The sequence below is a fragment of the Lycium barbarum genome, chromosome 8 (genome assembly GCF_019175385.1).
Source record: "Lycium barbarum isolate Lr01 chromosome 8, ASM1917538v2, whole genome shotgun sequence".
NCBI classification, from domain to species: Eukaryota; Viridiplantae; Streptophyta; class Magnoliopsida; order Solanales; family Solanaceae; genus Lycium; species Lycium barbarum.
Genome location: NC_083344.1, coordinates 87,690,112 through 87,834,290, shown reverse-complemented (window position 1 = coordinate 87,834,290; position 144,179 = coordinate 87,690,112). Strand labels below are relative to the sequence as shown.

Sequence of the window (144,179 nt, the reverse complement as noted above, 5' to 3'; positions counted from 1 at the left end):
AATTGATAAAAGAGCATTAAATGAGAAAGATGAGTAATATAACGAGCGGTGCTCGGTGATTAGCCCCGGGTACCCGTCGCGGCCCCTAGTCAGGTCGTGACACTGTTGGTGCGGGAGGGGGCACTAAAGGTACTGCCTCCCTTGAGGGCTCCTAAAGCAGTGGGGTCGTCGACGATGGCTGCGATAGGTTCTCACCCTGGCCCTTAGGCCGGGCCTCAGCTATTGGGTGTGCCCTACTACTCCCCTCACAAGCTGTCGTATCACCTTTTCGGTTAGCTACAGTTTTTCTCATCACCGGCATAACTGTGGGCAAATACGAAAGAGTAAGTTTAACTCAAATCTCTGATGACTTGGCTCTACAATACGATTTAGATCGGAAAGAAGGGTAACCAATTCCTAAATTCCTTGTAGCTTCCTGTTTATATGATATGGTGCATAACACACCTATAAATAAGACTCTACTAGACATGACTTATAGACTCCCTAGGACAGACCTGCTTTGATATCATGTTTGTCACGCCCCAATTTCGGAGTGGCGTGATCGGCACCCAAAGCCACACTAGGCCGAGTGAATCACTCTAAATCTGAAACTCTAGGGTGTGACCCCTAACTTAAACTGATAATGGTTAATCTGGAGATACATAGATATGCTGACTGTCTCGTCTGAACTGGCGCACACCCAATATATATATATATATGACTGAGCAAGCCAAGGAGCCTGCTTTAATCGTACAAAACCAACAACATCTAACAGACATTTACAAGCTGACAAGGCCGTCACACTGACATGCTACATACAGGACTCGTCTACAAGCCTCTAGGGTGATGCATGACTGTACCATACAATCTGGAATAAAAAAGGAAAGACTCCAAAGAACCTGGCAACTTCAAACAGAAAGGGAGCTCACCAACACGCTCATGTCAGATCTTGTCTACTGGGGAGGCTTATCAATCCATCGATCTGTACCTGCAAGCATGAATGTAGCACCCCCGACAAAAAGGACGTCAGTACGAAATAATGTACCGGGTATGTAAGGCAACGATGACTGAAATTGAACTGAAACAATACAATCCGGAGGCCAAAGAATGCCCTGAATACCTTTCCAAACCTGTTCCATATGAAATGCAATATAATACCATATATATATATATATATATGTCACTGACCAATTGGCCAGGCAACTGTAAAATCTCACTGGCCAAGTAGCCCGACAATATGTCACACTAACCCGTCGGCTAGGCAACTTATCTCACTGACCCGTCGGCGAGGCAATTTGTCTCACTGACCCGTAGGCTAGGCAATCTGTCTTGCTGACCCGTAGGCCTAGAAATCTATCTCACTGACTTGTAGGCCAGGCAAAATAAAAATATCTTGCTGACCAAGTGGCCAGGCTAAAGAAAAATATGTATGTATATCATGCATATGCTGGAAACACTGATACTATAACATGTCTCTTCTGGCTTTCATAAAGTCAAGGAAACAAGAAGGGGAAGTGGCCCCTTAGAAAGGATAACACAACACTCAGAGACTAGACAACAATATGACAAGCTCTACTTTGACAAGTATTGAATCATAAGGTTTATCACACTCTTACCATATACGGAAACATGACAAGAAAAGAAGGAACAACCTTAACATACCTGATTGATCTCCTACGAATAAACGCTTATTCTCCCAAACTTGTAAATCTACATTTAAGAGAAATTATACTACCGTTAGACTTATCGTCATATGCCTATCTCCAGACTTTACACCAAATTCCTTTAAGAATCTGCCAGAAAGTTAGAGAGGTGTTAGAGGTGTTTTGGATCAGATATGAGGGCGTAAGCCCCCTTATGTAATGCTCCAGATTCTTCCCAAACCGACTTAAACATTACTCAGTGCGTTCGTGCCACCTTGGGGCGCGTTCGCGCTGAGTTGTCCCCTAGCTCCTCTGCGCGTTCGCGTAGAGTTAATCCCTGCTCTGGCAACCTGTCCTAAAATAATCATAACGCTTGATCCCGATGTCCGATCGATGCGCAGTTTGTTGCATTGAAAACTATACTTCCTGAACTTCACTTTAGGCTTTTGCTTTGCTCTAAAACTCCTCAAAGACTAAAAGATATTTTTTCTTTATGTTGGGCCAAAATTACCCCTAATAATCATAAGTTAAGTACATATAACCTCATATCTCTTTGGAGGTAACTCTAATGTCCACAATTGAACGACTAACACCTATTGAATCTCAATGTACCAAAACTTACGGGGTGTAACACCCTCAAAGGTTTGCAAAAAAAGTGGATGATGGGAAATTTCTTAAGTTCATCTAAAGGTTAAAGGGGCTCTCAATCAATATTCCATTGGTCGAGGCACTTGAACAAATGCCCGGCTATGCAAAGTTCATGAAGGATCTAGTGACTAAGAGAAGGAGAACTAACTTTGAAACCATGGGAGAAACTCATCATTGTAGTGCAATTTTTACCAAAACTTTGGTACAAAAGAAGGAAGATCCCGGAGCCTTCACAATTCCATGCACAGTCGGTAAGAACAAGTTTGCAAAAGCTCTATGTGATCTTGGAGCAAGCATCAATTTGATGCCACTTGCTATATTCAACAAGATGGGTTTGGGCACTCCCCATCCCATGTCTATGAGATTACTTATGGTGGATAGAACCGTAAAGAGACCCTTTGGCTTTCTTTATGATGTACTTGTGAGAGTGGAACAGTTTGTTTTCCCGGCCGATTTTGTGATCTTGGATTGCGAAGTTGACTTTGAAGTGCCCATAATCTTAGGAAGACCATTCTTTGCTACACGGCGAGCCCTCGTGGATGTGGAGAGAGATGATTTGAAATTTTGAATGAATAATGAAGAAGTCACCTTCAACATTTGTAAATCTATGAAGCAACCGACGGATATGAGTGTGGTGTCGATTATTGTTACCATTGATGAAGCCATCGAGTGAACCGTAGAACATGAACACGTGGGTGAAATGCTAGCGACAGTCTTGATGAATTATGATGGGGGTGATGATGAAGAGTTTGAGGAGACGGTGAATGCTTTGGTTGGGTTGGGGTCATATCACTACAATCCAAAGAAACTTGATCTTGATTTAGAAAACCGAGCATCTCCTCTCGCAAAGACCTCCATCATTGAACCTCCTACATTGGAACTCAAACCTCTTCCTTCACATTTGAGGTATGAGTTTCTTGGCCCTAACAACACATTGCTCATGATTATCTCTGCCCGGTTGACGGATTAGCAAAGAGAGAGGTTGATAATGATCTTGAAGAGATATAAGAAAGCTATTGGTTGGTGCATTGCGGACATCCAAGGGATTTCGCCCGGTATTTGTACTCACAAGATCCAACTAGATGAATAGTGTGATCCAAGCATCGAACATCAAAGGAGGTTGAATCCTCCTATGCAAGAGGTGGAGAAGACCCAAATCATCAAGTGGTTAGATGTCGGGGTTGTGTATCCTATAGCGGATAGCCCTTGGGTGAGTCCGGTCCAATGTGTCCCCAAGAAAGGTGGAATAACCGTGGTGCCAAATGCTAAAAATAAATTGATCCCCATATGCACGGTAACGGGATGGCGGGTATGCATGGACTATAGGAAGTTCAACAATTGGACTAAAAAGGGTTACACCCCGGAAATATTTTTCGTTAATGCACAGTGAATAGACTAATGAAGGGAACGACGTATACGATGTTTTAATAAGTAAGAAATAACAACTGATGATTCTAAATGAGATTTCAAAGATATTTGAGGTAGAAGACGAAAGTTGTTAAGGAAAGCAAGGTATATGTTGTGCGTCGGGCAGGATTTACGAGTATCGAATGAATGATGGCTTAATGATGTTTTGGAGAAGAGTTATAACGTCCCTTAGATTGTTAATGAAGTGTTAAACAAGTACGAAGAAGGTTCCATAAGGATTTGAGATCAAACGAAGTGACGGGAACAAAATCGGAGAAGAGATAGATTATACGAACAATTATACAGTCTGTATAATATTATAGGCCTGTATAATGGTCCGCAGAATCGTCACAGTGAAGGTCCCTCACTGATGGGATTATACGGTCACTTATACGGACCGTATAATGTGCCGTATAATGGTCACAGAAGCGAAATATTGATGGGGTGATTTCACAGTCACTTATACGGACCGAATAAGTTTATACGGACCGTATAAGTATCCGTATAATTACCCGATGGGTCAGATTTTAAGTTTTAAATAAGAGGACCCAAGTTCATTATTTTCATTTCCCATCTTCTCATTTCTACTCCATGGCTCAAGAACTTTCTAGAACTTTCCACACTCTTCATTTACAAGAATCCAAGTGAAACTAAGGATCAACTTCATCAAATCAAGAGAAGAAAGTGCAAGAAACTCACTAGGATTCATCTAAGGCAAGAAATCTCATAGGAAGTGGAACTAGGGTTTTTCTCAAGTGAATTATTTCCACTTAAATCTCATTCCTACACTATCAAAGGTAAGTTTTATGATCATTCCATGTTGTTTAAAGTATTGAGAGGTTGAGAGACTTGAACTGTAGAAGGAGATAGAAAATGGGGTATGAATGTAAGAATAGTGTCATTTTTTAGTAGTAGTTTGGATGAGTCATGAATATTGATATGTTCTGAATGTAAGTATTATATAAGTGACATTCAGAATATGGGATAAGTATTATATGTGAGAAAACGCAATAATGAACTATGACCCTGATTATGGAGGAGTTGAAGTGAAATTGTGAAATGTGGATAATGTAGATGAATGATGATTGTTGCCTATAATATTGTGAATGTTGTTATGGATTCTTGGGAGTCAATATGTGATATGAGGAAGGTTGTATAAACAAAGGAAATGCTGCCCAATTTTCTCTAGCCTTATTAAGCATGCTCTTATAATCGTTTAGCTAATGTTAATACGAACTCCCTTGAAGGTAAAGACGTGAGCATTGAAGGAGAACGATCAAACGGTAGAATAGCTAAAGTAAATGGTATGTGAGGCTAGTCCTTTCTTTCTAAGGCATGAATCTTATGACATGATCTTCCCTCCTTCTCCACGAATTTCCTACATTCCGGAAAACTAAGAGTCTATGTTCATGAATAGCCATATGAGTTAAAAATAAGAGATATTATGAACATGATGATGATGAGCTTAAGTCCAAAGATTCTAGAGTTCATGAATATGATGTTTCTACAAAGCTAATGATGTTAACTATGATCCATTGATGTTGTTCATTGTATACACTCACCTTATATGCTAATTCCTTCAAGGTGAGGCAGAATGCTTATGAATGCTCCATAATGGAATCGGGGGTTCACGACCTTATGTCACCCTGATAAATTATAGTTGTCTTTGAGTTCTATGTATGCATTATGACGGGTACGTGATGATGATATTACACCACACCTATATGGCTGGGCATACACCGCTAAGGCGGGCAGCGTATACACCATGTCTAGGTGGCATGGGCAGACACCACTAGTGGGCCGCATGAGATGGTACCCCCGACGCGGGAGGCCCGGATGCGGGCTAATGATTATTACACCGTACCTATATGGTCGGGCAGCTTATACATATGTGCATACATGATATGATGATGATTACGGAGTAAGCCAGCATGCATTATTTCTGATATAATTGATAGTTAGTTACAAGTTGCTCCTCATTTGATGCTTCCTTATTTCATTGATGTATTATTATTGTTGATGCCTTACATACTCAATACAATGTTCGTACTGACGTTCGCTTTCTTTGGACGCTATGTTCATGCCCACAGGTAGACAGAGAGGTGATCCAGACTCGTAGGAGCTACTAGCTAACTTGAGAGCACTGCATTGTTCCGGAGGTGCCATTGATTTATTCTTTTGTGTATATATATGTATTCTGGGCACGGCGGGGTCCTGTCCCGTCCCTATGTCTAGCACTGTAGTAGAGGCTCGTAGATACGTATGTGTGGGTAGTATGGTCTCACAATGTCCTTATTGTATGTATATTATTTTGTTAGCCGAAGGGCTTATGTATATAAAGGTAATTATGTTCAAAGTGAAAAACGGTTTTCCTATGATTTGAATATAAGATTAATGAATGAATGCTTGATGTGTACGATGGGTAATGGTATGAGCGGTGCTCGGTGGTTAGCCCCGGGTACCCGTCATGGGCCCTAGTTGGGTCGTGACAAAAGTGGTATCAGAGCAGTTCAGTCCTAGAAAGTGTTTACGAGCCGTGTCTCGTAGAGTCTTGTTTATGGTGTGTTGCGCGCCACACTAATAAATAGGAGGCTACAGGGCATTTAGGAAAAATGACCATCTTTCATCTTAAGAGATCGTGCGATAGAGATGTGTTATAAGATTTTCTCCTCCTTAATAGTGTGCTATGATTTCAGAAATGCCGCTAAAGGGAAAAGCTACAGCCGCCCAGAAGGGCAAGACTATGATGAAAAGGCGGGTAGAAAGAGAGCCACCAATGAATGTAGAAGAGGGCGAATCACATAATGAGGCTCCATCTAATACTTCTCCCACTCCACCTATTATAGAAGAACAAGTAGGGGCTTCAGCTCCAGCTCCTATGCTTCCAGTTCCTCCACCGGATACTTCGGGTCAACAAGTGACTGAGGCTATTCATCTGTCGACGCAGTTAGTTTCCGCCCAGGCACAGCGGCAGAATGCGGGTCCAAGTGATCGGACAGCTAGTGCTAGAGCCCGTGATTTCATGAGTTTGAATCCTCCGAAGTTTTTTCGGGTCAAATTCGGATTAAGATCCGCAAGGCTTTATTGATGAAATGTTGAGGACATTAAAGATTATTCATGCCTCCGAAACTGAATCTGTGGAGTTTTCATCTTATAGACTCCGTGATTTGGCGGTATTATGGTACAATAATTGGATATCATCAAGAAAAGAAATTGTGCCTCCTCCCGTTTGGCAAGAATTTATAGATGCCTTCATCCACCACTATTTGCCACCAGAGGTCCGCCGAGCTAAAGCGGATAGGTTCTTAAATCTAAAATAAGGAAATATGAGTGCCCGGGAGTATAGCCTTCAGTTTAATTCATTGGCCAGATATACCCCGACTATGGTGGCCGACATGGGGGATAGAGTGCACAGATTCGTGAGTGGATTAAGGCCGCATTTGTTCAAGGACTGCTTGACGGCTTCGTTACAGGATGGGATGGATATTTCCCGCATTCAAGCCCATGCCCTGAATTTAGAAGGACAAAAACATCCGCAAATGGGTGATCGTGGTATTGATAGAGGGCAAAGCAAGAGGGCCAGATCTATGGGGGGCAGGTAGTGATTATAGAGGGGGATAAAGGCAGGCATATTGTAGACACTTAGGCTAGTCGGTGACTAGTGCACCTCCATGATTTGCAGGTAGGAGTTTTGATCGCTCGTTTCCTTCAGGACAGGGTCGGAGTTCGAGGGCCTCAGATTCTCAGTTTGGGGGAGATTATAGCCAGAAGAGATCCCCAGTACCGCGATTCAGCCAGTGCGGTAGATTACATTCCAGACAGTGTCACCAAAGTTCAGATGCTTGCCATGCCTGTGGCCAGGTTGGGCACATGATACGAGATTACCCATCGATGGGTGGTAGAGTTGGAGTCCAGCCCACAAGATCAGCATCTTGTTCTTCTTCAATGCGCCCGGTATGGCAGACTCCCCAGATCCCAGCAAGACGTGGCAGAGAAAGAGGGAGAGAGGGAGCATCTACTTCAGGTGCCACTCAGCCTCGTATGTACGCTTTAACCAGACGACAGGATCTTGAGTCCTCCCCGGATGTGGTTACAGGTATATTGTCTGTATTTTCCCATGATGTGTATGCATTGATAGATCCAAGTTCTACCCTATCTTATATTGCTCCGTATGTTGCTAGTCGTATTGGGGTAAAACCCGAGCCAATTAAACCTTTTGAGGTATCTACTTCGGTTGGTGATCCCGTGATAGCTAGACAAGTGTATAAAAATTGTGTAATTGTGATATGCGAACGCCTGACTAAAGCTGATTTAGTTGAGCTGGAAATGTTAGATTTCGATGTGATTATGAGTATGGATTGGTTGGCCTCATGTTATGCTAATGTTGATTACCGAATGAAAGTAGTTCGATTTCAATTTTCGGGAGAGCCCGTGCTTAAATGGAAAGGTAATACAACATCTCCAAGAGGTAGGTTTATTTCCTACCTTAAGGCAAGAAAGATGATAGCTAAGGGCTATATTTATCACTTAGTCCGAGTTCATGACACCGAAGCAAAGTCGCCAACTTTCCAATCTATTCCGGTAGTGAATGAATTTCCGGATGTATTTCCAGATGAACTTCCAGGCCTTCCTCTGGAAAGAGAGATTGATTTCGCTATTAATGTGTTGTCGGACACCAAGCCTATTTCTGTTCCTCCTTACCGAATGGCTCTGGCAGAATTGAAAGAGCTAAAGGCACAGTTAAAAGATTTTCTTGAGAAGGGGTTTATTAGACCCAGTTCATCACCGTGGGGAGCACCAGTCCTATTTGTGAGAAAGTAAGATGGTTCCTTACGGATGTATATCGATTATAGATAGTTGAATAAGGGGACGATAAAGAACAAATATCCTCTTCTGAGGATGGATGATTTATTTGATCAACTACAGAGTGCTAAGTGGTTTTCTAAAATAGACTTGAGGTCGGGTTATCATCAAGTGAGAGATAAAGAAGAAGATATTCCCAAAACAGCTTTCAGGACGAGATATGGCCATTATGAATTCCGGGTGATGTCATTTGGGTTAACTAATGCTCCGGCAGTGTTCATGAATTTGATGAATAATGTATTCAGGCCTCTCTTGGATCTATTCGTAATAGTATTCATTGATGATATTCTAGTATACTCTCACACAGAATCAGAACATGCAGACCATTTATGTATTGTCCTTGGAATTCTTCAGACTCGAGAATTGTATGCAAAATTTTCAAAGTGCGAGTTTTGGCTGAATTCTGTGACATTTTTGGGCCATGTTATTTTAGATGATGGCATTCGAGTTGATACTCAGAAAATTGAAGCTGTGAAGACTTGGCCAAGGCCTACGATGCCCACAGAGGTCCGTAGTTTTCTGGGATTGGCAGGTTACTATAGAAGGTTCGTAGAAGGATTTTCCTCTATTTCAGCCCCATTGACGAAGCTAACCCAAAAGTCAGCTAAGTTTCAGTGGAATTATGCTATTGAACGCAGCTTCCAAGAATTGAAGGACAGATTAACCTCAGCCCCAGTCTTGACACTCCCAGAAGGGCCAGATGGCTATGTTGTATATTATGATGCTTCCGATGTTGGGCTAGGATGTGTGTTAATGCAGCACGGTAAAGTCATTGCTTATGCCTCAAGATAATTACAGAACCATGAAAATAACTACCCAACTCATGATCGCGAATTGGCTGCAATTATTCATGCATTAAAGATGTGGATACATTACTTGTATGGCGTGCATGCTGATATCTATACAGATCACAAGAGTCTTCAATATATTTTCAAACAGAAGGAGTTGAATCTGCGGCAGAGACGGTGGTTAGAATTATTGAAAGATTATGATATGAGTATCTTATACCACTCCGGAAAGGCAAATGTAGTAGCTGATGCGCTTAGCTGCCGATCGATGGGAAGCCCATGTGAAGTTCCTCCGGAGAAGAACGAATTAATTCATGAGCTCCACCAACTAGCTAATCTTGGAGTACGTTTAATTGATTCAGGTAGTGCAGGAATTGGTATTAATAATCCCACAGTTTCGTCCCTGAATATGGAAGTAAAAGAGCGTCAATATGAAGATTCTCAGTTGAGCCATTATAGAGACACATTTCATGAAAAAGAGTAATCTCCATTTGAAACTTCTATGGATGGAATTCTTAGATACCGAGGCAGGCTATGTGTTTCGAATATTGCAGAATTACGTCATCGAATCCTCGAAGAAGCTCATTATTCTTGTTATTCTATTCACCCAGGTGCAACGAAGATGTATCATGATCTCAAGTTAATATATTGGTGAGATGGCATGAAGAAAGACATAGCAAAATTTGTAGCTCAATGTCCAAATTGCCAGCAAGTGAAAATCGAATATCAAAAGCCAGGAGGATTATTGCAAGCAATGGAAATACCTACTTGGAAATGGGAAGTGATTAATATGGATTATATTGTGGGATTACCTCGTTCCCGAAGCAAGTATGATTCTATATGGGTGATTGTGGATAGATTGATGAAAACAGCTCATTTTCTTCCAGTCAGAACCACATACTCAGCAGAAGATTATGCAAGGTTGTATCTCAAGAAGATTGTGCGACTCCATGGTATTCTGATATCCATTATCACAGATAGAGGAGCGCAATTTACAGCCAAGTTCTGGAAATCTTTCCAAGAAGGTCTAGGTACTCAAGTAAAGCTCAGCACGACATTCCATCCGCAAACTGATGGGCAAGCCAAACGTACTATTCAGACCTGGGAAGATATGCTACGGGCATGTGTTCTAGATTTCGGTGGTAGTTGGGATGACCACTTAACTCTTATTGAGTTTGCATACAACAATAGCTACCATTCCAGTATCCAAATGGCTCCGTATGAAGCTCTATATAAAGGAAATGCAGATCCCCAATCGGATGGTTTGAAATAGGAAAAGTACAGCTAATAGGCCCTGAGTTAATTCAACAAGCAGTAGAAAAAGTCAAAGTGATCCGAGATCGATTATTGACACCCTAAAGTCGCCAAAAATTTTATGTAGACAACTGCCGGCGAGACTTAGAATTTCAAGTTGATGATTGGGTATTCTTAAAGGTGTCACCAATGAATGGAGTGATGAGATTTGGTAAGAAAGGAAAGTTAAGTGCTCGATACATTGGACCCTATAAGATTATCCGCAAGGCGGGTCAAGTAGCTTATGAATTTGACTTGCCTCCAGAACTTGAATCAGTTCATCCATTTTTCCATGTCTCAATGCTCTACAAGTGTGTTGGAGATCCTACAAGGATTGTTCCAATAGATGATGTTCAAGTGATAGAAAAGTTAGTCTATGAAGAAGTGCCCATTGCCATATTAGACAGGCAAGTACGGGAACATCGAAATAAGGAAGTAGCCTCAGTTAAAGTCTTATGGAGAAATAACAACCAAGAAGAAATGACTTGGGAAGCAGAAGAGAGTATGAAATCCAAATACCCGCACTTATTTTAGCCACCAGAAGAGATCCTCGATGAAACATCGGGATTATGAGGTATGTATGTTTTCTTTTTATGCATATGGGTCATGTGTGACCAACTTATATTGTTATTGTGTTGTGGGCCTATGAGCCAATATTATTGTGGGATGTTGTGACAGGATGGTAGGGCCATATTACAGGGGAAACTCTGGCGAAATTTTCATAGAATTCTCGAGTGCTTAACATTCGAGGACGAATGTTCCAAAAAAGGGGAAGAATGTTACACCCCGGAAAAATTTTCCGTTAATGCGCAGTGAATAGAATAACGAAGGGCACGACGTATCCAATGTTTTAATAAGTAAGAAATAACAATTGATGATTCTAAATGAGATTTCAAAGACATTTGAGGTAGGAGACGAAAGTTGTTAAGGAAAGCAAGGTATATGATGTGCGTCGGGTAGGATTTACGACTATCGAATGAATGATGGCTTAATGATGTTTTGGAGAAGAGTTATAACTTCCCTTAGATTGTTAATAAAGTGTTAAACAAGTACGAAGAAGGTTCCATAAGGATTTGAGATCAAACGAAGTGACGAGAACAAAATCAGAGAAGAGATAGATTATATGACCAATTATACGGTCAGTATATAATATTATACGGTCCGTATAATGGTCCATAGAATCTTCACAGTGAAGGTCTCTCACTGATGGGATTATACGGTCACTTATACAGACCGTATAAAATTATACAGACCATATAATGTGCCGTATAATGGTCACAGAATCGAAATTTTGATGGGATGATTTCACGGTCACTTATACGGACCGTATAAGTTTATACGGACCGTATAAGTGTCCGTATAATTACCCGATGGGTCAGATTTTAAGTTTTAAATAAGAGGACCCAAGTTCATTATTTTCATTTCCCATCTTCTCATTTCTACTCCACGGGTCAAGAACTCTCTAGAACCTTCCACACTTTTCATTTACAAGAATCCAAGTGAAACTAAGGATCAACTTCATCAAATCAAGAGAAACAAGTGCAAGAAACTCACTAAGATTCATCTAAGGCAAGAAATCTCATGGGAAGTGGAACTAGGGTTTTGCTCAAGTGAAGTATTTCCACTTAAAGCTCATTCCCACACTATCAAAGGTAAGTTTTATGATCATTCCATGTTGTTTAAAGTATTGAGAGGTTGGAAGACTTGAATTGTAGAAGGTGATAGAAAATGGGTTATGAATGTAAGAATAGTGTCATTTTTAGTAGTAGTTTGGATGAGTCATGAATATTGATATGTTGTGAATGTAAGTATGCAATAAGTGACATTCAGAATATGGGATAAGTATTATATGTGAGAAAACGCAATAGTGAACTATGACCCTGATTATGGAGGAGTTGAAGTGAAATTGTGAAATGTGGATAATGTAGATGAATGATGATTGTTGCCTATAATATTGTGAATGTTGTTATGGATGCTTGGGAGTCGATATGTGTGTTATACCCCATATTTTGTACGTCGAATTATTCGTAAGCTAATCGACATAAGTTAAGGACGAGATTACTTTGGGATATGAAATAAAGTGCTTTTAATCCTCGATTTTAATTAGTGCCCGATTTGTTTATAAATTTCAATTAGTATAGAAATATTATTGGAGATTAGGGATTAATTAACCATGATTAGATTATTAAGTGGGATTAGTGATTAATTAAGATTAATTAAGTTAGCTAATTAGTCAATTAAGTGGGCCCCACCGTTTTAAAAAAAATATAAAATTGATGAATCATCAAAGTGGGGCACGTGTAGGGTTATTAGGCTACCTATAAATAACATAATATGATTCAATAACACCATTTCTTCATCACATTTCCATTGACAATTTGTTGAATTAGAGAGAGATAGATTGAGAGGATGAAGAATGAATATCCATGGCTGCCACTGTTCACGGCCGGCCATGGTTTTGTTTTTTTTTTCTTCTAGATTAAGTCTCTAAGGTGCTGTAGACGTTCAAGGGAGGCAGCGACATCAGAATATTGAATTAAGGAAAAGAAGTGGTGCAATTGGTGCGGGAAATTGTAGAATTTGTCCTAGCTAATTTGAGGTAAGATTACCTTTTCTTGATTAAAGTGTACTAGACGAAATTGGAAGTAAGAAAATTACATGATTATTGTTAGCGTGTAATTGGGAAGAATTGGAGTTATTTTAATTGGATTGGGTTTGATTGTTGTTAGCGTTATTATTATTATGGATTATGTGTTAAAGATGAAGGAATCTTGATAATTTAAGTTGTAGTTGTTTTTATGAGATTATTGAGACATGAATTAGATTAGATGTTAATGATTTGGATTGGAAAAGGATTAAGAAAGGTTATTGGGTTGTTCGAGTTGTTTATGGGCTGGATTTTGAGGATTTTATATGAATATTTCTATTATTGTTGTTGTTGGTATTGTTGTGATAACAGGAGATTAATTGGAAGTTCGGGTTAGGTGAGTTATATAGAGGAAATGCTGCCTGATTTCCGTTAGGTTCTTAACTAATCAAAATACAAATCGAAAAGTGTGAACTAAGAAATGATTCCTATAAATGATTGATTGTAGATTTATAATATGGAAAGTCATAGTTTATTAACAATCGTATTACTTTCATATTAAATAGGATACAGGGGAGACGAAGCGAACTTGGTTACGGTTAACCTATAACAGGTATGTAAAGTTATCCTTTCCTTCTTTTTGGCATGATCTTTATGAAACAAACAGACGACGTGTATATGACTCCAAAGAAGTTCCTATTCTTAGAGCCACTAGGATGGCTAATGTTCTTGGTTCCCAGAACTTATTTTATTATGTCCTGATACGTGTCTATGATTCCAGAAGTTCTATTTTGATATAATCCATAGTGACACTCGAAAGGTACTTGATATGATTATTGTATTGATTTTCAAATGATAAGTTCATTTTGATTATTCTATCGAGTCTCAGATATGACTTAGTTTGCATATGGTTGCTCACTACTCTGCTCGTGCATGCCTCAATATATCTTTCACCGAGTCCCGGACCGGGTATGTTTTCGTGCACAGTTTCACTGCATTGTTCACTGAGTCCCTCACTAGAGGGCCGGGTACGGTATATATATATGATGATATGATGATGTGATGATATGATGATATTGATATGCACGGTTTACATTTCATCAGGCAAGTGTATTGGTATTTTGAATGTCATACTTGTCTCCTGTGATCTCTATTTCAGTTAGGATCCTCTTTAGTGTATTTCATGCTTTATATACTCAGTAGATATCTCGTACTGACCCCCTTTCTTCGTGGGGGGGGGGGGGGGGCTGCGTTTCATGCCCGCAGGTACAGATACTCGATTTGATGTTCCTCCAGTTTAGGATTTCTACTAAGCTGTCATGGAAAGCTCCATTGTTCCGGAGCGTAGACTTCGGTACAGATCTTTTGATGTATATAAATATGTTTATCCAGGGGTATGGCGGGGCCCTGTCTCGTCATATTTCACTATCGATACTCTTAGAGGTCTGTAGACATATGTGTGGGTTGTGTATAAGTTTTGTTCAACTGTGTCTATATGGCTCGCGTATGGTATTGATATGTAATGACAGCCTTGTCGTCTTACGTATGGTGTTGACATGTTGTGGCAGCCTTGTCGGCTTGCGTATGGTATTGATATGTTGTGACAGCCTTGTCGGCTTGCATATCATATTTTGTTTTGGTCAGTTGTGACTCCTCAGGAGACAGGTTATCTGGATATATACGTATGATGTCGTAATGAACCGTTGGGGTTCTTTTGCAAGTTTCCATATTGCTCTTAAGAATCAGTTTGTCTATATTTAACAGATACGTATACGAGTGTCCAGCTCGGGCACTAGTCATGGCCCACGGGGCTGGGTCGTGACAAAAGTTGTATCAGAGCAGTTCATCCTCGGAATGTCTACAGGCCGTGTCTAGTAGAGTCTTGTTTATCGGTGTGTTGTGCACCACATCTATAAACAGGAAGCTACAGGACATTTAGGATGTTACCTTTCTTTCAAATCTAAGATCGTGCGATAGAGCCCAGCCATAGGAAATGAAATTCCTTATACTAACCCTTGATTTCAGCTGAAGAACGACATCGATAGAAGAAAGTGACTGATGATATTGGAGGTTACAAAGTACACAGGTAAGTAACGGTGTGAAAGATGCATGTCGGATACGGTAAGAATATTGAAGTATGATTGAAATGTAAAGTTGAAGAATGAAAAGTAAGGTAGATAGGAAGGTATAATAGGACAGATCGCTAAAGGATCAAGTACGTCTCGAGGTGTGATATATGAGGTAAGTTTCGACATCTTTATACTTTTACTTGAGAATGGGAGCCCTGTGTGGCTATGATATGATATAATATATACGTATATATGTTGGCCCTGTGAGACATTGTTGGTATTTCCTGCGTGCAGGTTTTGGGATAGTAAGAAATACAGAGGAAACTCTGCCAAAATTTTCCTAGAAATAAAAAGAGGATGAGATATAAGTTCGTAAAAAGTCTTGAAAGGCCATGTCAACAGCAATGATAAGATTTGACTAAGTTACAAGTACGTCTGACTTCGAGAAATAAAGTTAACGGTTGAATTGATAATAATAGTAATTATGAGGTCGACATCGGTATGGTTGATAAGTTGGTATTTTACCAACTTATCTCTTCTTTAATCTTATATTTTTGCTATGTTTGCTTGAGAAAATAGTGCATTTAATATCGTTTACATCTATTTTACAGGTTTTATGTGATTTAGAAGTGATCGGAAGAAACCAAGTGAAAATTAAGTAAAAAAGAGGCCAAATGGGACAGTTTTGCAAAACTGTCCAAACTGGACAGTTTTGCAAAATCGGGCCAGATCTGCAAAAACGGGCAGAATTGCAAATCTGAAAAATGGGGCATAAAAGAGAGGCTTAGGGCAGAAAACATTTTATCTTTGGCACAACACACAAGTTCTTGGAGGCTAGGGTTCATCACCAACACCTTGGAAGAGAAGATTTGGAGACACCAATGAGAAATTCTTTACCCATTTCTTCTACTCTTGCTATGTATTGAATATTTATGTGTGTAGTATTTCATTTCAATACTTGAATTTCGTTTATGGAAATATTCTTGATTAAAGTTTGGATTGAATCTCTTGTTTTGCTTATGTGTTGAATGATTTTATTCCTAATGAAGTGAGTTATTGTTTCTTTAATTAATCTCATTTTGAATGATTCTTAAGGGAGTAGCTAACCCTAAGACTTGCCCATTTATTTCGGTTTAAACTTGGAAGAGGCAAACTCGGGATTGGAAAAGATTAATTAACAAGAATTTGGGGCGTTAACCCTCATCTAATGGAAATCGACCTAGGAATAGGCGACACCACTTGTAGCCATATTCGGGTGTTCTTAATGCTCCTAATTGCTTTAGGGATATTCAATTAGGTAGTCTAGTTAGTCTTCGGAAGAAGCTAATTTAGAGTCATTATCCGAGGCTAAGTAATATAAACTCACCATTATTTGTAAATCATGAAGTACATTGGATCGTTACTTGAGCGTAGTTTCCCTTGTATCCATGCTTGTGGCCATTGATCATTTTACTTGCTTTCTAGGTTAGTTTACATTTTTGCATTAGTTATAATTCTCTCAAACAAAACCAAAACATTATCTATCGTTTGGCTTTAGCGTAGTTGGTGAAAATTCCTACTTTTCCTAATCGCCTACATATTGTTCTCTGTGGGATTCGACCCCGACTCATAGTTGGGTAAATTATATTTGCATACGACCGTGCCCATTCCAATTAATAGGGTGGATTTGGACGTTATCAAAAATGGCGCCGTTGCCGGGGAACAATTTGGCGTATTTAGGTTAGTTTGGGATTTAAGCTAACTTGCTTTGGTCCAAATTTCCTTTGCTTTATTTTATCTTTTAAAAAAATAAAAATAAAATAAAAAAAAAAACTGCCCAGTTTTTTTTGCAGAAACTGTCCAGTTCTGAAAAACTGCCCAGTTTTTGCAAAACTGCCCAGTTTTTGCAAAACTGTCCAGTTTCTGAAAACCTGCCCAGTTTTTGCAAAACTGTCCATTTTCTGAAAAACTGTCCAGTTTTTGTTTCTGCAGAAACTGTCCAGTTTTTGCTTCTGCAGAAACTGTCCAGTTTTTGCTTCTGCAAAACTGTCCAGTTTCTGAAAAAACTGTCCAGTTTTTGCTTTTGCTAAAAAAAATAAAAAATGACATCATATAATGAAAATTGGTTGGATGGTAGTTGTTCATACTTTGATGACCCATGTCCATATTGTGGAGGACCTCACTTTTGGCAAGATTGTGAAAATGCTCCCGGGAGAGAGATGTGTGCACCGTCTCAATCCTATGATGGGAATATTTGTAATATATGTGGTGGTCAAAATGGACATTGGAGTGATTGTCCTAATTATTTTCCTTCCCCTCCCCCAAGTTGTTCTAATGAAAATACTAGTTGTGCTTTTGAGTTTGATAGGAACAATGATATGGCAAACGAAGGGCAAAGTACCGGATATGAAGGTATCATGGAATTGCTCCAAGCATACTTTGACCGGGAAAGGGAGGAGGAGCGAGAACTCGTCGGGCAATCCATTTTAGAAATGAACAAATCACTTGAGGATGAAAATTTTTCAATTTCCATGGATGTGCCTATTCCTCAAAATGAAGTAGTTGAAGAAGAGATTTCAAATTTACAAGATGAGCCCGAAAATTCTTGTGACCACAACAAGAGTTGTGAAATTGAAGAAGTGGTTCAACTTGAAGAAAATGAGCTAAGTCATAAAGAAGAAATTTCCAACACTCGAAAAAAGGAAATTGAGGAAATGTTAAGTGGCATTATGGAGAGAAATGAAAAATATGGGAAAATTGTGGCCAAATGGTGGGAAGTAGTTCAAAATGGAGATGATGAAACTATCCAAAACATGGATTTCACCATGTTAGGATTTTTACAAGCTTTGGACGATTCTCACCATGAAGAAAAACTTGACAAAGTGGATATTGTGAGCCAAGATTGGCTAATGAATCAAGCTCAACATCTTGAAGTCTATGGGGATCACCGTGAAGGCTTTTCACGGATGATGGAGGAATATCTAAAAATGCATGTTGAGCAAAGTCAAGAAGTAGAGCTACTTGAAATTGCTATCCGAGAATTGAAGACCGAGTTGAATGCAAAAGTTGAAGCATGTGATGCTCAACATCAAAAGGCCATGGATAGTAGTTTTAAGTTGATTTCCAATGAAGAAGTGGTCACTATTGATTTTCAAGAGCTAATGATAAATTACCAACCAACAAATCCAAAAATAGTGAATTATGCCGAGATTGAAGAAATGATATTAGAGTTGCATAAAAAAGTTCATGAAATCGTTTTTGAAGACTCTAGTTCATTTATGGGTAAGGATGTCAAAATTCATGCAAATTTGAAGTTTGAGCGCGTTGGACCACATTCGAACCATTTTTCAACATTGTGCTTGGTTGATGATATGGAAGTTGAACCAAACAAGCCAATGGAGAATTTTGGATATGAAGAAGAAAGTGTTTTTATTTTGAAGTTTGCTATGCCAAGAAGACAAAAGGGCATTCCTCACTCAAAGGCCAAAAAGTGCAAAATGCGACATCCGAGAGTTGGCCTCTTTGTTTTTCTACCACCGCCCCATGAGCGTCATCATAATCTTGATTCAAAGTTGGGGCGCAAATTCATATCTTCCAAATGGAAGGAAAAGTGGTACAGGTAACCGTTGTGCCGCGACGTTAACTTAAGCGCTTGGTGGGAGGCAACCCATCGTTTTAAAAATTTTAAATTATTTTTGAAATTTGATTTTTTAGAATAGTTTTGTTTATGGTTTTTGACTAATCTGCAAAGTTTTAGAATTTTTGGAGTTGTTTTGAGCAGGTCGAATTTTCGAACAGCCCCAAACCAGTAGCTGCTGAAAATTGCAGATTCTGCAAAACTGTCCAGTTTCTGCAAAACTGTCCAGTTTTTGCTTGTGCAGTGAGGACACTGCAATGTTTTTAGTTGGGGGTGGCATGTGGTAGCACGCTATATTTTGGTTATGCTTGATTGTGTGCCCTTGTCGGGTTTATTTTGTGACTGTTGGTGTGGCTGTGGATAAACGTTACAAATGGAACTTGCTCAAATTCTTGAAAATTTCGTTCTTTTTGCATGTTGTGGATTAGTTACTTTTGTTATTTTATTTCCGTTCTTAGTTAGGTAGTTTAGGAGTAAAAATGGTGTTGGGATGTGACTTTTTACCCCTTGGCTAATTTTTGGCTTGCTTGGTACCAACTTATTTAAACCTTAACATATGAACTCTTGATTTTTGAAAAAGAAAAATGATTGAAGTAAGGTTTCTTGTTGTGACTTTTAGATTTAATTTTTGACTCTTACTTTCACTAATTAGTCTCTTTAGGCTATGAGTGACTTTTTGAGTTCATTTGTTTCATTTGGTTCTTGGATACATATTCTACTTGAGTTTTCATGTGCCATGTGTGATGAGGTTTATTTGTGAGTTCTTTTGCATTATTTGTGGTCTAGAACTTGCCCGGAATGAGTTTCAAGGCGAAATCCTAGACTACACTTGGTTTGAAAAATGATGTTAGGCCTTCCTTGAACCGCTTTTGTTGCCTTAAATTTCCTACCCTTGCATATTTTCCCTAGTCAACCCCTTTTGAGCCTTTAACCTTTTCTTTGGCAACCATATTACAAACTTTAACATTCTGTTCTTCATTGAGCCATCTTTTGGTACCCTACCTCCTTAAGTGCGTTGAAAGTGCAAACGTAGGCTAAAAGCTTAAGTTTGGGGGTGATAGTTGGAAAAAGTTGTGATGTGGGAGTTACTTTAAGGTGAAAAAAAAAATGAAGTAGTAAAAAAAATAAAAAAAATATTGGAAACTACCTTGTTATTTTGAAAAAGAAAAAAAAAAGGAAGGAATAATGAAGAGTTGTGAATAAAGGGAAGACTAGTTGGTGAAATGGAAAATGAAGAAAAGGGTGGAAAATTTTCAAAGGAAGTGTGCTTTGATTGTTGAAAATTGTAGTGCTTAGGGAGGTTTTTGAGTCACTATTTCCAAATTATGTTCCTACCTTAACCAAAAGCCTACATTACAACCCTTTAAGCCCTAATTGATTTTGAACCAAGTGTGTCTATATTAGTGGAGAAATACATGAAGGGCAAGCTTATGGTACTACTTGTGCAATTGAACATCTTTGTGAGAGAAGAGAGTTAATTCTTTCTATTTAATATCCCATTGTGTTTTGACTTACATTTTCTAAGTGTGGGATTCCTTCTTGAGTGTGAGGGCACATGAGAATTTAAGTTGTGAAATTGTTCTATTTTCCAATTGAGAAGAAAAAAAAAAAGTTGTTTTGTGATAAGGAGTCAAATTTTGAAGCTTTAGTGTCATGACTTGATTGCTACTTTGATCAACTTGGTGTTTGAGCACTTGAAAAGAAAATGAAATTTTTAAGAAGAAGTTGGTGATTTATATGTTTTGAATTAATTGTTGGTACCAATCAAAGTCATGTTTTTGTGCTTAAAGTAGACTTTTTAACTTGGTATGATGTTGGTGCACTATTGAGTCAATTCCTTAGAAAGAGATTTTATGTTTTGAATTGCTTGAGGACAAGCAATAGTTTAAGTTTGGGGGTTTGATAAGTTGGTATTTTACCAACTTATCTCTTCTTTAATCTTATATTTTTGCTATGTTTGCTTGAGAAAATAGTGCATTTAATATCGTTTACATCTATTTTACAGGTTTTATGTGATTTAGAAGTGATCGGAAGAAACCAAGTGAAAATTAAGTAAAAAAGAGGCCAAATGGGACAGTTTTGCAAAAACGGGCCAGATCTGCAAAAACGGGCAGAATTGCAAATCTGAAAAATGGGGCATAAAAGAGAGGCTTAGGGCAGAAAACATTTTATCTTTGGCACAACACACAAGTTCTTGGAGGCTAGGGTTCATCACCAACACCTTGGAAGAGAAGATTTGGAGACACCAATGAGAAATTCTTTACCCATTTCTTCTACTCTTGCTATGTATTGAATATTTATGTGTGTAGTATTTCATTTCAATACTTGAATTTCGTTTATGGAAATATTCTTGATTAAAGTTTGGATTGAATCTCTTGTTTTGCTTATGTGTTGAATGATTTTATTCCTAATGAAGTGAGTTATTGTTTCTTTAATTAATCTCATTTTGAATGATTCTTAAGGGAGTAGCTAACCCTAAGACTTGCCCATTTATTTCGGTTTAAACTTGGAAGAGGCAAACTCGGGATTGGGAAAGATTAATTAACAAGAATTTGGGGCGTTAACCCTCATCTAATGGAAATCGACCTAGGAATAGGCGACACCACTTGTAGCCATATTCGGGTGTTCTTAATGCTCCTAATTGCTTTAGGGATATTCAATTAGGTAGTCTAGTTAGTCTTCGGAAGAAGCTAATTTAGAGTCATTATCCGAGGCTAAGTAATATAAACTCACCATTATTTGTAAATCATGAAGTACATTGGATCGTTACTTGAGCGTAGTTTCCCTTGTATCCATGCTTGTGGCCATTGATCATTTTACTTGCTTTCTAGGTTAGTTTACATTTTTGCATTAGTTATAATTCTCTCAAACAAAACCAAAACATTATCTATCGTTTGGCTTTAGCGTAGTTGGTGAAAATTCCTACTTTTCCTAATCGCCTACATATTGTTCTCTGTGGGATTCGACCCCGACTCATAGTTGGGTAAATTATATTTGCATACGACCGTGCCCATTCCAATTAATAGGGTGGATTTGGACGTTATCAATGGTATATTTATCATGTTGGATTAAAGCTTTAAGAGATACCCTCCATGTCATCCGTGAGAGGCATCATTCTTATTTGGGAAATTATATTTCGAAGAAGCATATATGAGCAGCAAAGTTTGGAATTCATTTGAATGGACCAGGATACTTTCCAGCCACATGTCACCTTAGAAGAGGTTCATGTTGAAGAGCAAAAAATGTCCACAATTAAGTTTCACTTTTATTTGAAGAGTACAAAGCATACAACAAGTAGTTTATGAACTAAATAGTTCGTTCACGACCCAAGAACAAATCTGGAGGTAAACTATGTGAATCAAGCATTAGAAAGTCCCGTGGTGCTTGTCGGATTCTAGTTCTTCTTCTTGTGGTGGTTTTGGAAGATGCTTCATGGTGACATAATCATGGAGTTGCAACATTCTGGTGTTCTTGAGGTAACATTTCATCGTATCTTTATGTCCTTGAGTTTATTAGTTCTTAATCAACTAATTGGAGATGGAATTTGTAAAAGGAAAACTCAAACTTGTGGGCTGTCTTAGATCATGTGTTTTATGTGTTGTTGATGAAATGCTTGGATAATTTGGAAGGGCTTGAGATACTAAGAGATGATCTAGAAAAGGCTGGCAAATCTTAATAGGGCATTATATTATATTGAGGTATCACTGAATTGACAAGCAGGGATAAGTTACGACGAGTTTATAGTTAGAAGAAATAACTGTATGATTGAAACAAGAGTACCGAGGAAGAAGAATCGCGACAAATATGAATGTATTGGTAAGTTGGCTTGTGAGGTATTGAGGTTAGGATTAACCAGAAAGGGTAAAAGGTTAAGATGCATACTCCACAGAATGTGATTAAACCATAGACGGAATCGTGAATAAAGTTAAAAAAAAGGGGAGGACAGAGTGTTACATTATAGGATTGATTACGAACAGGATATAATGCGAATATAATGAGGATTGTTATGAGAATGAACAAAGCCCGGTGAGGAAGTGACTAAAAGGTATGACGTGATCTATGTGACTAAAGTGTAAAGGCAAATGTGAAATGGAAAGGCAGGATATAGAATGAATGAGAAAGACTTATAGAGTTCTATAGGGAAAGTTCAGAATAAAGATTATGCGATAACGGAAATGAAAACGAGCACAAGAAAAGAAGGAGGTAATTAAAAGAAGGAAATAAGAAGGAAGCGAGCGAGATAACAGTGCAGTAATCGGTTATGACATGTATAGCTTAGGACACGAGTAATATAAGTGACGGAACTATGAAAGACCAAACTATAAAAAGATGAGCAACGAAGCAGAATGAGTGCCAAAATATGACTGGAATGATAAGAACAAATAGGGATGAACCGAATACACTCTGAAATCGAGAAAGGGATTATGTAGGAGTAGTGTTTTCCAAAGGATACAAGAGTAGCAAGAGATTCCTTGTGCACAGAATGAAAGATGGACATAGGATAAAAAAATGGAAAGGAATACTAAAAGAAGCACCTAAGATAGATGTAATTAAATGGAGTACGAGTGTAAAATAAAAAGGGAAATACATAGCTACGAACTTAAAGGTATAATACAACGACAAGGCGATAAGATAAGACTATCATTAAGACGAACTTGATATGATCTTGAGTAAGTTAGAAGTCAGTGTCAGGTACGCAACAAGGGAAGAAGAGCATAAGACGTAAAGGAGTACTGCACGTATATGACTTTACCTCGAAAATAGTGAAATCCTTAAAGGACAAGGACTGTAGGCCTGAGGGACAAATGGTGTTTTGTAAGTTTATTAAAGGAAACAGATGATGTAGGTTGGGATGAAGATAATGTCACAAGAGAACTTTGGACACTTATCATTAGAATATAACTACAGGTAATAATTCATTATTGATTGGAGTAAGTGGAATGTGGCATTGGATGAGTTGCTACATTGATTACATTACTCGAGTACGAATTATCAGATAAGATTTTATACTATATATGGAAAGGTTCTCATCGCTTCACGATTTTGTTAAGGTTTCGTACGTGGATAATCAAAGTTGTACATAATGAAGAAGGACATGGGTATGGTACAATATACCAAATGAATTGGAAGAAAGATCAGGTGAATTTGAGATTAGAAATAGAGACATGGAGCAGAATAAATATAGATAATGGTATAAGTATGCCCTAAAGGGGGGAAGTGGGCGAGAAAATGCAGGTGTGAGATGGAAACAATTGACACTGAAATATATTTGATATAGATGCTTAAATTTCAATTGAGATCCCTTGCCGAAACAAGTTAGTAAGACCTGGAGGCCAGCAATGAATGGATAGAAGCCAGGATAGTATTTGAGACAAGACCGAGGATCATTTGTAAAGATCTTATATGATATGACATTAGAAAGTGGGTGCTTGTAAAAAGAAAGAGTACGACAGAAGAATGGTAGCGAGTAACTTAAGAGATTTTATAAAAGATAGCAATGCTATACTAGATTAAAGGCTAAGGTGTCGGCAATAGAGTTGTGCGCTAATGATAGTGCGATTTATAAATACCAAAGGAGGAGGGATAGGAAATCTCCTATAATAGGATATGAGAAAATTGAATGGTGAATAAAGGAAAGAAAGGAGTATGACAAGATAGACAACATGTGAGTTTTAGTACAAATAAGATCCGTAAAGCAGAATGAACCAGGAGAAGGAAAGACTATAATTAAGATTGGATATACTTGATACGAGTGGTACAAGAATAGTTATGCAATCTACGAATATTTGTATGCTAAGAATGAGACCAAGTGAGTACTTGATAATAAGAGTAAGGATTCAGTAATAGCAAGGCAGTTATGATATTTTGGGTACATCAAGGAAAGGTGTAAAATGGTTCGAAGCAAAATTACCGAGATAGAATTAATACTGAGGGCAAGTAGGACATGGCCATAGTTGAGCCTGATACCATTGAATGATACGAGAGAAGAATGCAAGGTAAAGTATAAAGACAAGTGAAACGACGCTAAGGTACTTCTCGGGCTAATTTGAGCACTTTCACATATTTGCGTAAAGATTGCAACAAAATGTGTGACAGTAAAACTAGGAGCAAAATTTGCGTAAAGAGGCAATAGAAGAGTTTGAATCAAAAATAAAGAAACGACACGAGATAATATGCCTAAAATGTTACAAGTTAGATTAAGGGAAGTTGTGAAATGGTTTAACCGAGACGATTAGAACAAACGGGTCACTGGTTGCTGAATGACAGTGAATTTATATGTCAAATCAAAAGAAATTCCCTCAGAATTATACCAGTTAATAATAGACAGATCACAGAGCGGCTATGTGAAGTTATAAAATGAGGGAACTCTAGCGCTACTCGATAGCCAACCCTAAAGGTCCAGATCAAGAGCTAAAAGCAAAGTGACAGTTAAAAGCCTTTAAAGGAAAGTCGAAAAGTGACACATGGTGCTGAAGCTTCCAGAATACGGACTGTAACTGCAGAGCAATGCAAAATTATGGGAGTAAAATAATGTTACATTTTGGGAAATGTCATTTTATTCGTAGAGTCTGCGAAAGGTCTACAGGTTACCAGAGGCAATAAATCGACGAGGGACGTCTGCTCGTTATAAGATCTTATTTAATAATTAAAAGGTAAAGTGAAGTGACCGATACATCTTAAGAGAGTAACTATAGGAGAAGAAAGAGTCTAGTTATGACTAAGTGCACCATGAATACAAGTCAGAATCAATCAGTGCCAGTGCAATTGAGCAGTATGCATACAAGAGAGAAAGTAACATTTCAGCAGAAGAGCTGACAATACAACTGTCAACCATAAAGACAATGACGTGGAATTACTACCTCGAGAAGCAATAGAAAGAGGAAAAATTATGGAAATGGTTACTTGGGGATCTGGAATGCATTATAACAAATTGAAGGGAATCGACCAATGAAAGAGTCACGTGAAGAGTATAATTCAGTGAAAGAACGTTTAAAGAAATATTGGGAGTGCAGGATTAGTTTAACGTTCGAGGACGAATGTTCCAAAGGAGGGAAGGATGTTACACCCCGTATTTTGTACATCGAATTATTCGTAAGTTAATCGACATAAGTTAAGGACGAGATTATTTTAAGATATGAAATAAAGTGCTTTTAATCCTCGATTTTAATTAGTGCACGATTTGTTTATAAATTTCAATTAGTATAGAAATATTCTTTGAGATTGGGGATTAATTAACCATGATTAGATTATTAAGTGGGGATTAGAGATTAATTAAGATTAATTAAGTTAGCTAATTAGTCAATTAAGTGGGCCCCACCGTTTTAAAATAAATAAATATAAAATTGATGAATCATCAAAGTGGGGCACATGTAGGGTTATTAGGCTACCTATAATTAACATAATATGATTCAATATCACCATTTCTTCATCACATTTCCATTGACAATTTGTTGAATTAGTGAGAGATTGATTGAGAGGATGAAGCATGAATATCCATGGCTGCCACTGTTCACGGCCAGCCATGGTCTTTTTTAAAAAAAAAAAAATTCTTCTAGATTAAGTCTCTAAGGTACTGTAGACGTTCAAGGGAGGCAGCGACATCGGAATATTGAATTGAGGAAAAGAAGTGGTGCAATTGGTGCGGGAAATTGTAGAATTTGTCCTAGCTAATTTGAGGTAAGATTACCTTTTCTTGAAGTGTAATTGGAGTTAATGATGTTGTAATGGAGAGATTAAAGTGTACTAGACGAAATTGGAAGTAAGAAAATTACATGATTATTGTTAGCGTGTAATTGGGTAGAATTGGAGTTATTTTAATTGGATTGGGTTTGATTGTTGTTAGCGTTATTATTATTATGGATTATGTGTTAAAGATGAAGGAATCTTGATAATTTAAATTGCAGTTGTTTTTATGAGATTATTGAGACATGAATTGGATTAGATGTTAATGATTTGGATTGGAAAAGGATTAAGAAAGGTTATTGGGTTGTTTGAGTTTTTTATGGGCTGGATTTTGGGGATTTGATATGAATATTTCTATTATTGTTGTTGTTGGTATTGCTGTGATAACAGGAGATTAATTGGAAGTTCGGGTTAGGCGAGTTATATAGAGGAAATGCTGCCTGATTTCCGTTAGGTTCTTAACTAATCAAAATACAAATCGAAAAGTGTGGACTAAGAAATGATTCCTATAAATGATTGGTTGTAGATTTATAAACTGGAAAGTCGTAGTTTATTAACAATCGTATTACTTTCATATTAAATAGGCTAAAGGGGCGACGAAGCGAACTTGGTTACGGTTAACCTATAACAGGTATGTAAAGTTATCCTTTCCTTCTTTTTGGCATGATCTTTATGAAACAAACGGACGACGTGTATATGACTCCAAAGAAGTTCCTATTCTTAGAGCCACTAGGATGGATAATGTTCTTGGTTCCCAGAACTTATTTTATTATGTCTTGATACGTGTCTATGATTCCAGAAGTTCTATTTTGATATAATCCATAGTGACACTCGAAAGGTACTTGATATGATTATTGTATTGATTTTCAAATGATAAGTTCATTTTGATTATTCTATCGTGTCTCAAATATGACTTAGTTTGCATATGGTTGCTCACTACTCTACTCGTGCATGCCTCAATATATCTTTCACCGAGTCCCGGGCCGGGTATGTTTTCGTGCACAGTTTCACTGCATTGTTCACCCAGTCCCTCACTAGAGGGCCGGGTACGGTATATATATATATGATGATATGATGATGTGATGATATGATGATATAATCATATGATGATGTGATTATGGCGCCAAGGATGGCATGTGATGACTTTATTCACCGAGTCCCTCACTAGAGGGTCGGGTACTGTATATATATATATATATGATGATGATATGATTATGTCACCGAGTCCCATAATGGGCCGGGTATGATAGATGATATTGATATGCACGATTTACATTTCATAAGGGAAGTGTATTGGTATTTTGAATGTCATACTTGTCTCCTGTGATCTCTATTTCAGTCAGGATCCTCTTTACTGTATTTCATGCTTTATATACTCAGTACATATCTCGTACTAACCCCCGTTCTTCGGGGGGCTGCGTTTCATGCCCGCTGGTACAGATACTCGATTTGATGATCCTCCAGCTTAGGATTTCTACTCAGCTGTCATGGAAAGCTCCATTGTTCCGGAGCCTAGACTTTGGTACAGATCTTTTGATGTATATAAATATGTTTATCCAGGGGTACGGCGGGGCCCTCTCCCGTCATATTTCACTATCGATACTCTTAGAGGTCTGTAGACATATGTGTGGGTTGTGTATAAGTTTTGTTCAGCTGTGTCTATATGGCTCGCGTATGGTATTGATATGTAATGACAGCCTTGTCGGCTTACGTATGGTGTTGACATGTTGTGGAAACCTTGTCGGCTTGCGTATGGTATTGATATGTTGTGACAGCCTTGTCGGCTTGCGTATCATATTATGTTTTGGTCAGTTGTGACTCCTCAGGAGACAGGTTATCTGGATATATACGTATGATGTCGTAATGAACCGTTTGGGTTGTTTTGCAAGTTTCCATATTGGTCTTAAGAATCAATTTGTCTATATTTAACAGATACTTATACGAGTGTCCAGCTCGGGCACTAGTCATGGCCCACAGGGCTGGGTCTTGACAATGTGATATGCGGAAGGTTGTATAAACAAAGGAAATGCTGCCCAATTTTCTCTAGCCTTAGTAAGCTTGTTCTTATAATCATTTAGCTAATGTTAATACGAACTCCCTTGAAGGTAAATACGTGAGTATTGAAGGAGAACGATCAAGCGGTAGAACAGCTAAAGGAAAAGGTATGTGAGGCTAGTCCTTTCTTTCTAAGGCAGGAATCTTATGACATGATCTTCCCTCCTTCTCCACGAATTTCCTACATTCCGGAAAACTAAGAGTCTATGTTCATGAATAGCCATATGAGTTAAAAATAAGAGATATTATGAACATGATGATGATGAGCTTAAGTCCAAAGATTCTAGAGTTCATGAATATGTTGTTTCTACAAAGCTAATGATGTTAACTGCGTTCCATTGATGTTGTTCATTGTATACACTCACCTTATATGCTAATTCCTTCAAGGTGAGGAAGAATGCTTATGAATGCTCCATAATGGAATCGGGGGTTCACGACCTTATGTCACCCCGATAAAGTATAGCTGCCTTTGAGTTCTATGCATACTTTATGATGAGTACATGATAATGATATTACACCGCGCCTATATGGCCGGGCAGACACTGCTAAGGCGGGCAACGTATACACCATGTCTAGGTGGCATGGGCAGACACCACTAGTGGGCGGCATAAGATGGTACCCCGGATGCGGGATGCCTGGGCGCGGGCTAATGATTATTACACCGTACCTATATGGTCGGGCAGCTTATACATATATACATACCTGATATATTGATGATTATGGAGTAAGCCAACATGCATTATTTCTATTATAATTGATAGTCAGTTACAGGTTGCTCCTCATTTGATGATTTCTTATTTCATTGATGTATTATTATTGTTGATGCCTTACATACTCAGTAAAATGTTCGTACTGACGTCTGCTTTCTTTGGACGCTGTGTTCATGCCTACAGGTAGACAGAGAGGTGATCCAGACTCGTAGGAGCTACTAGCTGACTTGAGAGCACTCCATTGTTCCGGAGGTGCCATTGATTTATTATTTTGTGTATATACATGTATTTTGGGCACGGCGGGGTCCTGTCCCGTCCCTATGTCTAGCACTCTAGTAGAGGCTCGTAGATACGTATGTGTGGGTAGTATGGTCTCACGATGTCCTTATTATATGTATATTAGTTTGTTAGCCGAAGGGCTTATGTATATAAAGGTAATTATGTTCAAAGTGCAAAACAGTTTTCCTATGATTTGAGTATAAGATTAATGAATGAACGCTTGATGTGTACGATGGGTAATGGTATGAGCCAGGGGGTTAGCCCCGGGTACCCGTCATGGCCCCTAGTTGGGTCGTAATAAAAGGATCACTTCCCAATGCCTTTCATGGATCAAATGCTCGATGGGCTTGTTGGAAGAGATTATTATTGCTTCCTTGATGGCTATTTCGGATACAATCAAATCACCATTGCTCCCGAGGACCAAGAGATGACCACTTTCGCTTGTCCTTATGGGACATTTGCTTTCAAGAGGATGCCCTTTGGGCTATGTAATGCACCCACAACTTTTCAACATTGCATGATGTCTGTTTTCTCCGACACGGTTGAGGAGTCCATAGAAATCTTCATGGATGACTTCTCCGTGGTTAGGGACGCGTTTGATGGGTGCTTGGAAAATCTTGCCCAAGTATTGAAAACGTGTGAGGAGACAAATTTGGTTCTCAATTGGGAGAAGTGTCACTTTATGGGTCACAAGATCTCGGAAAAAGGGCTTGAGGTTGATCAAGCGAAAATTGAAGTTATTGTCAAATTTCCTCCCCCTATTTCCGTCAAGGGTGTTCGTAGCTTCCTTGATCATGCCGGATTCTATAGAAGATTCATCAAGGATTTCTCAAAAATAGCCAATCCTCTATGCAAGTTATTAGAAAGGGAATCCATGTTTGTTTTTTATGATGTTTGCTTGACGGCGTTTGAGTGCTTGAAAGAGAGACTCACATCGGCGCCTATCATCATTGCTCCTGATTGGTCTAAGCCCTTTGAATTAATGTGTGATGCAAGTGGATTTTCCATGGAGCCTATTTTTGATCAAAAGTGAGACAAGATTTTTCATCCCATCTACTATGCAAGAAAGACTCTGAATGGGGGCTCAATTGAACTACACGGTTACCGAGCAAGATCTACTTGCCATTGTGTTTTCCTTTGAAACATTTCGGGCATACTTGTTGGGAACTCATGTGGTGGTTCACACCGACCATGCAGCACTTTGCTATCTTATGACCAAGAAGGATGCTAAACTAAGATTGATACGATGGGTCCTCTTGTTGCAAGAATTTGACTTCGAGGTCAAGGATAGAAAGGGGTGTGAAAATCAAGTTGCGGATCCCTTGTCACGACTTGAAGAGGACGGGAAGCCCTCTGATGGTCTTGAAATCAATGAAACATTAACGGATGAACAAATGATGGCAGGGTCATTTGATATGATTCCTTTGTATGCCGACTTTGCCAACTACCATGCTAGTGATATAATACCGGAGGACTTGAACTTCTATTAAAACAAAAAATTCTTGAGCGATGTGTGGAAATTTTATTGGGATGAGCCTTACCTATTCCGGATTTGTGCCGACAACATAATAAGAAGGTTTATACCCGAGGCGAATATAATGCATTTCATTGAGGCATATCACTCATCACCAGTGGGCGGTCATCATAGTAGTTCAAGAAAAGCGGCAAAAGTCCTCCAAAGTGGTTTTTATTGGCCGACCATCCACCAAGACGCCCATGACTTTGTGAAAGCTTGTGATCAATGTCAACGGCAAGGGGGTATATCTAGAAGGCATTAATTTCTTATAACACCAATTCTTGAGGTGCAGTTGTTTGATGTATGGGGCATTGGTTTCATGGGGCCATTTGTGAGTTCCTATATCAACAAATATGTCACGACCCAACCCCGTAGGCCGTGACTAGTGCCCGAGCTGGACACTCGTATACACCCCTGTTAGCTAGATGATTAATCCACAACCAAACATGATAGGGGACCCATAGGTCCAACACATAGTCTCAGAACTGTCGCACAAATATATATATATTAAGCAACCTGTCTCCTGAGGAGTCACAACTAACAACAGATAACGCAGTATATAAGCGGACAAGGCTGTCATAGCATGTGGGAACGTCCCAAAACATAAGTCATACTAACACAGCTGGACAGCACATACATACAACCCACACATATGTCTACAGACCTCTAAAAGTAACAACAGTATCATATGACGGGACAGGGCCCCGCCGTATCCCTGGATAAACATATATATGCAACAAAAGGATCTGTACCAAAAAGCTAGGCTCCGGGACAAGGGAGCACTCCAAGATAGCTGAATAGATATCCTAAGCTGGCGGATCACCAAAACGAGCGTCTGTACCTGCGGGCATGAAACGCAGCCCCCCGAAGAAAGGGGGTCAGTACGAAATATGTACTGAGTATATAAAGCATGGAATACCATAAAGGAGATCACATCTAAAGTAGAGATTACCAGAACAAGTATAATAATCAAGAACTCACTGTACATGTGCCTTACGAAACAAAATCATGCATATCATTATCATATACCGTACCCGGCCCATTATGGGACTCGGTGCCATAATCATATCATATCATCATATACATATACCGTACCCAGCCCTCTAGTAAGGGACTCGGTGAATAAAGTCGTGTACACGTATACGGTACCCGGCCCATTATGGGACTCGGTGCCATAATCATATATCATATCATCATATCATTATATACCGTACCCGGCCCTTTAGTAAGGGACTCGGTGAATAATGCATTGACACTGTGCATGATAACATACCCGGCCCGAGACTCGGTGAATGATACAAGAACAGTATGCACGAGCAGAGTAGTAAGTAACCATATGCACATAAATCATCTTTTGAGACTCAATAGATAAGTAGACTAATCAGCTCTCGAGTATCAGGATAATAGCCATATTAAGTTCTCTCTAAATGTCATTAAGAACTATATTAAGGAAAGTCTCAGGGACCATAGACATGTATCAAATCAATACGAGACAACTTATGAAAGTTAAGGACATTATTCATTATAGAATCCTTTAGGAATAGGAACTTTTGTACATCATTTACTAGCCAATCATATAAAAGACTCAAGGGCAATAGCTCAACTATCCTAAGAGTTCTAACATCAAGAAGTGAATAAGAATCATGAATTACATTCGGAACTTATGAATAGAGTTACCCCAAAGTTCATAACATTCATCGCTTAAATCTAAGGCATGCCAAAAGAAAGAAAGGACAGCTCTACATACCTTTTGTGTTTACTCGCAACACAGCACGTATACGCTGCCCAATAGTATTTCAACCTATATTAAGAAGTCAAGAACTATGGTTAAGCTACGGGGAGATTCAAAACGTATTCTAATGTTAGTAACTCCCTTCTAGATAATTAGACGACGTTTCCCTTATATTCAAACCAGCCACATACAACCAAGCCAACATCAACAATTATACGTTCAAGTACCAACCCGAGACTATTCAAACAAGACTCGAGAACGCTCCGGACAGTCCGTACAACATTCCAAAACAGCCCAACCAACACACAATACAACATATAATCTTCCAAGTTCAACAAGAATAACAACAACACATTCTTTCTTTCCAATTTCATGAACTATACCAACAATCCACATGTTACAATATTATTCATATAAATGCAAGAAACTATATTAACATCATATTAGCTTCTACAACATCCCACAAACAATTACAACTCCAACTTGAACCATTAAGCCTTCATTCTCACCATACAATCCATAACAACAACAACCAAAATACCAAGTAAAATCAATTCACCATTGCATGAACAAACAACCCCTACACGGCCTCAACACCATCACACATAGTTCCATGAATTTCATTCATTTCTACACACTACAACACGTTCAAACCACACTCATTATATGCAAAAGAAAGTTAAACCTTACCTTAAACACTTGACTTCTCAACTTGACTAGAATTTGTGCCTTGAATTTATTACTTGTTCTTGCTATCTAGGATCAATCCCACATTCTTATACACCTTCCAAAGGGTTGAAATTCTTGAAGAAAATATTTTTTTGATCAACACACAAGGATTCAATCTCGGCCAGCCATGGCCGAGAGCCTCTCTCTCCCTCTCTAGGTTTTCTTGAGTTGTGAAGATGAAATATGACTTTCCTTGTCATCAATTTACCATTTATATCATGCCTATATGTTGGACACATGTCCCACTCATGGCTTGAGCCAATCAAATGTGGCCGAGCCATGGGTGGGACCCACACGACCATTTATGACTTAATTAGTGACTAATTAAACTTTTAATCCCATTTAATAATCTAATCATGGTTAATTAATCCATAATCTCCATTAATATTTCTATACCAATTAAAATTTATAAGCAATTCGTGCATTCATAAAAATCGGGAATTAAAAGTCATTGCCTCAAATCCATAAATAATCTTGTCCTTGGACTTATGCCGATTAGCTTACGAATAATCCGCCGTATAAAAATACGGGATATGACAAAATACATCCATGTGACGGTCGACTATGTGTCCAAATAGGCAGAGGCTGTTGTGCTTCCCAATAATAAAGGCAAGGGTGTCACCGTATTCTTAAAAAAACACATATTCTCAAGGTTTGGAACTCCAAGGGCCATCAATAGTGATGGGGGTACTCACTTTTGCAACCGCTTATTCAAAGCGCTTCTTGAGAAATATGGAGTTAAGCATAACGTGGCCACCCCTTATCATCCCCAAACAAGTGGCCAAGTTGAGGTGTCGAATTGGGAAATCAATAGCATCCTTTCCAAGACAGTTAATAAAAATAGCATTGATTAGTCGAGGAAGTTGGATGGTGCTCTATGGGCATACCGAACTGCATACAAAACACCTATTGGCATGTCTCCCTATCAAGTGGTATTTGCCGAAGCTTGTCACCTCCCAGTGGAACTTGAGCACAAGGCACTTTGGGCATTGAAAAAGCTGAATCTTGATTGGGGAGATGCTTTGCAACTAAGGATGGATCAACTAAATGAGCTGGATATTTTCCGATCTACAAAGCTCGCATGAAGCATTTCAATGACAAAAAGATTATACAAAGAGATTTCAGCCCTAGTACCAGGTGTTATTGTTCAACTCAAGACTCTGGTTATTTCCCGGAAAGTTGAAATCCAAATGGTCCGGCCCGTTTGAAATCACCCAAGTGTTCCCACATGGAGCAGTTGAACTTGTGTGCCCAAGTAGAAATAAAATCAATATGAACGGACAAAGGGTGAAGCATTACTTAGGGTCCCCGAATGAAACAAAGATCATCGAGGTATTCTTCCTCAATGATCCATAAAAAGGTACCAACGTCGTGCTGCGACGTAAAATCAAGCGCTTCTTGGGAGGCAACCCAAGTTTTCATTTTCAGGTGTATGTTGTTTTTACTTTCGTGGTGTTTTTAATGTATCATTAAGTGTGTAGGAGTAAGTTGGGTTGCATAAGAGAAGAAGAGTTGGGAAAATATCAATAGGCACGACATGCTGCAGCACATGGCATTCGCATGTCATGCCTGCTGCAGCACCTGCGTCTCATAAGTGGTACAAAATGACAAGCCAAAAATGTTCAGTTTCTCTGCCAACAGGTGCGAAGGAAGTGCACCATATGCGACTCGCAGGCACAACATGCCGCTCCATATGCGAGCCGCATGTGGTGCAGGTAAGTGAAAAAACACGGGTCAGTTGACCCGATCCGACTCAGTTTTTTTTTTTTAAATTCAAATTATAAGGAGCGTAACTGATGGTTTCATCAGTTACGCCCCTTCATTTTCCCTCTTCTCAACCGTCTCCCTTCCTTCCTATATCACTCCATTACTCCAATCATTCCAATTCACTCAACAAATCATAGCTAGGGTTCCTGCCTAATTCAAAATTTTTGGCAAAGCTCTTTCAAGTGTTCCCATTTTCATCAACTCTCAAGGTATGAACACTTTACTCTTCTTTACACTAAGTGATGACTAAGTAGTATTTCAAACCATTTATTTGACATTTATTTCCACTATATGTAATTAGTTAGTTTTGGTGAAGAACTATGTTGTGAATTATGTGGGTTGTTGGAAATTGTTGAAAAATGGAGAATTCTTAAGTACCCATGCTTGTGTGGTCATACTAGGTTGATAACAAGTGTTTGTTCATGAATAATTATGTGAAATCTGGGGAATTCTTGAGTACCCATGGTCGTGATGGTTGATTGTTGATGAATGCTCATAACGTGTTTGATGAAATGCCTAAATGATCCTTTGTGCTTAGATTTTGTGGAATTTTGATAGTTTTCCAAACTTGGGGAATTCTTGAGTATCCAAAGCATATTAGTTGTAGATTAGAACCCATGATGCCTTTGGAATCCTGTAAATTTGATGTTTAATTATGAGGAATCTTCATTGAACATTGGCCGAAGCGATTAAGTAGCTTTTCCCAATGATAGACGGGGTGACAACCTTCTTAAGAGAAATAGTTACATGAGTATATTCTCGTGTGTGTGAATATGATTTCTTGTGTATATAGAACTGAGTTCGTAAAAAAAAAAAACACAACAACAACAGTTCAATGCTTCACTGCGAGTGGCATGTTAAACATGCGACTCGCACCTGCTGCAGCAAGTGTTGATAGTAACAAAAAAAAAGAGTTCAGGTGGCAGCACTTGCGACACTACATGCGATTGGCATGTCATACATGCCACTCGTATATGGTGCATCGCAAATGATGTCACCATACATTAGTGTATCTTCTGCTTTTCCTTTCAATTTCATTTGCTTTGGTTCTTTCTTCTTACTTAAAGAGCACTATAAATAGTGGATATTTTTTGTGCGAATTGCAGGATGGCTCGAACAAATAAAGCACAAGGTGGAAGGAAAAAGGTAACACGACAAGCCTCCACCTTTAGAAGAGAAGAAAAAACACCTGTGGATCCTGTCCCCCAGTCTGAAGAGGGGACACATGAGGCTTCCTCACCTGAGCTTAAGGATTCCATCACAAGAGGTGAAAGAAGGGAAGCGGTGGAGAAATGGTTCACCGTACCTGGATCCAGGGAACTGTACAGGGCTTGGGGAGTTATTAAACCCGATGGAAATCCAGTCTGGGGTTTCATTGTAGAAAAGGGGGTCACTTTGAATGGTCTACATGACCAATGCCCGGGCATCATCTGTAAGCTCAAAGCATTGAGATGGACCTATTTCATGTAGCCGGCTGAATATTGCCCAGCTCTTGTTATGGAATTCTATGCAGCTTATGCCGCCAAGTTAAATGCAAAAATCTTGCGCCGCCAGCCCAAGAAAAATGTGGAACACTTTTGTTGGATTCCTGTTTGGGGGAAGGATATTGATTGCTCTGCCGATACTATAACTTCCATCATGTATGAGCAGCGAAGAGAAACTGACCCTATTGAAGGTTGGCCTTCGATGATTACGAGTATGAATTAAGGATGGAGAACCCAGAGGAGCAGCGAGAGTGGGTTGCTTCAGTGATAGCCACAGGGACTCCACCATGGCTAGATCCATCAGTCTCCATTGAGAAAAACACTTTCAACCGCGAAGCTAAGTTTTTGTTATCACCCGTATCCTCGCCAGTGATTCCTTCCAAGAATAGCACCAACATAACCATTGCGAAGTGTATTCTCATTGCTTCACTGATGTCCGTGTACCTCGTCAATGTGGGGGTAATTATCAGGGATGAGATAAAAAATAAGTCCACTCAAAAAGGCATATCATTCCCTTTTTCTTGCTTGATCACCTAACTATGTCGTAGAAAGAAGGTTCGTGATATTCCTAGGGTGGACAGGATGTTAAAGGCTGACCAAATGATAGATTACACCAAATTGGAACCAGGGAGTAGAAAGAGGAAGCGAGTGAGTCCAGAGCCGAAAGCCTCGGCAACAGTACTTGATGCTCACATTCTTGAGCCCGAGGACTTGGCCACTGATGATTATGTTATTGCCCCTAGTTTTGTGCCTCCCGCTCTGAGGCCTGACTATCTGAGTGCTCCATATTCCACTACAGGTCCTTCTGCACTTATTCCATCTTCTACCACAGCAGCTCGTGGGGTTCCTAGCGAGGGTATGCGAGTGCTTCGGGCAGCGGATGCTAAGGTAAATTCTCTTATGGAGAAGCTTTCTAATTTTGTGAAAGAGGCTATTGAGACAGTGATGGCACCATATACACAGGATGTCACAGATATTCGAAAGGCGCAGGACAAGATGAAGGAGCATGTACACCAAATCGAACTTCGATTGGAGCGTATTGAGGGGGGTGGTGAAGGTGGACTTCCAGCCATTTAGGAAGACCTGGCAAAGGTCAAAGAGGATATTCAGGTGTTGAAAGTTCCTGACATTGAGCTTAGTGCGCCTATTTTACCATGCGATGCCTCCTTATTCTGCACTAGGCCCACAACACCTGTCATGCCTTCGAGTAAAGGAGTTGAGGAGGTAGTTGAGGAAGAAGAAGAGAATGAGGAAAAAGGAGAAGATGAGGAGGAGGAGAGCACGGAAGAGTCTGATGATGAGCTTGAGGGTGACTCTCGAGCTGGTGAAACAGAGATGGCAGCCCGAGAGAGAGAGCACCTCGAGGAGGCACGTGCTTCAGCATGAGCTGCTGCTATTCCTGAGGACGGGATTGACACATTTGTGGCCATGTAGCAGTCCGTTGAGGCAAACAGAGAGTCAAGTGGGCACTCCAGCCCCCGAGGGCAGGTAAGGCCAGTTCATCCGCCCCCTCCACTTGATATACCATTGCCTATGTCTGTGGGCCCTGAGATAATGACACTCGAGCCAACAGAGACAGTGGGGGATGCCACTGAGGTGGATCCATTCATAGTGCCTCCATTGGAGGTCCTTCCTGCTGATCCGACACCATTTGATGCCTGATGGGCCCTTTGTGAGCTACTTATCTCTTGTACTACATTTGATACATTGGGAACACTGCATATTCTTGGTATTCGGGGAGGGATAGATTATGCTTTATGTTTTTTTTTTGTATGTAGGATAGTTTATGCTTTATGTTTCGTATACTCTTTGTTTTTCATTGCCAAGTGTGATAGTGATGGTTGATCGTATTATAACATAAATGTTTTCATCTTGTTTTGTTTTAATCATACCCCTCCCAAATATTTTTATGTGCATCCGTACTTAGAAGGATGGAGCATAACTAACATTACTCGTTTGGTGACATAGTTTTGCAAAGCATAGAATGATGGGTTGAGAAGTAATTAGAAAATAGTCAAGTAATCCATGTGCCATGTGTTGTGAGAAGTTATTGTTCTAGTCTTGTGCATAATTGTGATCTAGAACTTGCCGAGAAAGTGTCTCAAGGCGAAATACTAAACGACACTGGTTTGAAAAAGGATCTTTGGATCGTCACTAAACCTCAAAATGCCTACCCATTGCATATCTATCCTAGTCAACCCCTTTTCGAGCCTTAAATTTTCTTTTCTTTTCTTTTATGACAACCTTGTTACAAGCCCTTTCCCTTTTGCCCTTGTTTACCCACCTTTTGGCACCCAACCTCCCTAAGTTATTCGAATACGCTAAAATAGGCAAAAATGCCTAAGTTTGGGGGTGGTGGTTGGCACGAAATGGTGTAGTACATGAAGGAAAGTTAAGAGGCACACTAAAAAAAAGAGTATATGTATATATATGTATAGAAAGGTGTGTATATGTACATATAGATTGTATGGGTAGTTGTGAATACGGGTGTGTAACTAATGGTTGTGACTTAAGGAAATAAATAGAGAAGCTAGGGAGGTAATAATGGTGTTGGTTAAAGGAGCTACTAATGGGCAGTAGATGCTTAAATGATGAAAAAGGGACTAATTAGGTGAAGGGAGCGTGCTTGATAATGCTTAGGGAGATGTTAAGTCACTCTTATAAAAAATACACCCTACCTTAACCTCGAACCTTCATTATAACCCGCAAGTCCTAGTTGATTTTGAACAAAGTGTGTTTATATTAGTGGAGAGATACTTAAAGGGAAAGCTTATGGAAACACATTTGTGTACTTGTACATCTTCTTTCTGAGTGGGAGTTGTTCTCTTCTTATTCGTCTTTTGTCTCATTCATTATTCGTGAATATGTGTGTTTTGAGATTTTCTTTGGTCTTTTCTTTTTGTGAGGGCATGTGGATTACAAAAATTAATGAAAGAATTGCTTCTTGGCTTGTCATTTGAAGTTGTTCCCTTAAAAGATAGAATAACATTGTCACCAAGTGAAGCGGTTGGTTAATGCTCGACCTCTGAGGAAATGCACCATGTTTCGCAACAAGAGAGAGGGGAAATCATCTTATAAATGTCTGTCCTTAACTAATCACTATCATCACTGTAGTACTTTAGCAATTGACATGTGTTGTAGTTTTGTTTTAATTGCTTGAGGATAAGCAAAATTATAAGTTTGGGGGTGTTGATTTGTTGCAAATTTACGGCACATTCGATGCCAATTGCTTAATCTTTTAAGAATCTCAAGTACTTTTGATGTCACTTTTCTTGTTTTTGTGTTAATTTGTAGACTAACAAATGTTGGAAGCAAAATAAAATAAATACAGGCCAAAGTGCACCAAAGCACCACCTGCGAGTCGCAGGTACTGTATGCGAGTCGCAGGTACTACAGCATTTGGTAACAGAGATGATGAAGAAATGAAGATAGTGGTGCAGCACTTGCTAGCGCCACACGTGAGTCGCATGTGGTGCATGCGAGTCGCACTTGATGCGGCATGTGCTACACCACAACTGTTGAAATCTGCAGCAACTACGATACTTTGGTGTAACCTACGTCAGGCAGGTCGCAAATGCAACACCAGATGCGATTAGCATCTGACATGCCGGGGTGTCTTTGTCCAGATTTTGTTCCCGTTTTTGTACTTCTATAAATAGAATTCTAGGCTTTTGGATTCATTATTCTATATTTTTTAAAGTTGTCTTTTTGTGGAGCTCATTTATTATTGGTGGTTGAAGATTTTTAAGAGATTCTCCACTTTTGTCATCTTCTCCATTTAAGACTTTTGTAAGTTTTATGAATACTCTTTATGCTTTTACTTTATGTGTAATGAATATTAGTGGCTAAACTCATTTAGCTAAGGTTGTGGGACCAAATGTGTTAGTTATGTGATTGGGTTTCATATTCATACTTCATTTATATGCCAAATGTGTTTTCTATTAACTTTTAATCCTTCAATGTCTTGTGATGGTATACAACATTACTTGTGCCTTATTACCATTACTTTGCTTGGAAAAGAAAATAGATGTTAGGAAAAGAGCTAATAGCAACAATTTGAGGCATAACCCTCATCTAATAGCTTGAGCTAAGAATAGGAAAGCTAGTTGCGACTAAATGGGTGTTCTCATATAAAACATTCTAAGGCTTGGAATGAGTTTTGCTAATTTAGTTGGAAAACGTTTGGCAAGAGTTAAATGACCCTTGGTCTACTACACCTATGTATAGAAATGAGTTGAAGTGAAACCCAAGTGCATTACTTTCTATTGGAACCACAACCTTAGTTCGATTCCCAAATAGTTAAATCTCATATCAACAAATCGTAGACGTAATGGTCAAAGACCAAAATAAAACATTATTATAATTCTTTTTCCTCAAAATATAGATTAAAAGTCAAGAGTTACACTCAACAAGTATATTTCTTCATTGTATTTTCTGTGGGATTCGACCCAACCTCGTTGGGTTCTATATTTGACAACGACCGTTTACTCCTATTATTAAAGGTGTAATTTGGGCGCATCAGTTAGGAAAGGTAAATAAAGGAAAGCAAGGTTAGAGAGACTTACCCCAAGAAGGATCCACCTAGAACCTCTTCAAATTGCCTTAAAGACACTTAGGAGAAATAATTTTGGGAATGGGAAATGATGGGTTAAACTTAGCATTTAATACATGCTGAATTAGTGTTTTCCGCCGCAGCGGAATTGGTCTGCAGCGGTTCACGCCAACTATAGCGCATCCGCACTAGTAGAAAACCATCCACTGGAGTGGATTCCTCAATAACCCAAAGATCACGCTAGCGGACCAAGCCTCACCGAGCCGGGTCCATTTTGGCACATGATGTCTCGCTGGGGCGGGACATCAGACATCAGTAACTTTCTGGTTTTTCACCAATTTCTTCCCAAAACCCGACTAACACCCGAGACTTTCCAGATGCAAACCAGATAATTAAAAATACGTAAAAACACACTACTGACTCACTCGTGGTCTCAAAATTTCAAATGGAGGTCTATCTGACCGGGTCAACACCAGTGGCAAAAAACCAACTTTCCAACCAATAACCCAAAACGTTCCCGAGTGCCTCAGGAATTGAACTGAATATCCCCACCAAGTCATAACCGACCCTCTACACCTCTCAAAATTGATGGATTTTTGAAAAACGTCCGTTTATCAAAAAGTCAACTACGGTCAACCGTTTTTCACTTTAAGGCTCTATTCTCACAAGTCATCATAAAACTCGCCCTATTACTTTGGGAATCGTTCCACCCATCCCCGCAGGTCAAATCATACTAACATGGCTCGGGAAAGGCTTAATAGGGGTAAATGGATCAAAATCACTATACTGATTTTGCGATGCAGTTACAGTTTTGACCTTCGGGACTCGGGATTGGTTTTTGGGTTGAATTTTTGGACACGAAATATTAGTATAGCAATATAGGTGTCTACAAATTTGTATTCTTACATAGAATCCATATTTGAACAGATTAGGCTCATTCAGAAGATCAAAGAAAGGCAAAGGCCACGGATTAACCTTTTGAGTTTCGGAATTAAGGCTAGTTGACACTTACTAGACTCTTTATGAAGAATTTATGTTGGCTTAATGTAATTAAAGGGAGTAATAGGGAATTGGGGGTCCCGTACTCGTGAGGTGAGAGCACTTGTGCGGGTACTGGTGCCATGCTGTGGGTGAATTAATGAAAATTGATTAATTGTGTATAGTAGAGAATCCCAAAGCATATGGGCATTAGCTTGTAGTTGCTAAATCTGCGCGTTTGAATAGATTGTTGATGAAATGGGCTTATGATAGTCATACTTGCTTAATCTTTGTGATATTGATTTATTGTGCATTCATCACTCCACTTCTCATCTAAATTATGAAAAGGAACTATCTTATGGCTGAAATCATTCAATTACGTATTGTAAGCATATTCATTTCGCACTTCATATGATATCATAGGCATGTTTATTGATGAATCATATGGGGTGGTTTGTGGTGGCCCGATTGGATATGGTATTAGTTGGAGATGATGATGTTACACCTCGTTTTCCGCAGACGCTAAAGTTTCGTCTTAAGTCTTTTGTTGCAAGCTTGTATTGGGAATTATTTGGGAAGTTATGTAAGAGGTCTATGAGTGTATCACGGAGACGTATAAGTTTTTAAACATGTTTGCAAAGGAGTATGAAGGTTAGACCTCAAAGGGATCGGAAAGAATACATTTCGCCAGAAAATTAGAATAATGCATTTTCATGGCCACTTCCACGGACCGTGAATAGTTTCACAGGCCGTGAGAGTGGTGGTTGGCCAATATGAAATGGTGTAAATGGGTGGAAACCAATGGAATGACTTCACGGCCAGTGAAATAATTCACGTTCCGCGAAATTGAGGCGGTGGAGATTTTGTTCACTGATTATAAATTAAAGGGCTATGACCTGGGGCTTATTTTTCACCAAAATCAGATCCCTAGTTCTTCTCCAAGATCTCTCAACCATACCTAATCATTCATAAACATCCCAAATCATATCAAGAGAAGATCAAACCCTAAAATCTTCAACTAGCACATAGAAGGTGTTGGTTATTTTTTCTAGCTGCAGTTTTGGCGACTAAGTCTTAGAGCAAGTTGTGTGTGTGGCTAAAGATCTTCAAGTATAAGGTATGTTATTCATCTTATTACTTATGTTATGTTGAGTTGATTTGGGGGCTTAGTAAGTCTTAAAGTGAAGAGAATCACGGTAGAGAAGTCATAAGGTATTAAGTTGAAGTTGATGGTTATGGATTAATTTTGAAAGGGAGTTTTAGATTGATTTTAGTTTAATTTGAATGTAATCTCTTGGCTACGGTGTTGTTAATGTTGTTATTGTTGGTTTGGGAGTTTATTTTGAAGTTTAGTGGAAGTAGGTGATATAGGGGAAATGCTGCCAAATTTCGTTAGCTCACCTATTAGTTTAGTTTGACCTTATAAACGTTTCAGAGACTTAACCTTTGTGTGAAATCGCCCTGAATATAGATTTGCTAGGTCGGGAGGATTGACGTAGAGTGGTTATGTGATCGACGAGGTATTTTAAGGTTGTCCCTTTCATTCCTTTTGGAATGATCCTTTTGAACAAGACGTAGATGTAACGTTAATCCACAATGGTTCGACTCTTATAGTTAGGGATGATCCATTTGATTCATATTCCATAATGTTATCTTCAGAAAGTCTTTCTTTAGATCCAGTATGGTTCTAGAGTTACTTGCACTCTTATCATGTTTATGCATTACATTTCATTTATATATATATATATGCATGTACAGACCTGTGACCCTTCAGGCATTATATATGCGTATATTTTGTATTGTATTTATATGTATGGGTTATGGGGAAGGTAACAACATTATACCACCTGATCATCTAGCCATATGATAATAATGACGATGATGATGATGCCTATCGAGGACGATACGATACGCTAGGATTCCCACTAAGGCTTGACAGGTGTTATATACACATATATGTATGTATGACCTCATGCATTCATACATAATATTCATGTATATCATTGACTCACAGAAGTAGTTTAGACGTACAAGTTGCATTCATTCACCCATTTTTCCTTATGTCTATCCTATGTTACTCTCATGCCTTACATACACAGTAATTTTTCCGTACTGACATCCCTTTCTAGGGACACTGTGTTTCATACCCACAAATACAGATAGACAGCTTGGTGATCCACCCCATTGGTCTCCGTTCAGCGGAAATTGGAGCACTCCACTTGTTCCGGAGTTGCAATTTAGCTTTGTACAATTCTTTTGTGTACATTTGGGCACGGCGAGGTCCTATCCCGTCCCTATTATGTTATGCACTCCAATAGAGGCTCGTTGACAGATATGCATAGTTCGATGTTCTATGACCTTCTCGGTCCATACTTTGTGGTATCATTATTTTTGATAACCTTACTGGCTTGTATATTATGGTTCAGTACGGTTGCACATGCAGACATCTTTTGGGCTTGTGTCCCTTATGGCTTATGATATCTATTCGTTAGAAACATGGCCCATATTCAGGTTTGATTACATGATGCATGTATGTCTTGTGGTACTCGGTAGGTTAGCTTGGGGTGCCCGTTATGGCCCTCCAGTTGGGTCGTGACTAAATTGGTATCAGAGCAGTTCGTCCTAGGACTGTCTATGAGCCGTGTCTAGTAGAGCCTTGTTTATGGTGTGTAGTGCACCACACTTATAAACAGGAGTTACAGGGTATTTAGAATAATTGCCCCTTCTTTCTCATCTTAGATCGTGCGATAAAGATATGTTATGAGAATTTTCCTTTTTCCAGACCATGTGTTATGATTTCAGTAATGCCTATGACAAGGAAAGCTTTAGCGGCCCAGAAGGGCAAGTCAGTGGTAGGTAGGAGAACTAGACGGGTACCACCTGTAGATGTTGAGGAGGGCGAGTCCCCCAATAAGATTCCATCTCGAACCTCTCATATTCCGCCCGCTCCAGAGGAGCATAGATCAGCCACTACTCCAGCTGCAGCACCCTCAGCCCCTTCACATGATGCCTCAGGTCAAGAGTGTGAGAGGTCATTCAATTGTTGACTCATTTGGTAGCTGCTCAGCCCCAACATTAGGGTACGAGTTTTGGTGACAGGGCTATTAGTGCTAGAGTTTGAGATTTTACTAATTTAGTCCCTCCAGGATTTTTTAGGTCGAAACCAGATGACGACTCGCAAAAATTTATAGATGGGATGTTGAGGATGTTAGGGGTGATGCATGCTTTAGACATAGAGTTAGTATAGTTTGCTTCCTATAAATTAAGGGATGTTTCTATTCATTAGTATAAGACTTGGATGTCTTCTAGAGGGATTAATGTGCCTCCACTCGTGTGGCAGGAGTATACAGATGCCTTCCTTCGATATTATTTGCCGCCAGAGATTTGACGGGCCTTAGCTGATAGGTTCCTGAACCTTAGATAGGGGAACATGAGTGTTCGGGAGTACAGTCTTTGCTTTAATTCATTGTTTAGATATGCTCTAGCTATTGTAGCTGAGATGAGATATCATTTTTACCGGTTTGTGAGTGGATTGGGGCCACACTTTATTGATGACTGCATGATGGATTCTCTTCAGATAGGTATGGATATTTCTCGCATCCAGGCGCACGCTCAGAACTCGAGAAGGGTAAGCAGCAGCGGAGGACCAAGCATGAGCATTATAGGAGTCAGAGTAAGAGAGCTAGATCTTCAGGTTATGATAGTGAGTCCAGAGGTGATCAAAGGCAGCAGTTCTCTAGGCGTTCAACCTATTCAGCAGCTAGTACTCCATTACAGTTCCCAGGACCCAGGTTTGATAGACCTACTCATTTTGAGCCGGCCCAGAGTTCCAAGGCTTTCATTTCCAGTTTAGGGGTGGTTTCAGTCAGATGAGGCCATCTCTACCACGATGTACCTAGTGTTGTCAGTTACATGCCGGGCATTGCCACTTGGGTTTAGATGTTTGTTATACTTATGGTCGCGAGGCAACATTATGTGAGGCTGTCCTTTGAGAGGTGGTGGAGGTATAGTTCAGCCAATAGGTTCTGCAGTTGGTTCTTCGACATCTGTACGCCCTCCTTGACAGAGTTATCAAACACCAGTCGATCTTGGTAGAGGCAGAGGCGGAGCGCTCGGTTCGAGCGGTCCGCTAAGAACTGAAATTATACATTGGTGGGTCAACAGGATCTTGAGTCTTCACCTGATGTGGTTAAAGCTATACTATCAATATCTTTCCATTATGTATATGTATTGATAGATCCAGGCTCTACACTGTTGTATGTTCCTCCTTTTATTGCTGGCTAGTTTGGGAAGAAACCTGAGTCGATTAAACCTTTTGAGGTGTCTACACCCGTTGGTGATCCAGTAATAGCTAGATGGGTATACAAAGATTATCTTGTTATAGTTTGTAATTGTCATACGGTAGTGATTTAATTGAGTTAGATATGGTAGACTTCGATGTTATTATAGGTATGGATTGGTTGGCTTCTTGTTATGCTAATGTTGATTGTAGAACCAAGATAGTTCGATTTCAGTTTCCAGGAGAGCCAGTTTTAAAGTTGGAGGGTAATACAACATCACCGAGAGGTAGGTTTATTTCGTATATCAAGGCAAGGAAGATGATTGCCAAGGGTTGTATTTATCATTTAGTCCGAGTTCAGGATACAGAAGCAAAGCCACCGACTTTTCAGTCTATTCCAGTAGTTAATAAGTTTCCAGATGTATTCCCAAACGAGCTTCTAGGTCTTCCACCAGAGCAGGAGATTGATTTTTCCATTAACGTATTACCAGATACTCAGCCGATATATATTCCTCCTTATAGGATGGCGCCTGCTGAGTTGAGAGAATTTAAGGAGCCGTTGAATGACTTGCATGAGAAAGGCTTTATCAGGCCTAGTACGTCACCGTAGGGAGCACCATTGTTATTTGTAAGGAAGAAAGATGTATCCTTGCAAATGTGTATTGATTATAGGCAGTTGAATAAGGTGACAATAAAGAATAAGTATCCACTCCCAAGGATTGATGATTTATTTGATCTATTGCAGGATGCTAAATGATTCTCAAAGATAGATTTAAGATCAGGGTATCACCAGGTGAGATTTAGAGAGAAAAATATTCTGAAGACAGCTTTCAGAACCAGATATGGTCGTTTCAAGTTTCGCATAATGTCGTTTCGGTTGACCAATGCACCCGCGATATTTATGAATTTAATGAACAACGTATTCAGGCCCTTCATAGATCTGTTTGTGATTATGTTCATGGATGACATTCGGGTATACTCTCGATCAGAGGTAGAGCATGAAGATCATTTACATGCTATTCTTAAAGTTCTCCAAGATCAGAAGCTATATACAAAGTTCTCTAAATGTGAGTTCTGGTTGAAGTCTACGACTTTCCAGGGGCACATTATTTCAGCTGATGGCATCCGGGTGGATATGCAAATGATTGAGGCTGTGAAGACTTGCCAAGACCCACAACGCCTATGGAGGTTCATAGTTTTTTGGGTTTGGTAGGTTATTACAGAAGATTCGTAGAGGGTTTTTCTTCCATTTCTGTACCACTGACGAAGCTAACTCAGAAATCAACTAAGTTCCAGTGGATCAATGCTTGCGAGCGCAATTTTCAAGAGTTGAAGAACAAGTTGACTTCAGTACCAGTTCTGATGCTTCCAGAGGGATCGGAAGGCTATGTTATTTATTGTGACGCCTCAGGCATTGGGTTAGGTTGCGTGTTGATGCAGCACGATAGAGTTATAGCTTATGCTTCGAGGCAGTTGCGAAAGCACGAGAAGAACTATCCAACACATGATCTAGAGTTAGCCGCGGTGATTCATGCATTGAAGATATGGAGGCACTACTTTTATGGCATTCATGTTGATATCTAAGAGCCTTCAGTATATTTTCAAGCAAAAGGAGTTGAATTTGTGTCAGAGGCGATGGTTGGAGCTATTGAAGGATTATGATGCCAATATCTTGTATTATCCTAGGAAGCCAAATGTAGTAGCTGAGGCCCTTAGCCGTAGATCCATGGGTAGCTTATCTTATGTTCAGCCAACAAATAAAGATTTAGTTTATGAGCTTCAGTGGTTAGCTAGCCTCAGAGTTCGATTATTGCACTCGGGCGATACATGAGTTGCTATTCAGGATTCGGCATTCTCATCTTTAGTAGCTGAGCTTAAGGAGCGCCAGTACGAGGATCCTATGTTATTTCATTATAGAGACACAACCTCTCAGAACAAGAAATCACTATTTGAAATTTTTGTAGATGGAGTTTTCAGGTATCGAGGTAGACTATGTGTTTCTAAAGGTTGTAGGGTTACGTCGTCAGATCATGGGATAGGATCATTACACCCATTATTCTATTCGTCCAGGGACAACGAAGATGTATCATGATATTAAGGAAGTTTACTGTTACCCCCCTAGCTTTCGTAGTAGTAGAACTTATGGTTTCCTAGTCGGGTATGCCCTTGGAATTGAGACTCGTGTCTAAGTTTTGGAGATAGAAAGTGTCTTACCCCATGTACAAGGATATCAGCAGACATCCCTGGCAATTTATAGAGTTAGAAGTTGAACGAATCGAATCGATGCGATCTGAACTGAATCAGAAAAACATGCATACCAGTCATCATCGACGGGTCATCGACATGGTCGACGGACTGTCAATGTTGTCGATAGGGTTCCGCAGCCTTGCATCTGCTGGAGCAGGTCGACGGAGCAAATAGACGGATCGTCAACTTGTCGACGGGTCGTCGACCCGCTCGTCGAACTGGACCGCTGTAGCTTTTTGGATTCCAAGTATAAATATGTGGTTCACGACCTTATTTCTTATTTTCCTCCTTTCCAAATTAGAAAAACCCTAATCTGTTCTCTCCCAATATTTTCCATCATACTAATGGAGATTTGGTAAGATCCGAGCCCCATAAAACCCGAGCTTGTCAAGAAGAAGGTTGTTCCTATGGTTTCTTCAAGTTTTGAAGCTTAAGGGGTTGGAGGTGAAGCGATTATGTGGATCTTAGACCCCTCAAGGTATGTAAATGATTTCTACTCTTATATTTAAGTTGATTATCAAGAGTTTTAGTGATTTTAAGTAAAGAGAGGGTATTTGTGGAAGTGGTAAGTTGATAAAGGGTAATGTAGTGACTTGAGGCTGTTTAAAGAGATGATGGGGATAGTATATATTTATATGTAAGTGTTGTTATTGTTGTTGTGGTTAATGTTGGATTCAATGGGAAGTTTAAGAGTTGTAAGCTTACAAAGGAAATTATTGTCTATAAGTTATTAAGCTTTATATGTATTTGAGGATGGTTAGTAAGCGAGGTAAATAGTCTAATTGAGGCCTATGTTATCTTAATTGTAGATTTACAAGTTCAAGAGGTAGAGGTTGGGCGATTTGATATACGTCAAGGTATCTTAAGGCTATCCTTTCTTTCTTTTGGCATGATGCTATGGTATGATCCAACAAGCGAGTAAGCGAGCTTCCATATTACTCTATTTCTAGAAGCATTAGGAGTACTTCAGTCTTCGATGTTTATGTACCCCATTTATGAGTGATCCTTCTGTTCATAGGTCCAGTCTTACGTAGCCAGTTCTATCCATACAATTGATTCATGCATTACATTCATTATATTTATGTACATTGACCCATGACCAGAAGGCGTTATATATGCAAATATTATATATATATATATATATATATATATATATATATATATATATGTGTGTGTGTGTGGGGGGGGGGGGGGGCATGAGAAGGGAAATAGGCGTTATATACGCATTACCACCTGATCAGCTGGTGCGCGTTGATGAAGATATTGATTATGGCCGCAGAGGAGCCGATATGATATGATGAGATGCCATATAGGCTTTACAGGCATTATACATGCACATATATCAGGCGTTATATACGCACACGTATATAGATGTATGACCTTCATTGATAGGCATGAACAGGCATATTGTGCGCCCGCAGTGGCATTGTCAGTTACACAGATTTATGTAGATACAGACAGATACTAGTTCATACAAGTTGTTATGCGGCGCCTTCCTGAGACTTCCTGGAAGGGCGACGTAAGGCTAAGAAACCGAAGATTCCAAAGTTGCTGTCCGCCAACCGGGGTTCCCTCCGCACGCTAGACGAGACTGTCAGTGCCGTGCGGGAAAACCAATGTCAAGAATAATTGAGGGAACAGAAAAGTGAATTGAGAATGAGAAAGAAAGAGAGCTTGTTTGCATTAATGAAAATTGATTACAATGAGAGCAAGCAGTGTCGAGGTGGAGAGACACCAGTACAGAGAATTGATTGCTTGCTTGAAAGTTTTGATTGCTTGATCCCCCCTAATAATGCTTTAAAAATAAAAACCCAAGTCATAGAACTAGACATGGTTTTGCTAAAGAAACACAACCAAAAATACATAAAGTAAACTACTCTATAATTACAACAAAAGAGACCTAACTAGTGCAGGTCCATGTGCACCCTCGGTCGGGGCACTGTCATACGCGCAGGGCACAGTGCGCGCGCACACTGGGGCGCGGGCGCTAGGCGCTGGGCACTGGCACTGTAGCTGGGCTGCACTGACACTGGGCGCTGGGCACGCGTTGGGGCACGGCCAGCACAGGGGCGCGCGCGAGGGACATTGATGGGGTGACATAGGCAGAAGCAACCTTGTCACTTGGGGCGTCCGAGACCACGGGGCCGTCCATAGCGCTAGGCGCTGAGAGGCTTGCCATGGCGCCATGGGGCGCGCCCAAGGGGTCATGGGGCATGGCTGGAAAGCCGCCCATGACATTCTCCCCCACCTGAGTTGGCGACGTCCTCGGCGCCTTGTTTGCAAGATAGTCATCGATCAGGTGCTTGTAGGCTTTGAGGCTGGTGCCTCTCTCCCATGTATTCTCTTCGGCATCACATCCCAAGCATTTCACCAGGAACTCTTGGTGATCTTTTCTTGAGGCATGTATGACTCGATCGTTGAGGATGGCTTCTACTATCCTTTTTCCGGTTGCTTGTGGGCCTCGAATACTGGGTATTGTGAGCTGGCTGCGTGAAGGATCTTCTGTGTCTTCTCGAAAAGGCTTTAGAAGACTGACATGGAACACAGGATGAATCTTCTACCAAGCTGGGGTATCCACCCGGTATGCTACTTTCCCAATGCGCCTCTCAATGGACAGAGGGCCAATGTATTTTTGCAACAGGCGGGGGTCATGGACCCCTGCAAATAGGTATCTCTTTGGGATCTTCACCATCACCTTGTCCCCAACCTGATATTCCACAAAGCGACGATTTTGATCTGCATGCCTCTTCATCCGCTTTTGTGCCTTCACTAGATAGCTCCGCACTATCTCTAAATTCTGCTTCCATTCTTTCGAGAAGCTAGCTGCTCGTGGAGATTTGGCCATGTTTGGGGCATTCACAGTGTGTGGGAGTAGCGGTTGCTTCCCGGTAACAATTTCAAAAGCGCTCCTGTTTGTGATAGAGCTCTTTTGTGAGTTGAAACACAGTTGGGCTGCATCCAACAACTTCACCCAATTTTTCTGCGAACCGGTGACAAAGTGCCGCAAATATTCCTCCAACATGCCATTGAACCGCTCCGTCTGACCATCGGATTGCGGGTGAAAACTCGAGCTGTGACTCAATTTAGACCCCAAACACTTAAAGAGCTGGGTCCAAAAGTTGCTGGTGAAGCGAGAGTCGCGGTCACTAACAATATCCTTGGGCAGACCCCAATATTTGACAACATGGGTGAAGAAGAGTCGAGCTGTCTCCTCTGCTGATATATACTTGGGTGCTGCAATGAAGGTGGCATATTTAGAAAACCGATCAACCACGACCAAGATAGTCGTGAGATCTCCGACCTTGGGAAAGCCGGTGATGAAATCCAATGAGACGCTTTCCCAAGGCCTCTTTGGGACCGGCAATGGCTCCAACAAGCCCGCTTGTGTCAAGCGATCAGACTTGTCTTTCTGGCATACTAGGCAAGTCTTCACATACTGAGCGACATCATCTGCCATCTGGGGCCAATAATATGCACGCCGTAGCAGTGCCATGGTACGTTCTTCTCCTGGGTGGCCTGCCCATAGAGTATCATGACATTCCATTAGGAGAGTTCTCCGCAAATCTCCTCCTTTAGGAACATAATGGCGGTTTCCTTTTGCCTTCAAGAACCCGTCCTCCATGTAGAACTGGCGAGTTTTCCCTTGACCTGCTAGGTCGACCAAATACTGTGCCGAAGGGTCTTTGGTGAGGAGATCCTGGATTTGTTCTTTTATGGTGGTAGCTACTTCGCTCCCCCTGAGGGTGGCGAGCAAGCATACCGATGCTAGATCGGCCCTTCGGCTCAGTGCATCCGCAACATGGCTGGTCTTCCCACTTCGGTATTCCAGATTGAAGTGAAATTCCACTAGGAGTTCCTGCCATCTGGCCTGGCGGCCATTTAGACTTGGCTGGGTCATGAAGTGTCTGACAGCCGTGTTATCCGTCTTCACCACAAATGGGGATCCCAGAAGATAGTGCCTCCAAAGGCGCAAGCAGTGGACAACAACCAATAATTCTTTCTCGTGAGCCGCATAGCGCCGTTCTGCATCCTTCAACTTTCTACTCTCGTAGGCCACCGGGTGCCCCTCTTGTAGCAAGACTCCGCCCAAGGCGTAATCGGAGGCATCCGTTTCCACCTCGAAGGGTTTGGTCAAGTCGGGCAAGGCCAAGACAGGGATACTAGACATAGCCGCTTTTAGTGAGTTGAAAGCGTCTGCTCTCTTTGGCGACCAGTCCCAAGGGGTGATCTTTTTGAGGAGTTCTGTCAGTGGTAATGCAATGAGGGAGTAGTTCTTGACGAACCGCCGATAAAAGTTGCATAGGCCAAGGAACTCCCTCAAGGCATGGATATCCTTGGGTGGTGGCCAGTCTGTGACAGCCCTGATCTTTTGTTGGTCCATCTTGATGCGACCTTCTTCAACAACATGCCCGAGGAAGTCAATCTGTTTTTGGGCAAAAGAGCATTTGGACAGCTTTACGTACAATTCATGCTCTCGCAACCGAGTTAGGACTTTCCTCAGGTGCTCCAGGTGTTCGCCTAACGTTTTACTGTACACCACAATGTCGTCCAGGTATACTACCACAAATTCATCAATGTATTCTCGAAAGACCTGGTTCATTAGGGTGCAAAACGTGGCTGGAGCATTGGTTAAGCCGAACGGCATGACCAGGAAGTCGAACGAGCCATATCTGGTTACACATGTCGTCTTGGACTCGTCTCCTTCAGCAATGCGGACTTGCCAATAACCTGTCTTCTGGTCTACTTTGGTGAACATTGTGGCGCCGCCCAGTCTATCAAACAAGTCCGCCATTAGTGGTATGGGATACTTGTTCTTCACGGTGATCTTGTTGAGAGCTCGATAGTCAACACAGAGCCTTAGGGTACCATCATGTTTCTTTTGGAATAGTACAGGTGACCCATAAGGTGATTTGGAGGGCACGATGATCCCCGTGTCCAGCATCTCCGTCAATTGTCTCCGAAGCTCGGTGAGTTCGGGTTGTGACATTCTGTAGGGTGCGCGGGCAGGTGGCTTCGCTCCGGGCACCAATTCAATTTCATGATCGACTGTCCGCCTAGGCGGGAGTCGCATCGGCATGTCTTGTGGCATGACATCCTCAAACTCCTTCATGAGCTCCTTCACAGGCGTTGGAATGGGGCCTGAAGAAGACTCAATCTCTTCAATGCAAAGGGTAGCCAGGAACGTGGGTTCTTGTCGATGGACCCCCTTCTTCAGTTGCAATGCAGAGATATTTCCTGATGCCATCTTTATGGTTGTGCATGGGACCATGCAAGGTTTGGCCCCATTTGCTCCCATCATCAGAAGCATGTCCGCATAGGGTATGGGGATGATGTTAGTCTGCCTCATGAATTCCAACCCCACTATCAAATCGAAATCGTCAATGATCACTACTCGCAAGTCGAACTTGCCTTCATAAGGACCCATCTTTACCGGCACTCCTTTGGCTATTCCGCCCACCAGTTGGGGTGGCGAGTTGATAGCTTTGACACGACCCTTACCCTTTCCAACAACTAGGCCAAGGCGTTCTACTTCTGTGGTGGCCAGGTAGTTGTGCGTAGCACCTGTGTCTATCATGGCCTTAATAGGCTTGCCATTTACTCTCAAGTCGACAAACATCAGGGTCTTCTCCTTTCTGGTAGGAGGCCCGTGGCCTGCCTTTGCCTTTCCCTTCTTGGCAGTTGAGCTTGGGTCTTTCTTTTTGCATATGCCAGCACTGGTGCCTTCTACAGCGTTGGAAATGGAACAAACAAGTGCATTGAAGGCACCTATTGGTTCTTTCTGATCCGCATCATCCTCATCATCATCCGTCCCATCATCCAAAATTTGATGGGCGTTCATCTGTGCCTGCGGGCATTCATTGTTCCAATGTGGTCCACCGCAATGGCGACATCCTGAGGGGGGCTTTCGCCCCGATCATTATTATGAGATACAACACTATTGCTGCCAGAGGAAGAACCTTTTGATTTGGTTGCACTACGAACTCCCCCACTTCTGCTGGGGCCAGCATTGTAGGATTGGCCCCCTTTGAATCCCCCACGGGCTGGTGGTTGAGGTTTATCCTTTCGAGCATCCACTTGATAGTCACTGAGGCATTCCGCAGCTTGGATGGCCTTGGGCAAGGTATCCACCCTCTGTGTTTGTATTTCCATGCGGGCATAGGGTTTCAAGCCTTCCATGAACGTGAAAAGTCTGTCCTTGTCGCCCATGTCCCTTATGATCAGCATGAGGGCAGAGAACTCGCGGACATAATCTCGGACTGACTTCGTTTGCCTGAGTTCCCGAAGTTTCCTCCGTGCATTATACTCGACGTTCTCGGGGAAGAACTGTAAGCGGATGGCTGCTTTTAGTTCTTCCCATGTCTCAAGAGCATCCTCACCCGCTTTTATGGCTTCATATTTAACACGCCACCAGAGTTTGGCGTCGCCTTGTAGATACATGGCAGCAGTTGCGACCTTCTTGGGCTCTTCCAGTTCACCCACAGCGTCAAAGTACTGCTCGATGTCAAAGATAAAATTTTCCACTTCTTTGGGATTTCGAGAACCCTGGTAGGGCTTTGGTTCAGGAATCTTGAGTTTCTGGGGTGCCAGGGCAATGTTTGTCGCGCCCCCGATGGGATTTCCCCCTCCTCGGATTAGGCCTTGTAAGGCAGCATTGACAACATTGAGCTGATTAGTCAAATTGTCGATGGTTACTTGCATGGCAGTCAGTTTATCTACCTCCTGAGTCCTATGGGCTAGGTCCTCATCTCTTTGTGTGGCGGCCGCCTGTGTGGCTGCATCAGTGTCAGTAGCAATGTTTACAATGTCTTGTTCGGCCTGCCGCATCCTGCGGTCCAGGTCCTCCACCCTTTCAGTCACGGGTCGAAATCTGTTGACCGTCGTTTCCAAAATCAAGAGGCGGTCTCCATGGTTCACCATGGTCAGAAAATGATGACAATAGCAACGTGTTCCCTCGTCCGATGTCAAGCCTAAGCTTTGATACCAACTGTTACGCGGCGCCTTCCTGAGACTTCCTGGAAGGGCGACGTAAGGCTAAGCAACCGACGATTCCAAAGTTGCTGTCCGCCAATCGGTGTTCCCTCCGCACGCTAGACAAGACTGTCAGTGCCGTGCGGGAAAACCAATGTCAAGAGCAATTGAGAGAACAGAAAAGTGAATTGAGAATGAGAAAGAAAGAGAGTTTGTTTGCATTAATGAAAATTGATTACAATGAGAGCAAGCAGTGTCGAGGGGGAGAGACACCAGTACAGAGAATTGATTGCTTGCTTGAAAGTTTTGATTGCTTGATCCCCCCTAATAATGCTTTAAAAATAAAAACCCAAGTCATAGAACTAGACATGGTTTTGCTAGAGAAACACAACCAAAAATACATAAAGTAAACTACTCTATAATTACAACAAAAGAGACCTAACTAGAGCAGGTCCATGTGCACCCTCGGTCGGGGCACTGTCATACGCGCAGGGCACGGTACGCGCGCGCACTGGGGCGCGGGCGCTAGGCGCTGGGCGCTGGCACTGTAGCTGGGCTACACTGACACTAGGCGCTGGGCACGCGTTGGGGCACGACCAGCACAGGGGCGCGCGCGAGGGACATTGATGGGGCGACATAGGCAGAAGCAACCTTGTCACTTGGGGCGTCCGAGACCACGGGGCCGTCCATGGCGCTAGGCGTTGAGAGGCTTGCCATGGCGCCATGGGGCGCGCCCAAGGGGTCATGGGTCATGGAGTAGGCGTTATATATGCAAATATTATATATATATATATATGTGTAGGGGGGGCATGAGAAGGGAAATAGGCGTTATATATGCATTACCACCTGATCAGCTGGTGCGCGTTGATGAAGATATTGATTATGGCCGCAGAGGAGCCGATATGATATGATGAGATGCCATATAGGCTTTACAGGCATTATACATGCACATATATCAGGCGTTATATACGCACACGTATATAGATGTATGACCTTCATTGATAGGCATGAACAGGCATATTGTGCGCCCGCAGTGGCATTGTCAGTTACACAGATTTATGTAGATACAGACAGATACTAGTTCATACAAGTACATGCAGATAGTCATCTCAGCTTATGAGTTTAGATCTTATTCATGATTCTTGTGTGTATATATATATATATGTTGTTCTTGTAACACCTTCCGTTTGTTGCAAGGAGATTTTAGCTTATTGGCGGTGTGTGCCTTCGGTTCAATAATCCGCACCAGAGTTTTGGACATGAGATATTCTACCTAGTATGTGTACAGCAATATAAGTATGCATTCTTGACATTATGAGGGAATCAGAAGTGAAACGAATTGAATTGGAGCAAAACGGAGCAGTTCAGAAAAACTATTGTAACTAGTCAGCGTCGACGGCCCAAAGGACGATCATCAACACGTCGACGAGTCGTCGTCTGGCACCATCGACAAGGTTCTGCAATCAGGCATCTCAGGGGCATGTCGACGGACCGTCGACTCTACCCGTCGACCCGCGGATCTGGAACTTTCCAGCCCTGATTATAAATATAAGATCCCACATTTTTATTCTATTAGTCTCCCAAAAACAGATCCTACATCTCTCTAGAACTCTCCAAAACCCTCCCTCCATTTCTACAACAAATCTATACCAAGAAACCAAGATCAAAAGCAAAGATTAAGAGATTCATGTACTAGGAAGCCTATTAGGGTTTGTGGAGAGTAAGAATTTCCTTGGTATTCAAGTGGGGGATTTTATTCTAATGGAGTAGATTGACTCAAGGCTTGTTCCTAAGTGATTAAGGTGAGTTTTATGTTTATTTCATGTTATTGAGAATATTGAGGGGTTAAAAGACTTGGATTATGGAAGAAAGTGGAATATGAGCTTAAATATGGAAATAATGGTATGTTGGGTATTAAGTTAATGTGAATCATGATTCTTAGTATAAGATGAATATAATTTCTTTATAGATGATGCTAACGAAGTTGAGGAAATGTTATGTGAGGAATAACTATGATGTTGTATTATAATTATGGTTATGGATACCCTTGAAGGGGGATTTGTGAGAATTGAATAATTCTTAGCTTAAAGAGGTTATTGATTAGGATATTGTGGGTGTCGTTGTTGATGGTTGGGAATTTTTACAGTGGGAGAAAGTGGTTGAAACAATTAGGATATTGCCCAATTTTCGTTAGCTCTTAGTCGCTCTAGCTTAAGCTTAAGTATGTCTTCAATTATCTAATTTTAGTACAAATTCCCTTGAAGGTAGAATCGAAAGCTTGAGGGGTACGCAATTAGACGATAGAGTTGAAGAGATACAAAGGTGTGTGAGGCTAGTCCCTTCTCTTCCGAAGGCATAATTCTTATATATATATATGGTGATTTCTTTCCAGTAATTTCCATGACCTTCTTACATTCCAAAAGATGAAAGCTAAAAGTATTAATAGTTTTCCACGAGATAGATATGAGTCTAAGTCTAGAGATTCTAAAGCTTATGATATGATATTTCTATGAATTTGATGATCCTTATATGATTCTTTGATGTTATTCATTGTTACTAGACTCACTTCATAATGCTAGTTCCTTCAAAGCGAGATATGATGATCACGATTACTCCTTAATGGAATCAGGGGGTTCTCGACCTTACGTCACCCAAATAAAGTTGTAGCTTTTACTTGAGTTCTTATGCATGTCTTGTGATAAGTATATAATGATGGGATTACACCGTGCCTAGTTGGCCGGATATTACACCGCTACGGCCGGAAGCTTATGATTACGCCGTGCCTAATTGGCCGGGCATGACACCGCTACAGCGGGCAGCTTATGATTACACCATGCCTAGTTGGCCGGATATGACACCACTAGTGGGCGGCGTGCGATAGTTACCCGGACGCGGCTTAACAATGATGGTACATTTGATATGCATAATATGTGTTTTCCTTTAAAAGCTATCCGGTTATATCTTCACCTCATGTTTCATTATGTCTTTTTATGCCAGTATTATTCATGCCGTACATTTTTCGTATGGACGTCCTTTTCTTTTTGGACGCTGTGTTCATGCCCACAGGTAGACAGGGAGATGGTGCAGACCCATAGGAGTTTATCAGCGGACTCAAAGGAGCACTCCACTACTCCAGAGGTGCTATTTATGGTCACATTCTTTTATGTATATTTTGGGTATTACGGGGTCCTGTCCCGTCCTTATGTTTCAGTACTCTAGTAGAGACTCGTATATACAGATACGTAGGTAGTAGAGGTCTTATGGATATATCAGTGTATATTTTGTATATTATTTTTTAGCCATGGGGGTATATATATATATATATATATATATATATATATATATATATATATATATATATATATATGTTTCATTCGAGATTATATGTGTCCAGGATGAGTATAATGATTAGCATAATGAGTGGTGCTCGGTAGTTAGCTCCGGGTACCCATCATGGACCCTTAGTCGGGTCGTGACAAAAGTGGTATCAGAGCAGTTCCGTCCTAGGGTGTGTCTACGAGCCGTGTCCAGCATAGTCTTGTTTATGAGTGTGAAGCGCGCCACACTTATAAATAGGAGGCTGCGGGACATTTAGGAAAAATGACCATTCTTCTTCTTATTAGATCGTCCCATAGAGCCATGTTATAAGATTTTATCCTCCCTTATTGTGCGCTATGATTTCAGCGATGCCGGTAAAGACAAAAGCCACAGCCGCCCAGAAGGGCAAGGCAACAACAGAAAGGCTAATAGAAAGGGAGCCGCCAACGAATGTAGAAGAAGGTTAATCCCAAAATGAGACTCCATCGAATACCTCTCACACTCCGCCTATTCTAGAAGAACAAGAGAGAGCATCAACTCCGGCTCCTATGCCTCCAGTTCCACCACTGGTTGCTTCGGGTCAACAAATGACCGAAGCTATTCAGTTATTCACACAGCTAGTTGCCGCTTAGGCTCAGTGGCAGAGTACGATTCCATGTGATAGGGCCACTAGTGCTAGAGCCCATGACTTTATGAGTTTAAATTCCCCAGAATTTTTTGGGTCAAAGCCGGATGAAGACCCGCTAGGTTTGATTGATGAGATGTTGATGGTGTTGAGGATCATTCATGCTTTGGATACTAAATCAGTGGAGCTGGCATCTTATAGACTCCGGGATGTGGCGGGTCTTTGATATAATAATTGGATATCTTCAAGAAAGGAAAATTCACCTCCCCCAGTTTAGCAAGAATTCGTAGATGCTTTCATCCGTCACTATTTGCCACCCGAGGTTCGAAGGGCCCGAGCTGACAGGTTTCTTAATGTAAAGAAAGGAAATATGAGTTCTCGGGAGTATAGTCTCTGTTTCAATTCATTGGCCTGGTATGCTCCCACTATGGTAGCCGATATGGGAGATAGAGTACATAGATTTGTGAGTGGCGTAGGGCCACATTTGTTCAAGCATTCTCTGACGGCTTCATTACAGGAGGGGATGGATATTTTCCGTATTCAGGCCTATGCCTTGAACTTAGAGGAGCAACAGCAGCCGCGCCGAGGCGATCGTGACATTGATAGAGGACAGAGCAAGAGGGCCAGATCTGCTAGCAGTGAGTATATAGGGGGGGGGGGGGGTCAGCAACAGTATTCCCGATATTCGGGCTATTCCGCGACGAGTGAACCTCCTCAGTTCGCCGGTAGGAGATTTGACCGCCCCATTTATTCTGATCTGGGTCAGAGTTCGAGGGTCACAGGTTCCCAGTTTGGAAGTGATCCTAGTCAGAGGAGGCCACCGGTTTCGCGATGTAGTTAGTGGGGAAAGTTACATTCGGGCATGTGTCACCAAGGTTCAGATGCTTGTTATATTTGTGGGTAGGCTGGGCATGTGATGCTTGATTGTCCCTCGAGGTATGGTAGAGGTGGGGCTCAGCCCACAAGATCAGCAGCTGGTTCTTCCTTGTCTGTGCGACCTGTAGGGCAGACTCCCCAGATTTCAGCCGGCTGTGGTAAGGGCAGAGGGAGAGCATCCAGTTCAGGTGGTACCCAGCCTCGTATTTATGCTTTAGCCGGATGCTAGGATCTTGAGTCCTCCCCGGATATGGTTACAGGTATACTATCTATATTCTCCCATGACGTTTATGCATTGATTGATTCGGGTTCTACGTTGTTTTATATTACTCCTTATATTGTTGACCGTATTGGGGTGAAACCCGAGTCAATTAAATCTTTTGAAGTATCTACTCCGGTTGGTGATACCGTAATAGCGAGGCAAGTGTATAAAAATTGTGTGTTGGTGGTATGTGATCGCCAAACAACAGCTGATTTGATTGAACTAGAAATGTTAGATTTTGATGTGATTATGGGCATGGATTGGTTGGCCTCTTGTTGTGCTAATGTGGATTGTAGAACAAAGATAGTCTGATTCTAATTCCCGGGAGAACCCGTGCTAGAATGGAAAGGTAAATACAGTGCCCCCCAGGGGTAGGTTTATTTCCTACCTTAAGGCAAGGAAGATGATAGCCAAAGGCTATATTTATCATCTAGTCCGAGTTGATGATACCGAACCAAGGCCACCGACTTTTCAATCTATCCTGGTAGTGAATGAATTTCCGGATGTATTTCCAGATGAACTTCCAAGCCTTCCTCCAGAAAGAGAGATTGACTTTGCTATTGATGTGTTGCCGGACACCAAGCCTATATCTATTCCTCCTTACCGAATGGCTTCTGCCGAGTTGAAAGGAGGCGTAATTGAAAGATTTGCTTGAGAAAGGATTTATTATGCCCAGTTCATCATCGTGGGGAGCACCTATTCTATTTGTGAGAAAGAAAGATGGTTCCCTACGGATTGCATTGATTATAGGCAGCTAAATAGGGTGACGGTAAAGAATGAATATCCTCTTCCAAGAATCGATGATTTGTTTGACCAATTACAGGGTGCTAAATGGTTTTCCAAAATTTATCTAAGATCGGGGTATCACCAGGTGAGAGTTAGAGAAGAAGATATTCCTAAGACGGCTTTCAGAACTAGATACGACCATTATGAATTTCTGGTAATGTCATTTGGGTTGACGAATGCTCCGGCAGTGTTTATGAATTTGATGAATAACGTGTTCAGAACCTTCTTAGATTTATTTGTGATAGTGTTTATTGACGACATTCTGGTATATTCTCGATCAGAAGCAGAGCATGAAAATCACTTGCGTACTGTGCTTGGGATTCTTCGGGCTCGGGAATTGATGCTAAATTTTTAAAATGTGTGTTTTGGTTGACTTCTGTAGCTTTTCTGGGCCATATTATTTCAGTTGATGGTATTCGGGTCGATACTCAGAAAATTGAGGCTGTGAAGACTTAGCTTCTTGGGATTAGCAGGCTATTATAGGAGGTTTGTGGAAGGATTTTCTTCCATTTCAGCACCATCAACGAAGCTAACACTGAAATCAGTGAAATTTCAATGGACTGATGCATGTGAATGCAGTTTCCAAAAATTGAAAGGATAGGTTAACTTTAGCCCCAGTCCTGACACTCCCCGAAGGACCAGATGGTTATGTTGTGTATTGTAATGCCTCTGGTGTTGGGTTAGGCCGTGTGTTGATGCAGTACGGTAAAGTCATTACCTATGCTTCAAGACAGTTGCGGAAACATGAAAGGAACTATCCGACCCATGATCTCAATTTGGCTGCGGTTATTCATGCACTGAAGATGTGGAGACACTATTTCTATGGTGTTCATGTTGATATTTATATAGATCACAAAAGTCTCCAATATATTTTCAAACAGAGGGAGTTGAATCTTCGGCAGAGGCGGTGGTTAGAGCTACTAAAGGATTATGATGTGAGTAGTTTACACCACCCCGGAAAGGCGAATGTAGTAGCTGATGCACTTAGCCGCAAATCAATGGGTATTCTATGTGATGTCCCTCTGGAGAAGAAAGAATTAATCCGTGAGGTTCGCTAGCTAGCTAGTCTCGGAGTTCGTCTAATTGATTCAGGCGATGCGAGAATTGGTATTCATAACCCAGCCATCTCGTCCCTAGATGTGGAGGTGAGAGAGCGTCAATATGAAGACCCTCAATTTAGTTACTATAGAGATACACTTCCTGAAAAAGAGAAGTCGCCCTTTGAAGTTTCTACAGAAGGAGTTCTTAGGTACCGACATAAGCTATGTGTTCCCAATATTGCAGGACTACGTCGTCAGATTCTGGAAGAAGCTCATTATTCCCGGTATTCTATTCACCCAGGGGAGACAAAGATGTATCACGATCTTAAGAAAATATATTGGTGGGATAGAATGAAGAAGGACATAGCAGAATTTGTAGCTCAATGTCCAAATTGCCAACTAGTGAAAATTGAGCATCAAAAGCCAGGAGGATTGTTACAAGCCATGGAAATTCCATCCTGGAAATGGGAAGCGATCAACATGGATTTCATTGTAGGATTGCCTCGCTCCCGACGCAAGTATGACTCCATATGGGTGATCGTGGACAGACTGACGAAATTAGCTCGTTTTCTTCCAGTCAAAACCACTTATTCGGCAGAAGATTATGCAAGGTATCGTGCGACTTCATGGTGTCCCGATATTTATTATCACAGATAGAGGAGCACAATTTATAGCTAAATTCTAGAAGTCGTTCCAAGAAGGTTTGGGTACTCAAATAAGGCTTAACACAGCATTTCATCCATAAACGGATAGCCAACCTAAATGTACCGTTCAGGCCTTGGAAGATATGTTACGGGTATGTGTTCTAGAATTCGGAGGTAGTTGGGATGATCACTTACTCGTTATCGAGTTTGGATACAACAACAACTATCCTTCCAGCATCCAAATGGCTCCATATGAAGCTCTGTATGGAAGAAAGTGTAGATCCTCAATTGGATGATTTGAATTAGGAGAGGTATAGCTAATAGGTCCGGAGCTGATTCACAAGCATTGGAAAAGATCAAGGTTATCCGAGATCGATTATTGATAGCCCAAAGTCGCCAGAAATCTTATGCGGACAACCGACGGCGAGACTTGGAATTTCAAGTTAAATGATTGTGTATTTCTAAAAGTGTCACCAATGAAAGGTGTGATGAGATTTGTAAGAAGGGCAAACTTAGCCCCCGGTATATTGGGCCTTATAAAATTGTACATAAGGTGGGCCAAGTAGCTTATGAACTGGATTTACCTCCAGAGCTTGAATCAGTCCACCCAGTCTTTCATGTGTCAATGCTCTGCAAATGTGTTGGAGATCCAGCTCGAATCGTGCCAGTTAATGATATTCAAGTTACAGAAAGTTGGCTTATGAAGAGGTACCTATAGCCACATTAGACCGGCAAGTACGAAGCTTAGAAATAAAGAGGTAGCTTCGGTTAAGGTATTATGGAGAAACAATAACCAAGAGTAAATGACTTGGGAAGAAGAAGAAAAGATGAAATCCAAATATCCGCAACTGTATCCACCCCCGGAAGAAGTTCGAGATGAGATGCCATTATCGTAAGGTATGCAATGCTTCTTTTAATGCTTCTGGTCGTGTGTGGTCCTATTTTCTTACCATTGTGTTGTAGCCCTGTGAGGCGTTGCTATTGTTAGTTGTTGCGACAAGATGGTAGTGTCATATTACAGGGAAAACTCAGGCAAAAATTTGGTAGAACCTCTGAGAATGTAACATTCGGGGACGAATGTTTTTAAAGGGGGAAGAATGTTACACCTTCCGTTTGTTGTAAAGAGATTTTGGCTTATTAGCGGTGTATGCCTTCGGTTCGGTAATCTGCCCTAGAGTTTTGGAAATGAGTTATTTTACCTTGTTTGTGTACAGGAGTATAAGAATGCATTATTGACATTACGAGGGAGTCAGAAGTGAAACGAATCGAATCGGAGCAAAACGAAGCAGTTCAGAAAAACTGCTGAAACCAGTCAGCGTCAACGGCCCAAAGGACGACCGTCGACACGTCGACAACCGTCGACCCTGCTCGTCGACCCGCGGATCTGGAAATTTTCATCCCTGATTATAAATATAAGATCCTATGTTTTTATTTCATTATTCTCCCAAAAACATATTCTACATCTCTCTAGAACTCTCCAAAACCCTCCCTCCATTTCTACAACAAATCTGTACCAAGAAACCAAGATCAAAAGCAAAGATTAAGAGATTCATGTACTAGGAAGCCTATTAGGGTTTGTGGAGAGTAAGAATTTCCTTGGTATTTAAGTGGGGGATTTCATTTTAATGGAGTATATAGGGAAACGGTGCAGACCTGTAGGAGTTTATCAGCGGACTCAAAGGAGCACTCTACTACTCCGGATGTGCTATTTATGGTCACATTCTTTTATGTATATTTGGGGTATGACGAGGTCCTGTCCCGTCCTTATGTTTCAAGACTCTACTAGAGGCTCGTAGATACGGATACGTGGGTAGTGGATGTCTTCTGGATATATCGGTGTATATATATATATATATATATATATATATATATATATATATATATATATATATATATATATATATATATATATACATGCACTGCCTTCGAGATTATATGTGTCTAGGATGAGTATAATGATTAGCATAATGAGTGTTGCTCGATAGTCAGCTCGGGGTACTCGTCGTGGCCCCCTAGTCGGGTCGTGACAGTTCTTGTGCCTTACATGCTCAGTATATTATCCGTACTGACTCCCCATTACTCAGGGGGCCGCATTCATGCCCGCAGGTAAAGGTAGACAGACTGGTGGTCCAGCTCAGTAGGACCTCTAGATCTAGAAGTGGTCAGTACGCTCTATTTTATCCGGAGCTGTAGTCAGTTTTGGTATGCTGCCCTTTTGAGATGTGTATGGATATTGGTATGACGGGGCCTATCCTTCCTTTCTATAGCTTTCATTCCAGTAGAGGTCTGTAGATAGTTGTATGTATTAGTTAGATAATGTAGCCTTGTCGGCTTCCATTCTTTTGTGTACTGTATATGTAGCGGCCGAGCTGGCCTGCACTCTTCTTCAGGATGTATGTGTATATACAGATTGTACAGAGTCTTGATGTTTCTTATTTTTTTGAGATCAGTTCATGCCATTTGTGGGCCCTTGATGTTCAGTATGTTTCAGATGCGTGTTTAAGGGTGTTTGGTCGCTAGAGGTCAGACACTCGTCACGATTCGTTGGTTTGGGTCGTGACATGAGTGGTATCAGAGCAGTTCCGTCCTAGGGTTGTCTATAGGCCGTGTCTAATAGAGTTTTGTTATGAGCGTATTGTGCACCACACTTATAAATAGGAGGCTACAGGACATTCAGGATGATGTCATTCTTTCTCTTTTAGATTGTGTGATAGAGCCATGCGTTAAGCATTCGCTTCTGATTAATTGTTCTGATTTTAGCGATGCCTCGCAAGCAAGCTACAGCTGCCCAGAAGGGTAAGAGAGCGGCCGGTGAGGCCACTAGTCATACTCGGCAGACTACGAGGGCCCAGGATGAGATTCAGAGTGAGGGGCCGTCTGAGACATCGCATATCCCGCCTCCAGCACCTTACCAAGTTCCTCAGCCGGATACACCGGGCCAGGATGTGACGGATGCTATACAGTTACTGACTAGATTAGTAGCCGCCCAGGTTCAGCGACATGGAATTGGTGTTGACCAGGCAGATAGGACTGGTAATTCGAGGTTTAAGACCTTCCTTGGGTTAGGTCCTCCAGAGTTCTCAGTGATAAAGAAAAATATGGACCCCCAGGATTTTATTAATGGTGTGCAGAGGATCTTCAGTGTTATGCACGAAGATGAGGTCGAGTCTGTGGAGTTGGCTTCGTATAGGCTCCGCGATATTGCAGTACAGTGGTATCACACTTGGGAGTTATCTAGGGGAGAAAATGCCCCTCCAGCTGTTTGGCGAGAGTTCTCAGATGCTTTTATTCGCCATTATTTACCTCCTGAGGTCAGGCGAGCCCGAGCAAACAGGTTCTTACGTATTGAGCAGGGCAGTATGAGTGTCCAGGAGTATTGCGTGTACTTCGATTCCTTGGCTAGATATGCCCCAGCCTTGGTGGCTGAGATGGAGGATAGAGTTCATCGCTTTGTGGCTAGTCTAGGGCCACATTTGATAGATGCTTGTTCGACTGCTGCATTACAGCCAGACATGGATATCTCCCTTATACAGGCATATGCGTAGAATTCAGAAGACTGCAAGCGTCAGAGGAGGACAGATCGTGATAGTGATCGGGGCCATGGCAAGAGGGCTTGGACTTTAACGATTGGGGGTGAGTCTAGGGGGGGGGGGACAGAGATCGTAGGGGTATGTTTATTTCCTACCTTAAGGCAGAGAAGATGATCAAAAAAGGGTATATTTTTCACCTAGTTCGAGTTTAAGATGTGCAAGCAGAGTCGCCGACTCTTCAGTGTGTTCCTGTGGTTAATGAGTTCCCAGAAGTATTTCCAGATGAGCTTCCAGGCATTCCCCCAGAGAGGGAGGTTGATTTCACTATTGACCTATAGCCAGACACTCAACCAATATCTATCCATCCTTATAGGATGGCACCTGCAGAGTTGAAAGAATTGAAGGAGCAGTTGAAGGATTTGCTCAAGAAGGGCTTTATTAGGCCTAGTACATTACCGTGGGGAGCGTTGGTGTTATTTGTAAGAAATAAGGATGGCTCTTTGCGAATGTGTATTGATTATAGGCAATTGAATAAAGTGACTGGAAAGAACAAGTATCCGCTCCCAAGGATTGATGATTTATTCGATCAGTTGCAAGGTGCTAAATATTTCTCGAGCATAGACTTGAGATCAGGATATCACCAGGTCAGAGTAAAGGAAGAGGACATTCCAAAGACGGCATTCCGGACTGGATATGGCCACTATGAGTTTCATGTTATGTCGTTCGGGCTAACTAATGCCCCAGCCGTATTCATGGATTTAATGAATCGTGTATTCAGGCCTTTTCTAGATTTGTTCGTGATTGTGTTCATAGATGATATTCTAGTTTATTCGCCGTCAGAGGATGACCATGTAGAACATCTACGTACAGTGCTTGGAATTCTTCGAGGAAGAGAGTGGTATGCCAAGTTTTCTAAGTGTGAGTTCTGGTTGAACTCTATGGATTTTCTGAGCCACATTATTTCAGAAGAAGGCATTACAGTGGATGCCCAAAAGATTGAGGCTGTGAAGAATTGGCCAAGGCCCACGGCACCAACAGAGATACGTAGTTTCTTGGGCTTGGCAGGTTATCATAGAAGGCTGTAAAAGGATTCTCCTCTCTTTCAGCCCCATTGACTAAATTGACTCAGAAATCAGCTAAGTTCCAATGGACAGATTCTTGTGAGCAGAGTTTTCAGACGTTGAAGGATAAGTTGACTTCAGCACCAATTTTGACTCTTCCAAAAGGAACAAATGGCTATGTAGTATATTGTGATGCTTCATTTGTTGGATTGGGCTGTGTGTTGATACAGCACGGTAAGGTTGTTGCTTATGCTTCTAGGCAGTTGAAGAAGCACGAGAAAAACTATCCAACTCATTATCTTGAGCTAGCGGTAGTGATTCATGCTTTGAAGATATGGAGGCACACTTATACGATGTCCATGTTGATATCTGTACAGATCATAAGAGTCTCCAGTGCACCATTAAGCAGAAGGACTTGAACTTACGACAAAGGCGATGGCTAGAGTTGCTAAAGGATTATGATATGGATATTCTGTACCATCCTGGGGAAGCTAATGTAGTAGCCGACATTCTTAGTCTTAAATCCATGGGTAGCTTGTCATATGTACCACCAGAGAAAAGAGAAATGGTCCATGAAGTGCATCAATTAGCTAGCCTCGGAGTTCGATTGGTAGATTCAGGTGATGCAGGTGTTACTATTCACGACACAGCGGTGTCATCTTTGGTAGTAGAGATAAAGGAACGTTAGTATAAGGATTCTGTTTAAGTTCATTACCGAGATATAGCACCTTAGAAAGAAAAGACACCCTTTGTGATTACAGGCGATAGAGTACTCAGGTATCGAGGTAGATTATGTGTCCCTAATGTTGCAGGGCTCCGTCAGCAGGTTATGGGGGAGGCACATTACTCTCGCTATTCTATTCATCCAGGCTCAACAAAGATGTACCATGATCTCAAATAAGTTTATTGGTGGGACGGTATGAAGAGAGATATAGCAGAATTTGTTGCTCAGTGTCCAAATTATTAGCAGGTCAAAATAGAGCACCAGAAGCCCGGAGGTCTGTTGCAGACTATGGATATTCTGACATGGAAGTGGGAGGTTATTAATATGGACTTTATTATAAGGTTTCCCCGTACTCAGCCGAAGTGTGATCCGATATGGGTCATAGTTGATAGGCTTACCAAGTCAGCTCATTTTCTGCTTGTCAGAACTACTTATGTAGCTAAGGATTACGCGAAGCTTTATCTTAAGGAGATTGTACAACTTCATGGTGTTCCTACAGCCATTATTTCAGATAGGTGAGCACAGTTCACAGCTAAATTCTAGAAGTCTTTTCAGTAGGGATTGGGGACTCAGGTGAGTCTTAGTACTGCATTTCATCCGCAAACAAATGGAAAAGCAGAGTGTACTATACAGACACTTGAGAATATGCTTAGAGCTTGTGTGCTTGACTTCCAAGGTAGATGGGATGATCATTTGCCTCTTATCGAGTTTGCCTATAACAACAGTTACCATTATAGTATTTAGATGGCTCCGTATGAGGCCTTGTATGGCGGAGATGTAGGTCGCCCATAGGATGGTTTGATGTCGGGGAGAATTAGTTAGTAAGCCCAGACTTAATTCAGTAAGCAGCTGATAAGGTGAATGTGATTAGACAGAGGTTGCTAATAGCTCAGAGTCGATAAAAATCCTATGCGGATAATCGGCGACGCACGCTAGAGTTTAAGATAGGCGATTGGGTTTTACTGAAAGTTTCTCCTATGAAGGGAGTGATGAGGTTTGGCAAGAAGGGTAAGTTGAGCCCTTGATATATTGGGTCGTATAAGATCATTTGTACTGTGGGCACGGTGGCATATGAGCTAGAATTGCCTTCTCAGATGGAGTCTATACATCTAGTATTTCATGTATCTATTCTTTGTAAATGTATCAGAGATCCTTCAAGAGTGGTACCAGTGGATGATATCCAGGTGACCGAGCAGTTATCATACGAAGAAGTTCCAGTGGCTATATTGGACAGGCGGGTCCGTTGGTTGCGAACCAAGGATGTAGCCTCCGTTAAAGTCTTGTGGAGGAATAAAAATGTTGAGAAAGTGACTTGGGAAGCGGAAGAAGCAATGAAGATTAAGTACCCGCATTTTTTTCCAGCAGTACCGGAGGTTTAGTCTGAGATATCATCACCCCCAGGTTTTATTTTATTTCAGTTATTGTGATTGGTCGTGTGAGGCCATGGTATTGTAAGTTGTAATATGTGGCCCTGTTTGGCATTATTTTAGGTTGCTGTGTGCAGGACGGATTGGTATAAGTATAGGGGAAACTCTACTGAAATTTTTGTAACCCAGGAGTGTTCAAACATTCGAGGACGAATGTTCCAAAGGGGGGGGGGGGGAATGTTACACCCCTCACTTTCATAGTAGTAGAGCCTATGGTTTTCTAGTCGGGTATGCCCTTAGAATTGAGACTCGTGTCTGAGTTTTGGAGATAGAAAGTGTTTTACCCCATGTACAAGGGTACCAACAGATATCCCTGGAAATTTATAGAGTTAGAAGTTGAACGAATCGAATCGACGCGATCTGAACTGAATCAGAAAAACCTGCAGACACCAGTTATCGTCGACGGGTCATCGATATGGCCGACAGACTATCGATGTATGGCGTCGATAGAGTTCCGCAGCCTTGCATCTGCAGGTACAGGTCGACGGAACAAGTCGACGGACCGTTGACAAGTCGACGGGTCATCGACTTGCTCGTCGAACTGAACCACTATAGTTTTTTGGCTTCCAATTATAAATATGTGCTTAACGACCTTATTTGTTATTTTCCTCCTTTCCAAATCATAAAAACCCTAATATATTCTCTCCCAATATTTTCCACCATACTAGTGGAGATTTGGTAAGATCCGAGCCCCGTAAAATCCGAGTTTGTCAAGAAGAAGGTTGTTCCTAGGGTTTCTTCAAGTTGTGAAGCTTAGGGGGTTGGAGTTGAAGTAATTCTTGGGATCTTGGATCCTTCAAGTTATGTAAATGATTTCTACCCTTATATTTAAGTTGATTATCAAGAGTTTTAGTGATTCTAAGTAAAGAGAGGGTATTTGTGGAAGTGGTAAGTTGATGAAGGGTAATGTAGTGACTTGAGGCTATTTGAAGAGATGATGGGGATAAATTTGAGTACATATTTATATATAAGTGTTGTTATTGTTGTTGTGGTTAATGTTGGATTCAATGGGAAGTTGAAGAGTTGTAAGCTTACAAAGGAAATTATTGTCTATAAGTCGTTAAGCTTTATATGTATTTGAAGATTGTTAGTAAGCGAGGTAAATAGTCTAATTGAGGCCTATGCTATCTTAATTGTAGATTTACAAGTTCAAGAGGTAGAGGTTGGGCGATTTGATATACGTCAAGGTATGTTAAGTCTATCCTTTCTTTCTTTTGGCATGATCCTATGGTATGATCCAATAAGCGAGTAAGCGAGCTTCCATATTACTCTATTCCTAGAAGGCGTTATATACGCGAATATATATATATATATATATATATATGTGTGTGTGTGTGTGTGGGGGGGGGGGGGCATGAGAAGGGAGATAGGTGTTATATACGCATTACCACCTGATCAGCTGGTGCACATTGATAAAGATATTGACTATGGCCACAGATTAGCCGATATGATATGATGAGATGTCATAGAGGCTTTACAGGCACTATACACGCACATATATCAGGCGTTATATATGCACACATATATAGATGTATGACCTTCATTGATAGGCATGAGGATGCATATTATGCGCCCGTAGTGGAATTGTCAGTTACACAGATTAATGTAGATACAGGCAGATACTAGTTCATACAAGTACATGCAAATAGTCATTTTAGCTTATGAGTTCAATCTTATTCATGATTCTTATATATATATATATATGTTGTTCTTATGCCTTACATGCTCAGTACATTATCCGTACTAACTCCCTGTTGCTCGGGGGTCTGCGTTCATGCCCGCAGGTAGAGGTAGACAGACAGGTGGTCCAGCTCAGTAGGACCTCTAGCAGTGGTCAGTGCGCTCCATTTGATCCGGAGCTATAGTCAGTTTTGGTATGCCACCCTTCTGAGATGTGTATGCATATGGGTATGACGGGGCCCTGTCCCGTCCTTTCAACAGGTTTCATTCCAGTAGAGGTCTGTAGACAGTTGTATATATTAGTGAGATGATGTAGCCTTTTCGACTTCCATTCTTTTGTGTACAGTATATGTAGCGGCCTAGCTGGCCTGCACTGTTCTTCAGTATGTATTTGTATATACAGATTTTATAGAGTCGAGTTTTTTTTTTTAGATCAGTTCATGCCATTTATGGGCCCTTGATGTTCAGTATGTTTCAGATGCATGTTTAGTGGTGTTTGGTCGCTAGAGGTCAGACATACATCACGACTCGTCGGTTTGGGTCATGACATTTACTGTTGGGACGGAATTAAGAAACGCATAACAGAGTTTGTAGCCCAGTGTCCTAACTGTCAGTAGGTGATAATTGAGCATCAGAAACCCGATGGATTATTACAAGTTATCGAGGTTGCGACTTGGAAGTTGGAATCAATTAATAAGGATTTCATTACAGGTTTTCCCCGCTCTCAGCGTAAGTTCGATTCCATATGGGTAGTTGTTGATAGACTTACAAAATCAGCTTATTTTCTACCTGTCAGGACTACTTACTCAGCCAAGGATTGTGCGAATCTTTATATTAAGGAGATAGTATGACTTCATGATGTTCCGGTATCCTTTATTTCCGAAAGGGGTGCGCAGTTTACAGCTAAATTTTGGAGGTCCTTCCAGAAAGGATTGGGGACTTGAGTGAGTCTTAGTACCGCATTTCACCCCCGGACAGACGGACAGGCTGAGCGTACTATTCAGATCCTAGAGGATATCCTACAAGCATGTATGACAGACTTCAAAGGTAGCTGGGATGATCATTTGTTTCTTATTGAGTTCGCGTATAATAATAATTATCATTCCAATATCCAGATGGCCCCATATGAGGCATTATATGGGCGGACATATAGGTCATATATCAGATGGTTCAAAATAGGGGAAACCAAGTTAGTAGGGCCATATTTGATTCAACAAGTGGTAGAGAAAGTCAAACTTATTCGGGACCAATTACTTGAAGTTCAGAGTAGCTAGAAATCTTATGCAGATAATCGCCGATGAGATTTAGAGTTCCAGGTTGATGATTTGGTATTCTTAAAGGTATCCCCTATGAAAGGCGTTATGAGAATTGGTAAGAAGGGTAAGCTTAGCCCTCGGTACAATGGGCCTTACAGAATTGTACGTAAAGTGGGCCAGGTGGCCAATGAGTTTGATCCACTTCAGAGTTAGATCAGTCCATCCGGTCTTTCATGTGTCAATGTCTCATAAATGTATCAGAGATCCATCCAGAGTCGTATCCATTAATTATGTTCAATTTACCGAGCAATTACCGTATGAAGAGGTTCCCATTTCTATACTAGATAAATAGGTTCGGAGATTGAGAACTAAGGATGTAGCTTCAGTTAATGTTCTTTGGAGGAATAGGAATATCGAAAAGATGACTTGAGAAGATCAGGAAGATATGAAGTCCAGGTATCCATACTTGTTTCAACTTCCGATGGAGGTCCAGACAGAGGTACCATTGCCTTCAGGTGTATAATGTTTCATTTCTCATGATTAGTGGTCGTGTAAGGCCATTATTATTATTGCTTGTTTTGGCCCTGTGTGGCATTGTATATTTTGGGTTGCTGTGACGCAGGTGGTAGTGGTACAGTTACAGGGGAGACTATGTCGAAATTTTATGAGACTCCTAGGAGTTTAACATTCGAAGACGAATGTTCTTAAGGGAGAAAGAATGTTACACCTCGTTTTTCGCATACGTTAAAGTTTCGTCTTAAGTCATTTTCTATAAGCTTGTATTGAGAATCATTTAAGAAGTTATGTATGAGGCCTATAAGTGTATCCCAGAGACCTATAAGTTTTTAAACATGTTTGGGAAGGAGTATGAAGGTTAGACGTCAAACAGATCAGAAAGAATATGTTTCGCTAGAAAAATGGACAAATGCATTTTCATGGGCCACAAAAGCGGTGGCTGGCCACCATGAAATGGTGGCAGTGGGTGGAAGGCACTGGAATCATTTCACAGGTAGTGAAATAATTCACGGTTCGTGAAAGTAACCTCGAAATTGAGGCGGTGGAGATTTTATTCCTTGATTATAAATTGAATGGCCACGACTTAGGGCTCATTTTTCACCAAACTTAGATCCCCAGTTCCTCTACAAGCTCTCTCAACCATCCCTAATCATTCATAAACATCCCAAATCATATCAAGAGAAGATCAAACACAAAAATCTTCAACTAGCTCATAGAAGGTGTTGGTTCTTGTTTTTAGTTGGAGTTTTTATCACTATGTTTTGCAGCAAGTTGTGTGTATGGCTAAGGATCTTGAAGTATAAGGTATGTTCTGCATCTTATTACTTATGTTTAGTTGATTTGGAGGCTTTGTAAGTCTTAAAGTGAAGAGAATCATGGTAGAGAAGTCACAAGGTATATAGTTGAAGGTGATGGCTATGGATTAAATTTGAAAGGGAGTTTTGGATTGATTTAGGTTTAATTTTAATGTAATCTCTTGGCTACGATATAGTTGATGTTGTTATTGTTAGTTTGGGAGTTGTTTTAAAGTTTGGTAAAAGTAGGTGATATAGGGAAAATGCTGCCCAAATTTGTTACCTCACCTATTAGTTTAGTTTGATCTTATAAGCATTTCAAAGACATAACCTTAGTATGAATCTTCTTGAATGTAGATTTGCAAGCTCGGGAGGATTGGCGTATACTAGTTAAGTGGATGACGAGGTATGTTAATGTTTTCCCTTTCTTTCTTTTTGGCATGATCCTTATGAACAAGACATATACGTACTGTTAATCCATAATGGTTCTACTCTTAGAGTTAGGGATAATCCATTTGATTCATGTTCCATAATGTTATCTTCAGAAAGTCTTTCTTTAGATCCAGTATGGTCTCTAGAGTTACTTGTACTCTTATCATGTTTATGCTTTGCATTTCATTTATATATATGCATATATAGACCTGTGACCCCTCAAGCATTATGTATGCGTATATTATGTATTGTATGTATATGTATGGGGTATGGATAAGGTGACGACATTATATACGCACTACCACCTGATAAACTGGTCACATGATGATAACGATGATGATGATGATGCCCACAGAGGCCGATACGATACGATGGGATACCCACAGGGGTTTGAAAGGCATTATATACGCATATTTGTATGTATGACCTCATGCATTCATGCACAGTATTCATATATATCATTGACTCATAAAAGCAGTTCAGACGTACAGGATGCATTCATTTACCCATGTTTTCTTATGTCTCTCTTATGTTACTCTCATGCCTTACATACTCAATACTTTGTCCGCACTGATGTCCTTTTCTGGGGGCGCTGCATTTCACGCCCACAGGTACAGATAGACAGGTTAGTGATCCGCCCCCGTAGGTTGCCGTTCAGCGGACATTAGAGTACTCTACTTGTTCCGGAGTTGCAGTTCAGCTTGGTATGATTCTTTTGTGTACATTTGAGCATAGTGGGGTCCTGTCATCCCTATTATGTTATGCACTCCAGTAGAGGCTCATAGACAGCTATGCACACTTAGATGTTCTATGACCTTCTTTGTGGTATCATTATTTTGGATAGCCTTGCCGCTTTTATATTGTGGTTCAGTACGTTTGCGCATGTATACATCTTTTCGGCTTATGTCCCTTACAGCTTATGATATCTATTGGTTAGAATCATGGACCACATTTAGGTTTGATTACGTGATGCATGTATGTCTTGTGGTTCTTGGTTGGTTAGCTCTGGGTGCCCGTCATGGCCCTCCGGTTGGATCGTGACAGATGACATGATAGCCTATCTGCTGGATGTCCGAAGTGATCTGGAGGATTTGGAATTTTGGGTGAATAAATGGACTTCATGAATCCCCCATGGATCACGTCAAACTTACTGCAGGAGCATGTGTATAGTGATGCATATTGGTCATTGCATTGCATACTATTATTATTCATTTTCATTCCCATTGCTTAACTTTATAAAGGTTCTTGGTGTCATACCCCTTTCTTATTACAAAAAAATAATTAATTTAGTTTATATTTATTAGAAGAGTTTTTCCAATTAAAGTGACGTTTTGAGAACAAATTATTTTATTCATTCAAAGTCGCCACATGGAATTGAGTTTTGGTGTTCCAAGTCACCTTATTGAATCCCTAATCAAAAGGAAAAATGACTCTTCAATTATAGGTCTTTGAAAACGAAAGTCCGGGTAAGGAATTTTGTTGACCGTGGAAGGTGTGAGGAACCCCTAAAATCCGTGGTTCTAGCACGATTGCTTTATCAACTTATAACTGGCTTAAACTAATTTTTAGGATACATTATGCTTATGAGCTTTGTATACGGTAAAAATCAGATATATATTAAACCGGTAAGATCGGAGACCGAGGGAAGAAAGGGACAAGCACGTGCACGAAGACTTTCTTTCTGGACCGGAGGAATGCTTGAATCGAAGAAAGGGAAGAACATCAATTGGTCCGGTTTCTCCATAGCCGAGTTGATCGTGGCCGTTGGTACGTTTGATCGTGGCCGTTGGTCCGATTGATCCGTTACACAATTTCCACGCATCAATACCATTCTGCTACATTGTACTGCCAATCGTACGGGTGTCAAACCGTATGACCAACCTTATCCATTTAGGGTTTTTCTTTATTCTTTAGGGTCTTATGTTGTATGAAGCCCATGAGGCAAAACTATAAATAGGGGTCATTACCCTACTTTTAGGGGTTGCCTTCTTGAGTTCTAGAACATTTGTAACAACAAGAATATATAAATCTCTCCCACTTATTATCTGATTTTGGTCCGGATTTATTGTGTTGTTCTTAGATTTGTTCGATAAAGCAATACCATATATTATTTAATACACGCATTATTACAAGCCATCAATCACTATTCAGATTACTTATAGCTCATCTTAAACCATTTTCTCTCAATCAAAATAAATTAAAGTTCTATTGTGCATATAATTACGGGCATAGCGGGGTCCTGTCCCGCTTATGTGATATGTTATACTCTTCTTAGAGGCTCGTAGACATGTGTATATGGTTAGAGACGCCTGGCCTTGTCGGCCTATATTTTGTATATCATTTTGATATCCTTGTCGGCCCATGTACATTGACGTGGTATAGATGCCAACCATGATATGCAAGCATTGTCGTCCAATTGGACTAGCACGAATGATGAGTAGAAATGTTTGTTTAATTATGTGGCTCACCTAGATGTAAGTATAAGTGTAAGCCAAGGGGTGCCTTGGGGGGTTAGCACCAGGCGCTCATCGCGGCCCTCTAGACGGGTCGTGACATCAGAGCTGACCATCCGGGATGAGGCACGTGGCTGATGACAGACGGGACGTGACGCAGCTGTTCCCGCCAGAATGAAAAAATAAGAACGAGCATGCGGAACCACCGGTTTTTTATTCATCCACTTCCCGTTACTCCGATAAAGTTGTGGTCCGGGAAGTGTGCGGACTATCTGTATACGGTAAAAATCGGATATATGTCAAACCAGTAAGATCGGAGACCGAGGGAAGAAAGGGACAAGCACGTGCACGAAGGCTTTCTTTCTGGACCGGAGGAGTGCTTGAACCGAAGAAAGGGAAGAACATCATTTTGTCCGATTTCTCTATAGCCGAGTTGATCTTGGCAGTTGGTCCATTTGATCGTGGCCGTTGGTCCGGTTGATCCGATGCATAATTTTCACACGTCAATACCGTTCTGCCACATTGTACTGCCAATCGTACGAGTGTCAGACCATAAGACCAACCTTATCCACTTTAGGGTTTTTATTTATTTAGGGCCTTATGTTGTATGAAGCCCATGAGGCAAAACTATAAATAGGGGTCATTACCCTACTTTTAGGGGTTGGCTTCTTGAGTTTTAGAACATTTGTAATAGCAAGAATATATAAATCTCTCCCACTTATTTTATGATTTTGGTCCGGATTTATTGTGTTGTTCTTAAATTTGTTCAATAAAGAAATACCATATATTATTTAATACACGCATTATTACAAGCCATCAATCACTATTCAGATTACTCATAGCTCATCTTAAACCATTTTCTCTCAATCAAAATAAATTAAAGTTCAACCACATATCCTATACCTTACTCATAAATTTAATTGATTATCCAAATTTGGGGTAAACAGACGTGACCAGATTGTCCACTGTTAGCCATTTGGTCTGTTTTCACAGAGAACAGATTTTTTTTTCGATTCTGACGGGTAAGAGATAAGTAAGATCAAAGACCACTATTATCCTTGCCCCACAGTGGGTGCCAAACTGTTTACCCCGAATTTGGATAATCAATTGAATTTATGAGTGAGGTATAGGATGTTTAGTAGAACTTTAATCTATTTTGATTGAGAGAAAATGGTTTAAGATGAGCTATAAGTAATCTGAATAGTGATTGATGGCTTGTAATAATGCGTGTATTAAATAATATATGGTATTTCTTTATTGAACAAATTTAAGAACAACACAATAAATCCGGACCAAAATCAGAAAATAAGTGGGAGAGATTTATATATTCTTGCTATTACAAATGTTCTAAAACTCAAGAAGCCAACCCCTAAAAGTAGGGTAATGACCCCTATTTATAGTTTTGCCTCATGGGCTTCATACAACATAAGGCCCTAAATAAATAAAAACCCTAAAGTGGATAAGGTTGGTCTTATGGTCTGACACTCGTACGATTGGCAGTACAATGTGGCAGAACGGTATTGACGTGTGAAAATTATGCATCGGATCAACCGGACCAACGGCCACGATCAAATGGACCAACTGCCAAGATCAACTCGGCTATAGAGAAATCGGACAAAATGATGTTCTTCCCTTTCTTCGGTTCAAGCACTCCTCCGGTCCAGAAAGAAAGCCTTCGTGCACGTGCTTGTCCCTTTCTTCCCTCGGTCTCCGATCTTACTGGTTTGACATATATCCGATTTTTACCGTATACAGATAGTCCGCACACTTCCCGGACCACAACTTTATCGGAGTAACGGGAAGTGGATGAATAAAAAACCGGTGGTTCCGCATGCTCGTTCTTATTTTTTCATTCTGGCGGGAACAGCTGCGTCACGTCCCGTCTGTCATCAGCCACGTGCCTCATCCCGGATGGTCAGCTCTGATGTCACGACCCGTCTAGAGGGCCGCGATGAGCGCCTGGTGCTAACCCCCCAAGGCACCCCTTGGCTTACACTTATACTTACATCTAGGTGAGCCACATAATTAAACAAACATTTCTACTCATCATTCGTGCTAGTCCAATTGGACGACAATGCTTGCATATCATGGTTGGCATCTATACCACGTCAATGTACATGGGCCGACAAGGATATCAAAATGATATACAAAATATAGGCCGACAAGGCCAGGCGTCTCTAACCATATACACATGTCTACGAGCCTCTAAGAAGAGTATAACATATCACATAAGCGGGACAGGACCCCGCTATGCCCGTAATTATATGCACAAAAGAATAAGTACCCAAAAGCTATGGCTCCGATTGAAATGGAGCTCTGCTAGGTAGTCTCTGAGAATTCCGCTATGGATCGAGCCTGTCTCCCTGTACACCTGCAGGCATGACGCAGCGTCCACAAACAAAAGGACGTCAGTACGAAGAATGTACTGAGTATGTAAAGCATGATCAATATCAATATAAAAGCATAATAAGCAACATTAGAAATAGCACAAGATGGGAGATAGTAATATCATCGTCATAGGCACTTACTTGCCGTGCATAGGATCTTTCCGTTCCGTATTTGTACTGGTATTCGTATACATACTCGTAACCATATCATATACATAGCATTTATATAGCATACCCGACCATGCAGGATCGGTGTTTCATACATACTTGGCCAACCAAGGCTTAAGGTTACTGATACCTGGCCCTACCAAGGCTTCAAGGATACATCTACCTGGCACTACTAAGGCGTCAGGGTTATCCGTACCATCTGCAGAGGTTTGCGCGCATTACGTAATCATATACATATTTATTTACATATCTTACCCGGCCTCATAAGCTCGGGGTTCCGTAGTAGTCATACATAGACACATATACATAATAGCTCATAAGCATCTTTACTATTTACATCATTATCATCATAGTCACTAACATCATTATCCTATCATCGTCATTCATCACATTTATCTTTATCGGCTTACTCGTCATACGAGGGATTTAGTACAATCGTGGCATATCCAGAATCACGAGCTTACTAGCTCGGGAGATCAAGTCATTTGAAGGACATCACAGTCTCATAGAAGAGTTAGATATTTGGCCAAAGAACCATGCCTTATGAAAGAAGGGTTAGCCTTACATACCTTTTTCGTTCACTATTTTACACTTCCGCGTTCACCTCCAATGCTAGCGTTTCTACCTTCATTAAAGTCATACTATCATTAGAATCGATAGCTAGCATATCTGACCAAAACTAGAGAAAATCAGACAGCCTCTCCTTTATTTATACGACATTCCTCCATAGCATATATTAACTCCCAAACGTCAATAATGCATTCACAATACCATAACAATAATCATTATTCATCCACATTATCCACATTTCTAGACTTACTTTCAATTACTCATATCCATGGCTATAACACACAACTATGTCCATTCACGTACATAGCTCATCTCATGTTCTCAACATCATTTATAACACATTTACATCACAATAAATATAGACTCGTAACTCAATTCAAACTATTTCTCAAAATGGCACTATTCCACATTCATGACCCTTTTTGCCATACCTCTCTACAATCCAAGTATTTCAACTCTTAAATACCTTAAACAACATAGAAACATCATAAATCTTACCTTAGATGTCGTAGGAACAAGCCTTTGTTGATAATACTCCACTTGAGCAAAACCCTAGTTTATCTCCAATGAGATTTCTTGACTTGTATGATCCTTAATGGGTTTTCTCATACTTGATTCACTTAGTTTATGTTGTTGATCACCAAATATCCTTGAATTTTTGTGGAATTTATGTAGAGAGATGTTTTAGAGAGAAGGGGTGTCATGTATAAGTGAAATGAAATGAAATAATAAACTTGGTCCCCTTTTTAATAACCCAAAATCTGATCTGAAGTGAACAGTCGTCGAAAGTGCACAGTGGCCGTATTCCCAGATTACGATCCGTCTTTCACGACCGTATTTAAGCATAACAGAGCCAAAAAGGATTGCTGGAGGTTATGGTGGTTTACGGTCATAGTTTACGGGCTGTATTTCGATTTACGGTCCGTATTCTGAGTCGTATTTAACTATTTAGACATTTGGCAGAAAGTTGAAGTTTTGGAATGTTGAAAGACGATAGCAGCCGTAAACCACTTTACGGGCCGTATTCTATTTTACGACCAACTGGGTCGAAGTGCAAATCTGCAACTTTCGCATTTTCAAAGCTCATAAGTAGTCATCCCCTTCTTAGTAAAACACCGTACACTCATACTCTTCGTTGGTCTATTCATTGTACGCTCACGGAGAAATTTACGAGGTGTAACATTCTCTCCCACTTAAGAACATTCGTCCTCGAATGTTAAGGTCTTCGGGGATTCTATAAAAATTTGGCCAGTGTCTCCCCTATAATATGGCACTACCATCCTGTCACATCAACCTGTAATATCATCGCCTCACAGGGCTACATCACAATATCACCATATCTAGGGACACACACGACCAAAAGCATGAAAATTAAGTATACATACCTTATGTCGTTAGCGTTTCAACTTGAATCTCTTTTGCGGGATTGAATATATGCGGGTATCTGAATCGCATACTCTCTTGCGCTTCCCATGTCATTTCATCTCATTTACCGTTCCTCCATAGAACCTTAAATGAGGCCACCTCTTTGTTTCTAAGCCTCCGTACTTGCCTATCTATTATGGCAATGAGCACTTCTTCATAATTCAATTTTTCTGTCACTTGCACATCACTTATTGGCACGATCGGAGTAGGATCTCCAACACATTTTCGAAGCATCTAGACATGGAAAACTGGATGGACTGATTCAAAATCCAGGGGTAGATCTAACTCATAGGACACTTTGCCTACCTTTCGCACAATCTCATAAGGTCCAACATATCGGGGACTAAGCTTCCCCTTTTTGCCAAATCTCATTACACCCTTCATCGGTGACACTTTCAAGAATATCCAATCTTTCACTTGGAAATCTAAGTCTCTTCGACGATTATCCGCATAGGACTTTTGACGACTTTGGGCTACTAAGAACCGATCCTGCATGAGCTTGAATTTCTCTATGGCTTGCTGGACCAAATCTGGCCCTATCAATCTAGCCTCTCCTGTTTCAAACCACCCAATCGGGGATCTACACTTTCGCCCATACAAAGCTTCGTACGGTGCCATCCGAATGCTAGAATGATAACTGTTATTGTAAGCAAATTGAATGAGTGGCAAATGATCATCCTAATTTCCTCCGAAATCTATCATACATGCCCGTAATAACATCAAAATCCACCATTTCTAGCTCATGCAAATCAATCATGGTACGACGATCACAAATAACAATTACACAATTTCTATATACTCGGCTAGCTATTACCGATTCACCAACGGGTGTAGACACCTCAAAAGGTTTAATCGACTCCGGCTTGACTCTAAATCGACCCGCAATATATGGAGTAACATATGACAATGTGGATCCCGGATAAATCAAAGCATATACATCATGAGAGAATATCGACAATATACCTGTGATCACGTCAGAAGAAGTCTCAAGATCTTGGCGTCCAGCCAAAGCATAAACACGGTGCTGAGGACCGCTACAACTGGGAACTCTCCCTCTGCCTCTACCATGGCCGACTGGCGCATGTGAACCTGACCCCATAGGGCGTAGAGATGCTCAAGATCCGGCTACCAACCCTGAAGGCTGGGTCCTACCTCTACCACGAACTAAGGGGCAATCACGCATAATATGGCCTGGTCGACCAAATGAATAGTAAACATCTGAGCCCATTCAGCATCGACCCCAATGCAACTTCCCACACTGGGAACATTGTAGTGCGGGTGGCCTTGCCTGACCCGAATCATCTCTAAACTGAGACTCCGAATAACTCTGACTCGGCCCGAAACGAGTAGATCTGTCGAATCTCTGGCCTGAAAACCGTGGAGGCGCACCAGTCATAGAATAGCCTGAGTGCCTGGACATCTGCTGCCTGTGCCCGCCTCTGAACTCACTCATTGGACCTGAAGATCTGGCCCTCTTGCTATGACATCTATCCTGCTCGTGTTCACTTCTCTGCTGTTGTAAACTTTCTTCTATGTTCTGAGCATGAGCGTGCAATATCCATATTGTCCTGAAGGGACGCGGTCAAACATCTATCCATTAAATGTGGCCCTATGCCTTTTACAAATCGATGCACTCGGTCACCCATATCCGCTACCATGGCCGAAGCATACCTAGCCAAAGAATTGAAGTGGAGGCTATACTCTAGAGCACTCGTGCTACCTTGCCTCAAATTTAAAAATTTATCGGTCCTAGCTCGCCGAACTTCTAGAGGCATATAGTGTCGGAGGAAAGCATCAACAAACTCTTGCCATACCGGGGGAGGTGCATTGGCTCCCTGTGAAGCCGTCCAAACCGTATACCATTGGATCGAGACATCTCTCAATCTATATGACGCTAACTCCACCGACTCGGTGTCCGAAGCATCTATCAATCGAAGCGTCCTCAACATACCATCAATGAAGTCCTGAGGGTCCTCCTCTGGCTTTGACCCAAAGAATTCTGGAGGGTTCAACGTGATGAAGTCACGGGCCATTGCACTAACAGCCCTGTCACCTTGCCATGTACTTTGCCGCTTAGTCTGAGCAGCAACGAACTGGGTAAGAAAATGTATGGACTCCTTCAGATCTTGGCCTGAAGCATCTGGTGGGGGAGCTGGAGGTGCTGGGGCTGGGGCTGAGGCTCCCTCACACTCCTCAAATATAGGTACTGAACGAGAGGACTGAGATTGAGCCGCACTCTTGCACTCACTTTCCTCTACTACCGGTGGCGGTGCTCTTTCTGCCAGCTTTTCTGCCACCGACATGCCCTTTTGGGCTGCTGTAGCCTTTCTCTTTACAGGCATTTCTGAAATACACAACACACGATTAAGGGACAAGAATTTCTTATACCATAGCTCTATCGCACGATTCTTATGAAGAAAGAAGGTCATTTATTCCTAAAATGTCCGCAACTTCTTGTTTATAAGTGTGGCGCGCAAAACACCCATAACCTAGATTCTACTAGACACGGTTCGAAGACACACCCTAGGACTGAACTGCTCTGAGACCACTTTTGTCACGACCCGTCTAGAGGGCCGCGACGAGCGCCCGGTGCTAGCCCACCCGGGCACCCCTTGGCTTACACTTATACTTATATCTAGGTGAGCCACATAATTAAACATACATAAGAAACTCATCATTCGTGCTAGTCCTATTGGACGACAATGCTTGCATATCATGGTTTGCATCTATACCACGTCAATATACATGGGCCGACAAGGCTATCAAAATGATATACAAAATATAGGCTGACAAGGCCAGGCGTCTCTAACCATATACACATGTCTACGAGCCTCTAAAAAGAGTATAACATATCACATAAGCGAGACAGGACCCCGCTATGCCCGTAATTATATACACAAAAGAATAAGTACCCAAAAGCTATGGCTCCGAATGAAATGGAGCTCCGCTAGGTAGTCTCTTAGAATATCGCTATGGATCGAGCCTGTCTCCCTGTGCACCTGCGGGCATAAACAAAAGGACGTCAGTACGCAGAATGTACTGAGTATGTAAAGCATGATCAATATCAATATAGAGGCATAATAAGCAACATGAGAAATAGCACAAGATGGGAAATAGTAATATCATCGTCATAGGCACTTACTTGCCGTGCATAGGATTTTTCCGTTCCGTATTTGTACTCGTATTCATATACATACTCGTAACCATATCATATACATAATCATATCATATACATAGCATTTACATAGCATACCCGACCATGCAGGATCGGTGTTTCATACATACTTGGCCAACCAAGGCTCAAGGTTACTCATACCTGGCCCTACCAAGGCTTCAAGGATTACATCTACCTAGTCCTACCAAGGCGTCAGGGTTATCCGTACCATCTGCAGAGGTGTGCCCGCATTATGTAATCATATACATACTTATTTACATATCTTACCCGGCCTCATAAGCTCGGGGTTCCGTAGTAGTCGTACATAGACACTTATACATAATAGCTCATGAGCATCTTTACTATTTACATCATTATCATCATCGTCACCAACAACATTATACTATCATCGTCATTCATCACATTTATCTTTATCGGCTTACTCGTCATACGTGGGATTTAGTACAATCATGGCGTATCAAGAATCATGAGCTTACTAGCTCGGGAGATCAAGTCATTTGAAGGACATCACAGTCTCATAGAAGAGTTAGATATTTGGCCAAAGAACCATGCCTTATGAAAGAAGGGTTAGCCTTACATACCTTTTCCGTTCACTATTTTACACTTGCGCGTTCACCACCAATGCTAGCGTTTCTACCTTCATTAAAGTCATACTATCATTAGAATCGATAGCTAGCATATCTGACCAAAACTAGAGAAAATCAGACAGCCTCTCCTTTATTTATACGACATTCCTCCATAGCGTATATCATCTCCCAAACATCAATAATGCATTCACAATACCATAACAATAATCATTATTCATCCACATTATCCATATTTCTAGACTTACTTTCAATTACTCATATCCATGGCTATAACACACAACTATGTCCATTCACGTACATTGCTCATCTCATGTTCTAAACATCATTTATAACACAATTACATCACAATAAATCAAGACTCATAACTCAATTCAAACTATTTCTCAAAATGGCACTATTCCACATTCATGACCCATTTTGCCATACCTCTCTACAATCCAAGTATTTCAACTCTTAAATACCTTAAACAACATAGAAACATCATAAATCTTACCTTAGATGTCGTAGGAACAAGCCTTGGTTGATAATACTCCACTTGAGCAAACCCTAGTTTATCTTCAATGAGATTTCTTGACTTGTATGATCCTTAATGGGTTTTCTTATACTTGATTCACTTAGTTTATGTTGTTGAACACCAAATATCCTTGAATTCTTGTGGAATTTATGTAGAGAGATGTTTTAGAGAGAAGGGGTGTCATGTAGAAGTAAAATGAAATGAAATAATAAACTTGGTCCCCTTTTTAACAACCCAAAATCTGATCTCAAGTGAACAGTCGTCGAAAGTGCACAGTGGTCGTAATCCCAGTTTACGGTCCATCTTTCACGACCGTATTTAAGCATAACAGAACCAGAAAGGTTTGCTAGAGGTCATGGTTGTTTACGGTCACAGTTTACGGGCCGTATTTCGATTTACGGTCCGTATTCTAAGTCGTATTTAACCATTTAGACATTTGGCAGAAAGTTGAAGTTTTGGAATGTTGAAAGACGGTAGCAGCGTACGGTCCGTAAACCATTTTACGGGCCGTATTCTATTTTACTACCAACTGGGTCGAAGTGCAAATCTGCAACTTTCGCATTTTCAAAGCTCATAAGTAGTCATCCCCTTCTTAGTAAAACACCGTACACTCATACTCTTCGTTGGTCTATTCATTGTACGCTCACGGAGAAATTTCTGAGGTGTAACATTCTCCCCCCTTTAAGAACATTCGTCCTCGAATGTTAAGGTCTTGGGGGATTCTATAAAAATTTCGCCAGAGTCTCCCCTATAATATGGCACTACCATCCTGTCACATCAACCCGTAATATCATCGCCTCAAAGGGCTACATCACAATATCAACAAATCTAGGGCCACACACGACCAAAAGCATGAAAGGTAAGTATACATACCTTATGTCGTTAGCGTTTCATCTTGAATCTCTTTTGGGGGTTTGAATATATGCGGATATCTGAATCACATACTCTCTTGCGCTTCCCATGTCATTTCTTCTCGTTTACCGCTCCTCCATAGAACCTTAACTGAGGCCACCACTTCGTTTCTAAGCCTCCGTACTTGCCTATCTAGTATGGCAATGGACACTCCTTCATAATTAAATTTTTCTGTCACTTGCACATCACTTATTGGCACGATCGTAGTAGGATCACCAACACATTTTTGAAGCATCTAGACATGGAAAACTGGATGGACTGATTCCAAATCCAGAGGTAGATCTAACTCATAGGCCACTTTGCCTACCTTTTGCACAATCTCATAAGGTCCAACGTATCGGGGACTAAGCTTCCTCTTTTTTCCAAATCTCATTACACCCTTCATCGGTGACACTTTCAAGAATACCCAATCTTTCACTTGGAACTCTAAGTCTCTTCGACGATTATCCGCATAAGACTTTTGACGACTTTGGGCTGCTAACAACCGATCCTGCATGAGCTTGACTTTCTCTATGGCTTGCTGGACCAAGTTTGGCCCTATCAATCTAGCCTCTCCTGTTTCGAACCACCCAATCGGGGATCTACACTTTCGCCCATACAAAGCTTCGTACGGTGCCATCTGAATGCTAGAATGATAACTTTTATTGTAAGCAAATTCAATGAGTAGCAAATGATCATCCCAATTTCCTCCGAAAGCTATCATACATGCCCGTAATAACATCAAAATTTACCATTTCTATCTCATGAAAATCAATCATGGTACGACGATCACAAATCACAATTTCTATATACTCGGCTAGCTATTACCGATTCACCAACGGGGGTAGACACCTCAAAAGGTTTAATCGACTCCGGCTTAACTCTAAATCGGCCCGCAATATATGGAGTAACATATGAAAATGTGGAGCTCGAATCAATCAAAGCATATACATCATGAGAGAATATCGACAATATACCTGTGACCACGTCAGGAGAAGACTCAAGATCTTGGCGTCCAGCCAAAGCATAAACACGGTGCTGAGGACCGCTAGAATTGGGAACTCTCCCTCTGCCTCTACCATGGCCGACTGGCGCATGTGAACCTGGCCCCATAGGGCGTACAGATGCTCAAGATCCGGCTACCAACCCTGAAGGTTGGGTCCTACCTCTACCATGAACTGAGGGGCAATCATGCATAATATGGTCTGGTCGACCACATGAATATTAAACATCTGAGCCCATTCGGCATCGACCCCAATGCAACTTCCCACACTGGGAACATCGTAGTGCGGGTGGCCTTTCCTGACCCGAATCATCTCTAAACTGAGACCCCGAATAACTCTGACTCGGCCCGGAACAAGTAGATCTGTCAAATCTCTGACTTGAAAACCGTGGAGGCGCACCAGTCATAGAATAGCCTGTGTGCCTGGACATCTGCTGCCTGTGCCCGCCTCTGAACTCACTCATTAGACCTGAAGATCTGGCCCTCTTGCTATGACCCCTATCTTGCTCGCGTTCACTTTTCTGCTGTTGTAAACTTTCTTCTATGTTCTGAGCATGAGCCTGAATGCGTGCAATATCCATATTGTCCTGAAGGGACGCGATCAAGCATCTATCCATCAAATGTGGCCCTAGGCCTTTTACAAATTAGTGCACTCGGTCACCTATATCCGCTACCATGGCCGAAGCATACCTAGCCAAAGAATTGAAGCGGAGGCTATACTCTAGAGCACTCATGCTACCTTTCCTCAAATTTAAGAATTTATCGGCCCTAGCTCGCCAAACTTCTGGAGGCATAGAGTGTCGGAGGAAAGCATCAACAAACTCTTTCCATACCGGGAGAGGTGCATTGGCTCCCCGTGAAGCCATCAAAACCGTATACCATTGGATCGAGACATCTCTCAATCTATACGACGCTAACTCCACCGACTCGGTGTCTGAAGCATGTATCAATCCAAGCGTCCTCAACATACCATCAATGAAGTCCTGAGGGTCCTCCTCTGGCTTTTACCCAAAGAATTCTGGAGGGTTCAATGTGATAAAGTCACGGGCCCTTGCACTAACATCCCTGTCACCTTGCTCGGTACTTTGCCGCTGAGTCTGACCAGCAACCAACTTGGTAAGCAAATGTATGGCCTCCTTCACATCTTGGCCTGAAGCATCTGGTGGGGGAGCTGGAGGTGCTGGGGATGGGGCTGAGGCTCCCTCACGCTCCTCTAATATTGGTACTGAACAGGAGGACTGATATTGAGCCGCACTCTTGCACTCACTTTCCTCTACTACCGATGGCGGTGCTCTTTCTGCCCCCTTTTCTGCCTCCGTCTTGTCCTTTTGGGCTGCTGTAGCCTTTCTCTTTACAGGCATTTCTGAAATACACAACACACGATTAAGGGACAAGAATTTGTTATACCATAGCTCTATCGCACGATTCTTATGAAGAAAGAAGGTCATTTATTCCTAAAATGTCCGCAGCTTCTTGTTTATAAGTGTGGCGCGCAATACACCCATAACCAAGATTCTACTAGACACGGTTCGAAGACACACCCTAGGATTGAACTGCTCTGATATCACTTTTGTCACGACCTGTCTAGAGGGCAGCGACGAGCGCCCGGTGCTTGCCCACCCGGGCACCCCTTGGCTTACATTTATACTTACATCTAGGTGAGCCACATAATTAAACATACATTTCTACTCATCATTCGTGCTAGTCCCATTGGACGACAATGCTTGCATATCATGGTTGGCATCTATACCACGTCAATGTACATGGGCCGACAAGGCTATCAAAATGATATACAAAATATAGGCCGACAAGGCCAGGCGTCTCTAACCATATACACATGTCTACGAGCCTCTAAAAAGAGTATAACATATCACATAAGCGAGACAGGACCCCGCTATGCCCGTAATTATATTCAGAAAAGAATAAGTACCCAAACGCTATGGCTCCGAAAGAAATGGAGCTCTACTAGGTAGTCTCTAAGAATACCGCTATGGATCGAGCCTGTCTCCCTGTGCACCAGCGGGCATGACGCAGCGTCCACAAACAAAAGGACGTCAGTACGAAGAATGTACTGAGTATGTAAAGTATGATCAATATCAATATAGAAGCATAATAAGCAACATGAGAAATAGCACAAGATGGGAGATAGTAATATCATCGTCATAGGCACTTACTTGCCGTGCATAGGATCTTTCTGTTACGTATTTGTACTCGTATTCGTATACATACTCGTAACCATATCATATACATAATCATATCACATACATAACATTTATAAAGCATACCCGACCATGCAGGATCGGTGTTTCATACATACTTGGCCAAGCAAGGCTCAAGGTTACTCATACCTGGCCCTACTAAGGCTTCAGGGTTACATCTAGTTGGCCCTACGAAGGCGTCAGGGTTATCCATACCATCTGCAGAGGTGTGCCCGCATTACGTAATCATATACATACTTATTTACATATCTTACCCGGCCTCATAAGGTCGGGGTTTCGTAGTAGTCATACATAGACACATATACATAATAGCTCATGAGCATCTTTACTATTGACATCATTATCATCATCGTCACCAACATCATTATACTATCATCGTCATTCATCACATTTATCTTTATTTGCTTACTCGTCATACGAGGGATTTAGTACAATCGTGGCGTATCAAGAATCATGAGCTTACTAGCTCGGGAGATCAAGTCATTTGAAGGACATCACAGTCTCATAGAAGAGTTAGATATTTGGCCAAAGAGACATGCCTTATGAAAGACGGGTTAGCCTTACATACCTTTTCCGTACACTATTTTACACTTCCGCATTCACCTCCAATGCTAGCGTTTCTACCTTCATTAAAGTCATACTATCATTAGAATCGATAGCTAGCATATCTGACCAAAACTAGAGAAAATCAGACAGCCTCTACTTTATTTATACGACATTCCTCCAGAGCGTATATCAACTCCCAAACATCAATAATGCATTCACAATACCATAACAATAATCATTATTCATCAACATTATCCACGTTTCTAGACTTACTTTCAATTACTCATATCCATGGCTATAACACACAACTATGTCCATTCACGTACATAGCTCATCTCATGTTCTCAACATCATTTATAACACATTTACATCACAATAAATAAAGACTCGTAACTCAATTCAAACTATTTCTCAAAATGGCACTATTCCACATTCATGGCCCATTTTGCCATACCTCTCTACAATCCAAGTATTTCAACTCTTAAATACCTTAAAAAACATAGAAACATCATAAATCTTACCTTAGATGTCGTAGGAACAAGCCTTGGTTGATAATACTCCACTTGAGCAAAACCCTAGTTTATCTCCAATGAGATTTCTTGACTTGTATGATCCTTAATGGGTTTTCTGATACTTGATTCACTTAGTTTATGTTGTTGATCACCAAATATCCTTGAATTCTTGTGGAATTTATGTAGAGAGATGTTTTAGAGAGAAGGGGTGTCATGTAGAAGTGAAATGAAATGAAATAATAAACTTGGTCCCCTTTTTAATAACCCAAAATCTGATCTGAAGTGAACAGTCGTCGAAAGTCCACAGTGGCCGTAATCCCAGTTTACGGTCCATCTTTCACGACCGTATTTAAGCATAAAAGAACTAGAAAGGTTTGCTGGAGGTCATGTTTGTTTACGGTCACAGTTTACGGGCCGTATTTCGATTTACGGTCCGTATTCTGAGTCGTATTTAACTATTTAGACATTTGGCAGAAAATTGAAGTTTTGGAATATTGAAAGACGGTAGCAGCGTACGGTCCGTAAACCATTTTACGGGCCGTATTCTATTTTACTACCAACTGGGTCGAAGTGCAAATCTGCAACTTTCGCATTTTCAAAGCTCATAAGTAGTCATCCCCTTCTTAGTAAAACATCGTACACTCATACTCTTCGTTGATCTATTCATTGTACGCTCACGGAGAAATTTCCGAGGTGTAACATTCTCCCCCCTTTAAGAACATTCGTCCTCGAATGTTAAGGTCTTTGGGGATTCTATAAAAATTTCGCCAGAGTCTCCCCTATAATATGGCACTACCATCCTATCACATCAACCTGTAATATCATCGCCTCATAGGGCTACATCACAATATCAACATATCTAGGGCCACATACGACCAAAAGCATGAAAAGTAAGTATACATACCTTATGTCGTTAGCGTTTCATCTTGAATCTCTTTTGGGGGTTGGAATATATGCGGGTATCTGAATCACATACTCTCTTGCGCTTCCCATGTCATTTCTTCTCGTTTACCGCTCCTCCATAGAACCTTAACTGAGGCCACCTCTTTGTTTCTAAGCCTCCGTACTTGTCTTTCTAGTATGGCAATGGAAAATTCTTCATAATTCAATTTTTCTGTCACTTGCACATCACTTATTGGCACGATCGTAGTAGGATCTCCAACACATTTTCGAAGCATCTAGACATGGAAAACTGGATGGACTGATGCCAAATCCGGAGGTAGATCTAACTCATAGGCCACTTTTCCTACCTTTCGCACAATCTCATAAGGTCCAACGTATCAGGGACTAAGCTTCCCCTTTTTGCCAAATCTCATTACACCCTTCATCGGTGACACTTCCAAGAATACCCAATCTTTCACTTGGAACTCTAAGTCTCTTCGACGATTATCCGCATAAGACTTTTGACGACTTTGGGCTGCTAACAACCGATCCTGCATGAGCTTGACTTTCTCTATGGCTTGCTGGACCAAGTCTGGCCCCATCAATCTAGCCTCTCTTGTTTCGAACCACCCAATCGGGGATCTACACTTTCGCCCATACAAAGCTTCGTACGGTGCCATCTGAATGCTAGAATGATAACTATTATTGTAAGAAAATTCAATGAGTGGCAAATGATCATCCCAATTTCCTCCGAAATCTATCATACATGCCCGTAATAACATCAAAATCCACCATTTCTAGCTCATGCAAATCAATCATGGTACGACGATCACAAATAACAATTACACAATTTCTATATACTCGGCTAGCTATTACCGATTCACCAACGGGTGTAGACACCTCAAAAGGTTTAATCGACTCCGGCTTAACTCTAAATCGACCCGCAATATATGGAGTAACATATGACAATGTAGAGCCCGGATCAATCAAAGCATATACATCATGAGAGAATATCGACAATATACCTGTGACCACGTCAGGAGAAGACTCAAGATCTTGGCGTCCAGCCAAAGCATAAACACGGTGCTGAGGACCGCTAGAACTAGGAACTCTCCCTCTGCCTCTACCATGGCCGACTGGCGCATGTGAACCTGGCCCCATAGGGCGTACAGATGCTCAAGATCAAGCTACCAACCCTGAAGGCTAGGTCCTACCTTTACCATGAAGTAAGGGGCAATCACACATAATATTGCCTGGTCGACCACATGAATAGTAAACATTTGAGCCCATTCGGCATCGACCCCAATGCAACTTCCCTCACTGGGAACATCGTAGTGCGGGTGGCCTTGCCTGACCCGAATCATCTATAAACTGAGACCCCGAATAACTCTGACTCGGCCCGGAACGAGTAGATCTGTTGAATCTCTGGCCTGAAAACCGTGGAGGCGCACCAGTCATAGAATATCATGAGTGCCTGGACATCTGCTGCCTCTGCCCGCCTCTGAACTCACTCATTGGACATGAAGATCTGGCCCTCTTGCTATGACCCCTATCTTGCTCGCGTTCACTTCTCTGCTATTGTAAACTTTCTTCTATGTTCTGAGCATGAGCCTGAATGCGTGCAATATCCATATTGTCCTGAAGGGACGCGGTCAAGCATCTATCCATCAAATGTGGCCCTAGGCCTTTTACAAATCAGTGCACTCGGTCACCCATATCCGCTACCATGGCCGAAACATACCTAGCCAAAGAATTGAAGCGGAGGTTATACTCTAGAGCACTCATGCTACCTTGCCTCAAATTTAAGAATTTATCGGCCCTAGCTCGCCGAATTTCTGGAGGCATAGAGTGTCGGAGGAAAGCATCAACAAATTCTTGCTATACCGGGGGAGGTGCATTGGCTGCCCGTGAAGCCATCATAACCATATACCATTGGATCGAGACATCTCTCAATCTATACGACGCTAACTCCACTGACTCGGTGTCCGAAGCATGTATCAATCGAAGCGTCCTCAACATACCATCAATGAAGTCCTGAGGGTCCTCCTCTGGCTTTGACCCAAAGAATTCTGGAGGGTTCAAAGTGATTAAGTCACGGGCCCTTGCACTAACAGCCCTGTCACCTTGCCCTGTACTTTGCCGCTGAGTCTGAACAGCAACCAACTGGGTAAGCAAATGTATGGCCTCCTTCACATCTTGGCCTGAAGCATCTGGTGGAGGAGCTGGAGGTGATGGGGCTGGGGCTGGGGCTGAGGCTCCCTCACGCTCCTCTAATATAGGTACTGAACGGGAGGACTGAGATTGAGCCACACTCTGGCACTCACTTTCCTCTACTACCGGTGGTGGTGCTCTTTCTGCCTGCTTTTCTGCCACCGTCTTGCCCTTTTGGGCTGCAGTAGCCTTTCTCTTTGCAGGCATTTCTGAAATACACAACACACGATTAAGGGACAAGAATTTCTTATACCATAGCTCTATCGCACGATGCTTATGAAGAAAGAAGGTCATTTATTCCTAAAATGTCCACAGCTTCTTGTTTATAAGTGTGGCGCGCAACACACCCATAACCAAGATTCTACTAGACACGACTCGAAGACACACCCTAGGAATGAACTGCTCTGATACCACTTTTATCACGACCCGTACAGAGGGCCGCGACGAGCGCCCGGTGCTAGCCTAACCGGGCACCCCTTGGCTTACACTTATACTTACATCTAGGTGAGCCACATAATTAAACATACATTTCTACTCATCATTCTTGCTAGTCCCATTGGACGACAATGCTTGCATATCATGGTTGGCATCTATACCACGTCAATGTACATGGGCCGACAAGGCTATCAAAATGATATACAAAATATAGGCCCACAAGGCCAGGCATCTCTAAACATATACACATGTCTACGAGCCTCTAAAAAGAGTATAACATATCACATAAGCGATACAGGACCCCGCTATGTCCGTAATTATATACACAAAAGAATATCGCTATAGATCGAGCCTGTCTCCCTGTGCACCTGCGGGCATGGCGCAGCGTCCACAAACAAAAGGACGTCAGTACGCAGAATGTACTGAGTATGTAAAGCATGATCAATATCAATATAGAAGCATAATAAGCTACATTTGAAATAGCACAAGATGGGAGATAGTAATATTATCGTCATAGGCACTTACTTGCCGTGCATAAACATGAGAAATAGCACAAGATGGGAGATAGTAATATCATCGTCATAGGCACTTACTTGCCGTGCATAGGATTTTTCCATTCCGTATTTGTACTCGTATTCGTATATATACTCGTAACAATATCATATACATAATCATATCACATACATAGCATTTATATAGCATACCCGACCATGTAGGATCGGTGTTTCATACATACTTGGCCAACCAAGGCTCAAGGTTACTCATACCTTGCCCTACTAAGGCTTCAGGGTTACATCTACTTGGCCCTACCAAGGCGTCAGGGTTATCCGTACCATCTGCAGAGGTGTGCCCACAAAAATGAATCATATACATACTTATTTACATATCTTACCCAGCCTCATAAGCTTGGGGTTTCGTAGTAGTCATACATAGACACATATACATAATAGCTCATGAGCATCTTTACTATTCACATCATTATCATCATCGTCACCAACATCATTATACTATCATCGTCATTCATCACATTTATCTTTATCGGCTTACTCGTCATACGAGGGATTTAGTACAATCATGGCGTATCAAGAATCATGAGCTTACTAGCTCGGGAGATCAAGTCATTTGAAGGACATCACAGTCTCATAGAAGAGTTAGATATTTGGCCAAAGAGACATGCCTTATGAAAGAAGGGTTAGCCTTACATACCTTTTCCGTTCACTATTTTACACTTGCGCGTTCATCTCCAATGCCAGCGTTTCTACCTTCATTAAAGTCATACTATCATTAGAATCGATAGCTAACATATCTTACCAAAACTAGAGAAAATCGGACAGCCTCTCCTTTATTTATACGACATTCCTCCATAGCTTATATCAACTCCTAAACATCAATAATGCATTCACAATACCATAACAATAATCATTATTCATCAACATTATCCACGTTTCTAGACTTACTTTCAATTACTCATATCCATGGCTATAACACACAACTATGTCCATTCACGTACATAGCTCATCTCATGTTCTCAACATCATTTATAACACATTTACATCACAATAAATCAAGACTCATAACCCAATTCAAACTATTTCTCAAAATGGCACTATTCCACATTCATGACCCATTTTGCCATACCTCTCTAAAATCCAAGTATTTCAACTCTTAAATACCTTAAACAACATAGAAACATCATAAATCGTACCTTAGATGTCGTAGGAACAAGCCTTGGTTGATAATACTCCACTTGAGCAAAACCCTAGTTTATCTCCAATAAGATTTCTTGACTTGTATGATCCTTAATGGGTTTTCTTATACTTGATTCACTTAGTTTATGTTGTTGATCACCAAATATCCTTGAATTCTTGTGGAATTTATGTAGAGAGAAGGGGTTTCAAGTAGAAGTGAAATGAAATGAAATAATAAACTTGGTCCCCTTTTTAATAACCCAAAATCTGATCTGAAGTGAACAGTCGTCGAAAGTGCACAGTGGCCGTAATCCCAGTTTACGGGCCGTATTCGAGTTTATGGTCTGTCTTTCACGACCGTATTTAACCATAACAGAACTAGAAAGGTTTGCTGGAGGTCATGGTGGTTTACGGTCACAGTTTACGGGCCGTATTTCGATTTACGGTCTGTATTTTGAGTCGTATTTAACCATTTAGACACTTGGCAGAAAGTAAAGTTTTGGAATGTTGAAAGATGATAGCAGTTTACGGTCCGTAAACCACTTTACGGGCTGTATTCTAATTTACAACCAACCGGGTCGAAGTGCAAATCTGCAACTTTCGCATTTTCAAAGCTCATAAGTTGTCATCCCCTTCTTAGTAAAACACCGTACACTTATACTCTTCGTTGGTCTATTCATTGTATGCTCACGGAGATATTTCTGAGGTGTAACATCTGGTGACTGTCGTAACGTACGTCGTTTCAAGTCAGTTCTCATTAAATATGATACACGTGGCACTCCCCGGTTGGCTGGGAGCTGTAACCGCCTCGATCCCATGTCTATATAACGTCTTCCAACACTTCATTTTTTTTATTTTACGATCCCTTTTATCTCATCTTCAATCCTTCACTTCTTATATCTCCAATTCTCCACTTCATTTCTTACAGCTTCAGTTCTTCATTTCTTCACTTCTTTTTGATTCATTGCTTATACGACGTGAAGGAAAACAATTCCGCCAACTTCTTCACTAGTTGTTCTAGTTTTTTGGCGTGTTGCTGTTGCTGCTTCTCATTCCGTACCATTTTGAATTATGTCTTGATTGTTTCCTTACTCCGTTTTTAACTTCTTTTTCGAATTCACCCAATCTCCTTTTCCATATTTTCAAATGTCTGCCAACACCGAAACCACCTCCCATGACGTTCCCTCGGTTTCTTCTCAAGGAACCGAACCAACTTCTCAGCCCAAGGGGAAGGTCACCTTCGAACCTACTGCTTTGGATATTGTTCCGTCCAAACCTAATGTCGACAAAGATTTTGAGGTTGAAAAACCTTCTCCGGTATCCGATAGAGGGTTTGATGTGAGACGATATCCCTCATCCATTACCGAGGATAAACTCGACTTAGTCCGGGCTGATTGTGGATGGGACAATCGTTCAGTCCAAAGTTTTTGCCCCCGGGCTAGACGAGTAAGTCACCGACCATTGGGAGGGCTTCTTATACGTTTATGCTTACCCTTTCACCCTCAAGCTCGACCCCCCGATCGATCCGGTCATCTTAGATATGTGCCGGACTTACAACATAACCTTGGCACAAATTGGTCCGATTGTTTGGAGGACCGTGGCCTGCCTCCGTCTATTGGCCAATAATACAGAAAAGGAATTCACGCTGGCCCACTTAATACAGTTATACTCCCCGAGGTTGTTCCAGGGTGGTGTAATAAAACTCGCTAAGCGTAGCCGGAATCCAATTTTTTCAAAAATGGACGAAGATAGAGATTGGGGGTGGTTGAAGCGATATGTCCGGGTGAGGACCTCAGACATTATTGTAGACAACTACATGCCTTTTTCGGAGAGGTGGAATAATAATCGTAAGTCTGAACTCTTTTAACTCTTTTAATAATTGCTTTTGTATGCTTTGCCAAACACTAATTCTTCCACATTCTCACTATTTGTCCTCTTTACTGTATCAGCCGTGGGTTGGATACCTCCGGCTGTCCGGAATCTCAACGAATGGGTTACTGCTCTCCTCAGCCAACATGCCCACGACGATCGGACATGGGGACTCCTTTCTCATGGCCGATGGATCGCTCAAAACCACGGTAATACTTTGCTTCTATTGGTGTTCATGACATTTTTCCACCTCTCCCTTGTGTAACATCTTCGCCTTTCAGGTTTGCCGAAGGGTTCGGTGGATCCGAGACCGGAATTAGTAGCTGAACCCACTTCGTTGCACCCGAGTTCGACTCAGCGGGTGCATCCCGTATCCTTGCTACCGCCAACAAAAGAAAAAAGCCCTCGGACAGAGGGCAGAAATTGAAGAAAAGGGCCAGGAGCATTGTTAGGATTTTGAGGGATAAAACAGAGCCTGAGCTACTCGTTCGGAGGATCAGTGTGGCCCCTTCCGTGGCTCCCATTCTGGAGGAAGGTATCACCGTTTCACCATTTCCTTCAGCCGGGAAAGGACCTCCAGTTCAGGCGTTACACATAGGTGGGGAAGAAATTCATTACCCGACTCCTCTAAGATCGATTGAATTCGTTGATATTTCAGGTGATGCTTCTTCCGAAGAAACCCCTCTGCAAAGGACAAGAAGATCCGGGAAAGCAGCTGCTGCCGAAGCTGGTCAAAGAACTGAGCCGGCCCCGAGAGCGAAGTTCCAATGGATGTTGGTCCGCTACCCGCCTGTGAGACTGCCGCAACTTCGGAGATCCCTGCCTTTGCCGAAGCTGTTGAGGTCCCTCAGAGTTCTCCAACTCCGGCTCCAAGATCGGATGAGTTTGATGACATGTTCTCGGACACTCCTCCTGCTACCAGCGAAGCTGCTGGTTTCGGACAACTCCCAATTGCTTGAGCCACGAGGGCGGCTAGTTGGACCACCGAGTCCTGTGCCAAGGATAACTTGGTCCGCACCTTTCCGGCCCCAAGCATGGAACCGAGGAGGACAAGGTCGGCTGTGATCACCGTTACCGAGGATTGCAGCTTTCTTTCTCGCCCAGTGGGTGTGGCGAGCTACCTGAGGCCCCTTGTCTCGGACTCGGACAAACGAAAGATGAACGGAGTCCCTTGGCAGTGTCTCATTAACGAGGCTATGCACGCGGGCAATCGAGTAAGTTTATCAACCATCCTTGCATAATTTCATTGAGAATTTTAATCTCGTTTATTCAAGTTTTTAACTTGCTTCATTTGCAGAGTGTGGTGCTTGTTAACGAAGCCTTCGTCCGTGCCCAGCAAGAGGTGGACGATCTCAAGGGCCAACTGGATGCTCAAGGTCGAGAAACGGAGAAATATCTGCACCTTCTGCGGGTGAAGGAGGATGAGTTGAACCGAGCAGTTACTCTTTCCAATCTCCAACCCGGGCTCGATGCAACAAAGGCTGAAAATCATCAATTAAAGGGTGAGCTGGCCGAGATGGTCGAATATAACCGGCATCAATTTGGCAAATTCGAAGGGAAGTTGAAAATAGAAATGAGGGAACAGTGAAGTAAGGGCTCGAAATGGTGAAGAGTAAGGAGAAGAAGCAGCAACACTCACCAAAACAACTAGTGGAGAAGTTGGCAGAATTATCTCTTTTCATGTAGTATAAGCAGCGAATCAACAAGAAATGTGAGTTGAAGGGTGATAAGTGATGAAATGGAATGGAATAAAAGGGAGAAGTGAAGAAATGAAATGGAGAAGATGAAGTACTGAAAATTAAGAGTGAAGTGGATCGTAAAAATGGAAAAATGAGGCAATGGAAGACGTTATATAGGCATGGGATCGAGGCGGTTATAGATCCCGGCCAATCGGAAAACTTCACGTGTCTCATAATTAATAAGAAGTGACTTGAAATGACGTGCATGACAGCGGTTGTCAGTGCTGACCATCCAGGATGAGACACGTGGCCGATGACAGAGGGATGTGACGCAACTGTTCCCGCCAAAATGAAAAGATAACAACAGACAAATGGAGCCCCCGGTTCCTTGATTCATCCACTTCCCGTTACTCCGATAAAACTACGATCCGGAAAGTGTGGGGACTATCTGTATACGGTAAAAATCAGATATATGTTAAACCGGTAAGATCGGAGACCGAGGGAAGAAAGGGACAAGCACGTGCACGAAGACTTTCTTTCTGGACCGGAGGAGTGCTTGAACCGAAGAAAGGGAAGAACATCATTTGGTCCGGTTTCTCCATAGCCGAGTTGATTGTGGCCATTGGTCCGTTTGATCGTGGCCGTTGGTCCGGTTGATCCATTACATAATTGCCACGCGTCAATACCGTTCTGCCACATTGTGCTGTCAATCGTATAGGTGTCAGACCGTACGACCAACCTTATCCATTTTAGGGTTTTTCTTTATTCTTTAGGGCCTTATGTTGTATGAAGCCCATGAGACAAAACTATAAAGAGGGGTCATTACCCTACTTTTAGGGGTTGGCTTCTTGAGTTCTAGAACATTTCTAATAGGAAGAATATATAAATCTCTCCCACTTATTATCTGATTTTGGTCCGGATTTATTGTGTTGTTCTTAGATTTGTTCGATAAAGCAATACCATATATTATTTAATACACGCATTATTACAAGCCATAAATCACTATTCAGATTACTCATAGCTCATCTTAAACCATTTTCTCTCAATCAAAATAGATTAAAGTTCTACCACATATTCTATACCTCACTCATAAATCCAATTGATTATCCCAATTCGGGGTAAACAAGCTTAAGAGTATTTATTTCCCGTCTTCTTTAATATGTCTTAAACTTGTTCAAAACTGTCTTATTTTTATTAATTAGTGGTGTACTTGATAGCAGCGCTTTCTAGCCTTACCACGATTTGATTAGCATCTTGCGCCTTTTGAGGCATATATGCATGTTCCCATTCCCCTTTCCTAACAAGCATCTAACGTACTTGAAGTCTATCCACCATAGTTAACCCGACTTTGTATATGGTTATTTGAATATTATTTAAACGATTTATCGGTAGCAGCTCTTTCCGAATTAACCGTTAATTATTACCTAAATTAATTTAATAACTTTCTACTTTCTACTTTCTTTTGGTTAATAACCCAAATTCGTTTTTTTTTTCTCGAGAATCTCACTTGACAACGGGTTTTGAAATAAATTCGTCACTCATCTCACTTCCTTACTAATGTTTCTTCTGCTTTTTCTTTTTAATCGACAACGAGATTTCAAAGAAATTCGCATCCCGTCTCGCTCTTCTCACTTTTACTTAATTTATTTGGGCTTTAAACTTTTATCTTAATCCAATTCAATTTGCAAGATTAATCACTGGCCAATTTTTGAAAAAGCGAATCTTGGCCTAAATACTATTTTCATTTCAAGATTTACTTATCTAATGCTGAACTAAATTAAATGGATCAGGATCTCATTTCTAATTTCTAGAATATCATGTCGTTGCAAGCAGAAGAATCAAACACAAATTAGGGATTAGAATCAAATAGCAAATAAAACTATAATCCATTCTAGACAAAGAAATGAAATAAAGAGGCATGATTAGAATACCAAACAAACTTTTGATTCATTTCCAGCATAGCATAAAACCAACAAATGAATAAAATGGACCTTTACGTGTTGTTGTAAGTCAGAAAAACCTATCGTGAAAACTGGGACTAAACCTCGACTGGACTAACTCGCTGATGTCAACTCGACTGACTGGTTGATGACTCAGCGGCTATGTGGTGGTAGCTCGGTGGATTTGTGTGGTATTTGGACTGATTTTTAGTGGTGATGAAGGCTCTAGTAATGGAGTTTTTCTCTCTGTTTTCTTTTATGGTGTTTTTTCGTGTGTATCTGTTTTGTGTCATTATATAGGTGTATGTGTGTTTGTGCGTTGCATGTTCAGAAAGATGTGAGTGAATGGGAGTTTTAGGGATAATGTATGGTTGAGAGTTTTATGGTGTAACAAAGACGTGAGGGATGAGGAGATTAGGATGTGCAGGTTAGTTTCTTTAGGAAATCTTTTTCAATTTCTCTCTTTTGGGTTTTTCGTAATTAGTTATTGTTTTGGTTTAAAACTAACTAGTTTTAAAATATATTAAAAAAATTGTTAAATAGCTAATCCAAAATAAAATATACTAGCTTATAAATATACTAAAATCAATATCTTATTTATTAAAATCTATATTAGAAGAAAACATATTTTTTTAACATTTTCTTTTCTTTTGGAAAAGTAAAACAAAACTTATCCTAATATGTGACTCTATTTCTTATAGTTTTCAATTTTTTTCAAGTAAAACTTACTAAAGATGAAATAAAAATAAAAATATCTAATCTAGACCTAAAAGATTATTTACACGTTAAGCTGGTGTAAAATTTAAATTCGGTTTTGGTGTTCACACTTGGAACAGACTAGGTTAAGTGACTTAATTGCGTGGAGGTGAGTATCGGAAGGACCAACCCTCGACATCACTTCAATTTAGGGTCGGTCAACGATGCTCCTAAGTACACGTGTTTTTCCATACTCACTCTACACTTGTTGCACCTTTTGTGTGTAGGTTCTATTCCTAGTTCGAGTAGTGGACAAGTTCATGTCAACCATTGGAGAAGTTCAGGGTGAGCTGCTGGCTATTCCGCGGCACTGAGTTTCGAACTGATGGGATTTTTCAAATGGTAATGAAGCTTGTCATTTTGTTTATTTGACCGAATTCGACTCTGGGCCTGTCCTTTTGCTAGCTTTTTCATTATGTTGGTTCAACTACTTATTATGCTTGAAATCCACTCTCAATAGATGATGCTCCTTAAACAGTGTGAATGGGTGATAAGTAGAACTAAGAGAATAATCTTGTTTGGTTCAGTAATAGAATCAATAGATTTACCGAACAAGGATATAGGAAGAGGCCAATAACCCACACACTTGCCAGCGAACTTGCTTGAATTATTGAAATGCCACTGTAGACTAGACTCCATTTCTATCTTACTTTTCTGTCATTACCGTTCGAACATTATTTGTAGTATTCAGACTTTTACTTCTGATTTAATAGCTCTTGTACTTATGACTTTAAGGTTTTAGGGATATGTAAGACTTAGATTTTCTTATATTATGAGTTATGATATTTTGTTATTGACTTATGGGTTACTTTTCCTTACTTTCGCTTTTATTTTATATTGAAAGTCGTTGGCTTTTACTTGGGTTCGCCCACGAGTTAGGTTGACTACCCTCCCGGCTACATGAAATTTTGGGGGGTGTGACTGTTTCTTTGAGCATAAATGTTATCAAATTATGAAAATGAGCTCTAATTTGTGCTTTATTGAACTGTTAGATCTGTATTCGCGATTACAGAACCATAACAATAAGAATAGTCGAATTCTGAGGTCGCACGAGAAAGTTATGACCATTTTAGCGCGGATAGTTGTTGCTAGTTTATGGTGAGTTCGCAAGTGCGGACATTTTGTCATAATTGTGAGTTCACAAATGTGAACTTTGTGTCACAATTGGCAAAAGTGAATTGTTTGCAAATGCGAAGACCCTTGAGTTTTAAAATTCTAACTTCACTGTAATTCTTAAAAATCGATTTTTATGAGTTCTAGAGCTCAGAATTGTGTGGTTTTCACGACGTTCTTCTCGTATTGAAGAGAGGTAAGTTATCTTTATTTTGGATTTTTCCATGATTCCCGTCGTTTATTTAGTATGTTGATTAAATTGTTAGAATGTACTTTGGGTTGGTTATGGAAATTGTTGGTATGATTGTTGGCATCGTGTTGATAGTTTGGCCGGGTTGAATTCCCGGGATTGTTGTTGATTAGAATTGGCCAAGTTGAACTTGGTGGGATGGAGTATTTACAGGGGAAATGCTGCCGAAATTTCGGTAGACAAAGTGTTACTTTAAGAATTCAATTCTAAAGGCTCTAATCAAGTTTTGGTAAACATGACCAATTTGTAGATTTTGGCGAATTTGGAACATGAATTTGGAGTCGCATAAGAGCAGAAAAGGTACGTAAGGCTTCACCCTTCTTTCTATGGCATGTCTTAGACGTAATATGTTGGATAAGAACCTCGGGGACCCTTCCACCCTCCAGAATCCGCATCTAAAGTTTTCTCTTTTTCAATCAGTAGAATTGAACTAAAAAGTGTGCAAAATGTTGGAAGAATTTCCTAAACCTCTAGAACTCGCATAAATAGGACCCGACTACCCTAAAACCCTCACAAGTAACGCCATGACATGTAACATATGTAAATCTGGTACGCCGCCTCATTTGACCCGAGATGGGCCCATGGTCCCCGGATTTTCCTTATTGTTCCGTTTGATCTATTTTGAAGCAGAATCCAAAGAAAACTTTTGATCCTTATCCCGTTCACCGAGTGACAAGTACTGTAACTATGCTAACGAGGATACTTCTATGATGACAATGATAATGATGATGTTAAGAAAGGGAATATGCCTATGATATGTATGACAAAGATGATTGTCACGACCCAACCCCGTGGGCCGCGACTGGTACCCTAACTGGGTACCCGTACATACCTACCTGACTGAATTTCGTATCATACAGATATAACAGATCCCGGCCCGCACACCGAGGGACGCGGTGAACAATGCAGAGGAATATGCACGATAACAGAACCTGGCCCGGGACGCAGTGAAGGAATGCATTGAGACAGCCACGAACAGATCAATGAGAAACCACATAGATACAGACTCACATACAGACTCAATCAGACTGAAGGGTGCCAAACGGCGAGCCAAAATCAGATTATCCAGATAGTATGCATAGTACGCGCCTATATCCTACTTGGGAAGGCACGACAGATTATTAGCAGAATCAGATTCTCAGATGTTCAGAAATCATTTTGTAAGAATTGCATAAAAATGGTCATATCATAAACAAAATAATAGTCCAGAGGTTTTCAGAGAAAATCGGACAAAACGGAGGTATTTAAAATTATACAGAAGATTTCGGGCCTCGTGGGCCCGCCTCGAACCAACTCGAGGCAGTATATGTAAATTATCGCTAATAGACCTTATGAGGTCATTCATAATCGTTTGGAAGTGTTCCGACTCCGTTTAGGGAAGTTTTGTACAAAAATCCACTTTAAAGGCAATTTGTAAAGAAATAGTTTCAATTGTACTGAAGGAATTGGAGCGGTTTTCCGTCTCGAATTCCGGGGAACGGAGTCGTGCTTAAGGCTCGCGGCCGAGCCTATCACATCCAGAACATGCCTAAGAACAAAGGGAAAGGCTTCACATACCTCGATAGCGCCTCACGCTCGCTTGGCGTCGATCCCAAGTTCGTCCAAAATCTAGAAATGGTCAAGTTTACCATTTGTTAGTTTCAAACTTTTCAATAATCCAACTTAACACAGACTTGCCTACCGAAATTTCGGCAGCATTCCCTCTGTATATAAGACATCCCCGAGACTTAGCTCGGCTCAATTCATTAACACAACAACCCAGAAACAACATCATAAACAATCAACAGACATTAAAACACATACTATGGCATCACTAGCCATCTTTCGACATAACGAAACATCTTTCGTTTCAATTTTACATTTCCAAACCAAACTTGTTATTTTGATATTCATCACCCACCAAATTCATTACAACATACATCGGAGGAATCCATACCATTTTCACAGAATATACACAAGATATGCAAACATTCAAACTTTCCATTAAGCCACTACTTATCCAATTTTCCTAACCTTCAACATACAAGTTCATTATACATTTCCATCTTCCAAATTCATCAACAATAATCATAATTTGCCTCTTGATACTTTCATTTCTATTTTTGCATAAATCATAACAAAGTTGCATGTTTTCCTATAACAACTTGATAACCATTTTTTCCATGACAATAAAGATTGTTATTTTTCCATTCACTTCACCATAACACACTTAACATGCTAACAAGATTAAATTCATACTCCATCACCACATAATAATACCACACGGCCACAACCTATGTTTCTCCAACTTCCACAATTCATTCCACTTTCATTTCTAATACAATTTCCACCATACTACAACTAAATTACAACATGAATTCAAGCCATCATGAACATACACTTCATGCACACATTCGGCCAACCCCCTCTCATTCCAACACACAAAATTTTCATGCTTTTCATTCATTCACACATACTACAACATACATACATATATTTCATGGCATAGAAATGGTAAAATTCTTACCTCTCCTTCAAGTTTTCACTTGGCACCAAACTTGTCCTCTTGCCAAACTAATTGTACCAAGTTGTAGAGGACTTTGCACATAGTAGTATTCCCACAAGAATTGAATTTTAAACTCAAGGATTAGGCTCCAAAAATTTTCTTTCTTTTCTTTCTTTTTTTCTCTCCTTCACCTGAAATGGTCTTGTTCTTTTTTCTTGATTTTTTTCTTGCTTTCTTGAACATTCTATGGATATGTATAACCATATATAATATTACCTAATTAAATCATGGACTTGGGCCCTTTTTACATAGCATGGCCTTGTTTTCTTATAATTTTTTTTAAGTCCAACTTGTTGGCTACATATTGTAATCCGTAAGGAAAATTTCCAAAATTCCAATTTTACCCTTGGCCACCATTCGTAATTCCACACCATTGTATTCATTACCTACACATTCATGCCAAGTAAGGTCCAATTGTGGCCTTATTCATTGCAAGTCAATTTACCTTGAATTTTTGAATAAGCAAAAAGGTCGGATGTAACATCCTCCCCCCCTTTAAAACATTCGTCCTCGAATGTTAAATTGACCTTATGGGGCGTCATACTACTTCGGGAGGGTTCTCTTTATAATTGTCCTTCGTGGACCTTCCGACATAGCTTCTTTACCAACATAATGGGGCAATTCTTCACATCACTAATTCAAATGCCTTCATAATATACTTTCTCATACCCCACATAATTGTCGGACCATAAACTATTTTCTCGTAACAGACGAACGCTTTTCCAGACATCATAGTCAATATCATTTCTTGTTACACTGCTGAGTTCCCTACCACATTATCGTAATCCCCCTTCATACCAGACACTTCATACCAGCAGATTCAGAACTAGGACCGGACGCGTAGAAGCATATCAGACGGATTCGTAATCGGAGGCAGACGTAGTAAACTATGGCGGACGGATTCGTAGTCGAAGTCAGATGGACGGAAGTATGTCAGACAAATCTGAGATCGGAATCAGACGTACAGAGAGGTATCAGACAGATTCGAAATCAGAATCAGACGTACAGAGAGGTATCAGACAGATTCGAAATCAGAATCAGACGTACAGAAATGTATCATACTGAGTCGTGATCAAGTCAGACAGACAGAAATGTGTCAGACAAAGTCGTAATTAGAATCAGACATACGGAGGTGTATCAGACAGACGTGTGATCAAAATCAGACGTACAGAGGCATAACAGACGGATTCATATCCAGAGTCAGACATACAGAGGTGTGTCAGACAGATTCGCAATCAGAGTTAATCATACAGAAGTATGTCAACCAGAAACAGATTCAGAATCGGATGTACAAAGATTTATCAGATGGGAACATAATCGAGTCCAGAAATATAGAGGCGTAATAGGCAGAGCCTTATCAGAATCGGGAGTGCAGAAGTATAACAGATAGAATCTGAATTAGAATCAGATCACTCCTATTAAGGCTCCAGTGATTTATGAAATTTTCCCTTTATTTGTAAACTTTTTCGCCAAGTGGTCATACGAATCGTCTTGCGTGTCGCTTATCGACTCTTCCAGAGATTTCGCTTATTCACACTTCTTATCTTTCATCCTTCCTACCATCCATAATCATTTTCTTTTTCAGACATCGTCATACCAGACTAAATTATAATGTAACCGGGGCTTTTCTATCCCTTGACAACATTCGGATCGTCGTCCCCGCTTCGCTTCATGTATTCGGTTTAGTAAAACCTTCCGTCTATCACAATACTAGTCGCCGGGACTCGGCTCTTGATCCATATGGGCACCAGACAAAAATCATACACACACACATACACACATACACATACATTTACTAATATCTTACTGGCGAGTGTCTCCGACTGTTATTCGAATTTGCTCAATTTCCGAGCGGTATTGCGCTTTCTATCTTCGCCCATTTAGTCCGCGTCGGTCTGTGCGGCTCCTGTAAGGGCACTAATTTCTCCACACATTCTCTTTTCCCTTAGATTACCCCAAATTTTCATTTATATCTATCATACTTACACTTGTGCAAAACTTTGCATTACTTCCCAAGGGGGTCACCCATCCCAGAATTGCTCTGGCTTGAGCACGCTTAACTCCGAAACTTTCATGCATTTTGACGCGTTAGGGCTAATATAATTTCGTCAATTGCCCCGCACGACCTTTGTCACGTAATTTAGGGCAGATCGGGGTCTTAATAAATTTTCGGGAAATTCTCATAGTGGGTCCCACCCCTAGCTAAACAATACAATTTCCATATCGCCCTTCCGAATTCTCAATGTCTATCAGGTTAACAATTACCTTGCTCTTATTAATACCCAGAAGAAGGAAATCACATAATATGATAAAGTATAGACCCATTCATACACATATCTCTCAAGAAAAGATCACTAACATACCTGGGTGTGCGCTTGAACACGCTCCTGGGTCCTGCCGGCCGGTCAATGCAAATACGCGGTTCGAAGGACCGCTGTAACCAGAAGCTGCACCACGACCTCTGCCACGACTCGCTGGCGCTGGTGCTGGTGCTGGTGCTCCTCGCCCCGTGGGGCGTATGGCTGCCGAAGGAGAAGATGAGCCAGCAACTGACCCAGCAGGCTGAACTGAACCTGAACCACCCTTATGCGGGCACTCTCTGACACGATGATCTGGGCTACCACAAAAATAACAAGCGCCCGTAGCGCGATAACACTCCCCCGGGTGGGGTCTCCCACAGTAGGAAAATGGGGGTATGGGTGGCCTCGATTGACCGGGACCTCTGCTCACCTGTGAGCCTGAAACTCTGGAGCTCTGTCTTGAGAACTGTGGGGGCATACTGCATGCTGGCTGGGACGAATACCTGTTACCCTGCCGCTGAGAAAACTCGCTCTGAAATCCCCCTGAATACCCGGCCGATCTGGCTCTCTTAGGCCGGCTCCTGTCGTGACCCCTATCAGGCCGACGTTCCCTACGTCGGTCCTCCACACCCTGGGCGTGCGCCTGTAACCGGGCAATATGCATCCCTGGCTGAGAAGCCACCGCCAAACAACTATCAATCAAATAAGGGTCCAGCCCCATCACGTACCGGTGCACCCTGTCGGCCATCTCAGCTACTATAGCGGGTGCATACCTAGCCGGTGAGTCAAACTCTAGGCTATACTCTCGAACACTTCTACCGTTCTGTCTCAAGTTCAAGAATCGATCAACCCTAGCTCTCCGCAGTTCTGGAGGTAGAAAATGATCAAGAAAGGCCTTAGTAAACTCGGCCCATACTGCTGGGGGAGCATCGTCACCCCTGGATAGCTGCCAGGACTCATACCAGTTCGCCGCTACCTTATATAACCGATACGAAGCCAACTCGACGGACTCAGTCGGCGAAGCCTTAATCAACCGTATCGTACTCTCCATCTTTCTAATGAACTCCTGGGGGTCCTCTTCGGGTTTTGTCCCGGAGAATTCTGGAGGATTACATGTCAAAAACTACGAGCCCTGGAGCTTTCATATCTGTCCGCACGACCACCCCCAAATCCATGCCTGCGAACCTGCTCTGTCATTAGTGTGGTCAATAACTGAACCGCATCTCGCATGGCCCTGTCCTCCGCCCCTGGCTGTGGAGCTGGAGGCTCGGGGACTGGAACTCCGGGAGCTCGCGGTGGGGCCGCCCTATGATCAGCAGCTGCTGCTGCTCCAATCTTCTCTGATAAGGGCGGTGTAACAGAGCCGGCTGACAGGGGCTCATCCTCAAGCGCTAACCGCGCACTGGCCCTGGTAACTCTCTGGGCCCGGCTGGTTTCTCCTACCTCGACCCCCGCTTTGCCCTTCTGGGCAGCTGTTGCCTTCTTCGGAGGCATCGCTGAAAACATAACAAATCGTCAGGAGGGGATCATCCTACTAATACAGTTCTATCGCACGATCTAAGATTCAAAGAAGGGTAACATCCTAGATGCCCTGTAGCCTCCTGTTTATAGATGTGGTGCACAACACACCGATAAACAAGACTCTACTAGACACGGCCTGTAGACATACAGGGGACTAACCGCTCTGATACCACTTTTGTCACGACCCAACGTCGTGGGCTGCGACTGGTACCCTAACTGGGTACCTGTACATACCTACCTGACCGAATTTCGTATCATACAGATATAACAGATCCCGGCCCGCACACCGAGGGACGCGGTGAACAATGCAGAGGAATATGCACGATAACAGAACCTGGCCCGGGACGCAGTGAAGGAATGCATTGAGACAGCCACGAACAGATCAATGAGAAACCACATAGATACATACTCACATACAGACTCAATCAGACTGAAGGGTGCCAAACGGCGAGCCAAAATCAGAGTATGCAGATAGTATGCATAGTACGCGCCTATATCCTACTTGGGAAGGCACGACAGATTATTAGCAGAATCAGATTCTCAGATGTTCAGAAATCATTTTGTAAGAATTGCATAAAAATGGTCATATCATAAATAAAATAATAGTCCAGAGGTTTTCAGAGAAAATCGGACAAAACGGAGGTATTTAAAATTATACAGAAGATTTCGGGCCTCGTGGGCCCGCCTCGGACCAACTCGAGGCAACATATGTAAATTATCGCTAATAGACCTTATGAGGTCATTCATAATCGTTTAGAAGTGTTCCGACTCCGTTTAGGGAAGTTTTGTACAAAATCCACTTTAAAGGCAATTTGTAAAGAAATAGTTTCAATTGTACTGAAGGAATTGGAGCGGTTTTCCGTCTCGAATTCCGGGGAACGGAGTCGTGCTTAAGGCTCGCGGCCGAGCCTATCACATCCAGAACATGCCTAAGAACAAAGGGAAAGGCTTCACATACCTCGATAGCGCCAAACGCTCGCTTGGCGTCGATCCCAAGTTCGTCCAAAATCTAGAAATGGTCAAGTTTACCATTTGTTAGTTTCAAAGTTTTCAATAATCCAACTTAACATAGACTTGCCTACCGAAATTTCGGCAGCATTCCCTCTGTATATAAGACATCCCCGAGACTTAGCTCGGCTCAATTCATTAACACAACAACCCAGAAACAACATCATAAACAATCAACAGACATTAAAACACATACTATGGCATCACTAGCCATCTTTCAACATAACGAAACATGTTTCGTTTCAATCTTACATTTCGAAACCAAACTTGTTATTTTGATATTCATCACCCACCAAATTCATTACAACATACATCGGAGGCATCCATACCATTTTCGCACAATATACACAAGATATGCAAACATTCAAACTTTCCATTAAGCCAATACTTATCCAATTTTCCTAACCTTCAACATACAAGTTCATTATACATTTCCATCTTCCAAATTCATCAACAATAATCATAATTTGCCTGTTGATACTTTCATTTCTATTTTTGCATAAATCATAACAAAGTTGCATGTTTTCCTACAACAACTTGATAACCATTTTTGCCATGACAATAAAGATTGTTATTTTTCCATTCACTTCACCATAACACACTTAACATGCTAACAAGATTAAATTCATACTCCATCACCACATAACAATACCACACGGCCACAACCTATGTTTCTCCAACTTCCACAATTCATTCCACTTTCATTTCTAATACAATTTCCACCATACTACAATTAAATTACAACATGAATTCAAGCCATCATGAACATACACTTCATGCACACATTCGGCCAACCCCCTCTCATTCCAACACACAAAATTTTCATGCTTTTCATTCACTCACACATACTACAACATACATACATATATTTCATGGCATAGAAATGGTAAAATTCTTACCTCTCCTTCAAGTTTTCACTTGGCACCAAACTTGTCCTCTTGCCAAACTAATTGTACCAAGTTGTAGAGGACTTTGCACTTAGTAGTATTCCCACAAGAATTGAATTTTAAACTCAAGGATTAGGCTCCAAATTTTTTCTTTCTTTTCTTTCTTTTTTTCTCTCCTTCACCTGAAATGGTCTTGTTCTTTTTTCTTGATTTTTTTCTTGCTTTCTTGAACATTCTATGGATATGTATAACCATATATAATATTACCTAATTAAATCATGGACTTGGGCCCTTTTTACATAGCATGGCCGGTTGGGCCTTCCCTTTTGGGCTTTGTTTTCTTATAATTTTTTTAAGTCCGACTTGTTGGCTACATATTGTAATCCATAAGGAAAATTTCCAAAATTTCAATTTTGCCCTTGGCCACCTTTCGTAATTCCACACCATTGTATTCATTACCTACACATTCATGCCAAGTAAGGTCCAATTGTGGCCTTATTCATTGCAAGTCAATTTACCTTGAATTTTTGAATAAGCAAAAATGTCGGATGTAACAATGATTCCATGACTAAGATGATGAATATGATCTTATAATGATAACGATGTAGTACAAGATGAGAAAATGCCTACGGTAGATGTGTTGGCAAAATGTTCTGCTATGAAAAGGAAAATATGGAAACGTTAAACTAATTCTCTATATCTCAACTCTATTATAGGTAATGACTACTCTAAAGGTCCTAGGTATATGAAACTGTACCCTATGACCCTATTTGATGTTTTCCTCATAATGACACTTTTCATTGGTAGTCTCGCCTCATAATACTCGTTCCTTCAAGGTGAGACAAAGCGACTATGGTTGTTCCATAATGTAATCGGAGGCTACCGACCTTCCGTCACTCCGATGGATACATGACTTTCTTTGAGCTCTCATGCATGCCAATGGTATGACATATGTATATGAATGTGAATATGTATATGTATATGGGGAAAAAGGGGAAGGGCCACTGTTATATCACCACCTGATTCAGCTGGATTTAGGACCTACAAGTTGTGGGTAATTCATTTTTTTGATAAAATTCTAGTTTCGACCTCGGGGTTTCAGGGTTGACTTTTCAACTGGAATATTTTTATATCGATATGGGTGTCTACGGACTCGTATACTCATTTGATTACGTGTTTGATAGACTGAGAGCGTTCAAAGGCACTCCGAAAGAGAAAAGAAATTTCATGATTCATTTTCTCGGCTTCAAGGTAAGTTAAGACTTCCCTAGACTCTGTATGGGGGATGTTCTGATAATTAATTAATACTCCCTTCATTTCAATTTCAATGAACTTTTTCGGAGCATGAGGGTCAAACTATATAACTTTGACCGTGATTTTTACCTTGATTTTTCAAGTTTGTAAAAATAAAAATTTACATCTTTAGAAACTGCAAAAAAAAGTACTATGAATCATGATAATCTATATTTCAAATAATTTAGAAAAACTGTAAGAAAAACGTGGTCAAAAAAGCACCTCGTAGACTATCCCAAGAGTAAAAAGTTCACATAAATTGAAAGAGAGGGAGTAATAAGGATTACGGGTAAAAGAGAGGGTCTCGTATCTGTGATGTAACAAGCACTGATACGGGTACAGTACCATATTGTGGGTAGCAGTGGAAATATGTGATTATGGATTGTAATTCAAGAATGTCAAAGCATGTAAGCATTAACTAATAGAAAATATTCTTGATGTGGCTGTCTATGTGTATACATCACTCCATTAAATCTCGTACACTTGTGATAATCAAGTTGGTGAATTAACATGTTCGGATTAGTTAATTGTAACAACTCATTTGGTCGTTATTGCACTTTTGACCCATTTACCCTCGTTGACGCTTCCCCGAGCCTTGTTAGTATGATCTTGACCCGCTGGGATGGGCAACATGGTTCTCGAGGTAATCGGGCAAGTTTTATGTTGATTTATGAGAATTAGAACCTTAAAGTGAAAAACCTTTGACCGATAGTTGACTTTTGGGTAAATTGACCTTTTTCAAAAATTTGTCAATTTCGTAAGGTCTAGAGGATCGATTATGACTTTGTGGGGTATTCAGTTCGGTTCCCGAGGCACTTGGAAGGACTTTTGGCTATTGGTTGGAAAGTGGGTTTTTGGTCATTGTGGGTTGACCCGGTCAAATAGACGTCCGATGGGAATCTCCAGAACACGAGTGAATCCGTAGTGTGTTTTTATGTACGTATGCATATATGTTTTGTATCTGGGAGGTCTCGGGTGATTGTCGGGATTTGGGAAGAGCTTGGTGAAAAGCTAGAAATTACTAGTTTCTGGTGTCTCACCCCAGCAAGACTGGGTGAGCCCCGGTGGACCAGCCCCAACGAGGCCTTGTCCGCGGGCGCGGAAATATGGTATCCAATGGGAATCTGCCCCAGCGGATGGTGTTCCACCGAGGCAGATGCGCAACAACGGAGTGTTTCTACTAGAGCTTAAGACGCTGTTCTAGAATCATTAAATGCCTAAGTTAAACCCTTCATTTCCCATTCCTAAAATTATTTCTCCAAAGTGTCTCACAAGTGATTTGAAGTGTTTTTGAGTCGATTCTTCTTGGGGTAAATCTCTCCAACCTTGTTATCTATTATTTATCTTTCCTAAGCTTGAATCAATGGTCGGAATCTAGAAAACTAGTTAAAGAAGATAAGTCTCAACCTTAATTTTGCAATTTGAATCTTAAGCCTTAAATGTGAGATTAACTGATGGATTTAACTAATCTAAGCATGGAATTGCATTAATTAGTAATCAATAGGCTTGAATCTTGCATTTGAGTTAAGAAATTGATTACGGAAAAGCTAGGGTTTATGCCTAATTTAGGGGTTTTGTTTTGAATGATGAAATTGATCAATACTTGAGATAAATTAGCAATTGGTGAGTAGAATTGATCTTCTAGAAGGTTGGGTTACCAATTACACTTTTCAAATACCCGTTTTACCCTTTTTGGTCCGATTTTCCTATTTTCTTAGTTGAATTTTGATTTTAACGAATGTATAGCAATATGGGTACTGTTATTCCCCGTTTCTAACTTAAATTTCGATAAGGACTAGACTATGAGTACTCGGAGGCCCTTCGAAAGGGCAAGGCTCACATTTGATGGTTCGTGGGACCAGCTCCGTATTGAGGTAGGTTACGGCTTACCTTTCGGTTAGACTTCAGTTAGCGAAGCATATGTAGAAGTTAGTTATTGATGGAGAAACCATGTTAATCCTTCGGGTATGAAGTTGGGATGGATATTCTTAGGTTGGTATTGTTGATGACTTGTGGGCTCGTCGCCTCGTTTATTGCGATTTGGCTTGTTGCCATGTGTGCGGTGTTGGGCTTGTCGCTTACTTGCTATGTTGTGGTTATGATACGTTCGTCTCTCACTTACCTTGTCATTTATCTTTGATAAAGGAAGAACTGGATTCGGCATTGTTATTGTGATGTGTGCTCATGTAAAGGCACGGATGAGATTTGATTATGATTTACAGTTGAGGTTGATATCACGCATATCATTCATACACATTCTACCGGATTCATTGATATGAACTGTGATTTGACATTAGAAATGATAAGAGAGAAAATGAAACATCTGAGGCTTCTTATGTGGTGTTGACTACATGCATATATTATTTGATGTTATCTATATGGTCCAAAGGGAAATTGTTCCGGACGTGGCATTACACAGATTGGGAATAAGTTTTTATTGATAATTAATTTACAGATGCTTTATGTTTTTTTCACTCTCATGATCATTGTTGAATTCGACATTCAAGCATACATTTCATCCTACATTTCTCATGCTGATGTGGTGTGGTTCAAATGGAGAAATTGATTGAAAAACATTATGGAAATGTATGATAAGGAAGTGAAGCATGAAAGTCACCTCTAGGCTGTGTGCGGAGTGACTATGGACAATTTTGATATGGAAGCCATCTCTGGGCTGTGTGCAGAATGGCTAGTGTTGTGGAAGTCATCTATGGGCTATGTACGGAGTGACTGGTGTTGACACATAATTTTTTACCTCCCATAATTATTTTTAATCACTCAGAGTCCTTGGAAAATAAAGAAAATGAGCTATGCGCCTTAAAGAGTTTAAATAATTTTTATAAATTATTCATATCAATGTTTTACTCCTTTAAATTGGTGAAAGGTTTTTCATGACATCACAAATTTATTTAGAAGTTAATTGGTACTTTTATGACATTTATGAGATGCTTGTTAGATTTAATCAAAAGAAAAAGAGTATCTTGTGTTAAAATAATAATCACTTATTTAATGGTTTAAATTATCAAAATTTCAAAATTAGCAAATACTATATTCCCTGGAATCCAAGGAGTTTGAACAATTTAATTAGTTAACCATTTCACCCCTTTAATATTTAATTTTGCATAATTGTGTAATTTGTGAAAATTATTTATAATTATCTATAAAGGTTTTAATTAGTCAATTAAGTTGTCCTTATTGCAAATTGATGTTTAAATTATTTAATTATTTTGTTATGGCCACAATTAATTTAACCAATTCATGGTTTAAGGAAATTGGGGTCATTTTTGTAAAATTAGCCTCTTAATGGCCTTAATTGAAATAACCAAATTCATTGGCTTAATTTAATTAAGGTCATTAATACAATTTAATTTTTAAATCTGCTAACTAAGGACAAATGTGGCCATAATTGAAAAAATCAGTTGGATTAAAATCAATTAAGGCCATATTCCCAATTATAAGCCCAATTACACAGTTGGCCTTTTTTCCAAATTACTTTAATAGGATAATTATGTCTTAATTTTATCTATAATTAAGATACCATTACCATTACCAATAATCAATTTTAATTTTTACCTAATTATTAAATTATCTATTTATCACGACCCAACCCACGGCTCGTGCGGGCACCTACCATATTTCTAACCTAGTAGGCGAACCCTTACCAACTAAACGCAACATTTAAACAGTTGCGACAACAATCTTCCAAAAATCACAAAATTAAAGCAAAAGCTTCATACAAACTCTGTTTTAAAATACAATAAAACTGAAAAGAAATTCCCGAAATTTAGTCTAGACAGGTACAAGAGCTCCTACAGTACATGAAGACAAAATAAAAATGACACAACCTCTGCCTGGAGTGAGGTGAGCGAGGCTGTAGGAGAATGCCTGATAAATCCACACATCGAAACTTTAACTAAAACCTGCAACATATCTACACCCAAAAATGGCGTAGCAAGAGTAGTATTAGCACACTACACGTACTGGTAAGCATAATAGGTCGACTAAGATTTGTTCACGTAACACAATATAAAGTCGATAAGATAAACAAATAAGCCAATGAACCTCAAGATTCTCAATAAAGGTTATTACATCCTCACCACTTACTTTTCCACTCTCACTATTCACTTCTTTTATTTCCAAAAGTTACGGGTATTCTACTCAGTCACAATAGCTCCCTTCCTTTCATCCAACATATCAACCCTCGTCTCCACATGCATCATACACTCTAGCTTCTACCCTTTTTACCCGCAAAGTTCACCTACTCAATTTTACTTACTACAATACTGTCACGACCCAGCTAGGGGCTGTCACGGGTACCCGGGGCTAGCCACCGAACACCACTCGTTCTACTACTCACCTTACCCATTTAATTCTCTTTTATCAATTCATGCTTAGGACATAAGAAAATCATCTTTTCATTTGAGAACATAAAAATACTTTTATATACATAAGCCTCTCGGCCATCAAAATAATATATACATATACATAAAAGCCTCTCGTGAGACCATCTACCCACACTGCGCATCTACGGGCCTCTACTGACATACTATACATATAGGTGGAACAAGACTCCACCATGCCAAAAATATACATATACCAAGAGAATAATCATGAGCATATCCGGACAATGGAATGCTCGCAATCAGCTGACAGCTACTAAGAATCTGGATCGAGCTCACCTCCCTGTCTACCTGTGGGCATGAACACAGCGTCCAAAGAAAACGGACGTCAGTACGAATATTGTACTGAGTATGAGAGGCATGAACAATAATAATACATCAAGGAAACAAGGGAGGCATCAAGTATGGAGCAACTGTACCTGACTGGGAATTACATGAAAAGTAATGCATGCTGACTTACTTTTAAGCTTATCATCATCTCATGTATGCATATCATATATATATATATATATATATATAAACTGCCCGACCATATAGGTGCGGTGTGATAATCAGTAACATTAGCCCGCGTCCAGGCCATCCTCGTCCGGGGTACCATCTCATGCCGCCCACTAGTGGTGTCTGCCCATGCCAACTGGCCAGGGTGTATCGTATAAGCTGCCCGCTTTCGCGGTGACTGCCCGGCAAACTAGGCCTGGTGTAATATGATTATAATATGCTCATCATAAAATACTTATAATAATATGCTTACCAAAATATGCTTATCATCGTACATGCATAAGGCCTCTAGAATAACTATATTTTATCGAGGAGACGTAAGGTCGTGAACCCTCGATTCCATTATGAACATTTATGAACATTCCGCCTCACCTTGAAGGGATTTGTACATAAGGTTAGTGTATACAAGGAACGACATCATTTACTTTATGAGAACGTCATATCATATCTCTTGACTCATGTAGCTATTTATGATCTTAGGCACTTGGCTTTCCGGAATATAGGAGGATCATGGAAAGGAAGAAAAATCATATAATTGGATTCATGCCATAGAAAGAAAAGGTCTAGCCTCACTTACCTTTGGCGTTTAACTGAACTATCGCTCGCTTGCTCCCCTTGGTAGCGCGTTTCTTCCTTCAAAAGAGAATTCACATTTACATTAGTTAATCGACTATAAGAACGCGTTACTAACTCTAGGGAAAATTTGGGCGGCACTTCCTTTGTTTATACTACTTTTCCCCTATTTCATGTCAACTTCCAACACCCACAACAACAATTACAATATAGAAATCAACAATCATCATTCATATACAAGGGCCACGATCCACCATTTTTCTTCATTTTTCCCACATTTATGGTTATAGTTCGTTATCGCGTTTTCTCATATATAATGCTTATTTCCTGGTCTAAACATCATTTACAACATATTCATAATCATGGCACATCAATGTTTATGGTTCCATTCGACTACCATTCAATTATGACACTATTCTCCCATTCAAGACCCATTTTCCAGGTCTTCCTACAATTCAAGCATCTTAGCTTTCCAATAACCTAAACAACATGATAAAGTCACGAAACTTACCTTGGGTGGTGGTGGAACAAGCCTAGAGTGGATTTCTTCCTTTAGCACAAAAACCCTACTTCACCTCTTTTGGAACTTCTTGGTTTGGATGAACTCCACTTGAGTTTCACACACTTTGTTTCATGGATTTAATGTGGTTGATCTTTATCTCCCTTTGATTCTCTTAAATTCTTGTAGATCAAGTGTTTTGGATTACTATAGAGAGTTCTTGAACCGTGTAGGTGAGAAATGAAATAAAATGAGCTTGGGGTCCCTTTTTAATAACTCAAAATTTGATTTTTAATGAACAACAGTCGGGGTGTACAGTGGTCATAAACTCCACTTTACGGGCCGTATACTGGTTTACGGTCCGTCCTCCACGACCGTATTTAAGCATATCAAAACCAGAAAGGTAGGCTGAAGATCATGGCAGTTTACGACTCAGTTTACGGGCCGTATTTCAATTTACAGTCCGTATTCCAAGTCGTATTTAACCATTTGATGCATTTGACAAAAAGTTGAAATTTTGGAATGTTGAAGGACGATGGCACTTTACGGTCCGTAAATCACTTTACGGGTCGTATTCCATTTTACGACCACTGGGCTGAAATGAAATTCTGCAACTTTCTTATTTCCAAAGTCCATAAATAGTCATCCCCTACTTAGTAAAACATTGCACACTCATGTCCTTCGTTGGTCTATTCATTGTTGGCTCACGAAAAATTTCCGAGGTGTAACACTCTTCCCCCCGTTTTGGAACATTCGTCCTCGAATGTTAAACACTCGGGATTCGATCAAAATTTTGCCAGAGTTTCCCCTATAATTTGACACTACCAACCTGTCACAACAACTCATAATATCATTGCCTCACAGGGCTACATCACAATATCAACATATCTGTGGCCACACACGACCAAAAACATAAAAATAAAGCGTACATACCTCATATCATCGGCGTTTCGTCTTGGATCTCTCCCAGGGGTTGGAATAAGTGTGGGTACTTGGGCTTCATGCTCTCTTCTACTTCCCAAGTCATTTCTTCCCGGTTATCATTTCGCCATAAGACTTTGACTGAAACTAGCTCTTTATTTTGGAGTCTCCGCACCTGCCTATCTAAAATAGCAATAGGCACCTCTTCATAGGTGAGCCGTTCTGTCACTTGCACATCATCTATCGGGACAATCTTGGTGGGGTCTCCAATACACTTGCGAAGCATCGAAACGTGGAAAACTGGGTGGACTGATTCAAGCTCCGAAGGCAAATCCAATTCATAGGCTACCCGACCCACCTTGCGGATGATTTTGTAGGGTCCAATGTATCTGGGACTTAGCTTCCCTTTCTTACCAAATCTCATCACCCTTTCATTGGCGACACTTTCAAGAACACCCAATCATCGGCTTGAAATTCCAAGTCTCGTCGGCGGTTGTCCGCATAGGACTTTTGGCGACTTTGGGCTGTCAACAACCGACCTTGGATCACCTTGACTTTTTCTATTGCTTGTTGGATCAATTTAGCGCCCACTAGTTGTGCTTCTCCTATTTCGAACCATCCAATTGGAGATCTACATGTCCTCCCATATAAAGCTTCATATGGAGCCATTTGAATATTGGAATGATAGCTGTTGTTATATGCAAATTCAATAAGGGGTAAGTGTTCATCCCAGCTACCACTGAAATCCAACACACATGCCCGTAGCATATCTTTTAAGGTTTGAATAGTACGCTCGGCCTGCCCATCAGTTTGCGGATGAAATGCAGTGCTAAACCTTCACTTGCGTGCCCAAACCTTCTTGAAAAGACTTCCAGAACATAGCTGTAAAATGTGCTCCTCTATCCGTCATAATAGATAATGGGATTCCATGGAGTCGCACAATTCTTTGAGATACAACCTTGCATAGTCTTCCGCTGAGTACGTAGTCTTGACTGGAAGAAAATGGGCTGCTTTCGTCAGCCTATCCACGATCACCCATATAGAGTCATACCTGCCATAGGAACGGGGTAATCCCACGATGAAATCCATGTTGATCACTTCCCATTTCCAAGTAGGGATTTCCATCGCTTGCAACAAGCCTCCCGGCTTCTGGTGTTCAGCTTTTACCTGTTGGCAATTTGGACATTGTATCACGAATTCTGCTATGTCCCTTTTCATGCCGCCCCACCAGTACATCATCTTGAGATCATGATACATTTTGGTTGCACCTGGGTGAATAGAATATCGAGAGCAATGTGCTTCTTTTAGAATTCGTCGGCGCAAATCCTCCACATTCGGCACACATAACCTTCCTCGGTACCTAAGAATTCCATCCATAGAAACTTCAAACGGAGACTTCTCTTCCCCATGAGATGTGTCTCTATAACGACATATCTGCGGATCTTCGCACTGCCGTTCTTTCACTTCCATATCCAAGGACGAAACTGTGGAATCATTTATACTAATCCCGGCATCGCCCGAATCAATTATACGCACTCCCAAATTTGCTAATCAGTGAAGTTCTTGAACCATCTCTTTCCTTTCCGGAGGGATTCCACATAAGCTGCCCATTGATCGGCGGCTAAGTGCATCAGCTACTACATTTGCTTTACCGGGGTGGTACAAAATATTCACGTCATAATCTTTTAATAATTCTAACCACCGCCTCTGCCGTTAATTCATCTCCTTCTGTTTAAAAATATATTGGAGGCTCTTGTGATCTGTATAGATGTCCATATGCACACCATATAAGTAATGTCTCCATATCTTCAACGCATGGATGACCGCAGCCAATTCAAGATCATGAGTGGGGTAATTCTTCTCATGTTTCCGCAATTGTCTCGAAGCATATGCAATAACTTTCCCGTGCTGCATCAATACACATCCTAGTCCCACACCGGAGGCATCACAATACATAACGTAGCCATCTGGCCCTTCTGGAAGTGTTAGCACTGGAGCTGAGGTCAACCAGTCTTTTAGCTCTTGGAAACTACGCTCGTATGCATCGTTCCATTGAAAGTTAGCGGACTTCTGAGTTAGCTTCGTCAATAGGGTTGAAATAGATGAAAAGCCCTCTACGAACCTTCTATAATAGCCTGCCAAACCCAGAAAACTACGGACTTCTGTGGGCGTCGTAGGCCTTGGCCAAGTCTTCACCGCTTCAATTTTCTGAGTGTCGACTCGAATGCCATCATTGGAAATAACATGGCCCAGAAATGTTACAGAATTTAGCCAAAACTCGCACTTTGAAATTTTTTCATACAATTCCCGGGCTCAAAGAATGCCAAGTACAATTCTCAAATGATCTGCATGTTCTGATTCTGTGCGAGAATATACTAGAATGTCATCAATAAATACTATGACAAACAAATCCAAGAGCGGCCTAAATACATTATTCATCAGATTCATGAACACGACCGGAGTGTTAGTTAGCCCAAACGACATTACTCGAAATTCATAGTGGCCATATCTCGTTCTGAAAGCTGTTTTGGGGATATCTGCTTCTCTAACTCTCAGTTGATGATAACCCGACCTCAAATCTATTTTAGAAAACCACTTTTCACCTTGCAGCTGATCGAATAAATCATCAATCCTTGGGAGAGGATATTTGTTCTTTATCGTCACTTTGTTCAATTGCCGGTAGTCGATACACATTCGTAAGGATCCGTCCTTCTTTCTCACAAACAAGACTGGTGCTCCCCACGGCGATGAGCTGGGTCTGATAAACCCATTGTCAAATAGATCTTTCAGCTGTGCTTTTAACTCTTTCAATTCCGCCGGGGCCATTCGATAAGGAGGAATAGAAATGGGCTTGGTTTCCGGCAACGCATCTATGGCGAAGTCAATCTCTCTTTCTGGTGGAAGACCTGGAAGTTCGTCCGGAAACACATCTGGGAATTCATTCACTACCGAAACTGACTGGAAAGTTGGCGACTTTTCCTATGTGTCATGAACCCGAACTAAGTGATAAATATAACCCTTGGCTATCATCTTCCTTGCCTTGAGATAGGAAATAAACCTACCTTTTGGCGATGCTGCATTACCTATCCATTCAAGCACGGGCTCTCCCGGAAAATGGAATCGAACAAATTTTGTGCGGCAATCAACATTAGCATAGCACTACGCCAACCAATCCATACCCATGATTACATCGAAATCTACCATTTTCAGCTCAATCAAATCATCTTTGGTCTGACGATCACATATCACGATGACACAATTTTTGTACACTTGTTTTTCTATCACGGGATCACCAACCGGAGTGAGTACCTAAAAGGGTTTAATTGACTCGGGTTTCACCCTAATACAACCAGCAACATATGGGGTAATATAGGAGAATGTAGAACTCGGATCTATCAATGCATACACATCATGAGAGAATATAGACAATATACCTGTAACTACATCCGGAGAGGACTCGAGATCCTGTCGTTCGACTAAAGCATATACGCGGGGCTGAGTGGCACCTGAAGTAGATGCTACCCCTCGGCCACTACCTCGGCCTACTATCATCTGGGGGGGTCACCCTACCGGGCGTACTGATGAAGAGCCAGCTGCGGAACTTGTAGGCTGAACTCCAACTTTTCCACTCATCGACGGGCAATCCCTCATCATATGCCCCGCCTGACCACAAGTATAACAGGCATCCGAACCCTGATGAAACTGTCCGGAATGTAGTATGCCGCATTGGTTGCATCGCGGCACTGGGGTCTCCCCTGAACTGGGAACCTGAAGCCCTCGAACTCTGGCCCTGACCTGAACAGAAGGAGCGATCAAATCTCCTGCCTGCGAATCGAGGAGGTGCACTCGTCCCTGACTGGCCTGAGTACCCAGAATATGTTTGCCTTGATCCCCATCTATAATCACTGCCTGTGCCCATAGACTTATCCCTTTTGCTTTGTCTTCTATCACTGTCGCGATCACCCCTTTATTGTTGTTGTCGCCGCTCCAAATTATGAGCATGGGCCTGTATCCGGGAAATATCCATCCCGTCTTGCAAGGAAGCCATCAAACAATCTCTGAATAAATGGGGCCCTAGGCCACTCACAAATATATGCACCCGGTCCCCCATGTCGGCCACCATAGCCGGGGCATATCTTACCAAGGAATTAAATTGAAGGATATATTCCCGGGAGCTCATATTTCCTTGCCTCAGATTCAGAAATCTATCCGCTCTAGCTCGGCGGACCTCGGGTGGCAAATAGTGACGAATAAAAGCATCTACGAACTCTTGCCAAACTAGAGAAGGAGCGTTCTCTCCTCTTAATAACACCCAATTGTTGTACCATAACACCGCCACATTCTAGAGTCTATAAGATGCCAACTCCACGGATTCGGTCTCAGAGGCATGGACAATCTTCAATGTCCTTAACATCTCATCTACGAAGCTTTGCGGATCTTCATCCGGCTTTGACCCGAAGAATTCTGGAGGATTTAAACTCATAAAATCACGGGCCTTTGTACTCGCTGCCCGATCGCTTGAACCTACGTTTTGCCATTGTGCCTGTGCGACAACCAATTGTGTCAATAGCTGAATGGCCTTGGTCATTTGTTGACCCGAAGCAGACGGCGGAGGGATTGGAGCTGGAGCTGGAGTTCCTCCTTGCTCTCCCACATTAGGCGGGGTAGAAGAAGTATTGGACAAGGCCTCGTTATGCGATTCGCCTTCATCTATATTCATTGGAGGTTCTCTTTCTACCCGCCTTTTTGTCGTAGTCTTGCCCTTCCGGGCGGCTGTAGCTTTCCCCTTTGGCGGGATTCTAAAAATATAACGCACTATTAGGGAGGATAAAATCTTACACATGGCTCTATCGCACGATCTCATAGAAGAAGAATGGTCATTTTTCCTAAATGCCCTGTAGCCTCTTGTTTATTGATGTGGCGCGCAACACACCATAAACAAGACTCTACTAGACACGGCTCGTAGACATTTCCTAGGACCGAACTGCTCTTTTATCAATTCATGCTTAGGACATAAGAAAATCATCTTTTCATTTGAGAACATAAAAATACTTTTATATACACAAGCCTCTCGGCCATCTAAATAATATATACATATACATAAAAGCCTCTCGTGAGACCATCTACCCACACTGCGCACCTACGAGCCTCTATGGACATACTATACATATAGGTGGAACAAGAATCCACCATGCCAAAAATATACATATACCAAGAGAATAATCATGAGCACCTCCGGACAATGGAGTGCTCGCAATCAGTTGGCAGCTACCTCCCTGTCTACTTGTGGGCATGAACACAGCGTCCAATGAAAACGAACGTCAGTACGAATATTGTACTGAGTATGAGCGGCATGAACAATAATAATACATCAAGGAAACAAGGGAGGCATCAAGTATGCAGCAACTGTACCTGACTGGGAATTACATAAAAAGTAATGCATGCTGACTTACTTTTAAGCTTATCATCATCTCATGTATGCATATCATATATATATAAACTGCCCGACCATATAGGTGCGGTGTGATAATCAGTAACATTAGCCCTCGTCCAGGCCTCCCGCGTCCGGGGTACCATCTCATGCCCCCACTAGTGGTGTCTGCCCATGCTAACTGGCCATGGTGTATCGTATAAGATGCCCGCTTTCGCGGTGACTGCCCAGCCAACTAGGCCCGGTGTAATATGATTATAACATGCTCATCATAAAATACTTATAATAATATTCTTATCAAAATATGCTTATCATCGTACATGCATAAGGCCTCTAGAATAACTATATTTTATCGAGGTGACGTAAGGTCGTGAACCCTCGATTCCATTATGAACATTTATGAACATTCTGCCTCACCTTGAAGGGATTTGTACATAAGGTGAGTGTATACAAGGAACAACATCATTTAATTTATGAGAACGTCATATCATATCTCTTGACTCGAATAGCTATTCATGATTTTAGGCTCTTGGCTTTTCGGAATATAGGAGGATCATGGAAAGGAAGAAATATCATATCATGGGATTCATGCCATAGAAAAAAAAGGTCTAGTCTCACATACCTTTGGCGTTTAACTGAAATATCACTCGCTTGCTCCCCTTCGATAACGCGTTTCTTCCTTCAAAAGAGAATTCGCATTTACATTAGTTAATCGACTATAAGAACGCGTTACTAACTCTAGGGAAAATTTGGGCAGCACTTCCTTTGTTTATACTACTTTTCCCCTATTTCATGTCAACTTCCAACACCCACAACAACAATTGCAATATAGCAATCAACAATCATCATTCATATACAAGGGCCACGATCCACCATTTCTCTTCATTTTTCCCACATTTATGGTTATAGTTCGTTATCGCGTTTTCTCATATATAATGCTTATTTCCTGGTCTAAACATCATTTACAACATATTCATAATCATGGCACATCAACGTTTATTGTTCCATTCGACTACCATTCAATTATGACACTATTCTCCCATTCAAGACCCATTTTCCATGTCTTCCTACAATTCAAGCATCTTAGCTTTCGAATACCTTAAACAACATGATAATGTTACATCCGGCAATTTTGCATATTCGAAAAAAATTCGAGATAACTTGGCTTGTAATGAATGAGGCCATATTTGGACCTTACTTGGTATGAGTGTGTTGGCTATGAAATTGTTGGTGTGAAATGCGGAGGAAGGCCAAGGGGCAAAGTTGGAATTTTGGAAATTTATTTCGGAAATTACAAAACGAGATTTTAATGAATTGGGCTCAAAATAAAATAAGAAAAATTGGAGCCCAAATTTAGGGGGTGGCCGGCCATAACATGGCCCAAGCCCATGTTTTAATTAAATTGGCATGTGCCAATTAATTATAAAAGGATCCTTAGCCCTAGAAGTTTCAAGAAAACAAACGAAAAATCAAGAAAAAAAAAGAAGAGCAATTCGGCTCCAAGGAAAGAAAGAAGAGGAAAGAAAAAAAAAATTCTAGCCTTCAATATCAATCCAAAAATCTTGTTTGTCTTGAATGAGTAACAAGCTCAAGACGCTCTTCAACGTGGTATAATTAGTTTGGCGAAAGAACCATGTTTGCGGAAGGTTGGAAATTGAAGGAAAGGTATGGATTCTATGTCTCATGCTATGGAATAAGTATATATGTTATGATGATTAGAATTAGATGAGAATTGTGGAGTTGTGATGTGCAAGTGCAAGCCGTGTGGTGTGTGTTGTGTTGTGGCCGTGTGTGTATGTAAATATATAAGTGTGATGAGTTAAATTTTTATGTTGTATTCTAGTTGTGGATATGGTGGAATTTGTATTAGAAATGAAAGTTGAATGAATTAGTGGAAGTTGGAAATTATAGAGTGTGGCCGTGTGGTATATGTTAATGATGGAAGGTGAATTAAATTTTGTTTGTATGTTAATTGTGTTGTTATGGCTTTGTGAAGTAGATGGAAGAATAATGGGTTAAGCTAACATGAAGAATTTGTTGTTAAGTTGTTGTCGGAAAGTATGTCGTTTTAGTATGATCTTATGAAATTAAGAAAATGAAGTGGTTAAGGCGCAATTATGATTAATGTTGATGAACTTGGAAGACGGAAATGTGTTATGAACTTGTATGTTAAAGATTAGGAGAATTGGATAAGTTATGGCTTTGATGGAAAGTTTGCATGTTTTGTATGTCTTGTGTATATCTCGTGCATATGTTGTAGAAATTTATGATATGCTTCCGAATGGTATTGTTATGACCTTGATTAGTAATGAATAAAAGTATGTTGGTATTGATTCGGAAGAGTGAAGTCGAAATGAGGATTATTGCATTATGTCGTAAAATAGACTAATTGCGTATATTGTGAATTATGATAATTGTCGATGTTGTTGATGTTGTTGTTGGGTTATTGTTGATTGTTTTGGCCGAGTTTGAATCTCGGGGATGCTATATGTATAGGGGAGATGCTGCCCAAATTTTTATAGACAAGTGTTGGCTAAGATTGAAATTTTTAAGTCTCATGAATAGTAATGGGTAAAAGTGACCATTTGCAGTTTTTGGACGAAACGGGAATTGAGATTGAACGAGCGTAAAGCATAACGAAGGTATGTAAAGCCTACCCCTTTATTCTTAGGCATGTTCTGAACATAATAGGCTCGGCCGCGAGCCTTAAATACGACTCCGTTCCTCGGAATTCGAGATGGAAATCCGCTCCAATTCCTTCAGTAAGAGTGAATCACTTTCCTTATAACTTGTCCCCAAAGTGAACTTTTGTATGCAATCTTCCCAAACGGAGTCGGAATACTTCCAAATGACTATGGATGACCTCATAAGGTCTATTATCAGTAATTTACGCATGTCGCCTCGAGTTGGTCCGAGGTGGGCCCACGGAGCCCCGATACCTCTTGTATGACCTAAATTGCCTTATTCCTGTCCGTTTTTCAAAAGTAACATCTGGACTATTATTCTGATCATGATATGACTATTTTTATAAATCCTACGAAATGGTTTTGATATCTGGAAATCTGATTTCGGTGATAATCTGTCGCGCCTTCCCAAGTAGGATAGAGGCGCGTATTATGAACGCTATCCGAATACTCTGATTTGACTCGCCATTTGGCCTACTTCAGTTTGATTGGGTCTGTATAATGATTTGTATGTATGTGGTTTCTCATTAATCAGTTCGTGCATGTGCTATGATCCCTTTCACCGGATCCCGGGCCGGTTTATATCGTGCGGATGGGCCGCCGAGTCCCTTGTCGGGGGCCGGGTCCCATGTATGAATTTCGAAGTATGATGTGTCCGGTTCCGGGGCACCGCGGTATATGTCGTTCCCGGTTACCGTGTATATGTTACGAAGTATGATGTGTCCGGTTTCCCGGCGTGTGATCTGTCCCCGGGGTTACCGTGGTTATGATATGATGTGTTATGTGACGGAGATGTTCGAAGATATGAAATCTTCTGAAATATGATATGTTGTGGCGCCAAAGGCAGGAGTGGCGACCACGTTCTTGTGCCCTATTCTGATTCTGTCTGTCCGTATGGATTATGATTCTATCCGTCCATCTGGACTATGATTCTGTCCGGTATCCTTCCGTCTGTCTGTCTGAACTACGACTCTGTCCGGTATATCTCTGTCTGTTCGTTGGATTACGATTCCGTTTGCTATACTTCTGTGCTTCTGATTCAGACTATGATTATGTTTGTTATGTTTCTGCTTTACATACTCGGTACATTTTTCGTACTGACCCCCAGTTCTTCGGGGGCTGCGCTACATGCCCGCAGGTACAGACGCACCTGAAGATACGCCGCCAGTCTAGGGCTCAGATTCTGCTTTTTTTGAAGAGCTCCTTTGGTCCGGAGCGTGTACTTTCGGTATATATCTTCTGTCTTCTGTATATTCTGTATGTATGGCAAATCCGGCTACGGCGGGGCCCTGTCCCGTCATATGACTCTGTATGTCTGTTAGAGGCCTGTAGATACGTTTGTAGGTTAGGGTCTTTCTGTACGGATGTGTGTATATGTTGTGTTTGGGGCGATCCCATTCGCCGCGGCGGCCGGTCCGCATATGTTTATATGTTGCTTTGTTGGCCAGTGTGGCCTTTGTTGGTATTTTCTGTGCGCAGGGTTATTTTGGATAGTCTGTAAAACAAAGGAAACTCTGCCAAAATTTTTCTGGAAATTATCTAAACTTGAAATATAGCCTTGATGGCTTCTGCTTTATACTTGAATGCGTTTGATAACATTTGAGATAGCATTGGATAGATGTGTTTGAGTGCCCAGATCGGGTACTAGTCACGGCCTACGGGGCTGGGTCGTGACAGATAAAGTCACGAAACTTACCTTGGATGGTGGTGGAACAAGCCTAGAGTGGAGTTCTTCCTTTAGCACAAAAACCCTACTTCACCTCTTTTGGAACTTCTTGGTTTGGATGAACTCCACTTGAGTTTCACACACTTTGTTTCATGGATTTAATGTGGTTGATCTTGATCTCCCTTTGATTCTCTTAAATTCTTGTGGATCAAGTGTTTTGGATTACTCTAGAGAGTTCTTGAATCGTGTAGGTGAGAAATGAAATAAAATGAGCTTAGGGTCCCTTTTTAATAACTCAAAATCTAATTTTTAATGAACAGCAGTCGGGGTGTACAGTGGTCGTAAACTCCACTTTACGGGCCGTATACTGGTTTACGGTCCGTCCTCCATGACCGTATTTAAGCATATCAAAACCAGAAAGGTAGGCTGAAGATCATGGCAGTTTACGACTCAGTTTACGGGCAGTATTTCAATTTACGGTTCGTATTCTAAGTCGTGTTTAACCATTTGATGCATTTGACAGAAAGTTGAAATTTTGGAATGTTGAAGGACGATGGCACTTTACGGTCCGTAAATCACTTTACGGGCCGTATTCCATTTTACGACCACTGGGCTGAAATGAAATTCTGCAACTTTCTTATTTTCAAAGTCCATAAATAGTCATCCCCTACTTAGTAAAACATTGCACACTCATGTCCTTCGTTGGTCTATTCATTGTTGGCTCACGAAAAATTTCCGAGGTGTAACATCATATAGATGGGATAGTGCCCCGCCATGCCCATATGTACATGCACAAAAGAATAGTACCAAAAGTTGTAGCTCCGAATCAAATGGAGATCCTCTAAGGAGTCTCTGGATAAGCAGCCTACGGATCAAGTCTATCTCCCTGTCCACCTGCGGGCATGACGCAGCGCCTACAAACAAAAGGACGTCAGTACGAACAATGTACTGAGTATGTAAAGCATAATAAACATCATAGTAGAAGCATAAGAAATAACATGACATAGAAGAGTCATTAGATGATAGAGCCATTTGTACCTCTAGCGACAATCATCATGTTTTCTCACCCTTTTTCTAATAGGAACCTTCCTTTTTTAATGCTTACTTATATAGTAATACCATACCCGACCATGAAGGTTCGGTGTTTCACATACCCTGCCATGACAAGGCTCGGTGTCATATATACCTGGCCCTACCAAGGCTCAGTGTTATACGTACCTAGCCCTACCAAGGCTCAGTGTTATACGTATCCAACTGCAGTGGTGTGCGCGCGGTAAATGTCGTACCTGGCCATTAAGCTCGGTGTTACATAATAGCCATATATATATATATATATATATATATGTGGCTATTATGTAACACCGAGCTTAATGGCCGGGTACGACATCATATATATGTATATATATAGACACACACACACACATAGGAGTTCTTAAGTAACGTCAACATCATCATCATCCTTGTCATTATTACTATTATCATCATCGTTATTACCATCATCACTTTGAAGAGCTTTCACCGAAGGCATCTCAAAAGTATCGAAAGTCATGAACATTCTAGCATTTCTAGGAATAGGACATTTCAAATATCCTAAATAGCATCTCTAGAATTTATCTTACCATCACAATTGTTATCATTACCATCACGAGAAACATTATCAACGATATCAAGAGAATCTCGAGGGTCATGAGCTTACAACATTTATAGGAATAGGAATAGCGTGGATATCTCGTATAGACGCAAAATGAGGAAAACATGTCTTTAGAAAGAAGGGTTAGCCTTACATACCCTTTACGTCTTCTTAACTACTTAACGTTCATCTCCAAAGCTTGAGAAATCTACATTTAAAAGGATTGATACCGTCGTTAAGTCTTAGAGACACTCTTAAATTCAAACTAGAATAATTCATGTGCTAATGAAAATTGGGAAGCATTTCCCCCATTTCATTGACTTCTACCATATTGCAAAACAACTCCCAAACAACTATAACAACATTCACGATATCATAATCAAGTAATCACATTCCATTAAGTCTTCAATATTCATTCCCATATTTAACTTAGACTAACAACTTCACACGAACCCTTTGTACATTTTCGCACAACACTTCCTCATCTTCATTATTACCTTCCGTATCAAGAATATAACCATATCATACTAAGAATCATAACTTAAGTTAGCTTGCTACTCAAAAACATCATAAAAGCTACATTTAGATCTCCTTTTCTACTTTCTTCTTCTACCCAAGTTGTTCAACAACTAAGCATTCTTAATAACATGAAATAAACATGAAAACTAACCTTTTAACTCATAAGAATGAACTTTAGAGCATCTATCAATTTATACAAAAACCCTAGCTTCAATACCCAAGAATTTCTTGTAGTCTACTAACCCTAGCAAGACTTCTAACACACGGATATCTTGATTCTTGCCCTTTGATCTTTGTTTTCTCTTGGGTTATAGCGGAATATGCTTGGAGAAGGGTTTTGGAGCTCTCAAGACTTGTGGAAAAATGGGAAATGAAATAAAAGAACAAGGGTCATCTATTTATACAAAAATTAAAAAGCTGCCCAATGGACTTATACGGTATGTATAATATTATACGGTCCGTATAAGTGGACCGTATAATAACACCATAAAAATACCCCTCTCTGTAAGGGTTATGTTATATGGACCCTCCTTATACGGACCGTGTAAAGTTATACGGACCATATAAGTGGTCGAATAACCTATTATTTTCCGAGACTTTCTCTCGTCGATTCGTTTGACTTCTAATCTTTGTAGAACCTTCTTGGCACTTATATAACACTTCAGTAACCATACAATAGGCCCTATAGAAGCCTCTTAAGACATTACCAAATAAATATTAGCTCAATTATAGCGAAAACCTTTTCGAACACGACTTACCTTTCACTTCCTTCAACAAACTAAATTTCACATATTCATATGACTTCAAAACCTTATAGTATGCACTTTAAGCTATCTAATACTTTCCTTAATCTCGTAAGGATTTCATAATCACCTCAAGCTCACGTTAGCCAACTCATAAGGCAACAATCCAAAATTTCCGAGGTGTAACATTCTCCCCCCCCCCCCACTTAGAAACATTCGTCCTCGAATATTAGGTTCTTGGGGATTCTACAAAAGTTTTTCCAGAGTTTCCTCGGTAATATGGCACTACCATCCTATCACAGCAACCCAAAATACATCGCCTCACAGGGCTATAACATCAACATCGATAACCATGGCCACGCACGACCAAGAAAGCATCAATGAAAACACTACATACCTGAGGACAATGGCATCTCTGCCTGAGTCGCTTCTGGAGGTGGAAATAAATGCGGGTACCGGAATTTCATGTCTTCTTCTGCTTGCCAAGTCATTTCGTCTCTAATATTATTTCTCCATAGAACTTTAACCGAAGCTACATCTTTAGTTCTTAGTCTCCGTACTTGCCTATCTACAATGGCAATGGGAACTTCTTCATAAGACAATTGTTTGCTGACTTGGACATCATTTATTGGTATGATCCTAGAAGTATCTCCGATGCACTTACGAAGCATCGATACATGGAACACTGGGTGAACTGACTCCAAATCAGGAGGTTGGTCTAATTCATAAGCCACTTAGCCTACCTTGCGTACAATCTCATAAGGTCCAATGTACCAGAGGCTAAGCTTTCCCTTTTTGCCAAATCTCATGACGCCCTTCATTGGCGACATCTTCAAAAATACCCAATCCTTCACTTGGAACTCTAAGTCTCGTCGACAATTATCTGCATAAGATTTCTGACAACTCTGAGCTGTTAATAGTCGTTCCTATATGAGCTTGACCTTTTCTGTAGCTTGCCTATCATTCTGTGGATGAAATATTGTACTAAGACTCACCTGAGTCCCCAGACCTTCTTGGAATGACTTCCAGAAATTGGCGGTAAGCTGTATCCACCTATCGAAAATAATAGATACTGGAACACCACAAAGTCGTACTATCTCTTTGACATAGAGCTTTGTAAAATCTTTCGTTGCGTATATAGTTCTGACCGGTAAGAAATGAGCTGACTTCATAAGACTATCCACAATTACCCATATAGGACCAAACTAACGTTGAGGGCGAGGTAAACCTATAATGAAGTTCGTATAAATGAGTTCCCATTTTCGTATTTGAATCTCGATGGCTTGTAATAAGCCTTGAAGTTTTGATGCTCTATCTTAACATGCTAGATGACTCCCTGTCGCTAGCTTTGCTTCTTTCTCCTCCTTACCTCTTCATTTTCCTATTACCGGCATCACCATATCTCTTGGTACTTTTCACCAAGCTTGTCTAATGTTACAGATTTCATGTGAGTCATTATTGAAATCCATCCTTACTCTGAGTTTGTCAAGGTCTATAATACATCGGAACCTCGCGAATATCCTTTGAAAAAATACACGTAAGTTGCTTTGCTGGTATGGTTCTTTGTGATACCTGAACATTGTCCATCCTTGATCATACGTAATTATTCAAGATGCCTTTACTTATCTTATAATTATTACCTGTATATCCCTATTATGAAGTCATACCTATGAACCCTTTGTTTTATGGGGATACCGTCTTATTCTCATTTATCTTACGCCTGGTTGAAAGCCATAATACGCACATGATTTATCATTTTAAGGGGTTTTAAATCCTATAATGATGATGCCTCATAATAGGCCTTGTAAAGATACTCTCTCTGGTAACCATGTGTATCCACATATTGAATCTGCACCGATATAGGTAAATTTTCATTGTACCGCACTTATCATCATCTTAAGGCTAATACCGCTTCTCCATCATGTGCCCATCCTTTAACTCTATCTCCGCTTGCCACATTGCCTCGGAATATTGAAGACTAATTCTTCCTTCATAAGCTAATAAGAGATTCTATTATTCTACACTGACTTTACTATGCTTCTTATTAGTTATAGTAACTATACCCTCTGGGTTGAATTGCCACAACAGGGGCCTTCCTTGATTATCGTCTAATTGCTACAACCATTAACCCCTGAGGGAATTCCTTTCGTCCTAATGCTTCTTTCCATAATCCTATTAAGACTAATAGATCTTCTTACGTATTAGTCATTTCCATCAATACATTCCATAACTAACCTATGTTCCCTGTACCGCATCATTCACAAACTCGCCATATCTTGCCTTACTTTTTCTCCATAATCTTTCCTTAGAGCAATTGCCGTATAACTCATCGGGGATGCGATTCCATTTGTGGCTGTCTTGACACACCTATAAAATCAGTTCACTAATCATTTACAATCACATCTTGTTTCTTCTTTTATCTTACTTCTCATCCTTTTTATCAAATTATTTCATTCATCGCATAATAGTCCTAAGTGTATTTCATAATATCATAGACTTCTTTCTGATAAAACTACGACTTAAGGTCCAATGTTAGTCATTCCATACTCTTCTTCAATCAATTCACACTATCATAGAATCATCGTTCTCTCCTATTTCGATATATTAACAACAGGGTAATATATGGCCCTTTTGGAATTCTTTGAAGAAACGTTGTGCGTGAAGTCACTACCTATGCACAAGATAACTTACTCAACAAATAGTCCCATATTCCTCATCATAATTCAATTAGTCGTCCATTTGTTATAATACAATTCAAAATCCCAAGCATTTCATAACATCCATTAATATTCTCACTTAGTAATAGGATATCCATAGGGTTTGATTCTCTCTCTCACTTTATTCATCGGGTCACTGCTTTAGTAGACATTCCTTTTATTTGCCCCACTTTGACCTTTCCTTCTCTGCTTCCAACATGTCTTTCTTTTTCTTGTCACGCATACGACACACACTTGACATTCGTCACTTATCGTTCTCCTGTTTCGTTGATCTACCTTATCTCATTAACATAGTTTGAATCCTTTTTTTTTCTTTTTTTATGCGTCCCTCTCTATCCTTCACATTAGAAACAACAAACTCCTATCATGTAACCATTCAGATAAGTTCCAGTATAAGTAACCTAATCTATAACACAGAACACAACTGCAGTCATAAGATAAACCGATTGCCAGGCAAGGAGCTTAATTAAGCATATCCATTTCGATCTATTATCTCGAGTTATCGCTAAGGTCAATAGGGCTGGCTCATAGTGGCATAAAGGCTAGAATCGTCAGGTGCAATCCAACTTGATAATCTAGATCGGTATTACATGCATAGTCCTATACGTATGTACCAAGTTCATTTCATAACTCCATCTTCCAAAACATGAAAAGGCTAGCCAAATTCTTCTAACTTACAAACTTCTTCTAGAATGCTTATCTTTTTAGTTCTCTGCTGTACATATAAAACATCTTTATACCCGAAGCACATCATTTTCCCTTCGCATGTTTCTTGTCCTACCCGGACCTAATCATCGTTCCTTCCAGCTTGATGCATGCTTGCTACATGTATACCGCAATTGACTACTAACTCTATTTCTAATCACTCACTACTAGGCCCTTTCTTTCTTTTCGCCATAATCCTACTTAAAAGTTTCCACAACTTCTCTTAGATTCCCAAAAAATTTCGATAGAGTTTTCTCTGTAAACATAACAATCCCAAACCTACGCACAGCCCAGAAAACACATCTCATGCCTTAGAAGGCCACATATTGAAACACATGTGATATATAACGCATCCACACAGGGTTAATGACTATAAAAGGATGTAAAGTAATAAAGCTCGTTTCATAAGTTATACCTGAACATTCTTTCTAAAATTCCATCTTTCTCCTTCTAAACATTTCATCGATCAACTCCCTTCACGGAGGTTTATGTACTCAAAAATAATACTTTCCCCATTATCTTGATGTTCTTTAACACCTTATAAGTGAATCTAGATATACTATTACAATTAATACTCTTATTATATAACTTACTTGTAATATTCCAAAATGACTGAACGATGCACTTTACTTTCTTATATTGGCACTGGCATCCTAAAGTTCCAACAACGGAAGTCCTTACCTTGGTCCCACTCGAGAACTCTGATCCGGTACAATTCGATCCAATGGGAGTTGGGGGAGTTCTTCACCTGGTTACTCTTCCGCAGGTTGTTCTACGACACCCACGTCGTTTACAAATTTGCCAATTATATTGACTCTCCCAGGCTTACCACTATTCTCATTTGACCCTCATTCTACAGATACCATCACTCTAAAATTACATAAATATCTATCTCCCAATACTTGTCTATCCCTTACATGCTCAGAAGGTTCCTCTTGGATCTCAGATGGATCTGTCTCTATTGAGGGCACATTCTCCGATGGGTCTGTATCATAAGAATGATTAGCTCTCGAAGCCCCTGGATTACCAACTTTCCTTCTTGTAGAAGATCTCGCAACTACAAAACAATCAAGGTTAGCGTTGGACATATTATATTTCGTGACTTAACTCTATCACATGATCTAGGATAGAAAGAAGGTCATTTATTCCTAAATGCCCGCAGCCTCCTGTTTATAAGTGTGGCGCGCAACACACCCATAAAAAAGACCCTATTAGAAACAGATCGTAGACACAGCCTAGGACAGAACTGCTTTGATACCACTTTTGTCATGACCCAACCGGAGCGCCATGACGGGCACCCGGAGCTAACCCACCGGGCACCTCTCATCATACATCTATAATCATAACTAGGTGAGCTACCTGACATATTAACAAACTCTATGCCTCAATAATACCATTTCCAACGGCAAAAAATGCTTTTAAATCAACATCCACAACTATGCCTATATACATATGCACAAGCCGACGGGGCTAGCAAAATAATATACAAAATATGAGCCGACCAGGCTAAGAGACTTTTAACTGTACACAACTGTCTACGAGCCTCTAAGAAGAACATGTAACATCATATAGGCGGGACAGGGCCCCACCATGCCTATATGTACATACACAAAAGAATAGTACCAACAGCTGCAACTCAAAATCAAATGGTGCTCCTCTAAGCAGTCTCTGGATAAGCAGCCTAAAGATCAAGTCAATCTCTCTGTCTACCTACGGGCATTACGCAGCGTCCACAAAAAAAAATGTCAGTATAAATAATGTACTGAGTATGTAAAGCATAATCAACATCATAGTAGAAGAATAAGAAATAACATAAGATAGAAAAGTCATGAGATGATAGATCCATTTGTACCTCTAGCGACAATCATCATGTTTTCTCACCCTTTCTTGAATAGGAACCTTCCATTTTGGATGGTTACTTATATAGTAGTACCACACCAACCATGAAGGTTCGGTGTCTCACATACCCGGCCATGACAAGGCTCGGTGTCATATATACCTGGCCCTACCAAGGCTCAGTGTTATACGTACCTGGCCCTACCAAGGCTCAGTGTTATACATACCCAACTGCAGTGGTGTGCACGTGGTAAATGTCGTACCCGATCATATTAGCTCGATGTTACATAATAGCCATATATGTATATGTATGTACATATATATATGTATATGTATATGTATGTACATACATACATATATATATATGTATAGGTACATACATATGTATATGTATGTATGTACATACATATACATATACGTATATATATGTACATACATATACATATATATATACATATATATGTATATATATATATGTATATGTACATACATATACATATATATATACATATATATATATACATATATATATATGTATGTATGTATATGTATGTACATATATATATATATATGTATGTATATATATACACCTAGGATGGCTTAAGTAATGTCAACATCATCATCATCCTTGTCATTATTACTACTATCATCATCACTATGAAGGGCTTTCACCGAAGGCATCTCAAAAATATCGAAAGTCATCAACATTCTAGCATTTCGAGGAATAGGACATTTCAAATATCTTAGATGACATCTCTAAAATTTATCTTTCCATCATAGTCTTTATCATTACCGTCATGAGAAAGGTTGTCAACGATATCAAGAGAATCTCGAGGATCATGAGCTTACAACATTTATAGGAATAGGAATAGCGTGGATATCTCGTATAGATGCAAAATGAGGAAAACATGCCTTTTGAAAGAAGGGTTAGCCTTACATGCCTTTACGTCTTCTTAACTACTTCACGTTCATCTCCAAAGCTTGAGAAATCTACATTTAAAAGGATTCATACCGTGGTTAAGTTTTAGAGACACTCTTAAATTCAAACTAGAATAATTCATGAGCTAATGAAAATTGGGCAGCATTTCCCCCATTTTATTGACTTCTACCATATTGCAAAACAACTCCCAAACAACTATAACAACATTCATGATATCATAATCAAGTAATCACATTCCATTAAGTCTTAAATATGTATTCCCATATTTATCTTAGACTAACAACTTCACACCAACCCTTTCTACATTTTTGCACAACACTTCCTAATCTTCATTTTTACCTTCCATAACAAGAATATAACCATATCATACTAAGAATAATAAATTAAGTTAGCTTACTACTCAAAAACATCATAAAAGCTACATTTAGATCTCCTTTTCTACTTTCTTCTTCTACCCAAGTTGTTCAACAACTAAGCATTCTTAATAACACAAAATAAACATGAAAACTAACATTTTGCCTCATAAGAATGAGCTTTGGAGCAGCTATCAACTTATATGAAAACCCTAGCTTCAATACCCAAGAATTTCTTGTAGTCTACTAACCCTAGCAAGACTTCTAACACATGAATATCTTGATTCTTGCCTCTTGATCTTCGTTTTCTCTTGGGTTGGAGTGGAATATGCTTGTAGAAGGGTTTTGGAGCTCTCAAGACTTGTGGAAATATGGGAAATGAAATAAAAGAACAAGTGTCATCTATTTATACAAAAATAAAAAAGCTGCCCGATGGACTTATACTGACCACTTATATGGTCTGTATAATAATATACGGTCCGTATAGGTGGACCATATAATGCCACCTTGAAAATACCCCTCTCTGTAAGGGTTATGTTATACGGACCCTCCTTATACGGACCGTATAAAGGTATACCGACAGTATAAGTGGTCGTATAACCCACTATATTCTGAGACTTTGTCTCGTCGATTTGTTTGACTTCTAATCCTTGTGGAACCTTCTTGCCACTTCTATAACACTTCATTAACCATATAATCGGACCTATAGGAGCCCCTCAAGACATTACCAAATAATTATAGCTCAATTATAGCAAAAACCTTTCCGAACACGACTTACCTTTCACTTTATCCAACAAACTAAATTTCATATATTCATGACTTCAAAACCTTATAGTATGCACTTTAAGCTATCTAATATATTCCTTGATCTCGTAAGGGTTTCAGAATCACCTCAAGCTCACGTTAGCCAAATCACAAGGCAACAATCCGATATTTCTGAGGTGTAACACATACCACCGCCGCAACGGAGCTGCTTCAGGCAGAATCCAATTTTTGGCTTTTTCAATTATTTCCTGCATGGGCTATCACCGCTAAATCTTTATACCACACTAATATAACTCTACTTTCCACTTTTTCAGGTTAAATCTCTCCCTTACTATGACGGCTTAACAACAACGACAACCACAAGGACAATAACCCCCGGCTCCCCCCCGTATACGTCAAATTTCCCAACAACGCTTGTAAGAGGCATTACATGGAACAGTATACCAAGGGTCTACATCATGAATGGTCTTTCATTATGGACTGGGTTAAGAAGCTAGCCCTGGAATTCTATCAGACTCTACACCACATTCGTTGGGGTCCGTTAGTCGAGGAGCCCGGGAATATCAACTGTAACTGGGTCAAGGAGTTCTATGCTATGCTCCCTACTATGGATTGGAATGTTCCAGAGCCATAAATTACCATTCAAGGGGTTAACATAAAAGTGGGCGCTGAGGGCATTAATGTTGTTCATCGACCGCCTAACCCTCCATAGGACGAGCTTCGGGCTAAGGACTTTGAAGGTAACGGGCCGTGGTCAGTGAGGATGTTGGTGAGGGAATAAAACAGGAAGAAGGTTACCTGGGTTGTCTCCCAGTTGGCTATTAAGAGTAGACACTTTATTATTGAGGCCCGGAGGTGGTTAAACCTCGTTGCCCGACGGGTCCGCCCTTCGAGCAATACTACTGATGTCACTTACCCGCAGGCCTTTGTGGTGGCTTGTAGTTTGGATGGTGTAATCGTGAATGTGGGTATGCAGGTGATCGAGGACTGGCAGGGCTTGTGGCCAAGGCTGGCCCGATTTTGATGTTTCCCTTCTTGATCGCCCATCTTTGCCGTAATACTGGGGTACCTATGGATCCTGGGGACTGCTATGTGGAGTATGATGTTGCCTTTGACCCACTGAAGGTCAAGGGACCACAGAGCAGGGGAAAAAGGAAGAGGACTGGATTGGATGACAGCGGGGGCCACAAGACAGATGTTACACCCCGTAGTTCTGTATGTTGAAATTTATAAGTGTTGTTTGTTTTAAGTATGAACTCTGGAGTTGTCTTCAAAGATATATATGATCTTATATGTTTATCTTATGGTTATGAAGGTTTAGTTCATATAATAAGCTATGGGAGGATTGGAGAGCAGGTAAATTACAGAAACTAAGTTTGTGGGAACTTTGGAGAAAATACGAAAGGCAATCTTATTCCAATTTGGGGAAAGAATATCTTTTAGTATATGAGAAGTTTTGAGGCAAAGCAAAAGCCAAAAGTGAAGTTCATGAAGTCTAGTTTCTAACGTAATAAACCGCTCGTCGATATGGCATCAAAGTAAGGAGATATGGATGTTGCAAGTCGGGCTGGCAGGCCATGAAATTGGTCTACGCGAACGCGCAAAAGGGTGATAGATAACCCAGCGCGAACGCCCTGAGTACTTTATAGGTCGGTGCAAACCGACTCTAGACAAGTATAAAAGGGGGGATTACCCCCTTAGTTTCAGATCAAACACCCTCAAAAGATCCCAAATACTCTGGAATATTCCCTTAACCTCCATCAACTAAATTTTAGCGCAAAACGAGTGCAATTTCAAAATTCAGGTTCAGGAAGTGTATAGTTGTGATTAAAGTATCATATTGCGGGGAATCTTGGCTTGAGACCAAGGGGAATATCGAATTTATTGCTACCCTAGAAAAGGATAAGATATGAATCTCTTCTTATGATAATTAATTTCGGTTTATTCATAGGGGTAAAGCTATTAAATAGTCGTATAACAATTTGTTTGTTGTGGAATTTGGAAAATATCGTGTGGGATGTTTCATGGAACATATTGGTGTTGATAATGTTGTTGTTAATGTTGTTATTGCTATTGTTGTTGTTGGCTGTTGGATTGTGATTTCGGGCTACGAATATAAACAGGGGAGATTCTACCCGAATTTTGGCATATTCTAAACGAATTAAATTGAAGGCTTAAGATGAGCGTATGACATTGAGCCTGACAAAAGTATGAATGGTTTATTTGTAGATTTATGAGCTTGGAGGGATAAATGTTGAGTGGCCAAGGAGACCGAAAGGTATGTTAAGGCTAGTCCCTTTCTTTCAAAAGGCATGATTCCTGTGTTATGATTCCATGCATGTTTTCCATAATGTCCCTATTCCCCAAAAGCTAGAAGTTCATGATTCTCAGGTTCTAATGATGGCAAAGGTAGATGTTTCTATGATGATAAGGATGATGATCCTATTTCTAGAAGTTTCAAAGTTAATGGGTTTTATGCTATCATGGGATTATTGAGTATATTTCATGATATCGTTCATTGTATTCATTATTGTTGATCTCACCTTATAATAATTATTCCTTCAAGGTCAGATATAGCGATCATGATTGGTCCATAACACAAATCGGAGGTTACCGACCTTACGTCACTCCGAAAAAGTGGTAACTTTTATTTGGGCTCTCAAGCATGCTACTTATATATATATATATATATATATATATATGGGGTATAGAGAAAGGGCGAGATGTTATATACGCATAGGCACCTGATCAGTTGGTATATTATGATGTCATCTCGGATGGGAGATATATGGGTATGGATCGGGCTGCACGTTCCACAGCAATATAATACAGTTATGGATCAGGCTGCACGTTCTGCAGCAATATAATACATTTATGGATCGGGCTGCACGTTCCATAGCAATATAATATATTTATGGATCGGGCTACACGTTCCGCAGCAATATAATATATTTATGGATCGGGTTGCACGTTCTGTAGCAATATAATATAATTATGGATCGGGTTGCACGTTCCATAGCACTATTATGTTATATATGTATGAGAAATGTTTTTTATGAAAATCCTAAGCAAATCATGATATTCGCCTTAAGAGGCAATCAAATGTACAGGTTATTCTTATCTTATGTTATGTTCTGTATCTCCGGTTATGTTGTTATTCATGCCTTATATACTCAGTACACTGTTCGTACTGTCATCCTTTCTTGTGGCCACTGCGTTCATGCCTACAGGTTCAGGTAGTCAGCTAGACAATTCGGCCTAGTGGGACCTTCACTCAGCTACAGTCAGTACACTCCATTTGGTTCGAAGCTGCAGCCTTTTTTGGTATGCTATTTTGACATGTAGATATATGGGTACGACAGGGCCTTGTCCTATCTTTTCTACAGTATATATATTCCATAGAGGTATGTAGACAGTTATGTATAGTAGGAGTACCGTGTAGCTTTGTGAGCTCTTATTTTGTTGTACAGCATATGCAGTGGCCTAGTCGGCCTACACTGTTATCCTTGGCAAGTATGATTGTCTATACATGCATGGATTATGAGTTCTCAATGCAAAGTTTATTGTGTTGATTTTTCAAGAGATGGTATGGTTTAGTTATAAGTTATGTAGGGGCGACCAAGTTAAT

At 40.8% G+C, this 144,179-nt stretch overlaps 1 protein-coding gene across 1 annotated transcript; it reads left to right on the top strand.

Annotated features, from left to right (window-relative positions):
- The first annotated feature begins 2,427 nt into the window (after nucleotides 1–2,427).
- On the top strand, nucleotides 2,428–2,838 carry LOC132607932 (uncharacterized). Its single transcript, XM_060322016.1, has one exon. The coding sequence runs from the start codon at nucleotides 2,428–2,430 to the stop codon at nucleotides 2,836–2,838; it is 411 nt and encodes a 136-aa protein (XP_060177999.1).
- Nucleotides 2,839–144,179: the final 141,341 nt, after the last annotated feature.

Coding starts and splice junctions, on each gene's coding strand:
- LOC132607932 (XM_060322016.1), top strand. CDS start 2,428: ATGGGAGAAACTCATCATTGTAGTGCAATTTTTACCAAAACTTTGGTA.